The sequence below is a fragment of the Castor canadensis genome, chromosome 3, assembly GCF_047511655.1.
Source record: "Castor canadensis chromosome 3, mCasCan1.hap1v2, whole genome shotgun sequence".
Classification (NCBI taxonomy): Eukaryota; Metazoa; Chordata; class Mammalia; order Rodentia; family Castoridae; genus Castor; species Castor canadensis.
The window spans coordinates 38,461,141-38,587,748 of record NC_133388.1 but is presented as its reverse complement, the minus strand read 5'-3'; the positions used below and the strand labels follow the sequence as shown (position 1 = coordinate 38,587,748).

The following is a 126,608-nucleotide window of genomic DNA, read 5'->3' as shown; positions in this document are numbered from 1 at the left end:
CCTTCACAAAAAAGGACTGGTGGAGTGGCTCAAGGCATAGGCCCTGAGTTCAAGCCCCAGTACTGTAAAAAAAAAAAAAAAAAAAATTCAACATATAAAAGAGCTGGTCAAATAGCTCAAGAGGTAAGAGTGTCTATCAAGAATTAGGAAACCCCTTCCCTTCCAAAAAACAATCAAGGACAAAAGGCAAAATACCTTAACAAAAGATGCTCTCATTGCACTAGTCACTTCAGAAATTATCAAGGTTCAGGAAATGTGAGCCAGAATAAAAATCTAATATGTATGCCTATTGATAAGAGAGGCTGGGTCCACTCTGGGTTATGCTATGCTGTATATAGAACAGCCACATTTAGGCTGCTTCTAGCCTTGAGTTACTCCCTTTAAGAAACAGTTTTAATCTGAATCACTCCATTTGTAGTATAAATACCAGGGCAGAATTATGCTATATCATGTTTATGGAATAAACAATCACTATCTGCCAGCACACCGTGACACTCAAACTGATCATTCATTTGTGGCAATAATTAGGCCTGTGAATGTACCACATCATATCAGAAACATCAGACTCATGAGCTTATCAATCAATCCACATGTAACCCCCTCATCTAGGACTACAAAAGAAAGAACACCCTAAAACTAAGAAGTGGCAGGTACACTGACCATCTCTCAGTCACTAGTCTTGAGCCTTTTCCAGGAAAACTGCCACAGTGAAGGACCTCTGCCTCTGTCTCCAGGCTCCAGCTCAAGTGTAGTTTCTCTTGCTGGTGACATATGCCACACTTCAAACTGACACTCAAAATTTCCTCCTACCTGGACCTACATTTGACAGTTCTGTGCCCTGAACGGCTCTGTTTTTGAGACAGGGTCTCACTATGTAGCCCAGGCTGGCTTCCTCCTGCCTCAGCCTTCTAGGTGCTAAGATTACAAGCATGTACTACCACACCTGGCTCATAAAACTTCTTTTCTGGTCCCATACAGAAGCTTTTCCTTGCATCTGTATCAGTTCTCTGCTTCTGCCTTCAATACAGCCCCTGTGAACCCTACAGCTTCTTCAACACTTTTGTAGCCACTCTACAACACACCCCCTCACCCCCCACATTACTGTGGGAAGTGTAATATGTAAGCTGAGAATTAATATTAGCAATTAAGATTGGAATAAAAGAACCTGCGATCGTTAATGGCCACAAAAACCAAGTGAAATCAGAAGTGCTTGGTGAATTAATTCTAACAAAATTAATTCCATGTGAATTTATGGTTCAATAAATTCTCACACTGTGGAAAGACACAAACGCATCTGTCTATGGTTCTGACATAGCTCACTCATAACACCTACTTCATATTATCACATACAGTAATCCCCTTCATGATTGCTTTACCGTCATTATCACCCTAAAAGACCCACCTTCTACTGCCATCCATTGGGAGTCAGGATTTCAAAGAAGGAATTTTGGAGACACAGACATTTAGACCATAGTATTTACCTTAATTCTTTTCTAGGGTTATGTTAATTCCCCCTGTCCCTAGTATCAAAGAACAAGAAAGAAGGGACCAATTTCCCCAACTTCCTAGTACTGACTGCTTCAGACTAATTACCCTTTTATCTTCGTGTAAAAAATTCATTCTCTGAAGTCTGTGTTCTTCAGTGCTGCCTCTGTTATTTGGCCCATCTGCCCTAGCTGACTCCATTCACCACATGCCCCTTTGCTGTGCATATCTGGGATACACTGGCATTCTTGCTGTTTAACCCACAAGGATATTTCCACCACAGGGCTTTTGATCTTTCTGTTCCCCTAGTCTGCAAGGCTCCTTTCCTGGATTTTCTCTTGGCTTTCCTCACTCAGGTCTCAGGTTCAAATGTCAGTTTGGAGAGGCTTCTCTTGACATTCCTTTCTAAACCAGCCCCTCTGGCCCCAAAAGGTATTTCCAGAAGATCTTGGTCCTAGCACTACGGTGTGAAAGAATCCAAGCAGAACACATGGGTGTAAAGGGAGTTTATTAAATGTTATAGAGAGGGAGCTACAAAGGGAGCATGGCGGGGCACAGGTGGAGTCTGCCAGCAGAGAGAGCGTGCTTTTCTTTTTCAGGTGCTTTTAAACTTATGCTAATCTAGGGGAAGAGAAGAACCGGGTGAATTCCATCTAATAATCAGTGAGTGGTGCCTCGCATGGGTGGTTCCCCGCCAGGTGAGGGTAGTCTAGGCGTTCCTGGGCAACCTACATATGAATCAAACTTTCCCTCCTTCTAGCCTTCCTCACCATTACTCTGTTATTTTCTCCATAGCATCTCTTGTCAGTGCCACATTTGGTGTCATCATGTTGGGAGCTTGAAATCAGTCCTGAGGAGTATTTACAAACCCCACAATCAGGTCTTACCTACCTTCACTTCCTTGCAGCCCCCCCTCCACTCCCAGCAACCTATCAAGGAATAGAGCATGGGTTGGCAGGCAAGGAAGTAAAGAGGCAGAATCTTTTTAAAGGGAGAAGACAAGTAGATTAAGTTGATTTGAACCTGAGGAAGGGTCCTAGAGCTATGCAATAGTAAGGTAGAAGTTGGGGGCCTCACACTTGCTAGGTAGGTGCTCTACCACCTGAGCCACTCCATCAGCCCTTTTTTGCATTGGTTATTTTTGAGACAAGTTCTCACTTTATGCTGGGGCTGGCCTGGATGGAGATCCTCCAATTGTGCTTCCCAGTGTAGCTGAGATGACAGGCTTGTGCCACCATGCCCAGACATTGGTTGAAATGCAGTCTCATGAACTTTTTCCCTGGGCTGACCTTGAACCATGATCTTCTCAATCTGTTTCCCAAGTAGCTAGGATTACAGGCTTGAGCCACTGTGCCTGGCTTACCTTTTATTGTTTTTGTTTTTTTAATTTTTGTGATGCCAGAGATCAAATCTGGGGCACCACACATGCTAGACAAGTGCTCTACCATTGAGCTACATCCCCAGTCTTAGAATTTTACCTTGAAGATGAAAGCAAAGTAGTCATTTTGAACTTTGAAATTAGTTAAAAATTATAGGAGAAAATAGTATTGGAGTAAGCCCCTGCACAAACCACTTAAAAATCAAAATGGAGTCACTCATTTGATTTGCTAAAGTCCCATGTCACCAACCTGAAATTAAGTCTAATCTTTGATCTTCAGAGAAATCAGAATTAGAGAAATAACAGCCAAATTTCCCAAACACACCAGTTTCAATGGCTATCTATGAGTTCTTTTTACATTTTTTTAATGATTTTATTAGCATATAATAGTTGTACAGGAGGATAGATACATTATGATATTTACATATGTGCTTACAACATATCCTAGTTGGATTTACCCTCCTCCATCATTCTTCCTCTTCCTGCTCCCACCACGTTCTCTCTACCTTAATTCTTGCACAAAAAAAGGTAACCTAGAGTAACCTGATGTTAACCAGCTATTCTTCTATTGCTGTCTCCTTATTGTTGCCTTATAAGGAAAGTGACTTTGTGATAATCAATCCACTTTTTTTTCTTTTTTTTTTTCTTTCCTGCTTTCTTCAGCCTCATCTGATCAGACTATCAGAACACTTATTCTATTTTGTGGAATAAAATGTTGCTTAATTATAGAATCACAAATAAAACCAATTAATATCTCTGAATTGTTATAATTGTGTCCTTTGACAGATCCTAGAAATAAATGATAAAATATTTCAGACATATAGAATAATAATTTGAATTTGAAGGAATAATGTTGGAACTCAGAACATGATGTCCCAGAGTGTGGCACCTTGGAGTGCTGAGTACTTTGAGCCAAAGGACACTGGGAGAAACTCAGATCAAAGTTCCTCTCTCCCTCCTGTCTTTCTCTTCTGGGAAACCAGAATTCCTGTTCCCCAAGGCAGGTCATGAAAACTAGAACTCCTCTCCCCTAAAGCAGGCCCCCAGAATAGGCAAACTTCACAGTCTCCCTTCTTTCACCCTTGAAAACCCTCATTCCAGAGGAGTCCTGCTTCATACTTGGAGGGATGCTACAGCGAAATGCCACAAAGAATCTGAACAGATAGGCCTCACTGGGTCCTTCACTCAGTCTATTGCCACCCACAATACCTTTTTGTCTAATCAAATTTCTACATGCCTGTCCATTTTCCACTCAACTTAAGCGTAAAATCAGATTTCCTGGTTCTTTGGGTCTCATTTCTGAAGGTTCCTGATTCATTTAAAATTTGATTGAATGAATCTGTTATTCCTTTCTCTTGTTAGCCTACCTTTGGTTACAGGAGTGTCAACTGTGAGCCTTATAATGGATGAGGAAAGGTGTCACACCTTTCTGCCCCTATAACACTAAAAAATCTGCTGGTATTATGGTAGTAGTAATTTACCTCTGACTAAAGGATAGGAAATGGGAAATCACTGAAGTGACATGCAGGATTCATGTAGTGCTTTGGAAAGGTCAATGTGCACATAACTTGTTATGCTCAAAAAGCAAGAAGTTTTTGCAGTAGCCTAGGAGGGCTTGAGACAATCCATACAAGTCATGAAAGGAAGTATTTCATGAGGTGATGAGCAAGAAAGAAAGCACCAAGGTAAACTAATGAACTGAATAACTGTGACAGTATCAGTGGCTGCAAATCACTGATCACACCTGACACCTTCTCCTGGAGGGCTTGTGCCCTCCACTGGTTATTGATTCAGTAACCCTGGGGTTGGGGCCCAGGAATTTGCATTTCTAGCAGGTGGCCGGATGCTGCTGCTGCTGGTCTGAGCCTTCACTTACAGAACCACTGCGTTTTAGTCATACTTGCTGATTATGCTCAGAGTCGGCTTCCTTAAACCAGCAGGGGAAGACAAGCATACCAGGTGGCCCCTGAATATAAATGGCTTTATACTAAAGCTCCTTAGAGTTAAGTGTTGCTGCAGAGACTTCTGAAATGTTTTGGAGAGCAGCATGTAAACTGACATCAGGTGGAATAAATTTCAGATGTTTACATAAAAATTAATTTAGGTGGAAATAGGGTCTAGATTCCTGCATGCCATAGTGTCACAGTGGGCTGGAGAAGTGGTTCAGGTGTTAAGAGCACCTGCCTTGCAAGCCTGAGGTCCCGAGTTCAAACCCAAGTGCCACCAAAAACAAAACAAAATTTATGTAGTCAGGAGCCAGTGCTCACAACCCGTAATCCTAGCCATTCAGGAGGCAGAGATGGCAAATAGTTCGCAAGACTATCTCAAAAATAAACCATCACAAAAATAGGGCTGGTGGAGTAGCTCAAGGTGAAAGCCCTGTGTTCATATCCAGTACCGCAAATACACCACAGAGTCACAGTTAAGAATGTGAAATGTGGAGTCAGCTCTGTCATTTAAAAGCTATGTGACATTGGAAACATCTCTCCTGTCTCACCGAATTTAAAATAGGTACCACTTTGTAGAACTGCTGAACGATTAAAGTTCTTAGAACTTTAGTTGGTTACTATTTAAGTGCTTTTAGTTATTAAAGTCCTCAATAGTTACTTGGGTTTTTTGTTTGTTTTTTGGCTGTACTCGGGTTTGAACTCAGGGCCTCACGCTTGCTAAGCATTCTACCACTTGAGCCACTCTGCCAACCTTTTACTTAGTATTTTCAGCGCCTTAGCCTCCTTCAAATTTAGAAATGGTCCAAATATGTTGATATATTTGGTTTTTAATAGCCAATGCTCCCGTTAGATAAAAAATTGAAAACACCTGAAAATTGGTAAACCCTAATTTCCCCAACCAAAATACTAAGTAAGGTAGGTGAATATTGAGATGCCCGGCCCAGGGGGCTCTAATCTCCTAGCCTTGGACGCCCAAAGGTGTAGTAAATGTTCCCAGGATTTTGAGCTGTGAGATAGAACAGACCAGATGGATGTTGGCTTGGTCTCGGGTAGGCGATGACGTAAGGTCGGCCACACAGGGCCAGCGCAGCTCTGCCAACACTTTCTGGAACTCGTATCTCCTGGCGTGCATTTGTGTAAAGAACAGATCCGAAGCTGTGGTCAGGTTCTACCGAGTTCATGAACTTGGCGAGGGCCAGTCACTTCCCGTGAGCAAGGACACACCTGTGTCCAACACCGCGCTTTTATTGGCTAGCTCTTGATCCCCCTTGTGGCGTCAGCCTCAGGGGCGTGTCCCCGAAGGGCTAGTCCGCGCCGGGGTGAGATGATGTCATCGTAGGCGTGACCGGAGCGCTCCAGCGGAGTAGTGGGCGGGGCCTTCGGGGAAGGTGTGCCGGGGGCTGGTTGGGGGCGCGGGCGGGCGTGGCCGGGGCGGAGACAAGGCTACAGTGACGTCACGGGCGGCTAGCCCCAGTAAGTAAGCGCGGCGCCGGGCAGTGGCGCTCACTCGAGGCCCAGAGCCGCTCGGAGCCGCCTCGGTCGTGGTAATCCTGTACTGCCGATCATGTCTCTGAGGCGCAGCCTCTCGCTTCTCCTCCGGATGCCAATGCATTCGGTCCTGAAGAAGTCCGTCCACTCTGTGGCAGTGATCGGAGCCCCATTCTCTCAGGGACAGGTGAGGGTTGAAACCGGCACCGACCTCCAGAACCCGGAGAAAGTGGCGGTGTGGTACGGGGGGCCGGGGGAGGATGGGGAGGAGCGGCGAGGGGAAGAGCCGCCGGGTTCCCGTGGTGGGGCACTGGGGAGCACATGGGGTTTTCCCGGACCGTGATGGAGAGGGTGGGAGGGAAGAAAGGGAGGGAGAAGGAGCGCATCCTTTATGGGGTGAGTGAGGGCAGTGGACAGTCCCCTCTTCGCTCCCTTCCCCCGAAAGGGCGAGGGATCGGTAGCTCCAGTTTCTGGTGATGGAGGGAAGAGGATTCCGTGAAGCTGCCAAGAAGGAGAAAGCGGCCAGGATTCCCAGTGGAAAATTGACGGAGGGGAGGTTAAAGAGAGCGATCGGGAATTAGGGCTTCCGGATGCATCCTTTCGGAAAGAGCATTAGCCGGGGAAGAAATTGGCGCTGGCCTCTCCAGCGGCGGGAGGACGGAGGGGCTTTGTTCTCTCTTCAGTGAAAGAAACCTGCAGTCCAGGAGCTCCCTTGCTGCCGGGGAACCCCAGTACCTGGCCCAGACACCAGATCCTAACCAGTCTCAGCCCTTAGGACTGAGCTGGGACTTTGTTGGCCTTTCTCATAAGGGAAGGTTGACCTGTTTTAAATAATAGAGTTGTTTTCCTCTCCTTCCATGCAAAGATTTGATGAAAATGACAGACCTGAGCGGTAGAAGTAATAGATGGAAGGGCTCATGCATACTGTGACAGGTTGCAGAGGAATCTATTAGGTGCTCAGTGTAGTATCTTACACTTCTGTATTTTTGTGAAGGTGTTTTTTGTTTTTTTTTTTCCTTCCCAATCGTCTTCCCTCCCATCTAACTCTGTAATTTGTGTGATTTACAGAAAAGAAAAGGAGTGGAACATGGTCCAGCTGCTGTTCGGGAAGCTGGCTTGCTAAAAAGGCTCTCCAGTTTGGGTAAGTGACTGGATTTTTAGATGTCTGTGCTAGACTGATAGCAGACCAGTTTGGGATTTTTATCTCCATTTCCAGTCTTGTAACTAGTAGTTAAGTTTTTAGAAGTATCTGATCCAAAGGTAATTGCCATTTCTATAGTAATGGAGAACTCTTAGTACCAGGGCACCAAATTTTTTTATGGTTAGGAAGGTTTCTTCCTTGTGTCTATCTCAAATGTATCTAGCTGCCATTTAGCCCCCACCCCCTTATTTTTTGGTGGTACTGGGGTTTGAACTCAAGGCATCATGCTTGGTAGGCAGGCACTCTAGCACTTTAGCCCTTTTTTATGTTGGGCATTTTTGAGATAGTATCTCAAGAACTATTTTCCCCAGGGGGCTGGCTTTGAACCATGATCCTCCAGATCTCTGCCTCCTGAGTAGCTAGGATTTACAGGCATCAGCCTCCTGTGCCCAGCTAGCCTATTCTTGTTGAGGCCATTTACATATCTTTTCTGGTGCTGTGTGACAGCAAGGAGAGCTAGAGATGGAAATACAAAGTCTGAGTGAACTACAGATTCTCTCCCACTCTTGCTCTGAAATCTCTGCTGATCATGAGGCCATTTCAAGGGTCAATCGTATCCTTCCAGAAACCAGAAATAATGGAATTACTGAAATCACCTGAAGCTGGTGTCCTTCAGGACTCCACCTACTTGTGGATATGCTGACTTAAATAATCTTTTCTCTGTTCAAAATTGCAGTTCCTTCCTCAATAGGGTCTCTTTCTCAGTAACCTTAATAACTCCAAGTTCACCATCAAAGGTGAAAGATAAACTGCTGAGACTTGGTCTTTTCTTTTATTTTAAATTTTTGTGCTGGGAATCAAACCCAGGTCTTGAGCATGAGAGGTAAGTGCTCTACCACTGAGCTACATCACCAGCTCTGTTTTTCTGATCTTCTATTGTATTGTATTGGTTGGGTTTTTTTTTTGTTGTTGTTGTTGTTGTTATTGTCTTTAGCTTCAGTACTGGGGATGAAACCCAGGGCCTTGCTACACAAGCACTCTACTACTAAGCTATATCACCAGCCCCATGAGGTACCTGCTTACTAATATACTTAAAATAGCTTGTACACAGTCTGCCTTTTTAAAAGAATCATTTTACACTGAAGATAACAAGCTCTGGTAATCACTGTTTTTAAATACTGGATAAATCTCTGCAGCCCATCTAATGAACTGGGCCAGGTATTGCTCAAATTGCTGTATTGTCTCCAGATCTTGCTTTAGGAGATTCTAACACAGAACAGTTTCAGCCTCTGATGGAGACCTTTATAGCATTCAGCTGAGGCCACTGAATTAGGAGGTTGGGCCCATTGTAGCTTCTCTTACTCATGCTTTATAGACCTTCCTGTCACAGCTTTTGGTAATTTTCCACTTCAACCTGGGGAAAGCCCTTTAAATACTATTCCACTACTTCTTTTTCTTTTTTTAAATTCCCAACCTAAAGTGATGGTAAAGTTTATTTTGTCTTTCTTTGTCTTTTTTTTTTTTTCCAAATATTTTTAGTTACATAATTATGTCCTTACCCAGTATCTGATTCATAGCCTAGTATCACCAGCTGTCTGAAATAGAATCTGAAATAGAATAGATTGTGGCACTCAGCAGATTTCCAGCACGTGGTTTTGGCTAATCTCCTGGAATGTATTGGAGAAAAGTATCAAGAGAAGTTTCACTTGCCCTATTCCTAAGCAGTACCAAAATAACCTAACTCCTTTGAGCACTTTCAAATTAGCATGGATCTGATTTCAAGAAGTAAAGGCCTTGTAGAGGTAACTTTCACCAATCCCTTTGTTCCTTGTCTTTTCCTCTGATGTCACAGGCTGCCTGTGTTGCCATGGCATCAGTTAAACTTCCTGTTTTCTCCAAGGAGCGTATTTCAATTGGTGTCTGGACTTGTTTTTCCATTTCCCTGGGCTCAGTAAGGACGCTCAGTGGTGCTTGCAGGTGACCATTTGGTCTATTTTAGTACATAAAGAGGGCCTGAGAGAAATGAAGAGGCGTTGCTCAGGCAAGGTTGTGGGCAGTCTCTCTGCTCCTGATTCTAGTTAGTTCTGACAGCCATGGAAGTTTGGCCTTTTGCCATTAGAAGTAGAGTGGTCTGTGGGTAAAGATAGCTGTAAGCCCAAATTAACACATTAAGGTCTCACTTAGTAATTATGGTACTATAATTCAGCTATGGTACTGAAGCGGTGACAGTCACTGAGGCATCTAGCTGTCTAAATGAACTTGCCATTGTGACCAGGCCACTGGTCCTGGAGTTCAGGAAACCATTTGGGACCTGTTTTGGTTCCTTTCAACTAAGCTAATGACATTTATTCTTTCTAGTCCATGTGTTGCTGTCAGATAGCAGAACAGGAATCTCTTTGGGTAAGACCTGAGAATCTGGTTTGTTTCCGCAAGAACTGATGAAGAGCCTGTGCTAGCTGAACAGAAGGACCTTAAGTATGACAGTCATTCACTGGGAATAGATCAGAACAGGAGTTCAGCATCTGAATTTCCTTTTAGTGATTAAGAGAATATTAAGAGCTGCAACTTTAGTTTTTTGATAGTGATGTTTTACCTAGCTTCTCTCTTGCTGTTCTACTGAAACTACCCTGAGTAAGCGCACCGATTTGTCAGTCTTTATTTTGCTAGACTTACTATCACACACTGCCTGCTTTAGTCCTGATATACTCTCCTTTCATAGCCAACACTTCATTCTCTCCTGGCCTTTTTTCTCTATTGGTCATTGATTGGGCCCTCTTGGATCTCTTGTGGGGAGATGCTCCCCTCCCCACGTTACATGTTGATGTCCCCAGTGTTATCTGTGGCATTTTCTCACTATGATTGCCCCAAGTAACTAATTTCATTCATTCCCCTGCCTTTTTTTTTTTTTTTTTTTTTCTTGGTGGGACTGGGGTTTGAACTTGAGGCATTCATGCTTGCAAAACAGGCGCTCTGCTGTCCTCCTTACTCTTATCATTCTGCCCCAAGTCTGACCTTCCTCTAGAAAGCCATGTTTGTTACTCCACCTTTGTTCTAGGTAGCCCATCTCAGTCTTCCAGGTAGCTCAAACCCATCAAGTTAAAAACGGTTCATTTGATCTTCTCCTTTAAATCTGTTTTCCTACTATTTTATTGTCTATTTCACACTGTCACCCATTATGCAGTTACTTAGGTCAATTCAAAGACTATCACAATTCTGTTCCTTTGATCGGAATCCTCCTACTGCTGAGTTCTGTTCTATCTCTCACACTTGGCTGTAACTTTCAAGTAGTGTCTCCTGTCCCATTTTTGCCTTCCTCACCTCAGGATCCACCAGCATGATCTTTCTAACATGCTGTATTTTCCTTTACTTAAAGGCTGGTTGACTTTTCTCCTTCTCCTCCTCCCCCCTTGTCCTCCCTCGTCCTCCACCTCTTTTCCCACTTTCTTTCTTTCTCCATCCCTCTTCCCCTTTCTCACTGGGGTTCTAATCTAGGGCATTGCTCATGCTAGGTAAGGGCTCTACTACTCGGCTATACCCCCAGCCCCACAGTTTTCATTTAAATGCATTTATTCTTCTCAGACTTGTCATTCATATATTATCTTTACTGATTTGCCTTACCCATGTTCAGCTTACATTATTTTGGTGTTTTTCTTTATATTGGCTTTAAAACTTCAAATTTAAAGACATAGTCTGTCCCAATAATAAACAATGAAATCTCAGATTTTCATAGCCATTTAAATTTTAATGCTTTGGTATTTGGGTCCTTATTTTTCTACCACTAGTGGTATTTGTTGACACCAAACTAACCAAATAGCCGCTCCGTAATGTGACCCTTGCTACCGCTTTAGACTTATTTCCAGGCACATTCCACTTTGACCTCAACAGAAGCACTCAAACCAAATTTTGATTTGAAATTCAAGAAGGGGACGCAAAAGTTTCCTTCTCCTTTCTTTAAGTAGTGGAGACCAGCAGCAGTAGTACCTTCATTGGACCTCTCTGCAATGTGACCTTTTTTAGGGGAAGAGGGAAATCATCATTCCTGGGAATGCAGCATTTAAAACAGACTAAGATTCTTTGTTTTGTTTGTGGTGCTGGAGTAGAACATTCTACCACTGCACTATACTCCAAGTACCAAACTTAAAGATTCTGCAAATAAATCACATTTAGTAAGTTGTTTTTCTGCTGAAATTAGCTAGGAAAATTTGAGTTGTTTCTGTTGCTTGTAGCTTAAAGATCGTAAGTGATAAACAAGTTTGCAAGTTGCAGTGAGACACAAATTGCCATGAGAACTAAATACTCACCTGAATTATAAATCCTTGTTCTTTTATTTTTTGCCCTAATGTTTGGCACAGTCTTCTTGTAAGTTAATGTAACTCATTAGGTTACCATGTCTTTGGCCTTTAATCTTGGACTATATCTTAGTTCTTTTGCATTTCAACTACTCCTGGTACTGTTAGTGTTTTGATTTGTGAACTATCAAATTCCTTAATGTGGGTTCTGAAAATAGCAGCAAAAGTCTTGATTTGCTTAAAGATATCTTTAAGTTCTAGGCATATCTGATAGTAAATGGACCTATCCTAATTTAAAAGTCATTTTCAGGAGTCTACATTTTGAGTGTGGTGGTGGTTATAGGAATATGTATTTTTGTCAAAACCTGTTGAACTTAAAATGTGAATGTAAAGCCACTTTGAAACATTTTCAGGTTTATTTTTCTTAGGGGCAACTTTTAGACACCAACAACTACAAGTGCATTCATTCACTGATCTGTGAATGTAAAATTGAGCACTGCTGAGTTCTAGGTGCAGCAATCACAGTAGTGAACAAAACAAATCCCTGTTACAAAACTCAGTCTAATGAGGGTGGTTGGAAACATGTATGTCAGATGGCAGTGAGTGCTTACGGAGTGAATAAAAGCAGGGGCTGCAGATAGCAAGGGCTGGGGGTGGCATAAGCATTGTGCCTTGTTGAGAAGGCAGTGTGTGAGCACACCTTTGGGAGGTAAGGAAAGAAGCCTGAAAAAATAAAAATTAAAAAAAAGAAGCCTGAGCCTACCCCGAGGCAGAAAGTTACCTGTAGTGTTCAGCCAAGGTTGCCATGTGTGAAGGGTCTTCTAGTCTTATCTGCAGGCTTTTTTGTTTGTTTTGCACTATTAGTGCCTCATACATTGAGACAAGCACTTTCCCACTTGAGTCACAGCCTCAGCCCTCTCCAGTTTTTCAAGAGAAGTCAGAAGTCTGTGTTTTTATGGGAAATTTGAGTTGTTTCAAAACACTGCATAGCGACATCAGTGAAAATGGTAGAGTAGAACCTCCAGAATTTCATAAAAGGTATGAGAACATGGGCAAAATTTGCCAGAATCAGGTTTTTCAGAACTCTGGAAATCAAAATCTTGTAGCAATATGGGGAGAATTTATTCAAGAAAAACATGTGAAAGCTGGTTTTGGTGGTTCATGCCTATAATCCCACCACTGGAAAGCCTGAGGCAGGAGGAATGGAGTATTTTCAGTCTTAAAAAGGAAGGAAGCTGGGTGTGGTGGCTCATGCCTGTAATCCTAGTTACTCAGGAGGTGGAGATCAGGAGGATGGAAGTGCCAAGCCTGCCCTGGCAAAAAGTTTGCAAGACTCCATCTCAACTGATAAAAAGCTGGGCACAGTGGTGCACCCCTGTCATCCCAACTACTTGGGAAGCCTAAGTGAGAGGATCATAGTCCAGGCCATCCCAGGCATAAAAGTGAGACCTTATCTCAAAAATAAAGCACAAAGGGCAAGGGGTGTGGCTCAGGGGGTAGAATACCTGAGTTCAAAGCCTGGAACTCAAGAGTTTGAGGGGAAAAAAAAAAAAAAAAAAAAAGCAAGGTGGGGGTGGCGCAGAGCAGGAAATTGACCCATTGCAATATGGATGAACCTTGGACATTATGTTAAGTGAAATAAGTCCGTTACAAAAAGACAAGTACTATATGATTTCACATATGTGAGGTTTCTAGATCAATCAAATTCATAGAAACAGAAAGTAGAATGGTGGTTGCCAGGGACTTGGTGGGAGTGGAAATGGGGACTCATTGCATAATGGGTATAGTATTTTAGTTTTGCAAATGAAGAGTTCTGGCTGCGGATGGTGGTGATAATTATATGATGTGAATATGCTGAATGCTACTGAACTTTAAAATGTTAAAATAGTAAATTTATTTATACCACTTTAAAGTGGTTAAAATAGTAAATTTTATGTGTATTTTTAACCACAATTTAAAATAATAAAAGTAATTTGAAAAAATAGAACAAGAAAGATCACTTGAGGTTCTGGCTTCTTAGGGGCATAAGAGTGCTGTGTGTTTGAAAAATATTTTGCAACTTGTTTAGTACATTGTTTTGATCTGTGAGAAGCTCAGAACGAATACATATGTACCTACATACACACATACCTAGAGAGGCTAAGAACTTTCCCACGGTCATGCAGTAGGAGCTGAGAACCTCTTTTCTTGTGATATACACCCTGGACCCTGATTGGTCCAGTCAGCTGCCTTCTCAGCTCTGACTGAGGCTGAAGACATTCAGCAGAAATGTATGGTTTTAGCCAGACATGGTGGCGCACATCTGTAATCCCAGCACTCAGAAGGCTGAGCAGGAGGATCAGAGTTTGAGGACAGCTTCAGAGTGAGAGCCTGTCTCAAGAAATAGTCTTCAACTTCATTTTCTTCTGAAGATCCTGTGGTCCTTGTGTATTCCTTCTCACATTTCCTGTAACAGTTATTGCAAATCTTGACACACAACTCTCTTGGATATGAGTGCTCTCTACATTCTCTCTGTTCCCCTAATTAGTTGTATAAACAAAGATACTTTTTTTTTTTCACCATCCTACTCAGAGTGTGAGTCCATTCCTTGTATTAGATAGATAAGACTGGATATAAAAGCCTAAAATGTCAGTGGTTTAAGAAGGATAGGTCATTTCACTCTCAATCTGGAGAGTAGTAGTCTAGAACTGGTTTGGTTGCTCTGTCCCTTCAGACCTAGATTCTTAACCTGTGCTATAGGCAAGGCCTCAGGTCATTGAGGCCTCATTTGTGGCAGCAGGATGGAAAATTGAACAGAGGCAAAGGGAGAATTTTCCCTTTCTAAGAAGTTGTTCAGGACACTTCCACTTATCCTGTTGGCCAGAGCTGGTCACATGGCCACTCCCAGTTTCAAGAAAAGCTGCAGAATTTAGTCTATTTTAAGAGGTCATGCTCCCAGCCAAAAATCTCTCTGTGGACAGGAAGAACAGATATTGGGCAATGAACGCTCAGCCACACCATTTCCCTGTACTCTTGATCCCGTTCCCTTCTGCTTTCTGAGCTTCCTGGCTCCAGCAGTTATCCCTTCCATCCTCTTGTAACTCAACTTTCTCTGTTAATCTGTCCCTTTGATAAGCAAACAAGTTTACTTATCTGCTACCCCTCTAGCTATTGCCTAGTTATTTTGTTTTCCTTCAGAGACTCCTTGACTTCCTCACTGCCCTTTACATTTCACCTTGTTGCTGGGCCATCATTGGAATGAAACTGGCTTTGCTGAGGGCCTTGATCTACTTTCTAATGCAGTAGACATGGGACATTTACCTTATTTGATGATGTTGACTGGTCCTTCCTTGTGGAAACTGATACTACTCTCCTTTGATTTTTTTTTTTTTTTTTAACTCTTCAGGTTCCTTTGCTACATCCCCTTTCTCTCCCTACTCCCTCTCATGTTGTGTTTTCAGGAACCTGCCTTTGGTCCTCTTGCTTTATATTGTCTTGGTTGGCAGTCTATCCATTTCCCTGTCTTAACTGTCCTCTGCATGCTGATGGCTCCTCAAGCTTTAATAAGGTTGTCTTCCCTTATCTCCAAACCTACACAAAGAGGCTTCCATATATCTTCTCTTTTTAATTCTTATTATGGAAGTGGGTTAACATAGTGAACATAAAGACGGTAACATAACCACCTTTAAATATCCATCACCCAGCATCAGCCTGTCAGTAAGATGGCAGTGCGTTCCGCCCTACCCCAGACCATTTCGAAGCAAATCACAGACACCGTATTGTTTCATCTGCAAAGATTTTCATTCTATACCTTTAAGATATAGGAAGGATTTCTTCAAACTCACTGTAATTATCACATCTAAAATAAATTAGTATAAAATATCTGGTGTTAGATAATCTCCGAACCCAGAAAACCAGAAAAGTAGGGAAAAAAAAAAAACTTCATTACTGAATAAGCATTAGACCAGAATGTAGTTAATGGGAATCTTCTAAGACGGGCAGAAATCTCCCCCTTTTATTTAGCCCACCAACCAGTTAGAACCTGGTATGCACATGTTTTCAAGATAAATAACCAGAGGGGGTGGGGGCAGGGGGGGAGAAATGAACCAAGCCTTGTATGCACATATGAATAATAAAAGAAAAATGAAAAAGAAAAAAAAGATAAATAACCAGTCCTCAAGAAAGAGGACCTGACAATACCTTCCATCAACCAAAGTATACCCTAACTTTATCATGGAAATTGGAGTGACCACCTATGTTAAAAGCCAAAGTTGGTTGGCTCTACCTGGAGAGGAAACAAACTTCTTATATTATTTGCAAAGTGGAATAGGGTGCCCACCACCTATACCAGGGATGTTAGGCTCTTACTTTCCCATAGGAACTGGGGGTGGGGAGGATGTTTGCATTCCCCAAAAATGGCTTCTAGATCCTTGAGGAACATTCCTGGTTTGTAAGACTGGTAAGAGGCTTACTTAGTCATTCTGAACATTCATATAAATTTGAAAAGGACACAGAATGGAATTCTGAAATTTTCCTTTTATTAAAATTTCTTTTATTTATATGTGCATACAATGTTTGGGTCATTTCTCCCCTCTTCCCCCCTTTTATCCATAAAGAAAATTAAGCCTCTTGGTTTTTAATTTGTATCTGCCTTTACACTAGGCAATGTTTACATTTCCTGATTGACATAGGTTTATTTATTTGAGACAGAGTCTCACTATGTACTATAGGCTGACCTTGAACTCAAGATCCACCTGCTTCAGCTTCGTGAGGGCTAGGATTGCAGGTACACCACCACATCTGGCTTTTTGTGTTTTACTTTTACAGTTTAAGTTGGTATTCAAATAAGGTCCATGTTGATTGATGTCAGTCTCTCTATGTGTATGTTTTCCTCTTATAGTTTATTTGTAGAAGAATCTAGATCATTTGTTTGCAGAATTTTTTATTTGGATTTTGCAGATCACTCCTCCAGGTATACTATGACAATGTTCTATGCTTTTTTGTATTTTGTGTGAAGTGGTAATTGGGTCTAGATGCTTTGCTCAGATACAGTTTCTTCTTTCTTCCCTTCCTTCTTTCTTGTTTTCTGGCTGTTCTTTTTCACAGGTGGTGTTGTATACTTTCATCCTAAGTAATACCAGCCATTGAATACTGCCTAGAACTGATATGCTAACTTGTTTCTGTTTTACGTTCAGCAGGGTAGTCAACAACTCAATACCAACATATCTAAAAAAAGAAAAAAAAAAAAACCTGTCATTTCTCTACTTCCTGTCCCTGTATCTTTCCTATCTATTTGAGATGAGATCTCTGTGTTGCTGCCCTCTAAAGCCCTAGGTTCAAGTGATCCTCCTGCCTCAGCTTCTGGGATTAACAGGGTGCCATGGCACCCTGCTCCTCTGTCTTTCTCTTCTGAGATGGTGTCAGAGCTAGAAAGCCTGAGTGATCCCTTTTATGTATGTGTCCAGCCTGCCTTTCTAACTAGAGTTAGAGAGCTCCTCGTGTTCTGCCAAGCCCATTCTCCACACTGGTGTCTGAGCATTAGATCTACAGTGTAGGGCTGGGGAGTAGCTCTAGAGGTAAAGCTCTTGCCTCGTATGTATAACTGAGTTTGATCCGTAGTACTGTTCCCCCTGCAAAAAAAAAAAAAGGTAGATCTATACTACAGATTTGTGCTCCCCACTGCATGTAACAATGTAAGATCTTTGCCTCAACCCCTAACTCCTGCCTCATCCCTCCACTGTTCCCCTCATCCACCCTGAGCTCAGGAAATTATGACTTGCGCTGCTTTTGAGGGCCAGTACCTTCAAGACTCAGCTACTGCTCTTCTGAGAAGTTGTCTTCGCCCTTCCCTTCTCTGATCTGTTACCACCATACCTTGTGCACAGCTGTGTCATAGCAGTTGGACTTGGACTAGACTGCCTTTTTGAAGACTACAACCGTACTGTGTCTCCGGATCCCCAAGACTTAGCACAGTGCCAGGCATAGTGAGTACACAGTAGACCTTTGTTAAAGGAAAAAGGAAGCAAAACTTCATAGCTTTCTTTCTCCTGTAACTTCATTCCCACTATGACCCATGGGACTTTTCCATATCACTATTTCCTTTCTTTCAAAGTGATTTACTATTCAGAAGCCACCGGTTGGGGTACCATGACTCATGCCTGTAACCCTAGATACTTAGGAGGTAAAAATTGGGAGGACTGCAATTCAAAGCCAGCCCTGGCAAGTAGTTTCTGAGACCCTGTCTCGAGTGGCTGAAGTGTAAAGTCATGAGTTCAAGCCCCAGTGCTACCAAAAAAAATAATAAAATAGCAACCAGCACAAAACAGGACTGGTGGAGTGGCTCAAGTGGCAGAGTGCCTGCCTAGCAAGCTCAAGGGCCTGAGTTCAAACCCCAGTACTAAAAAAAAGTCACTGTTTTCCCAGATTTTTAAGAATACGTGGCTCAGGATAATTATCACATTATCAAGTTGACAGTTCATTCAAGTTAAATCTTAGTAGGTAATTATGGACAGTTATTGCTCCCTTCTTGAAACATGTTTTTGAAGCAAGGTATGAATTAGGTAATGACTGTTTCCTTCAAGTAAGGCTGGTCTCAAGTTACTTTAGACAGGTGCTGCATTATTCCCAAAGCACCACAACTCAGAAGCAGCATCTAAGGGATTGCAATGGTTGGTTTAGATAATTTATTCTTTGAATAAATTTACTCTTGTAATGGCCAAACCCTTCTGGAATTGAGGGTGTATAAAGTAGACATGGTAGTGCTCACATCTGAAGAGGAGCTTGAGTCTTCCTGGTTTCCTCCCCCACTGCAACAGGGAAGAGCCACTGAATAGCAAAACGAGTGGGGAAACTCCTTCCAGTGTGGCCCAAGTGTTGTCACAGCAGGGTGTGGCACTGTGGTTGGGTTTCAGAGAATTGGTGTTCTGAGAGTTAATTGCCTGAACTTTTACAGTCTTTGATCTGGAATATAGAATTTTTAATGGATTCTTCTGGAGCCATTTCAATGAGAAACCAGCAGGCCTATGTTTGCTACTTGCCACCAAAAACTCTGCTTTTATCAAAATGATGTAGCCATATTACAAACAGGTTTTGGGAAGTCTAAAGTTACAACATTTGTTTCAAAGAGAAGAAAAAGGGAAGGGCAAAGAGAAAAACCACAATGATGCCTCATTCAGTTGTAGTCTGGATGTAATCTGAATGTAATTCCTAGTATGTGTCAAGCCTTTCCTTGTTGCCTCCTTAGTCCCTGGTATCTCATTTAAACAACTGTATTGCAGACAGGTTTAGAAACTGAACTTGGTTAGAGATCTTGACTCTTCTGGTAAGTCTGGGACAGAGGCAGGGATTCTTTTCCTTTGTACTTGGCTGAGACCACCTACTGTGCACTCTGCTTTCAGCCCAGGGTAGTGTGGAATGTAGTCTGTCTGCTTTGAGGTTCCTGGGCAGAATCACCAGGATGCCGGTATGTGTGTGGGACAGGGCTGTATCTGCCAAAGCTATTGTCACCAGTCTGATGTGTCTCCCTTTAAGTCCCTTCTGGAACAAGTTGAATATAACAATGTTTAAGAATCACATGCTGTAAAAGGTAGTACCTATCCCCAAGGGTTGTTACTATCTCTTTCTCTGAGTGGATAGTGGAAAGTTTGGAGGGTTGTCAACATTTTAACACAACAGATCTTTGGTTTTCAGAGCAGTTTGGCAGTCTTGTAATGAATGAGGGAAAGTGATTGTGGTTTATAAAGCAGAAGAACCCACCTCTCATCTCCACCTCTGCCATGTTAGAACTAGGCTGCTAGATGCCATCAGTTGACACTTGTTAGATAAAGCCTAAGTTGGCGCTGCCTGAGTTAGAGGTGCTGAGAAGGCTGACTAAGGAGGCAACAAGGAAAGGCTTGACACATTAGGAATTACATTCAGATTACATCCAGACTACAACTGAATGAGGCATCTTTGTGGTTTTAATCTGAGTTGGTTCAGAGGGGCATGGTACTAAACCCATCTTCAGAGACCATCTGTGTTCCTTAGGAAACGACTGATGTAACTGGAGAATTAATTAGCTGGTGTTGCAAGTCATCTCAGTTACTATTTGGAACTAAATTTTTGAGTGTATTTTATATTTGTATTACCCCCCTCCCCTTTTTTTTTTTTAAACTCAATCATTTATGCAAAAATGCCTAACGCCATGTTTATATCACCTGATCAAGACTAACTGGGATGTGTCTAAAGTGACTGGCTTTGAATCCCCAGGGTCGCCTTCCATCCTTCAGCCATCGGTGCCCCTATCTGTGCCTGTCTTCCTCAGTCATGGTCTAGTAAGCTGGTATTCTAAGTATAGTTGAGAGGTTCTAAGAATTAGCAGGTGGATCCCTTTAAAATTCCCTTGTTCCCCACTCCAATATTTGAGTCTTGAAGCCATTAGTACTCTCTCAGCATCAATGCAATTGCAGAGTCTTTGTTTTTCTCCAGGTTTTACTGATTGTTATTTCTGAAAAGTCATAAATATTTGTATCCTTAAATTTAGGGGCAGCTGGAAATAAAACCCACACAGTAAGAAAGAAGTCCCTAGCTTTTCTGTTTGTCATTCTGCCAGTTTACTCTGTAGACTGTCCCATGTGTCAGCCCACTTTGTGGGGATTGGTTGGGTTTTCTTGGTTGTGCTAGATGTGGAACTCAGGCCCTTGCACATGTTAGGGGTTTAAACTCGGGGCTTCTCACTTGCAAAGCAGGCGCTCAACCACTTGAGCCACACCCCCTGTGTCAGCCCACTTTGAATCCCATTTCCTAGAGCCCACATTAAGGAAGAATGGATACCTTTATGCTGTCAAAAACTTCTTCACTCACAACATTGTTCTGTGTGAGTCTCTAACCAAAGAGTGACTCAGTATTGCTCTAAACAGTTGGAGCTATTCAACCTTGCTGAATTTCTTCCTCTGCAAAGTGTAGATAATGATGCCAGCAGAGGATGTGAGGATTAGCAGATGTCTGTAAAGTGCCTAGCTCAGTGTGATGTATAGAAACAGACAATCATGTTCCATTTCCTTCTTTCCTGTCACTGGCTTCCTTCAGGGACCCACTCAGAAGTCCTGAAATAGAAGTGCTGTTCATAGATACTGTTAAGGTCAGGGAGGGGCTGTTTTGATTCTTCCTCACTGCCGGTTGCATCATCTTGTTGATGCACTTGTGTTCTTGTTCCACTCCAATGGAGCCTGGAGAGGTTTATCAAGGCCAAAGGTAACATCTGGACCTGAAAGATCACAGTAGTATTCTGTGTGTTTTATTACCAGCCCTCCAGAGAAGCAATGAGGCTATGCTAGCAAGTGAAAAATGAGAGACCTTCCATTTTGGTTCCATAGGACATGAGAGCTTTCTTGAAGTTTCAGGCTCATCTTGTCCTACAATGCTTCTTAAAAGAGAACAATAAGAAACAGTGGAATGACCTAAAGCATTGAGTTAGGGGGACTGCTCTCAAGCATGGCAGGCAAATACTCCTCCGTATTAGAAAGTTTGCTTTTTTCACCGTTGCTTGAAAATTCTTTAAAAATTCATGAGGGGTTGGTGGAGGGGCTCATGTAGTAGAGAGCCTGCCTAGCAAGTATGAAGCCCTGAGTTCAAACACCAGTATCACCAGAAAATAAATAGAAACTAGCAAGAGCCGGGCACCAGTAGCTCAGGCCTGTAATTTTAGCTACTTGGGAGGCTGAGATTAGGAGGATTAAGTTTCAAGGTCAGCCTAAGCAAACAGTTTGTGAGACCCCCCCATCTCCAAAATAGCCAAAACAAAATGTACTGAAAGCGTGGCTCAAGTGGTAGAGTGCCTAGTTTGTAAGTGTCTGCTTTGCAAGTGTGAAGCTGAGTTCAAACCCCAGTCCCACCAAAAAGTAAAAATAAAAGTCAGTGAGATTATTTCTTATGGCATTAAACTGTAGGAATTTGCTATAGCACTTTAATAAAGTAATAGCTTTAATATTACATAGTTCATCTTGCTCTTAAAAGAATTAACCACCCATCAGTCTCCCTGTTTCTCAAAACTTGTAGCCTATGTGTTATAATTCATGTTTTCTGCAACTTCATAACATATTGCTCAAGTATTCAGACTTGTCATTTGTATTAAAATGATCAGCTATTGTCAAAAATGGCATGTGTGTTTCTTCTTTCAAGCCCTTATTCACGCCTTAGAACCCAATCTTGGGTTCTACTCTACTAGCCCTTTGTGTGTCTCAATGCTCTGATTCAGTGGGCATTATAGGAGAAAGCTCTTGAGAGACTACCTCAGGATGGCACACTTTCTAATTCAGCTTTGCAATGAATTAGAATAGCTAAAAATAACATAGGTAACCCTAGAGCATTATAAGTTAATATTTTGATTTCTTTCTCAGAGGTTATAACAGTGGAATAAAAAATACTTACTACGGCAGAGATTGCTAGCTGCCCACCATAACCCATGCTCCTCCTCCTCTAGACACAAGCTATACCTTGCCACATTAGCAGAAGTGATGTACACTTCTGGGCCAGGTCCTTTAAGGAGAATGTGTGCCTTCTCAGAGCTTTTTCCCTCTCCTGGTACCTTGAACAGGGGAGAACTAGCTTTAGCCACACAGAGAGCAAAGCCACAAACCACGTCTCTGAATCACTGCACAAAAGAAAGCCTCCCGTTCACTCACAATACCCATTCTGGATGTCAAATGAGCAAGAAATAAACTGTGTTTGAGTCATTAGAGTGGTTTGCCTATTCTACCTAATGATACTGTTTTATAAGAACATTATATATTAAACTTACGCATAAAAGCCTGCAAGGATGCAGTAGTTAGGCAGGCCTGGGGAGTAGGAGTTGCCTTCCATTATATACCTCCTTATTAATTTTTGCAAATAATTTCTGTTGCCCATAAGGGGAAGGGAGAAGGGGAACACAGCAAAAACAGTGCTGGAACAAGTTTTACTTGTAGGTATCCTTCCTTGACTGCTGTAGTCCTCAGTGGACTTCTTGAATCCTTTAGTACTCACTCCGTAGTCCTTTCCTGGCACATAATTTGTGGAAATTAAAGAACAGAGCAGGGACTCATGTTGGGTAGGCTACGTCAGGAAAGGCCTCTAAAGATAGGGTCTGGCTCTCAGGTTTGTGGACCCAGAGCTCATCAGGTTTTCACAGCCAGAGACTCATGCTAACCGTGCTAGACAACCAAAGACGCCCATGCATAATTATGCTGAGCACTAGTCCTTCCAGACTGGGCATATGAGGCATCTAGGAAACCAAGCAAGTAACCAGAAGGCTGTTTGGTAAGAAGGAATCGGAGTAAATAGAGTTGGGTAATCTTAGGAGAATCTACCATCCAGGTTATAAATTATCCTGGTGTTACACTTGTTTTGTGTGTGTGGTGTGGCAGTCAAATCCAGGGCCTGACACATGCTAGGCAAGTGCTCTACCACTGAGCTGCAGCCCCAGCCCCAGAGTTGCACATTTAATGACCAAAATCTCTTTATGAAATTCAGCCTCTCTTCCTTGGAGAGTTTCTGTAAGACTGCCAAATTATTTTTTCTTCTTTTTTTTTCTTTATTATATGTTTGTTTTTCCTTTTCCACAAATGAGTATTGCACTTAGTCCATTGGAATAATCTTTAACTTACTGTAGCTCTTTTTTTTTTTTTTTCATTTATTCATATGTGCATCCGTTGTTTGGGCCATTTCTCTCCCAATACTCCAAGTTCTTATTAGGCCTTGTGTAGCCTTTTCCTCAGTAAGTAAACACAGGTGAGCAGAGTGCTGTCTTCTATCGTGCTTATCTGCGCCTATATCCCGGTTTCCATGATTAGACTTGAGTGTTCCCTAAGTTCTGTCACTTACCCACTGGAACTTTAATTCCCCTGCACTTCTTATTGGACATATCAGAATGTGTGTGAGTTAAACTGCCTGATAAGTACTTCTGCATAGTTAGCTAATACTAACATGATTATCACCTAGGTTATAAACCACCTGTGATTATATAGTATTACAAACATCAGACATGTTCCAGTGTCTTATACTAAATAAAAAAACTAATGCTTGATGTGGTTTAAGGAGGTTATTGAAGTAAACTAGAAGCAAAAACACCCTTGAATAGGCACTAGTGTTCAGAATCTGCCCAGCTGAGGATTGTATTGCCAACACAGGCAAGACCTGATACTTAGGTCAAAGTTAGTCTAAAGTGTCCTTCCCATATTTTGAGACTTAGTAAAGTCCATAATGACATTTAGACCTTTTCTTTTTTTTCCAGATTTTTTTATAGACTGGGGGTATTGCTCAGTGGTAGAACATTTGCCTAGCAAGCGTGAGGCCCTGGGTTCAATCCCTAACACTGAAAAAACAAAACAAAGATTTTTACAGATGTTTTATTTGGTCATTTTTCTCTTGGTTTCCAATGTCTTTGGCCTGTTGTCATCTTTTTCTCACACCTGCATTTCCCTCTCCTTTTTCTTTGTATCTTCTCTGACTTGGGACCTTTTAATTATGATTACTTCTTACAGTGCAATGACCAAAAGATAAAGAATTCTAGCTGCAGTTCTTACCTTTGAGAATAGGATGTTTTCCCTTTTTTGGCAATCCATTGATTGGCCTTGTTTCAGGTCACTGTTGGATTTATGTTCCAAGTTACTGCTTTCAAATTTTATATTCCCTCAGAAGCTTGGCCTTGGATTGAGTTTAGATTCAAGAGAAAACTCCAAATTGTACAACTTAAATTCATGATGAATCTATGCTGGTCTTAATCCAAATCTTTAACAAACTCTATAAATATTAAGATGTATATATAGCATTGGCTAGGCATGGTGGTACATACCTCTAATCCCAGTCAGGCGAAAAGCAGATGTTAAATTGGATCATGATCCAAGGCTGGCCTGTGGCCAAAAAGAAAAAAAAAACCAAAAACCTCATGAGACCCTTTCTGAAAAAATAAAACTAAAGCTTAAAAAGAAAAAAAGCCTGGAAGCATGGCCTAGGTGGTAGAATGCTTGTCTAACAAGTTCAAGTCCCTGAGTATCTAGTATGTTTGTCCTACCACCACCATCAAATACCTGTACACCAGTTGAGAAGCAAGAAGCAGGACCCCTAACATTCTGTTCTACAATTCAGATCTTTTTTTTTTGAGATAAGGTAGGAAAATCGTCAAAGCTGTCAGATTTACCACTGGTTCTTGATATATTAGATTCAGGAGAGATTCTTTGAGAGACAAACTGCAAAGTAAAGAGGATAAACTTAGGAGCTAGATTACTTAGATCTTGATTCTTGCTCTTAGCAGCTGTGTGACCTCAAGCAGGTTCCTTCTCTTTGCTTCTGGTTCCTTGCCTATGGAATAGCTTATTTTAGTATCCTCATTATTGAGTTTTCAATAAGAATTTAGGTTAAACAGTTGAACAGTGCCTCAGTTCTTATAAGTAATCAGCAAATACTAGGTTTTTCTCTTTTAGTATGCTTTAGGTTCTCCAAATGACTTATTTTAAACAAGTTTGAGGATTTCTACGTATGTATCTTTTGTCTTAATAGTTCTTATTTTCTTTAAATTGTATTGCTTATTCTTGGTATTTTACTTCTACATTAAAATTTTGGGATATGTAAGGTCTAATTGGTACAAATTTTGTGATTATTAGGTTAATATCTCAGGGTTCCACTGTCCAAAGCCCAGTTTCCTTTGCAAAATGGTATTCATATAGGATCTATTTCCAAAAATTAATGGAAGAATTGAGCTAATTCTGCCAGTCATGTGGCATTTTGAATTGTACTGTGACAAAATGAGTATGATGTATACTTTGCCATAGGTTACTCTCGGTGGTTCAGGCAAGAGCTGGAATAACACATCCAGTTTACCTTGTCACCCCTCATGTGTTTCCAGGCTGCCACCTGAAAGACTTTGGAGATTTGAGTTTTACTCCAGTTCCCAAAGATGATCTCTACAACAACCTGATAGTGAATCCACGCTCGGTGGGCCTTGCCAATCAGGAACTGGCTGAGGTGGTTAGTAGAGCCGTGTCAAGTGGCTACAGCTGTGTCACTGTAGGAGGAGACCACAGGTAAGAGGGTGAAGGGTTAAATTACATGTGCTTTGGGCTGACCATTTAGAGTCTTTATCTCAGTGCCTCACCTGGAGAAAAATGCCCTACAGAATTTTTAGGATATACTGTACCTATTAGCATTTTAATGTCTAAGATCATGAGCTGCTAGAGGCACTGTGTGGTTTGCTTTTTAGTCACTGTTTCATGCTTACCTCCTGGGAAGTCTTTGAGACACTGTCTTAAGACTTGCATTTGGCTGTTTGGGAAAACTAGAAGGATCCATTAGTAGGCTGAATGTATGCATTTTTGTTAGAATTTCTGCTAATAGATCTATTAGAGATCAACCCTTGGCATTCTGTCTTCCCCAATATGGACCCTAATTAACCAATGAAATTAGTCCTTTGATCATTTGTTTCAAAATGGAACAATATGTACTTTGTAGAGTACTGATGCTTTTTCCAGCAGTGCTAAGGGATTGTTAGAAACTTGTGATCTATTAGGACTGGATGAAATAAATAACTGTGGAATAAAAAACTAAACAATAATCTACAGAATTTTAGAGGAGGAAGAAGTCAGCCGGGGCTAGGATAGTCACATTTCACACAGGAGATGATATGAGCTAAGCAGTATTGAACTTCGTATGTATTTGCAGTTAATCCTAATGATGCCATGAGATGGATATGGTTTTATCTAATTTATTGCTAGAAACTCTGAGGCACAGAAGTTACTTTATTCAAGATCTAGAACCAGGAAGTAGCAGAGCTGGGATTCAAATCCGATGTGCCCCACAGGGCAATTTCTCTTTTCAGATCCAATCTGGTAGTTTTCCCTGAGATGCTCAGAGAACTTTTCAGATCACTACCAAAAGTTAAATCTTTGCTACAATCAGAGAAGCAGGTAAATTCCTTATTAGGAATAAAATTTCAGGCAGGATAAGAAAGTGGTCAAACCCATGGTTTGGTGTGATGATTCACTCCTGTAATCTCAGCTATTTGGGAGTTAGAGATTGGGAGGATTGCAGCATAAGGCCAGCATAGACAAAAAGTTAACAAGGCTCCCATCTCAACTAATAAGCTGAGTGTGGTAACACACACCTGCCATCTCAGCTATGCAGGAAGCTATAGGCAGTAGGATCGTGGTCCAGCTGCCAAGGCAGAAATATGAAACCCTATCTTAAAAATAACCTAAAAGCAAAAAGGGCTGAAGGCAAGGTTCAAGTGGTAGAGTGCTTACCTAGTAAGCACAAGTCCTGAGCTCAGACCCCAGTACTGCCAAAAAAAAAAAAAAAAAAAAAAAAAGGGGAGAGGAGGGAACAGACTCAGGCTCTCTATACAGGCAATCAGGGCATTCAGTTAAATCATCCAGAGGCCTTGTTTCCTCGCTCAGCTGTCTGGAAATTTCTTCTGGACAAGTCTCACTATTTGGGAACCTCATAAATGTGATTATCAGTCTGTTTTCTCTTTTGCTTGTAGCTTTAGATCCTGCGGCCAGGTTACTGTTTACCTGTTTACCATTCAATGCTAAAGCCTTGGCTGTTAGATTCTAGAGAGGAACAGCTGCTGAATATTTTAAAGGAAGAACATTTTTAGGTCACTCCTCTTGCTATATATAAATACTACCACCTTCATCATCAAACCAATCCTGATTGAACAAACCAAGCATTATTACCCTTTATGGAAAGGGAAACTGAGGTCGAAAAAAATTAGGTGCCTTGTCTTAAGTTGCAGAGCTCTTCCTGAACTAAAAGTTCAGTATTCTGACTTAATCCACTGCCTTTAAAAGGCCTAGTACCCTAAAAGACTGCTTCATGCTGTCCTGACTGAGGATGGTCATAATAATTGGTTCCAAAATGCTTAAACTGCATTTCCCATCCCTGTCAATTTCTCAGTTAGTGGGAAGCTGGGCAGCTTTCCAAGCACAATCTCCTCTATATCCCCACAGTTGAGCTAGGACAGGTAGTTGATGCAAGCAGAACCCAAGGACACAGAAAGACTTTGATATTTGAAATCCCATGCTAATGTATGTTAGATAACATGTAACCTGTTTTGTTTTGTTTGATTTTGGCAGTACTGGGTTTTTGGTTTTTCTTGGTAGGGTTGGGGTTTAAACTTGGGGCTTTGTGCTTGCAAAGCAGGCACTTCACAATTTGTGCCACACCTCTGGTGCATTTTGCTCTGGTTATTGTGGAGATGGGGTCTTGTGAACCATTTGCCAGCCTGGCCTCAAGCCATGAGCCTCCTGATCTCAGCCTCCCAAATAGGTAGGATTATAGGTATCAGCCACCCACCTCAACCTGTTTTATTCAATGGTCTACATGAGATCCTTAATTGAGGCTGCCCTGTTATTTCAATGACTAGTACCTTTAACTTTGCAGGTTTTATGATGTAGCACATGTAAGCTTTATAAAAAGCTGTAATAATTTTATTTAAAAAATTTTTTTTGGGTGGCACTGAAGTTTGAACTCAGGGCCGCACACTTGGCAGGCAGGGCAGTGTGCCACTTGAGCCACTTGGCTAGCCCTAATTTTTTGTGTATCGTGTATATGCACTGAATGACCCAAGGCCTTATGTATGCTAAGCAATTGCTCTACCACTCATCTACAGACCTGCGTAATTCTTAGCCTTAAAAATCCACATAAACTGGGTAAGGTGGTGCGCTCTTGTCCTAGCTACTTGGGAGCTGAGACGGGAAACCACCTGAGCTCGCAAGTTTGAGACCAGCTTGAGAAACGAATCAAGACCATATCTCAAAAAAAAGTTAGTTTAATTGATTCTTTGGACATTAGAATTCTGTCGTCTCCCAGATAGATCTCCCTTAAGAGCATTTTTGAGTTGTGATCATTTAATAGATTTCATTCATTGAACAAATATTTGCAGGCCTTCTCTTGGTCAGGGCTATGATTTAGGGAGTAGCAATGACATCTGTCACACTGCAGGAATAGCCAGTCATCAGCATGGAGTCTTCAGTGCTTTGCATTTCTCCTGCCTAATCCACTCGGTTAATCTTTGGGAGCTACAACCAAGGGACTTGTCTCACCCTAACCAACCTCGGTCTAGACCTTGACTTTGCCCTGAGTTCAGAGTGTAAGCTGTTTTGGCTGAGGTATTTGTTACTCCGGGTGTTTGCCAAGCAGAGGACCTTGAAGATTATTCTATTTCTTTGCAGCCTGGCAATTGGTACCATTAGTGGCCACGCCCGGCACTGCCCAGATCTCTGTGTCATCTGGGTTGATGCCCATGCTGACATCAATACACCTCTCACCACCTCATCAGGAAATCTCCATGGACAGCCTGTTTCATTTCTTCTCAGAGAACTACAGGACAAGGTCAGTGGGCAAAAATGAGAAGAAAGGTGATGGCTTGCAGGGTTATCTTGGGGCTCTGGTTCAGTAACATTTTAGTGAAGGAGAGGTTGAATGTGGCTTATCATTCCTTCATTAGTTCATTAAACACTATTATGGGTGAGGCAGTCTGCTAGATGCTAGAGGTATAAAGAAAACATGGTCCCCCTGCTCTCAGGGTTCCTAATCTTCTAAGAAAGTTATGTGGTGGAGTGGGTATAACTGCAGTGATGGACAGAACTCCCACAGCTTGAGGACCTATTGGTTACAGGCTTCCAGGCCACTTCCTTAGGTATACTGGTCTAGAAGGTTAGTAACACCATGATGGTCTTTGGGTAGTATTTTCCCAAGATGTTAAGACAGGGGAATCAGAATTAGACTAACTAGAATATGTATACTCCTCCTCTCAGAATCCAGGACAGATTATTCATTAAAGATTCAGGAAAGACTATTCAGTAGGCAGAATTCATTTGGCTGTTGGCAACTTGATGACAGCTAAGTTATCCTTTAAGAACCCATCTGTAAACAATTAAGTGATACGCAAAGGGGTGGAAAAGGGCTAATCAGCATATGACTGCTATTTAGGTAAGCTAATGAGAAACGACTGCCTTAGAAGAGATATTTCTGGAGAAAGGTGTACTGTTTTGCATCTGCCTTTGTGAAACATTTCCACTTGTATCAGTTCCTCTTGTAGCTTAAGTAAACATATCCTGTGGACAGGAGAAGGTGGTGACATAACCTTAGGTATGATTTTTTTTTTTTTTTTTTTTTTTTTTGGTGATTATTTTGGTTAACTCTGTACATTCTTCTCTTCATAGGTACCACAACTCCCAGGATTTTCCTGGATCAAACCATGTATCTCTTCGCCAAGTATTATATACATTGGGCTAAGAGATGTGGACCCTCCTGAACAGTAAGTCGATGCACTAGGGTTAGGCCTGTACTGGCCACTTAATTTCCTCTTCAAAGTTAATGCTTAACATGATCTGCTTTAAGTCAATATGAAGCCCCCCTTCCATATACATTTGTTAAAGCTGCTTTTTAAACTAAGGAGTACTTTATATCTTGCCAGTTTTATTTTGAAGAACTATGATATCCAGTATTTTTCCATGAGAGACATTGATCGACTTGGTATCCAGAAGGTCATGGAACAGACATTTGATCTGCTGATTGGCAAGTAAGTTATTACAAGTCTACCTCTAGGTCCTGGCTGGGGTGGGGGAGGGGGGTGGCGGCAAGGCAAACTCTTAATGAGCTGCACATTTAAGCCTGTCTCTTGAACATAGTAACTTTACTTTTAAAATAAAAGAAAAACAGTGGCTGGATGCTGTGGCTGACACCTGCAAGCCTAGCTACTCAGGAGGCAGAGATCAGGAGGATGGTGGTTCCAAGCTGAGTTGTGTGGGTGGGGGGTAGGGGTAATGAGAGGCCCCCATATCAACAAACAAGTTGGGCAAGGTGGTGCATGCTATAATCCCAGCTAGGCAGGAGGCAGAGGTAAGAGGATTGCAGTCCAGGCTGGCCTGGGCCAAAATACAAGACCCTATTTAAAAAATAACTAAAGCAAAAGGGGAATGGCTCAAGTGGTAGAGTGCCTTCCTAGTAAGCATAAGGCTCTGAGTTCAAACTCCAGTAGCAAAACCAAAACGACCCCACCCCCCAAAAAAATAAAACCCCTGCAAACTGTGTATATATAGGGTTATATAAAGACATAACATGAAATAAGTCATATTCTTCCTCTGGGGTTCAAAGGGTTTTCTTTTAAGTCATTGCCTGAATCCTGTCTCTCATAAGTTTCTCTTTATCTCCATTTTAATGTTTATCTCTTGTGTTAGACGCATTCATTGTTTCAGTGGTCCCGTCCTTTCTAGCTTCAACTGACTTATATTAAGCAAATCTTAGTGTAGAAAGATGGCAGGTGAATGCTAATCAAATGCTAGAGGGTATTTTCTCAATATTGAGACTTTACTTCTGAGGGATTAATGTCAGAACTGCCATCTAGTTATTCCCTAAACTAGTAAGAAATTTAGTTATGGGCTAGAGGTGTGGCTCAAATGGTAGAGCAGCTGCACAAAAAAGAAAAACAGAAAGAAATGAAGTTATTTGGCATAGAGTACATGTTCCAGCCATTGCACACCTGCACTCGAGTTGGAACTGGAAGATGAGGACAAATGGCAGTATCATGAAGCAGCATAAATGGTGCTAATATGCTAATCTCAGTAACTTCCAGGAAGAAAAAAACTGGAAATATTCCATCTTATCAAAGTACCAGGACCGACAGCAACAAAATCAAGGAGTTGCAATCATAGGCAGAATGATACAACCAAGTATGTCTTCTCTTGTCTTTTCCTTTCCAGAAGACAAAGACCAATCCATCTGAGTTTTGACATTGATGCATTTGACCCTACACTGGCTCCAGCCACAGGAACCCCTGTTGTAGGGGGACTTACCTACAGAGAAGGCATGTACATTACTGAAGAAATACACAACACAGGTATGTAGCAGCCAGGTCTGCAGCCTAATGACTACGTATGTAAATACGGGAAGTCTCTTGCCTGCAGGGGATCTTCTCTATTTCACAGCACTGCCGACTGTTTTTCACTTAAACTTTGATAGCTAAAAATCATATGGCCAGTTTAATAAAAGATATAGACATTTAGAGCCATGCAAAATATGCTAAGGTATTACTGGGTGGGGGCGGGGTGGGGACACACCAGACTGCCAACCTCAGTTCCTTGTGTGAGCTGTGTGAAGGTAGAGTAAGATAAGGCAAGGCCAAGTAACTACCTTTCACTCCAATGTAAGAGGTCGTTGGTTCATTGAGACTTGGCATTTTGGAGTCAAAGCTGATTTCTTGAAGGTGTAAGTTGGACAATACCTTGATCCTTTCATCTAGAGTGAGTCTTGTACCAGCGCTTGTTTTATAGGAACTTTAATAAGGATAGTGTTGGATAAACAGCTGACAGAAAGAGAAATAAGATGAGCTCTAGATCTTCAAGAGTGACTCCTGCCAGGCATGGTGGTACAAGCCTGTAATCCTAGCACTTGGGAGGCTGAAGCAGGAGGATCATAAATTTGAGGCCATCCTCATCTACATAGCGAGTATGAGGCCAGTTTGGGCTGATACAGAAAGAATGGCTACCAGTGATTAACTTTCCCCAACCAAGGCTTATTAGCAAACGGTTTCCAATTCTGATTGAAAGCTTCTGATTTTAAGGGTACTTTAAATGACCATTCCTTCCAAAATTTTAACTACTACCCCAAGATACTGTTTTAGTAATTATCTCGTAATACTAGGTATAGATGGAAAGAGAGCAAAGGTTCAAAGGTACTAGGAACCCTTGACCAGCTGGGGTAGAAATGGGCATTGAGCCCTGGAGCTTGCTAGAATCTTAGGTAAGTATTGCTTATCAGATCTGAGAGCAGCAAGACGGTTTTATTCTCAGTCCCACAATCTTAGATATTGCCATTGGTCTTTGGGTTAGGGACTGAGAACCAGAAGGTTCAGTCCTTCACTTTATTTCCCAATGACACCATTCAGAGGAGGGATTAATAGCCTAAGCACTTAGACATGGCAGTGATTATATCTTCTTATATTTTCCCTTCCCCTACTGCAATTTTATTTTTTTTTGGTGGTACTGGGGATCAAACCGAGGGCCTTGCACTTAGGCTACCCCGTCAGCCCTTTTGCTTGTATTTTGTTTTTGAGATAGGGTTTTGTGCTAACTTTGCCCTGGTTGGCCTCAAACTGCAATGCTCCTGCCTCCACTTCCTAAGTAGCTGGGATTACAGGTGTGTACTACCATGCTGGCTTGAGATATTTTATTCAAGGCTGTCATGACACTCAACTGACACATAAAGCACTTTGCTTAAACTAACTTGCAGGATGGTAGTAGTTTGGAAACATAGGTACTTTAATAGTGCAGGCCCTCTTGATTACTACTTTTTGGGATATGCTAAAGGTGGTTTAGCTAGTAGAAATTGGACACAAATCATCAGACACAGGTCCATGTACAGGAATGGAAATGCTACAGTAACCAGTCATTGCAGTTTTGCAGTGCGTACTCAATTATGCATTGCTAAGAATATAGGACACCACCAGATACAAGGGCACTGAGCATATCATGTTCTATAATGTGATAACAGTAAGCCATCAGTTCTATTCACCCTTGATTCCAGACGCTATAGCCACCTCAGATGCTCCCAGATACTTATTCTTGAATATTAGTTTGTTCAGATGACTCTCCAATGGCAGATTACCTTCATCCAGAAGAGCCAATTAACAGGTTCTCTAAAGAAACAGGCCATGGAACAGAGATGGAAGTAGAGGGCAGATTGATTGCTTCTTCCCTTCCCCTCAGCCCACTCCAGACCAAATGAACACTAAGGATTGGACACCAGCTTTCAAACCCTCACAGAAGGCAACTAGAATCCAAACTAAAACAACACATGGTTGAATCTTCCTTTGACCAAGTGCCAGGATGCTTAGCCAGTCTTCTGGGAGACATAAATTATGTCAGATGTTGGAATATGCTCTCAGAACTCAGACACCAAAGGGCAAAGTTTGGGCTTGCTGGTGGAGTGGCCCAAGTGGTAGAGTACCTGCCTAGCAAATTTGAGGCCCTGAGTTCAAACCCCAGTACATCCAACAAAATCAAGTTTGGGCTGGGTGTGGTGGTACATGCCTATACTCCCACTACTCAGGAGGCTGAGACAGAAGAATCATGTTTGAGGCCAGCCTAGGCTACATAAAGAGACCCTGTCTCAAAACAAAAGGAATAAAAGTTTCCAGTAATAACTACATTTCAGGACATATGCCTAGTGGTACAGCATGTGCTTGGCATGTGCAAGACCCTGGGTTCAATCTCCAGCACTTAGGGATAGGAGGAACAGATACAGTACCACAAAACCTGACAGCTATGCCTATTAAGTTAGTTGAACAGGGGTAGACTTATTTCATTGCCTTAAAGATTTATTTCAGTCCTACTCTAATAAACTAACATTTTAAGGTGCAGGGGGCCTTCTGCCAATAGATAATTTTATACTGGAAATGACTTGTTTTTACTAAGTGGGACAGCCCTCACTGAAAGTAGCAGCTCTAGAATTTTCTGATGTTTTGTCATACCTTGTTCTTCTAGGATTGCTGTCAGCACTGGATCTTGTTGAAGTCAATCCTCGGTTAGCCACTTCGGAGGAAGAGGCAAAGGCTACAGCTAGCCTGGCAGTAGATGTGATTGCTTCAAGTTTTGGTCAGACAAGAGAAGGCAGTCACATTGTCTATGGCCAACTTCCTACTCCTAGTTCACCAGATGAATCGGAAAACGAAGAACGTGTGAGAATTTAGGAAATACTGTGCACTGGCACGTTTCACAATGGGCATTCCAGAGTTGCGAAGCACTTAAGGGGACATATATTAAATGGTTGTTTGGGTCAATATTGCCTTAATGAGAACATCTGTGCATTCTGATAACTTCCTCTCCATTTTGGTGACCAAAAATGCTACTGTAAATGTATTTGGTTTTTTGAAGTTCACAAGGTATTGTTATGGTATGTAAATTTGAAGACGTCATAAACAGCATTTATTACCTTGGTATATCATACTTCCTTCATATTTACTTGGTTTTCCATTTGCCCTCCCTCTTCCCCACAATCTGGCTACACAGTGCATCCTTGAATGGTGAGCACACAGCAGCAACATGTTATACAGTATCCCTAAACCACTCATTCACAGGCTCAAGATTCTGGTCCACAAACTCTTCCCTGTAGGAAGTTCAGTGCTTGCGAAAGAATTTGTAATAAACAAGGCCTCCCAGGATGGCTATCTCCAATAAGATGACAATGGAAAGCAGCAGCTTGTTGGTAGTCACTCTACAAAAAAAAAAAAAAAGGAGGAAGCAGTAGTCAGTAGTCTGGATAACCTTATTTCTTGCTGTTTTTACTACCTTAGGGTTTGACCTGGGGCCAAGGCTGGATACTGACTGGCAGGCTGAGTTTGTATGATCACATAGCCACTTAGCAAGTTCTTTGGTGATAACTTACAAGGTTCTTTTGCTGTAACTTAGGGATAACACTGACTACTTCACAGAAATGTAGAAAGGCAGGACAATTTCAAAGCACAAAAAATGGTCTTTATTCTAATGTTTTCCAATTGCATTTCTGCAATTGGAAATATCGTATCATCTAGCCATACAGCGCTGCATCAGTTGTGAGTGTAGGCTGGGAGAAGGGTTCGGGGCAGATCCTTCCGCGTCAAAGTCAAGTTCGCAGAGGGTCCTGCTTTTAAGATGATTAACTAGAAGCCTGGGTATTGGCTTTTAATCCCTTGTAAACTCCTCCCCTTTTTACTATTTCGTCCCTATTTTTCCCTCTGTTCTGTTATCCAGACAAGTTATCTCTACTCAAAAAATTTTCTGTCTTGTCTATACACACACACGAATCGTTCTCTGGCTCTCAGGTCTTCACTTTGGTATTCTCCCTGTTGTGGAATCACACTATTAACTTGCCCTAATTTAAGCCTCAACAGGGCCAATACTTCCCTTGGCTCTGGTGTTCTTACTGTTATCACTTACTTGAAGGGTTTTTGGGTTTTTTTTTTTTTTTTTTTTTAAGTCTACTTCTTGCTAATAAGCCAGGACTCCCAGAAAAGGGCCTGGCTCTCTTTTGGCAGAGCCAAATCTTCTAATTAAGTTTTTATAAATACATTTCATGAAGCTATTTATTCCCATGTATCTTTTCTAAGGAATGTAAGCTGAAAGTAAATGCCTTTTCAGTGGATAAGTTTCCTACTGCTCCAAGTTGCAGCACGAACTTTAACAAAGAATTTCACCCTCGGATATTTAACTATAATAATCTTTATTATCTGCAGAGAGGTACTGAGTGCAAGGAGACTATGTGGTATCAAGCATTAAAGTGATTTATTAGGACTTTTGTAAGTCAATGTTTTTAAGCTTTCTTAGTTGAAAGGTATTAAAAGAAATTAAAATTTTTGAGTCTTTTTAAAACTTACTTTCTGGACATTGAACGGAGAATCTTTCGACTTTTGCTCAAGTTTTCACTTGTGTTTACCAGCTGGGAAGAGAAAATAGCAATTATTTCCCCCTTTCTTCAAAAGTATGTACTATATAGACTTGAACCAACATTGGGCATTAATGGGTCTATTGAAAAATGCCAAGAATTCAAACCAATTTAAGTAATGGCCACTGTAGAAAAGCCTGGAAAGGACAAGATGCTTTGGTACTCATCAAGGAGGCTTAGGCATCACTATATCCCAGGTGAGTGTTGAGCTGAGCTAATCTGTTATCTTGGCTACTCATAATAAACAGTACGGTTTCACAGGTAGTCCAGGCCTGTGACTATAAAGCAATTTAAGGTTTGAATTTCATCAGCCAGATTCCAGGAAAGTCTCCTGAGTTGATGCGTGTTTGTATAAACTGGTGGTTTGCCACTTTTGGGACTTTTCCCTTTTGACTGCCTGTTACTAATTGAGATAGCTGGAGGATATTTCTGCCCCTTGCCAACTGTTCTTATTCCCTGATGGCCTAGGTAAGTTGGTCTCTAAGCTCATTCTTTGGCATTTAAATTCAACCAATCTACTTGGTATGCTCAAAATTCAAAACTGATACAATCTGTTAGCAAGGTGCATTCTCCACAGCTTATCTTGAATTATCACTTTACTGTGAATTTTCACTGAAATGGGAAGGGAAACACTGATTAATTTTAAGGATGGAGACTTGCAGCTATTAAGATGTACGAGAAAATATCAAATCTCCACTGAGCTAGTATTTCTTGTCCAAATCTTGACCACTGTATCACTTTCAGTTTGGATTTGCCTTAAGCTATTAATACAGCATTCTACTGGCAAACTATTTTTTAAAATTCCTATGTAGATGAACTCATTTATAGGAAGAAATGTTATTTTTTGTAAGCCTCTTAGAGCTCTTAAAAAATTTAAGGCCACAATACAGTCATCGTTTGACCTAAGTATTTGTTTTCTCCCCATAATGATCCAATTTACCTTAAGTAACAGAGGTTATAGTCCAGGACTGAACTAGAATTTATAAATCTATAGCCTACCAATGGTATTACTTTTTGAATTGTGGAAAACAGCCTTCACTCTAAATGATGGGGTCCCAAAAGCAGATGTTTTCATAAGAATAGGAAAATATCCCACTTAGACAGGAGAAATTAAAATTTTAAACTGTGGCTTTGAGTCTTTACATACTCCTTTTGTTACATTCTCTTGCTAGTTAGTAAAGATGGAGTGACTGTAATCTTACAGAAATTAAATTCCTTCAGTTGTTTTTGTTCAAGAAAAAAACAAAAACCTCTACTGATATCTAAATCTTAGGGATGAAATTACTCAAAAGGAAGATTTCCTTTTAGCCAAGCAAATCTTTAAAAACTTAAGAAAAACAGAAAAACCTAAAGAATGCTCTTCTGAATTCAGAAGTGCTGTAGCTTCTGGCCTCAGTATGGCATCCAAGTGTGGTAGACCTATACACTTTCCCCATATTCCCAGACATACTCTGTTCTTGGTACGCTCCAACTGGTCTCGTTGCTCCCCCAGCTCTTCGATGATTTCTGAACCAATCTGGTCAGTCTCTGTGGCAATCCGATGGGAACGCTCGATACTTTGGGTGGCCCGGTTTAGGCTTTCAGTGCCTTGTAGAAGCAATGCCCTTTGAGTTTGGAGCCGATTCTGATAGGAGTATAGAAAGGAAAAGTTGGAAAAGTTAGGACTCCTTCCATTATAAACTCACTGTTGGTTTATTCCTTATGACCTTCCATGTGTAAAAAGGATATAGTAAGCAATAATTTTCATTATAGTCATTCCTTAGTATATTCGGAGCACTGGTTATAAGACCACTGAGGATGCCAAAATCTTCAGATATTCAATTTTCCTATTAAAAAAATTTGCAATCCAAGGCTAGTGGAGTATTCAGAAGCAGTGAATATACAGAAGACCAACTTTTAAGATAGAACCAAAGATGCTAATGAGCTATAAGATACTGTTCAAGGAGTGCCTGCTTTGCAAGAGCAAAGCCCTGAATTCAAACCCCAGCCTCACCAAAACAAAAAAGATCCTATTCCAGATCAGAGTAAAGTGAACCTGAAGTCCAATCAGCAGGCTCATAGTGCCTGTCATGCCATGCTTGTTACACTTAAGTGAAGCAAAGAGAAAAAGACTGAAAAAAAGCTGCAGGGAAAACCCTGCAGACCAGTTCAAGTTTATTTCAACATGTTTCTTGGACTAGTAACTTGAGAGGCAGCAGCCCACACTGGGAGGTGCAGTAGTGACCTCTGATAATGCACACAGTCTTAACTATGATAGTGCTACAAGCAAACCAGCTAACCTCCATAGCTCTTGAAAAAGATTAGTTCACTGAAAATTCCCACTTGAGTGGTCCTGAGGATTTAGGGACCACGAACAAGATATTCTTAGCACATAAATAAATCATTTAGAAGCCAGAGACATTACTATATTCTGGAAAAAAACTTAGGGGAATACATTCAGGGTGAGCCCCCCAAAATGCCTCAGGCCAAAACACAACTTTAAAATGATCACACTGGTAATGTGGTCTTAGGGAAAGTAGCATCTGGGGCTCAAGTAAGCTTCCCAACTCAGGTGCCCTCATTCTCTAAATCCCCACTGAAGTTCTACTCTACCTATAATCCTAAACACAGAGAGCATGAGAACAAAAGTAGCCTTTGTCAGGCCAGAATTAATAACCACAGATAGATGGGGTGCAGCACCACATTCTGAGCTATTCACAGCACAATTGAGGCCCAGCTCACAGAGCTTACAATAGGACACATGACATGGCAGTAAGGACATCGTCAAGAAGTAGATTCTCAGAGAAGCAGAAAGCATTTTCATGTAACAAACAGCCTACAAAGCAGTGGATAAGGAAACCACTGAATGAGTTTCAAATAAAACTAGTTACAAATGAAGTTCAGTTCAAAAGAAAAAAGTTTTTTTAAATAAAAGATACAGATTTTCAAATGATTAGGCTAAAAGAGCACAAAAAGACAGTAACATCACTCAAATTGTCCTCAAACAGATTTGGAATAATTCTACTGAAGGTGGTAATTGTTATCTAACATAATTTATGGAGCTGGGCATGGTGTTGCACACGTATAGTCCCTGCTACTTGGGATGCAGGGGCAGGAAGCACATGTTAGATTGGGCATTTCAGGCCACCTCAAGCAAAACACTGAGATCCCCTTCTCAAAAATGTTATAACTTATAATTTCTGAAACTAATGATTTTAAAGCGAAATGTTTGGGTTTATAACCCTTTTATTTTTAAACGACGAAAGTCACTTTTACAATTTCTATTCTAATAAGCTTCACCTGCCTCTTTCCTGTCTCTTTCACAAGTTTTACATCATTCTCAAATTGTCTTGTTTTGACATCAGCAATGTCACACTAGTGTCATTCCTTTCAACTATAATCAAGATGCGCCACAAAATGGGATTTGATTAAAACTCTATCACTAACTTTTGTTCAGTCTGAAGTGGTGAGCCCCTTTCCTTTTCTCATGCTACTTCCCAGTCAATTTCTACTTCATACTTGTGGAATTTAATCCAAATGCAGCACATTAAATTTAATACTAGTGAAGTTTTACTTTATTCCCTTAACTATCCAACTTCTCTAGATGGTTACAGAATACAGGTTTTTAATTAGTTCAATTTTATACATTAGAATTCTGAATGTTAGGCACTCTGGCTCACTCCAGTACAGTACTAAATAGGGTGTCAGAAGGACCATTACAGAGAAGCACTCTGCATTTCTACTATATCAGTTGTTGGTCCATCTTGATATTAAAGTAGAGGAAAGCTTAGACTAATTTTGTAACAATACTCTGATAGATTAAAAACTACCTGAGTAGCTACTTGAGAAGCCTCTCTCACTTGAGCCCAGGAGATGGAGACCAGTCTGGGAAGGCAACATAGACCCTGTCTCAAAAAAGAATTAAACTTCTGGCTGGTGGAGTGGTTCAAGTGGTAGAACGCCTGCCTAACAAGTATGAGGCCCTGAGTTCAAACCCCAGTAACCACACACACACACACACAAAATTAAAACCTAACTGAATTTTTTGGGCACACTTGAAAAAGTTAAAATTTAAATGGAAGAATAAAAGAGCCAGGTGCTGGTAGCTCATGCCTGTAATCCTAGCTAGTTGGGAGGCAGAAATCAGGAGGATCACAGTTTGAAGCCTACTCAGACAAATAGTTCACCAGACCCTATCTTGAAAATACCAATCCAAAATAGGGCTGGTGGAGTGGCTCAGTGGTAGAATGCCTGCCTAGCAAGCATAAGGCCAAATTCAAATCCCAGTACCACCAAAAAAAAAAAAAAAAAAAGAATAAAAGCCATTAGATCAACAGGTTCAATTAATAGTCCAGACAAAAATAGGAAACAGTGATATGCTGTTACCACACAAAGTACCAATCCATTGCCTATTTGTCTATATGTACACAAAGTAATCTAAAAAAGCATATAGTTTAGAAAGAGCTGAATTAAAAAGACCATGTACCAGAGGAGAGAAGGGGAACTGGATGCAGGAATGAGAACAAAGACAGGAAAAACAACAAAAATCCAGTATGCACTGATAACATGAACTGTTTAATCCTTGTACCACAGGCCCATAAAGGGGAAAAGAAAAAAAAAAAAAGCCAACACTTACCATATGCTCATTCTCTAAGGCATATGCACCAAATTTCATGTCTCCTCGGCCTCCAGGTGTGGCTGTCAAAGGAGTGCTTCTGACTTCCCGGTAGAGTTTGGCAAGGTCCTTCCGGTAGTTTCGCAGCTTAGACATCATGGGGTTACGGAAAGATAAGGGTGCATACCGTAGTTCTTCCTCCATCTCTGCCAGCTAGGAAGACAGAAAACAATGAGTAGGCGGCCTGGCTCTCCCTCTCTCCTTTAGGATATGCCTAGTTGGAACTCATCAAGCCACAGATGACCCCCAACAACATTCGGTGGTATGCTCCATGAGGCTGGAGCCCCAAATGCATGTTCACTTCATTTCAAATGCCTTTAAAAAATAGTGCCCAGAAGGCTTTCACTGAAAAGATACATGTCAGACAAATGAACTAGTGGGTTAGAGGACAGCTCAGTGGCAGAGTGCTTGCCGATCAAGCATTTCCAAGATCCTGGACTCTATCCCCAACACTGCAAAAATCAACAAAATAAATTAGGTGTACTATATAACTTATTAAATGTTTTACATACATTCTCATTTAGTTCCCACAACAAATCAATAGAGTAGGAAATACGTTCTCCAGTTTACATACAACGTAAAGAAACCTACTCAAGGTTATAGAGTAAGATGACTCAAGATTCAAAATCTTCAAATTCTTGGCTTCAATATACAAATTTTTTAGCCTGATATGGCTCAACACTGCTAACAAGAAGTACACTGACGTATACTATACTAAAAATGATACAGGTTGGTATCAAGGTTCCTCTTCTTCCTCTTCCTTCTGTAAACTATCTCTAAGACAGATAACTAGGGGCCCAGAAGCAGGTTGCTCTGGGGAATCAGATAACCATTTCTCTGGGATAAGTAAAATGTAACACATAGACATGATCATGAGAGACCTCAAATTAACTTTCATTTGCTAAGGATGAGAACAGAATTATTAATTTTGCCAAATTCAGAGAAAGAAAGTATCTGAACACCAAACAAATCAGTAGTGGCTTAAAGATTTTTAAAATGCTACCAAGATGTTAACTGAAAGAGGACTCATTACATAACAGGTACCATGGCTATGCACAGCTGCATACTGGTATTAAGTGTCCAGCCAGGAGCTGGTGGCTCACGCCTGTAATCCTACTACTCAGGAGGCAGTGATCAAGAAGGATCATGGTTCGAAGCCAACCCCAGCAAATAGTTCACGAGACCCTATCTCGAAAAAAACCATCACAAAAAAGGGCTCAAGGTGCAGGTCCTGAGTTCAAGCCCCAGTACCACCAAAAAAAAAAAAAAAAGTGTCCATTACTCCCACTATGGAGACAGTTTCCAGTCTAGTGGCCTGGTCTTCCTTAAAACAGATACAGAATGAGAAAAATATGCAGATTGGCTTAACTACTCAGAACTTCCTTGGAATAACTGGAAAATTGATCTTCAGCAAGGAAGTTCTCTGGCCTAAAAAATTTTCTTCTTGGTCTGTTCTCAGGGTAGCAAAAAGTAGGGGCAGCTATTTCTGCAGAGTATTTATTACCAAGGACCTGGATTTTAGCTACAATCTTAATGGATTTGCTAAATCTACAGTGGAAGGAGCTAGGACTCTTGCTTCCAAAGGGTTAGAACACAAAATTTTTTTCTAAAGAAAAGCCACAGGTTAAGAGAGAAGCAGACCCTATTGAACCACTCAGCAACCCAAACTGATTTCTAACAGGTTCTAACTGGAACTCATCCTGTTCACACGTGATTTGCCTGAAGAACCAAATCCAGCTACCATGCTGTCTGAAGACACAAAGGAATATGGCTAGAATCATCTCTGGCCTACATTTTCTGTGACAGCAAGAACAGTAACCTATCCTAATGGGCAGCCCTTAAGAGGTTTTAAAAGACCACTTGAGTAGAAGTATCGGAATGACTGTACTACTAACATGAGGAATGTGTTACCAAAACCTTTTTCAGGACAGTCTTCAGACTTTACCTACTTGTGTTTATCACCTGCCAACCAATACCCATCTCCACCAAATAGTCTCTTTTAGTAATAGTCAAAAATCAAGATTAATAGACAGGAATAGGTAATCTGTGATCAGTCACAGCATTAATTCTAGAAAAGACCAACACCAAGTAGAAGAAACAAGGACTTGCTTGCTCCTCATCTGTTCTCACCGTTTCATTTGCTTCCTGTTGCTTTTCATCAAAATCTCTGATCAACTTCTTCTTCTCTTCTAGAAAAGATAGAAAAGTTTCAAACACTCATTACTGCTTCCACACATTTGGAGAGACCATTCCCTCTGCTTAGGATAGCCTCCCCATTTCTTTCTGGTAGGGGCAGAAATACTTATCACCCCAAAGGCATTTAGAAATGTATGGGGACTGAGATTTTTCTGCACTCATGTTAGCTGTAAGACTTCCTCCTTTATTATTCTTTTGTTAATGGATTTGAAAAATCTACATTCAAGAGGCAAATTCTAGAATGATTAAAAAAATACATCAGTGAAAGTAGGGGAAGTAGAGGTAGGCTTATGAGCCTTCTCAGTCTTTTTTGTTTTGGTGGTAGTGGGATTTGAACTCAGGCAATGGTCCTGTCTAGGCATGTACTCTACCACTTGACCCATGCCCCCCTGCCCTTTTTTGCTTTAGTGATTTTGTATTTTTAGCTGGGGTTGACCTTGAATCATGATCCTCTTACCTATGTTGTAAGTGATGCCGGGACCACAGAGATGTACCACCACACCTAGTTGTTGGTTGAGATGGGGCAATGCTAACATTTTGCCCTGGCTCGCCTGAAACCATGATCCTTGCAAAGGTCTACCTCCTGAGGAGCTGGAATTACAGGTATGAGCCACCGCACCTGACCCTTGCTTCTCAGTCTTTTTAGAGTTGAAATAGTCCACTGTTTGCCTAATTTCACACCTCCTCCTATGAGTGCTCAATAGCTTATAGACTTTTAAAAGAAATGCAACCCCTTTAAAAATAATTTGAAAAACTTCACATTTTGAGCTCCTTTATGAACTAAGATTTAAAACAAAAGGAAAGACTGAAATCATTCATTCTAATCATGAAGCCAGGAAGGCAAATATATAAAAGTTCAAAAGAGGCTGATCTTTATCCAATGAGAGGAATCACTAGCTGCCTTTTCATGCTTTCATCTCAGAAGCCAATGGCTGCTAGAGCTGGGATGGATGTCAGGGATCACCTACTCTAACCTTTCCTTTTTGTAGTTGAAAAACTGAGTGCCTTTCCAAGGCCATGGGAGGAGTGGCTGTGGGGCAACATTAATTCTAGAATGCAAGTCTCCTGTCTCTCAAGTCAATGCCTCTGTAGAGCACAGTATAAAATTGAAGGATGTTTTTGAGTTCCTAGGGTCTATAGTCTTTAGCAATTAGTAAATATGTTTAAAAAACAAAATCTCTTACTTTTTTTTTTGAGGAAATTAGAATGATACATATTACATGTGTAAAATAGGATGGGAACTAGAATCAAGAATGAGCTACTCCAGAACCACTATCCCCCATGCCACATGCCTGCCCAAACCTGTGTGAGGGACTCACTTTTATACTAACTGTCTCATTTGTAACAGGTGGATGATGGCACCATCTTCTGGACACAGAATACAATGGAAACTGCCTGCTTTGAAAAACAGAAAGCCTACCTTAATGTTCCCCATCTCTTACGGGGGCCTGAATTGCCAACCCAAGAATGACTAATTCAGTCTACTACAGTTCTGGGAAATAACTTCAGTTTCACCTGGGTTCTTTAAAAATATTTTCCTTCTGGTGCTCTACTGTACCACTTCTAGAACCTACAGCCTCACTTTGTAGACAGTTTACTTACTCTCAAACCATATAGAAATTAAAAGGCATCAGATTCCTCATCTGTAAACCGAATATGTAATAATACTGGCTTCACAGAATTGTTTGAAAGGGTTAAGAGAAGTAATGCAAACTAGCACTTAGCAAGTTCCAGGTATAGTAAAGATTCAATAAATAGGAACTACCGTTGTTTTTGAAAGTAAATCCTTAGGCAAGAAGACCTAGGGACAGCCAAAATTCACCAGAATATGAAGAGTTGAGAAAATTAAAACGTTATAGCCTGTGAGGAATTAGTGTTTACCAGCCTGGGGCATCTCGTATTCCTCAGTGATTTTTTTTTTTCTGACTCAAAATAGTGGAGTCTTGTGTACAATATTCTGAAAGTTAAGTGAATTAAAATGGAAAACTGACATGAGCTTTTTCTCTCTCTTGGTTATTAGTGATGGGAAGGCCAAATTGGAGCCAAATAACAAAGCAAGCAGGCTTTATTGAGAGTGTGCTCTTGTGCGAGGTTCACCATCCCCAAAGAGCAGGGCCAGAGAAGTCACACCGGAGAAATGGCAGCCCAGTTTTTTATAGCCTGGGTGAAGTCAGGGGCATCGGGATAGGTCGAGGTTTGGTGGGGAGGAGCTCGGGGTAATATGGATCTGTAGGACAGGTCAGGACCCATTGCCCGCCAGCAGGAGTTGCCATGGTAATCATGAAGGGAAGGAGGGAGCAGAGAGTCCCTGATAGCCATGGGGTGGCTGCCCACCGGCCAAACAGGCCTAACTGGAGGTGATGAGAGATGCAGAAAGGACACAGGATAGACAGAAAGTTGGGGCCAGGTGTGTTGGGAGCTCAGTGGAGAAACACAATAGTCCCATTGTTTCTTAATCTGTATTAATCTCTTCTCTGTACTCTGCTTCTTTTCTCTTTTAAGGCCTTATTCCTTTACAATACTTTAAAACCTTGCTTCTAAAAGTCTTCTTTTCTATTCTTTAAAGTTTCTTTCCTTAGACTCACTCTGTCCCATGTTTTCTCTTAGCTTTCTTTAACATAATCTCTCTTAAAGTCCTTGCCCTCAGACTTGCACTGTCCCATGTTCTCTTTAGCTTTTCTTTAGCTTAGTTTTTCTAAAGCCCATGTATAAAGTTCTTGGTGCAGACTTGCACTGTCCCATGTTCTCTCTTTAGCTTTAGCAATCCCCTTCAGTCAATTCTTTTCCCTTCAGCCAAAAAGCCCTTTCATCAAAAGGCCTCCAGCAATTTCCCTTCTGCTAAAACCCCACATCCAAAAGCCTCCCTTCATCCAAAAGCCTCCCTTCATCAAAAAAACCTGCTTTCATCCAAAAAGCCTCACTCACCCTTCGGCGAGTCTTTTATACCCAGTGATAAACGAGAAGGTGGAGCAACAGTTCTCAGGGAGGGGTGTGACATTGTAAAAAGAGGAATCTGTGTTCCTGCTTCTAAACAACTCAGAAAAAGCAGCTGAGCTGCAGCTCATCTTCTCACTCTCTTCTATGGCTGGGGCTGTGCCAAATCTCAGCCTACAGATTATTTGACATAAACATCTTAGGAAAAGCAGCTACTCTGTATCTTATGCTAGCCTTATTCTGTGGCTGGGACTGTGCTTATGTCCTCATAGGCTTCTCCTACTCTGCTCCCCACAGAAACTTTCAATAATTTTACTACATACCACACTCATTACAAATAGGCTACAAAACCAAAAGTAAAACTCATGATCATAGGTACTTAACATATTAATTAGTTAGGTTAAGCACAGAGAAACTAAGGCAGATGCTTTAAAGTGACAGAGGCCAATAGGAGAAGGGGACCAAGAACTAGAGAAAAGTTTAGTTTGAGAAGAATTAATTTAGAAGGTAACACACATGTACAGGAAAGCAGTGCAAGTCAACTCCCTGTATAGCTATTCTTACCTCAACTAGCAAAAACCCTTGGTCCTTCCTATTATTGCTTATACTCTCTCTTCAACAAAATTAGACATAAGGGCAAAATAGTTTCTGCCTGGAAGCAAGGGGGTGGGGGGGAGAGGGAAGGGGTGGGGTGGTTAAGGGAAGGGGCGGGGGGGGGGGGAAGGGGCGGGGGGGGGGAAGGGAGGAGAAATGACCCAAACATTGTATGTACATATGAATAAAAAAAAATGCACTTCTAAAAAAAAAAAATTAGGTTAAGAAATTATAGCACTTAAGGTTTTGGAGAAACAAACAGTGCAAACCCAAAACTAGAAATGTTGTAGGTGCTTAATGTAATATTAAGTGGATCATATATGGTAATAAGATTGCCACTGCTACAAAACCTTCCTAGAATAGGACAAATTGTGCCAGCTACCCTTCAAAGACTGAAACTGAATACAGACTATACTTTAGGGAAAATAAATCTTTCATTTTTAATAGATGTGTAGGTCAGTTTTTAAGAGTAATGAAAATGTGAAAAGCAAACAGAAATAAATTTTTCTCAGTTTCATAGTTATTTTCTTCCCAAGTCACAGTATTGATACATTCAATTATTCAACAAATATTTATAGACCACCTAGCAGGGACTAGGCACTATTCTAAGCTTAGGATATATAATAAAACAGGGCTGGTGGATTGGCTCAAGTGATAGCTGCTGCCTACCAAGTTGGAGGCCGAGTTCAAACCTCAGTACAGGCAAAAAAAAACATAATAAAACAAAATACTGAGTTTGCACTCCAGCCCAGGCTTTCAAACTTGAGTAGCCATCGGAAATTCCCTAGAGGGCTGTTTAAAGAGCAGTTTTGATTCAGCAAGTTTGAGTAGGGCCTGAGAATCTGCATTTCTAACAAGTTCCCAGATGGTGCTGATGCTGCTGATTTATGGACTGATCCCACTTTGAGACTACCTTCTAGTGACAGGAAGACAAACACTGTAAATATTATGTTGTAAAGTTCTGCATATGTTAGAAGATAAATGTATTGGAAAAAAAAAAAGTGGAGCAACAGGAAAGTAACTGTAAAAAGAGCTAGTATTCTTTTTCACTTAAATGAAATACCAGATTTCCCATGTATTGAAAGCAATGGCTAAGAGCTCTTACTTCTGTCAGGCAGTATTCTAAGGGCTCTGCATATATTAACTCATTTACTCCACACAAAACCCTATGAACTTAGATGCTATGATTTATCCCGCATTTTATTTGGAAAACTAGTTTGGTGAAGTAACTTGTAAGGTCACACAGCTACCAAGATGTGGATTTAACCCAGGCAGTGTGGCCCTAGAATTCTTGCTTTCGAGTATTACTATCCTGCCTCTCAATTCACATTAATATGTTCTTCATAAATGTTAACTTTTAATGGCAGAAGAAATATTTTGTCAGGCTAGAATGGACATACATTATGATCTTTATTCGACACATAGTCTTGATGTTCTTATCCACAACCCAAACTAGTCTGCTTGTCTTTTTGTGGGGGTGGGGGTGGGGGGGAGTTAGGATACTGGATTTTGAACTCAGGGCCTCATGCTTGCTAAGTAGACACTCCACCACTTGAGATCTGCCCCCCAGCCTCTCATATTTCTTATTTAGGTTCATCATTCACTCAACTGACAAAGTTAGAAAACGCAGAAACCCTTCAATCTTTCTCCATCACTCCTCTATTCAGTCAGGCTCATCAATTTCTGCCTCAGAATCACCTCTTGAATGGAGGATTCACTCTCCAGATTCCCAAGCTACCTAGGACAACTGCCATGGAGGCCTTTAACACTGTCCCCTATCACTCTCTTATCCTCCAGTCATCAGAGCCCTGCTTCTAAAATAAAATACACATTATTCAGCAGTCTAAAATCCTTTACTGATTCTCCGTATTAAGTCCAAAACTCTTAACAGGTTCTTCTACAGTCTGGCTTTTGACCTTATTTCCTGCAACTTTCCCTCATACTCCTTAAACTCCATAGTTGATATGATTCAATTTGTTTATTCCTTCGTTGCCTCTTTCCATTTCCCCAGCAAGCTCCCATTCAACCTTTTACATCCCAAACACCACAAGTTATGATTCTTTTGGGTTACTGGCCTTTGTTTGTGCTATGGATCTTTTGTCCATATGCTGAAAACTATAAACCTCTCGAGAATAATGCTTTTTAAATGCGTAAAACAAAAAACAGAACTGCAAACGAAACCAATTCTAGGGCTGGGGGCTGTAGCTTGTGGATAGAGAGCTTGCCTTGCGCGAGGCCCTGGATTTGATCCTCGGCATGGGGAAAAAAAAATATCTATTTTACTGAAATATGGGGACCACAGATTTTGGAACCCCTTCCCTGCTTTTCGTGGGGGAGGGACGAGAAAGAAAAATTTGAGAACCCCGGGGAGAAAACACCCAGACGTGGAGCCGTAGGGGGCGTGTCAGGACTGCAGCGGGGAACAGGGGCCAGGTCTGGAAGGAGAGGACGCTCTTGCAGCACCCGGCCGAGTTCCCCAGGGCTGCTCCCGCCACCGCCTTACCGGTCCCCGCCGTCCCCAGCAGCCGCTCGGGCACCCCTCGTAGGTCTTCATAGAGGCCGCGGAAGATCTCGTGCAGCTTCTCGAAATGCTCCGAGGAGGCGGCGGAGGTGGCCATGGTGCAGGCCGCGCTTGAGCAGCGGCCGCCGAGATTCTGGGCGCTGGGCCCGCTCCTAGCCCAGCGGTCAGCCGCCCAACCCCGAAGCCATCACTGCGACCGCCGGGAATCAGGCGCTTCCGGGGCCGCGGCGCGGTCCTTCAAGCCGGAACGCCCACTCCTTGGCGCTCACCTCGGGACCGTCCAGCGCGAAAGCCTGACAGAAAACCGGCAGGCGAGGCTACCCGGCGACACCCGGAGCAGCGACGCCGCGCTGGCGCGAGTAGCGATACATGAACCTAGAAATACTCGGCCTGGGCTGGGGGAGGCGCCATAGCCGAAGGGTTCAAGGGGACTCTTCCCCCCGCCTCCACGGGATGAGCAGCTTGGCTGCCTACTCAGGCTCGCCGGCCGGCAATGGGGGGGGGGGGGGGGCGGAGCGGACGCTGCAGTGCATGCCGGGAGTTGTAGTGAGTACGAGGGCAATCCTACCCCGGGTCGCCCAAAGGAGTCTGCCCTTTTACACCCTGTTGTGGAGGGTCTCTAGGCGTCATCTTCGCTGTTAACGCCCTGCTCTGCTTTGCCACTCTTCCTTGCTTGCGTTCTGAGTAAATGTCCCCTTCCAGCCCCCGGAAAGAAAGGCGGAGGAGGGTCCCGCTTGTCCTCGGGCGGTACAGCAATTTTACTGGGGAGGTCAGGGGGTCAGGGTCAACGCTTTCCGAGGTGGAACCTGGATAGTGTCGCCCCCAAATACGCTCACAGCCTCCAGCGGCGAGCCCCGCCCAGTGCATTCCTTCACACTAGGTGCTTCGGCGCAGGCGCAGTGCGGGGATCTGGGTATGTTTGTGAACAGCATAGATGTACTCTCTGCTCTCGAATAATTTATGTTCTGGTGTGGGAGGCGGAGCCGGCTTCCTCAAGTCTAACCTGCCTTCAAGTGTAACGTATTGATAATTAAATAACTTAATATCCTGCCCTCCGTGGATACAAATTTCTATGCATGGTGGTTTGCTCAAGGAGGCCGTTCTCAAACGTTTACTTGGAGTACAATATTTAAGCTGTTCCCACTATTGAAAGGAATGGGGCAGGGGTTGTAGCTGTGATACAGCGCTCACCTAGCATGAGCAAAGCTCGGGGTTCCACCCCAGCAAGGGAGATGGGCAGGGGGTGTTGGTGGGGAGGTGGATATGTATGCACTGCTCATTTTTATGTTTTGGGCCTTTATTTTTACTAGATTGGGTCATTGGCCATTGATTCGACAGTAACAAATTCTTTGGGCTGTGAGCATAGAGATGACAAAGTCTGAATCATTGTTATAGAAATAAAAGGCAGGTACAAAAAGGAAAGCCTGGGACTATCCAGTGATAGCTGAAGAGAGGGAGGAAACCGGGCACTGGTAGTTCACGCCTGTAATACTAGGTTCTCAGGAGGCAGAAATCTGGAGGATCACAGTTTGAAGCCAGCCCAAGCAAAGAATTCTCAAGACCCTATCTCGAAAAAAACCCATCACATAAAAAGGGTGGTGGAGTGGCTTAAGGTGTAGGCCCTAAGTTCAAGCCCCAGTACCACAAAAAAGAAAAAAAAAGATAGGAAATGGGTGAGTGGTTAAATGATCAAAGAACCCAAATTAATAGCATGAATTGAGGTTATCCTGTAGCTGGATTTTGAGACAAATTTATCATCTAGGATGAGAAGTAATTGCATAACTGTAAGTGTTTTCTTTTTAAACTACAATTAAACTTTTAATTCTGACAGTTTTATTCTAACAAAAATGTGACAACCAAAAGGTTTATAACTGCAGTTCAGTATAAATTAGGTAAAATATTAATTCAGTTATTCACAACACTATCAAAACTTCCAATTTTCCCACAAAACCATTTCTAAATATATAGTTTATTGGCCAAAACAAGTCTGACAAGATTATTTACAAATACAAGACATGAAGACAGTGTCCTATAGCTCTTCCCTACCAAAGTCAAAATGTGTCAGTCCAAAAAAAATCATAAACTCCAAACAAGTGATGGGAACATTTCCAATTCCAGACTTCTTTTACTTTTGATGACAACTCTCCAAATATAAAACATAGAATTTTAGTAAGTTGACATTTTATCATTTTCTTTTGCAGTGCAAGGAATCGAATAAATCCAGCCCCTCACACATGCCAGGAAATCACTGAGCTGTGCCCCTTTGTCCCTAAATTGACATCTTAAATCTTGTTAAGAGGACTGGCAGAGTGGCTTAAGCAGTAAGAGCACTGGTCTAGCAAACGTGAGACCCTGAGTTCAAATCCCAGCACCACAAAAAAATATATTAAAAATTGGCTTAATCTTAAGATAATGTAAGAAATGTCCTGAAAGATTATTAAATTGACTGTAATTATTGGTAACAGTTCTTAGGATAATTTTCCTAAATAAAGAATTGGAGGGCATGGAGTATGGCTAAAGTGGCAGGGCACCTGCATAGAAAGAAAAGGCCTGGAGTTAAACTCCAGCAGGACTGCCAAAAAAAAAAGGTTTTTGTGTTTTGCCACATTGATTGGTGACTGGAACAGTAACTTCATCTGTCTTGCTAACTGGGGTGCACATCCTTCATTTTTCTAAAGCTGTATATTGCTGCCTTCCAGTTGCTTCATTTCATGCACTAGCTGCCAGAATTTTTTTTTTTTAACTTCTCCCCGCTACCATGTGCTTTTTGGTGAGTGATCTACATATGAGCTGCTTCCCCTTGCAATTAAATTATATGGAAGACTCCATGACACTGGCTTGCTCCATCTCTGATCACTTATCTGCCCTAGAATCTTACTGTTTCTTTGGGTCTTACTGTTTCTTTGTAGCTATTAAGAATTTTGTGAAAATACTCCCAACTGCAAAATACACAAGTCGACACACAAAGATAACAACAATGACAATTACCAAAATGCCTTTCCTTTCCCCTTCTGGTTTTGTAAGAGAAACTAAGGCACAAAAAGGAGGTCTCCATGTGAATGGGTTTAGTAACTGAAGCCAAGTGGCCCATCTTTTCATAGTGCTCCTCTTATTACCTTCTTACTAGTCTGAGAAACAGCAGGAAAATGACAGTTTAGCTTTATTTTTGTTTCTGTCCTCCCCCAAATTCTACAAACTTCTTAGAAAAAGGAAGTTCCTCTGTGGTCTAGACAGAGGAAAGTGTCTCAACAGCAGTAGCTTTAGTTGTCTGGGTGAGGCCAGGACACAATCCAGATTCAGTGAAGTTTCCTGAAAGAATCCTGATTTGGTGCCATGAAGCCCTGCTCTTGAGCCAAGCCACTATGACTTGTGGGGCTCAGCTGAAGTTGCAGGGTGACTGAGGCCCTGTTGAAATAAAGATGGGGTGGCTGGGAAGAACAACTATGTTGTGAACAAAGAGGGAAGAACCTAGTCCATGATCCCATACTTCAACCCTTCCAGAGGTTCAATTCTTCTAGGGAGGAGGTTTCAGAAGGAAAATATGAGCTGTGCAGGTCACATGAGGGCTGTCTTCTCCAATGAGTGGCTAGAAATTCTGGCAGTAACAGGAACAAAGTAAGTCTGGTCGAATCTGGCAGTGTAGAGGGATTTAACGTGAAGCAGGCAAGGCTGGAAGATTCTGCTCTTTGTACTCAAGGTCTCGGTCACCTTGAAGGAGAATCATTTCAACAGGGACTATTGCATCGTCTGCTGCATCCTTCTTTCGGCTTCAAGTGCCATCATCTATCAATCCATTGGGAGACCCAGCAGGTCACAGCTGACGTCCCATAGTCGCCTTGCTATTGTCTCATTTCGAGCCTGGGAAGAGACCCATGCCACATGGCAATCACTGAAAAGGAAAGAGAGGGTTATACAGAGGGTTAAGAAGGAAGTCTGCTCTCTGCCTAGGATAAAGAATAAGACAGGAAAAAAACCCAAAACAACCAAGGGATCACTTGTTCTCCAGGTACTTTACAGGGCCAGTGCTGGCCTATTTCTTCATTCTCTAATGTTTCTTTACCCTTGAGAAAATAGAATTCCATTTTAGGTCTTATTATACCACTTCTGACCAGAATATCATTTGACGTACAATGTGCCTCATTTGATCTTTATATCTCCTTTATATGTATACGTTTAACTTCAGTGACAGTGCTGCCATCTGAAAACGCTTCAGTAAGTTCATAAGGTCCACTCTACAGGGCCTTAAGACAGTGTCATGCCACTAAGGTCATAGATATGTGGAGTGGTTAAAAAAACAAAAAAACAAAAAAACATGACTACCTGCAGTTAAAACTTTTTAAATTCCTGTGACAAGCCAGTTTTGTAACCACAAAAGAAGGAAGAGGATAGCAAAAAAGAAACAGTAACAAGTACCCAGTGCTTTTTCTACTTTGTGTTGCTTTAACAACACCACAGCCTAGGTAATTATAAGGAACAGAAATTTATTAGTTCATGTTTATGGGCTGGGAGGTCAAAGATTAAGGGACTGGCAGCCAGTGAGGGCTTCTTGCTGTATTGAAATACTAGAGTAACAGCTACTTCAGCGTGGTTATATTTCCAGCATGGTCATGGTGTTGGTAATTCCAATAGAATTTTGGTAAAAAATTAAAATAGGTAAAAGGCTTTGTAATTCACTACAAAGTTTCAGTAATGAAGATAGTGTGGAACTGGCATAAATATAAGACACATAAATGAATGGAACAGAATTAAAAGAGCAAAGTAAATTCCTGCATTTATGGACAATTGATTTGTGACAATTGTTAGGAATTGAATTGTCATGCTAAAATTCACCTGTTGAAGCCTTAAATCCCTAATTTGACTATATTTGGAGACAGGGCCTTTAAGGAGGTAATCAGGGTTAAATAGTGTCATAAAGGTGCAGTCTCAGTCCAATAGACTGGGGTCCTTTTAGGAAAAGAGTTAACAGGCATGTAAACATACAGGAAAAGCCATGTGAGGACGGGAGAGGTGGTGGCCATCTGCAAGCCAGGAAGAAAGCCTCTGTCAGAAACCAATCCTGTTATCCCTTCATCTTGGACTTTCAGTTTCCCAGAACTGTGGGAAAAGTATCTGTTGTTGAAGCTGCCCAGTCTGTGGTTCCAGGACCCCCTCTGCGTGCTCAAGCTCCTCACATAAAATGGTGTGCTGATCCAGAGCCCACACACACGCTCCATGCACGTTAAATCACCTCCAGATGTCTTACCAAATACCTAAGGCGACTTAAATGCTGTGTAAAATAGTTGTTATACGGCATTTTAAAGGAATGTAAAGAGCAAAAGAACACTGTGTACACGTTCAGTACAGACAGATGTAACATTTTTTCTGAGTATTTTCAATCTTCTATTACTTTTATTCATACACCTGGAACCCATGGATGTGGATGTTGACAGTGTCTGTTATGGCAGCCCAAGTCGATGATTATAGGTACATGGTATGTTCATACAATGAACTATTCTTCAGCAATAAAATGTAATTAAAAGTCAGGTGTGGTGACATATGCCTGTAATCCCAGCACTCAGGAGGCAGTAGGATCATAAGTCCCAGGCCAGCCTGAACTACATAGCAAGATTCTGTCTCAAAAAAAAAAAGTAGGGCTGATGGTATGGTTCAAGTGGTACAGTGCCTGCCTAGCAAGTGCAAGGCCCTGAATGTAAACTCCAGTCCCATCAAAATAAAACAACGACATAATACTGATTCTTGCTTTGGCATGGATGAAGCTTGAAAACAATATGCTAAGTGAAAGAAAAGACTTTGTTTGCAGCTGGACGTATGGACACTGCCTAGCAAACATGAAGGCCTGAGTTCAAACCCCAGTACCACCAAAAAAAAAAGGAAGGTTATATTTCATATGATTCCATTAAATGTCCGGATAGGCAAATCCTTAAAAGACAGAGAGAAAGCAGATCAGCAAAAATAAGCAAAAAAGAAAATCTAGTGCAAAACTTCTAAGGCTTTAATCAAAACAGACTTTTATGTTCATTTCTCAAGAGTGGTCTACAGGTTTGCTGTTGGATCTTCACAATGAAGTAAAATTAACAATCATGGCATGAGAAAGGTCCTTCAAAAGTCAAACCAGGCTGGGTGCCGATGACTCACACCTGTAATCCTAGCTACTTGGAAGGCAGAGACTAAGAGGATCATGGTTAGAGGCCAACTGTGGCAAAGAGTTCAAGAGACCCTATCTCAAAAATACCCAACACAAAAAAGGGCTGGCAGAGTGGCAGAGAACCTGCACAACAAGCATGAGGCCCTGAGTTCAAAACCGTAGTACCACAATAAATAAATAAAAGTCAATTCAATAATTACTAACTCAGGAATTTGATGATTACTTTCTTTAGACCACTCAGTTAAAACTAGGATAAAGGTTTTTGGGATTTTTTTTTGTTTTTTTCCTTTTTTTTTTTTAAATCTCATGGGTAGAAGAATCTAGTTATTCTTGGAAAAATCATTCCAGTGTACTGAACTATATAAATCTACCTTTTGAATTTCAGACCCACATTTCCAACTGTCTGCTACATGTTTCTACATGTAGCATGTCATGGTGTTTTATCACACCAGACATGTATAGAGCCAGGTTTATTATGCAGTACAAAACTGCCACTCCAAATGCATATCTACTCCATCTTCTGGCAACAGCAACCTGGTATCATTCTGACCAATGCTTCCTCCCTGAGGACTGAACAATGCTGGTGTTGGCTCACTCTGGCAGCAGTACCCAGCCAGACTGATGGTTCTAAGCCTGTACTCCAGTCTCCCTTCAGATCTAGGAGCACCTCTCCCCTTTAACACTGTAGTAAATCTCCTTGTCTAAGTTAGCCAGAGTTCATGTCTACTACTTTAGAATTCTAGAACCTTAAGTCACACATGTTATGTTTCTGTGTCTACTGTCTCAGTTAATGTCATCATCAATCCCTGTCACTCAGGCATGAAACCCAGGTTACCAAATCCTCCTCTGTCCCCACCTCAATTAGTCATCTGATAAAAATTCTGCCTCTTCAGGGCCCTTTTCATACAACTATCCTTTTCATTCCCTAAGTCAGGAACTCTATTTCTCATTGGATTACTTACTCATTCATTAAACAAGTGATGTTTTTCTTCAGCACAGACTAGATTCTGTCTGTCTCCCTACTGAAACAACTTCTGGGGCTGCTCTGTACGTGTGGCATTGTAAGCTTTTCATCATCTGTTTACCTTTCTTTCCCATTTTAATGCTACTTACAGCCACTTCTCTAATGTCCCTTGTTTATTAAATGAATAATGCATTTGGGAGGCATACTGGGGTTCAAACTCAGGGCTTTGCACTTACAAGGCAGGTGCTCTCCTGCTTAAGCACAATTTCAGCCCATATCTTAAAAGGTAGAGACAGAAACATGTTAATTTGTGTGTGTGTGTGTGTGTGTGTGTGTGAGTGTGTGTGTGTGTGTGTGTGTGTGTGTGTTACTGTGGTTTGAACTCAGGGTCTACACCTTGAGACACTTCACCAGCCCTTTTTTTGTGATGGGTTTTTTCAAGATAGGTCTTGAGAACTATTTGTCCGGGTTGGCTTTGAGCGTCGTTCCTCCTGATCTCTGCCTCCTGAGTAGGTAGGATTATAGGTGTGAGCCACTAGTGTCCAGTGAAACATGTTAAAATTTTTATTTTATGTAATGTATAGAATTTTCTTTAAAATAATGTAGGAGAATGTCAGAGCCAACAGTGGGACCTTGCCTATGTGAGTTGGCATCTGGCCTTGTGAGAAAGCTCCAAGGAACCGAGGCAAAAGTCTCAGACCAGACTGTGCCTGTGAGTTGGTATCTGGCCTTGGGAGAAAGCCCCAAGGAACTGAGGCAAAAGCCTCGGAACCAGACCTTGCCTGTGTGAGAGTTGGTATCTGGCCTTGTGAGAAAGACAGATGTCCAGAAAGACAGTATTCAAGGTTCCCAGATGGCTTCGTGTCCTTCAGATGTAAATAAGAAGGTTATGCTGACCATGTGCTTCTCTTGCTTCTCTGTTCCCGTTTTAAAGGAGACATAACAGAGTTAATTTTAACTGTGCTTCCTGTGCTAATGCAACCTTGACACGTAATACTTGGCATGCTTTTTCTGACCAAATGCTCTCTGTAAAAAAGGAGTTAATAAAAAGCAGAAGTATGCTTCATTAAAGTGGCTATTGAGCACAGATTCGGTAGTCCCCCCATTCTTTTTTGGCTCCAATCACCCAGGTTCAGCTGGTAAATGGCAACAGGAGAATAAAAACATGGGAAGGGTCTGAGAATGGGATGAGGTAGTATTGGTCATGGGTTAATTTTCAAAGCTGGATGATGGGTGTATATGGGTTCACTATCCTATTTATTCTACTCATGTTCAAAATTCTCCACAATAAAAAGTTTGAATAGTCTTTACTTATTTAAGAAGGGAGTCAGTCCATGGGTACTACTTCAATCCTGAAGACAATACAGAAATATAGATTCAAATTCTTTATAATGTAAAAAAATAAAACTAGGAGTCCAAAAAGGGATAAAGAAAATAAAGAAGAACAGAAACAGAAAATGTAATTATTACTATAAAAGATGGCATGAAAAAAATCAAACCTAGTAGGTACCACAAAAGATATGAATGGTTCAAATTCCCCTATTAAAGACAAAAGCAATGCAACTTTTTTCTAATGTAAGACATTGTAAAGAGGCATGGCATCCTAGACAAATCCAAATTATTTCCTTTGGGCAACAAAATCTCATTTTCAAAGACATATCCATTCATACCTGAAATGTTTCCCACTTAGAATCTCAAGACCTTCTGTTAAGGCACAATACAGGCTGGTTTGGGCTCCCTGCTGGGGAGTCTTGATGAAGAAGGAGAAAAGCTTCCACATCCATCTCATGAAAAGTGAATGCCGAACCAATTCAGATTGGACTGTGCCAGGGTGGACAGAATAGGTCGTAACGCCTGAGCCTGGGAGTGGGGGTGCCAAGTACAGAAGGAAAACAGAATTTGGTTTTACCAATAGCTAAAGACAGCAAACAAACATGTGACCCAACATGGGAACTCTTTGCCCTTGGTGACATCACTTCCTGCCCTTGGTGACATCACAAGCACTACTCACAGTAATTTATAACTCCACTTCACAGATTAAGAAGCTAAGGCTCCTGGGTACCATGGGCTCACACCTGTAATCCTAGGTACTTGGGAAGCTGAGATCAAGAGGATGACAGTTTGAGGCCAGCCCAGGCAAACAGTAAATGAGATGCCCATCTCCAAAATAACCAGAGCAAAATGGAACGGAGGTGTGGCTCAAGTGGTAGAACACCTGCATTGGAAGCTCAAAGCCCTAAATTCAAATCCCCAGTCTCATAACGAAAAAGAAAAAAAAAAAAAAGCAGCAGCAGCTAAAGCTCAGAGAGGTTATTAACCGTTTCAATGAACAGGCCAGGGCTGTTTCTCAGCAGGACTGATCAGCACTTAACACTGCTGACCCTCCCTCCTTCTTAAAGTTTTTTTTTTCCATTGGCTTCCATAACCCCACACCTCTTGTGATTTTCCAACCCTTCTGATAGCTTTGTTTTGGTTTCCTGGACATCCTCATTCGTTATTTGCTATCCAAACTTTAAATCTTGGAATTCTCCTGGCTCACTAAACTCTCTCTAATTTTATGGCACTCACATTTTTTATCTATAGTTCAAACTGCTCCTTTGAATTCTAGACTGAGGACAGCCAGCACAATGAGGTGGTGAAAAGCATGGAGTTTGTGTCCAGGCTGCCCACTCCTTAGCTGTGTAGCTCCTGTTTGTGTACCTCACTTCCTCACCTGTACAATGGGGATGATCATAATTGCATTCACAAGATTGTTCTGAGGATTAAGTAAGTTCATAGATGCAAAGGACCTTAGAATGGAGCCTGGCGCATGTTAAGAGTTAAATGACACTTTTGCATATGCTATTTTGGGCCCCCAATCCTTTGATGGAAACCTTGAGGCCAAAAATGTTTCAGATTTCTTCTGATTTTAGAAAGGTAATATAAAACAGACACATATACTGCCAAAAACCCAATCTCTCTAGCATAGGTGAGGTTTTGCTGCCAACTGAGTTTGGTATCAAGCTTGTGAAAAAAACCAGAATTTTCAAGCATTTGTGGATTTCACAAACAAATGAAGACCCGCATTATTTCCAACTGCCCACTCTGTGTCTACCCTAGAAGATCCATAGGAAGGCAGACTCAGACATCCACTTTTGGGGCATGGGCTTTTTTTTCTCTTTTGGCAGTACTGAGGTTTGAACTCAGGGCCTTGTGCTTGCTAGGCAGGCATTCTACCACTTGAGCCACGCCCCCAGTTCTCAGACATCTACTTTTAAGCCCAAACCTGGTGCTGGTAATGCTCCCTACACACCCAACCAGACCCACAGGAGCACCCCTTGACAATTCCTCACCTCACCGTGCATATCAGTCAATAAGCTCTGTGGTTTTCACTTCCTAAACATCTCTTAGGAATGTCTACTGCCCTCTGTCTCCACCACTCTCATCCAAGCTACCTCATTTCTCACCTTGTCTACTGAAATTGGCTACTTCACCTTCTCCCACCACTTCTAAAAGGCTCCAATTTAAAATGTTTCCCACTGCTCTTAGACTAAACACTAAAATCTTTTCCGTGTCCTCTATAAAGATTTGATCTCAGCTCAGGCCTCCACTTGTATCATCACAGACTTTTCTCAGTTGCTCAAACCCAGCTTAAACCTTTGAAGTTCTCTTCCCTCTGCATGGAATGTTCCTCAGCCTCCTCACTCCACCCAAACCTACAACTTACTCAATTTCTACTCCTCCTTCAGGGCTCAGCTTACAACTTCCTTCCTCAGAAGTCTTCCCTGAACACTCGGGTTGAGTAAGCTCCCTCTGCCCCTCAAACATCCATGGGCTCTCATACTTCTTTTTTTTCCCTCATACTTCTTCACAACATTTACCACAATTATAATTAAACAGCAACCACAAAATGGAAATAATCTAGATACCGTTAAGGAGATGGGTAAATAAGTGAAGGCACAGCTGTACTATGAAATATAATGCAACCAAGAAAGTGAACTGGGGTAGATTTGTATGTGTTACATAGAAAGACCTCTAAGATACAGTGATAGATTTGAAGTTCTGGGCTGGGCGTGATGGTGCATGCCTCTAATTCCAGATACTTGGGAGGTGGAGATAGGAGGATCTCAGCTGGAAGCCAGCTAGGCTAAAAACACACACCTATCCAACATACACACATCACAGCTGTTTTCCCCCTAATCCTCACAATTATCAGGTTAACTCACTAGCATACACTCTGCTTTTGCCCAGATCTCACACCAGACTCCTTTATCCACCTCCAGGCCACCCTAGCTCCCTGACAACCTTTGGATAGTTCTCATCATCAGTTATTCTCATCCATCCTGAGCTGATAAAAGATGTCATACCTTGGGGACAGGCTGGGTGTATGGGCTGAGCTGACCACCGGCTTCCTTCTTCTTACCTTGCAGCTGTCCATTGTGGTAAGATGCTCCCATTGCAACAGTGGAGCTCCTGTGCCTGATTCCTAGAGCCTGAATTTTTCCTACCTCAACTCCTAGGCACTGTCTAGCCTAGATTACCTTTCTCTTTACTGGAAATACAGAGAAGACAATGCTAAGGACGTCTGTATACTTGTGACTGAAGAGTCCCCTTCTTGGCCATACTTTCCCTCTGATTTGACCCTTTGCTGTTAGGGAGAGGTCCACCCACTCATTTCAGTACATTTTATCATGACGGCGGTATCTAGGGCCACTTCAGGTCCCTCTTTTCTATCATTAGCACTATGAGTGTTAAAAACAAAGAACCTTGCACTTTCTTGTGAAGCCTGAATTAATTGATAATAACCTGTGAAGCAGTCCTCATTTTACAATGGAAGAACTAAGTCCTGAAAGCCTAGGTAACCTACCTACTGCAGGTCACAGAGCTGGTAAATGGTGAAACCAAGCTTTCAGATGCAAAGTCAGAGTTTCCATGTTCCCAGTCACATAAAAAATTCAGTGTGGGATGCTTACTAAAATCATGCCCAGTTATAGTTATGGAAGGAGGTTCTATTCAGGTGTCAGTCTCAGGAAAACAGTTCCCAGTCTGGGGTTTTTTTGCTCCCTCCCACTGACTCATGTCTCCACACTCATTTCTCCCAAGCTCACCTTTCAGTCTCCTGGCCAGTTCCTGGGTGAAGAGAATGTTGGCTAACTTGCTGTTACAGTAGGCCAGACCTGAATGGTAGAATTTCTCACCATGTAGGTTATGGAAGTGGATCTTTCCCAAGTGATGTGCCAAGGAGGACACATTTACCACCCTTGATGGGGCTGATTCCTTCAGTTTCTGTAGGAGCAGATGGGTAAGGAGGAAGTGACCTGTTGGAAAATACACAGGACCAACAGTTCAGGGCCAATGTGGAGTAAAGTCTTCCAAGGAGAACTTTAGGTTCCCTCTAGCTTTGTGGTAAGGCCAGATTTCTTACCCAAGTGATTGACTCCAAAGTGACTCTCAAAGCCATCTGCTGTCTTAGAGTAGGGACACATCATCACTCCAGCATTGTTGATCAAAATGTGGAGATGCTTTTCCTCTACAGGAGAGAGAAGATGGAACATGGAACATGTGAGAAATCTGCCTCACAACTCAGGTAGGCTTTGAAAGTGGGGAGGCAGGACTTCGATCTTTCCCTCACTTTCCCTTCACCAGTTAGGTGTGACGTTAGCTGACTCTTACACACCTTTACAACAAGGTAAAATTGCGTTTTACATCACTGAATGGCTTCTCCAATCTTTCCAGTTCAGGAGCTACTTACTGCTTTTGGGAAATATTCTGTCCACCTCTCCCACTAGAAAGACTTCCCAATTTGGAAAAGAATCCAAATCAATAGGAAAAAAAGGATTTTTCTGCACGCCCCCATGCCTCTGGGACTCAAGTTCCAAAAGAAACCTGCGGGATATGAGTTGGAACATGGCTTCTCCCATAGATGGGACACATTTGGAAGCATCTTTGCTAAGTTTTGAAAAACATGACCATGCCTTGCCAGATCTTTGGCCAGAACAATTACCAGGTGTTGCTGAATTTGCAGCTTCCTTCAAAAGTTCTATAACTATCTCTCTGCCCAAATGGGTAACTAAAATAGAATGTGATGACGTTGACATGTTGCAAGAACTGGGGAGCCTCACCGCAGATAATCTGATGGAGAAGGTACCAGGCCTATCAGCTGGGGCTGGCTGAGGCCAGGCCTTCACCTTCCAGTCAGGAGATTAAAAGAGACTTCTCTGTGTAATCTAACCAGCCCAAAAATAATAAGGGCACTTTCAACTACAAGCAACCTGGTCATACTGCAGTAAAGCTGAGTCAACAAGCTCAATTCTTACTCTCAGAGGGTGCACCCAGCTTCTTAACCCTCTGTTCTTAAGTAGAACACAAAACAAAACAAAAGTTACCAGTTTGAGAAAAGCCCTTAGCATGAAAAATAAGAACAAAGGCAATAAATGGAAAAAACAACTTGGAGAAAACAGACTATGCCTATGAAACTGGTAAACTGCATGAGATAAATCTTTTAAAGATTTAAACAGGCAGACAGATTCTTTGGTTGAATTAGATAAATACTACAAAGAAAATCAGGGCTGGCCAGGTGTTGGTGGCTCACGCCTGTAATTCTAGTTACTTGGGAAGCTAAGATCTGGAGGCTCACAGTTTAAGGCAAGCCCAGGTAAATAGTTTGTAGACCCCCATCTCCCAAATAATCAGAGCAAAATGGACTGGAGGTGTGGCTCAAGTGGTAGAATGCCTGCAAGTGTGAAGCCCTGAGTTCAATCCCCAGTCCCACCAAAAAAAAAAAAGAAAGAAAATCAGGGCTGGAGGTGTAGCTCAAGTGGTAGAGCACTTGAATGGTAAGGAGAAAACCCTGAGTTCAATCTCCAGTACTGACAAAAAAAACAAATAAATAAGGAACATGTTCCTTTCCCTGCCTAGCAAGCATGGAATTGAGTTCAAACCCCAGTACTGAATAGAGAAAGAAAAAGAAAAGAAAAGAAGGAAAAAGAAAAAAAAGAAAGCCAGGTAAATAAAACAAAACAAAAATGACAGGAAGGAAAAGTAATCATAGTTTATTTTACTGCATGGTACAATGGTACAATTATAAATAGCATTTACATAATCACAATATAGAAGCTGAAAATTGATCTAAGAAAAGCTACTGTGTATAGCTATATACCACAAAATGATCTTTTTGGTCAACAATGGACCACACACACAGCAGTGGTTGCAGAGCAATACAATGAAGCTGAAAAATTCCTGTTGTCTGGTAACACTGTAGCCATTGATGGTGCTGTAAACAAACCCCCTACATTACCAGTCCTAAGACAATAATGCACACACAACAAGCACAGAACATAATACTTGATAACTTTAATAAGTGACTATTACTAAACTTTTAATAATTATTTTATGGCACACTTCTACTTATAAAAGTTTACTGTAATACAGTATACTGTGTTGTGCCAACATCTTGTGTTGACATGTCTCTTGACTGTACTATGCTTGATTTACTCTGGGATCATTTTTTGTTCTTGATGGCCCTGGAATCAATAGGCTAAACCATATAGCCTAGGTGTGTAATAGGCTGTACTGTCTATGGTTCATTTGTTTGATTGGTTTTTTGGTTTTGGTTTTGTTTTTTGCAGTTCTGGTGTTTGAACTCAGGGCTTCACTCCTTTTTTTGTTTTTATTTGTTTATTCATATATGCATACATTATTTGGGCCATTTCTCCCCCCACCCCCGCCCCTCCCAGGGCTTCACTCTTGATACGCAAGTGCTCTACCACTTAAGCCATGCCTCCAGCCCATGTAACTACTCTGTGATGTTTACACAAAGACTAAACCTAATGCAGCATTTCTCAGAATGTGTTTCTGTTGCCACATGGCTGTAGAACTCTATAGAGAACAGGAGATGGGGTGCTTATGGTGTGTATTGAAAGGAATTAAGGGGAAGAGCTAAACCATTACTTTTTGTATTGGGGGAAATCAGTAGATAATGCCTCAAATTGAAAAATCATGAAATAATACAGGCATATTATTTAGTTATTAAGAGACATAGAGGCAAAACAAAATAATCAACTGAACAGGGTGAAAGTGTTGGCATTAGGAAGGAGTTAATGAGAACTGTGATTTTTCTTAACAAACCTTATAGAATTATTTGATTTTTCAACATATACACATATAACTAAATTATTAAAAACAGGGCTGGTAGACTGGCTCAAGTAGTAGAGTGCCTGCCTTGCAATCATGAGGCCCTGAGTTCAATACCTAGAACTGAAAAAAAAAATTATTAAAAATAGATAAAACAGGTATTAGGGAAGACAGAGACTGAATGGTGTAACATTTAGAGAGACAGGCTAAATAACATTTAGTAGCAACATAAATGGAAACCAAAGTAGGCAAAAAATAAGAGATGTCTACCTTTTTTGTTGTTGTTGTTGTTTGTGTAAAAGGAAACTAATTACCTCGAGTTAAAATGTGATTGCTTATGTTTTCAGTTTCTATATTTTTAATTCTATGTGACCAAACTTTATTACAATTGAAAATAAATCACACATAGTTAAAAAAAAATCTGCCAACTCTCTCATGGTTTATTTCCTGATGTGCTTTGCAGTTTATGATTACAAGCTCATAGCAGTGGAAGTTATTTTCCTTGGGAGGCCTAGATCCCTGGGTGATAAGGGGATATGCCTACAGAGTGCTCTTTAATTTGCTTCTGATGAGAAACTACAGGTTTCTATGTTAATTTCTCAGGTCAAGATGATTATGCTAAAATAAATAAATAAAGTAACAAAAATAAATAAGAACCTTATACCATTTAGTGGTATGACTTCAAACCCCAGATGATACCAGCTTGGGGTTCTAATTTCTTACAGATGACTCTATATTAATCCAGGTCCTAAAGAGATGGTAAGCTTCTTTAGCATGCCCCTGAGCTGGTGGCCAGGTTTTGCCAGGATCGCAGAGGTCCTTGACCTCAAAGGGCTCAGGGCAGGAATGAACAGACAGGACACACAAAGGGTCTCACTTACTCAGGAAGGAAATGACAAAACACATATCGAGAGGGCCAGAAGGCTGATGACCAACTGCAAAATTTTATTTTTCTCAGCAAGTTTTATACAAAAGAGGAAGAGACTTAAACATCAAAACACTCTGACCTAGTTACAACCTTTCTGTTTTTGCCATCCTGTATTTTTACTGCCAGTGTCCTTGACTAAGTATAAACTTCTTTTCAGTCAAGGGAAACCATTTAGCGTTCCTTCCCACCATGATAGAGGCATGGTGCATCTGCAGATTCTGACCTTGTCAGACTGTGGCTTTTGGTTCCCAACAAGGTTTTTTTTTTTTAAGCCCCTATACCATGAACAGATGTCCCTCTGTTAATCTAAACCTTATAAACACAGTTCCAAGGTCCTAAGGCCTCATCTCCTTTCCTTTATGGGTGTTCAGACACCAGGCCCTAAAGGGCCTACCTTGAGTTCTGATACTCTGGTGAAATTTTTGGCTTCAGCTCTTGCTTACTGTTACAGCTTTTTGGATTCTCTTTTTATTTCTCTCTTCTAAGGATGTCCTTTTGACATAAATCATGTCCCAATGATCATAATGAGTTCAGTTATGTACCAAAACTTTTTGACTATATTTTATCCACTATTTCTATGTATTAGAGAGAGAGATCTTGTCTTTTTAACTAAGTCTGCCATGTTGTCCATGAGACCCACAACATAGTGTCTGGCTCTCTACTTACCTGCTAAGAAGTCCTTGGCAAAGGCTCGAATAGACTTAGTATCAGAGAGGTCCAGTTTCCGCGCCAACACCTGCTGGTTCCCTGTCATGGCTTGGATCTCCTTGGCCACCAATTCCCCCTTTTGCACATCTCGACAAGCTAAATATACACGGGCTCCTGTCAACCAACATATGAAAGGCAAATTGTCAGGGGTGTTAGAAATGTAATACCGATGTTCAATGTTACTTTCTCCCCCCCCCTTTTTTTTGGTGGGACTGGGTTTTGAACTCAGTACTTTGCACTTGCAAAGCAGGCGTTCTATCACTTAAGTCATACCTCCAGTTCTGAATGTTATTTTCTCCTCTTTTTTATAAGTAGGAATTTTCACCCTTACTTAACAGAAGTATCTTAAGTAAATCAGGAAAAAATATCAATAATATTTAAGTGTCCACTGTATGTAGAGCATCACAGTCAATTCAGACTAGCAAATCAATGGGTACTTGGAGTGTTCTTGCATGCCAGGACTGGGTAGAGACAGTAAGAATGACTGTTGCTGTGAAGTAGTAGTAGGAAGGAATTGGGAGCAGATGAACTTGCCTCTTTGAGCCAGGTCCTTGGCTGTCTCCTTCCCAATACCTGAGTTAGCTCCAGTGACTACAGCGACCTTCCCAGGAAGCTGGATGGTAGATGTACACACCCCACTGGCTAGCATTTTCCTGCAGACAGAGGAGGAGGGCACATCAGGTCCTCATCATCCCACGCAGCTGAGGAGTCCTGCAACTCCTTATGTCTTCAGATCCCAAGACTAAGGTTTACTTTCATTTCTTTCATTACGGTCTTTCAGTAAGTTTAAGGAAGGATGGAAAGAAGGCAAAAAATTTCAGCTCTTAATCTGGTGTGGTGGTACACACCTGTAATCCCAGTGCCTGGGAGGCTGAAACAGAAGGATCCAAAGTAGCCTGGGCTATACAGTGAGAAACTGTTACAAACAAACAAACAAACAAAACAAAACAAATTTTCTGCTCTTGTTCAAGTATAAAAGTGATTCTATAATAAGGACAAAGCTTCAAAGGGTTCTGTGTAGCTCAGGAACTGGATGATTATTTGATTAGCCAAGACCAAACAAGTTTGAGCTCTTTATGAGACACTTTTGACTTAGGAGATCACAGGATTCAATCAAGGAGAGGGAAGAATGGGTCTCTACGTGTCAATCTGCCCATGACTGGAATTTAATGGTCTTAAGAATGGCTAGACCAATTCAAAGGGCTAAAATTATGAAAACTTGTAAATCTGAAACAAAACAACACAAGAAAAAAAGACCACACACACACATTAACACATTTAAAAGTAAGACAGGCTGGGGACTTAGCTCAAAGATAAAGCACCATACTTAGCATGTGCAAAGCCCTGGGTCTGATCACTAGGATCACAAAAACAAAAACAAGCAACTAACCAAACAAGAAAACCAGAGTTAAGCACAAAGGGGAGTGAGGATTCAAGAACTGGTTCGTCTAATTAGAGTCCTTGCTCCTAAGCACTAATCTATGCTGCCTCTCCAAATGAACAAATGTACAATACATATTAGCAGTCCTTTGAGTGTTTCTTTCTCTACAATCTTAGGACAAAGACAATCTGTTGACCGGGAGGTGCATTTTTTTTTTCCTTGCTTGCTGGGCAGGCCCATGAGCCACTCAAGCCACTCCACTAACTCTTTTTGTGTTAGGCTTTTTTTTTTTTTTTTTTTTGCGGTACTGGGGCTTGAACTCAGGGCCTATACCTTGAGTCACTCCGCCAGCCTTTTTTTGTGAGATGGGGTAACTCAAACTGTTTGCCTGGGCTGATTTAAACTGTGATTCCCCCTGATCTCTGCCTCCTGAGTCGCTAGTATTACAGGCATGGGCTACTGGTGTCTCTGTGTTGGACATTTTTGAGATAGGGTCTCACAAGCTATTTGCCCAGGCTAGCTTCAGACTGCAATCTTCCTGATTGCTTGCCTCTGGAGTAGCTAGGATTACAGGCATGAACCACCAGCAAGGAAGTGAGTTTTTAAAGAACATTTCAGTCTTTTTCATTGAACTTGGAATTTTTTTTTTTTTTTGGGTACTGGGGCTTGAACTCAGGGCCTACACCTTGAGGCACTCCACTAGCCCTTTTTGTGTTAGGTATTTTCAAGATAGGATCTCCTGAACTTATTTGCCCAGGCTGGCTTCGAACTGTGATCCTCCTGATCTCTGCCTCCTCAGTAGCTAGGATTATAGAGTGAGCTACCAGCACCCGTCTTGAACTTAGAATTGTAAGGTACAAACTCCTAGCCACTGAAGCTACCTGTTCAGGGCAAACAGGCTGACAGGGAGGCAAACTAACTAACTCATGGTCCCCAGGGACTAAGCCACCCTCCAGAGAGGACAAGACCTCTGGCTCTGTTTTTCACATCCCTTTAGCTTGAGCTCCAGGAAGGACCTGAACTTTGCTCTTTATTCTCCTTACCCTGCAGGGATGAAAGAGAAAATTCCACTATAAAGATCCAGCGAGGTCACGTTGGGGATAAAGCCCTAAGCAGTATAATCTTTCTCAGAAAAATCCCACTGAGGTGTGAGCACTAGTTTCGGTTCTGGTTCAACTTTTCATTGAGATTTCCTGCATAAGAGGATCCTGAAAATGGATAAAAATTTGTGCTTTCATGTGAGTGTGACACCCATGTGTGCCTTACAAGAGGGAGTAGTGAGTATTCAGGAAAAAAAAATATACAATTGGAAGAGGGTCACCATGGAGAGAAGAGAAAATGAAAAGGAAGGAAGGAAAGTGGAAGAGAGGAAGGGCTGGAGGTAGGCAGGCCAGCCTTGCTAGATCAATCTTCCTATAGTAAGAACTAATAGATGCGGACCTGGCACAGCTTCAGATTTACTTGGAACCATGACCACGCGCCCTGCGGAAGCACTGGGTCTCTTCAGTCACTGGCTCACCGTCACTACTGGTGATTTACACAGCACCAATCAGCGGGTTACCCATTGTGCCCCTGGCTGCTGATTCTCAGGGGAGACAGATCTGCCGGCCTTGGCTAACCTGACACCTGGTGAGGAGACCCCACCCTCACCCCTAGTCCCACCCTATTCTCCCTGCCCTCTTTCTCCGCTCTTCGGGGTTTAACTCAGATCCACCCCGACATGTGCCCGCTCCGAGGGCGGGATGGAGCTCACAGTCACTCCTCCTCTTCACATCTCTCCTTCACGCCTTGCCCAGAGAAAGAGCGAATCCAAGACAGCACGCAATGGGGCTACAAACATCACGATTTCCATCGGTTTCAGACAGCAAAAAGCAGAACGGCTCCTTTGCATCGCAAAGGTTGGACGCAAGAAGCTAGACTGAGCTGGTTCAAAGCGTGGGAATAAATGGGGAAACAGTGTTCGGGGCCACATCCATTGTAGGGTCTGAAGCCCGCCAAGTTGTAAACTCAGCGTTTGAGGGAGCCACGACTAGGGGCTCCCTGGAGTCGGGGGCAGGTGATGCTAGACAAAAAAGGGGATCAGGAGAGGGCAAGCAGGATGCTCGGAGCTGCAGCCCTTGCACCACCGCTTGGGACCTAGGATCTCGCCCTCCCCACATCCAGGACACATGCACCTCCCTGCAACCCCCTCAACTCTGGGTCTCACGGCCATCTTAGGGGATCCCCCTTCCAGGCGAGTTTTCCTAGTCCTTTTGAAGGAAGTGAGGACACATGCCCTCCCCGAAAAGACTTCTCAAGAGAAAGCAATACATTTGCACAGACCTGATTTGGGGCGCGGCCACATACAGGACGAAGGGGAGAAGGAGCAGCAGGAGCAGGAGCCCCACCATTTTTGCAGGGAGGCAGCGCAGCGGACGAAAATGCCCCACTACTGCTAGTGGACTATGGCTTCTTCTAGACACGCCCTAGTTCAGTCGCGCCAGCCCGGGAACAAGGCCCTCTGGGAAGTGTAGTCCAGGGCTTGGGGCCGCCTGGAGGGCTACAGTAGGGGAGCTGCTTTCCAGGCACACAAGCGGTTGAACCACGCAACACATGCACGACAAATCTCCAACTGTCCAAGGCCCGGGACCTATGGGATCGTCCAGCCAGCAACCCCCAGTGGCCCTCTGGCTACCAGAGCTCCTTGCGAAAGCCACCCCAGTTCTCTAGCTCCCAGAGCCAAATTCAGTTTTCCTCAATCGTGGTTACGAAGTTACCTCATTGTTCCTGCTGGAGGTGGAGTATTAAGCGCCTGAGAAGAGTTCTAAAGTCAATTACACAGACGAGGAGCCGTTGGGTTTGGACAGTTGGTGAGGTGGGAGAATGCCAACCCTTCCTTCCCAGGGATTCCTTCAGGCAGTGGAAGGGAAGCAACTATTGGTCCCGGAAAACTTTCCCTGGATGATCACTTTCTTGTGTCTATTTTGAATCATGATGGTAACCATCATAATTTTCCCAGTTTGATTGAGTCTTACTTGATAATAAAATATAGTTTACCTCTTGACTTGTGTCACATGTATTAACTCCCAGAGTAGCAATAAATTTCTCATATTGGCACAATTTGTTTTGTTACTTTATAAAAGTATGTAATCCTGTCTTGAATTAAGGTCATGAACATGCTTTCTGGAAACAGGCAAACTCCCTGTTAAGCCTTTCTTTCATCTGAGGCCTATTTCCTGAGAGAGAGTGTGGATGAAATTTTAGCAAGCGATTATATGTTTGTGGTTCCCTGCATGCACACAGAAATATTTTCTGATTGTTTTTGCATAATTCACTTCCGTTTGATTGAAAGATACATGTTCTAAGATCAATTTGAATCAATATATTTTATAGCATTGGAGAGGAGGTTTTCTTCACACAAATCTTACTGATTTAATGTTAGATTATCTAATAATTATCAGATTTGTGTTTCATTCTCACAATTGTGTTACCTAATATTTATATAGCATCTCACAACTTTATAAAAGCTTTTCACATGTTTTGCTCCTTGTTCATTCACTCATTTACTTGACAAATGTTTAAGGTATACCTACAGTGACCTTGGCACTGCTCGGAGGTCCATAGGGAGCCAGGCAGACATGACCTGTGCCCTCTCAGAGTTTATAGACTGCCAGGGAAGATGTACACAGGACTTCACTGTAAGCAGATCATTATAAAGGTTCATCAGAGTTGAGATTTATCAGACTCTTGTGGCAGAAAGACAAGGGCACACACAGTCCAAAGATATAGTCAAGAGTATGAAGCAGTAAGTATGAAATCTCAGTTGGATATGCAAGAGCAGTAGCTAAACTGTGGAAGCAGCCCAAATGTCCAGTGTCAGATAAGCAAAATGTGATATAAACATACAATGGAATATTATTGAGCCTTTCCTTTTTTTTTTTTTTTTTTGCAGTACTGGGGTTTGAACTCAGGGCCTCATGCTTGCTAGGTAGGTGCTCTACCACTTGAGCCACTCTGCCAGCCCTGTAATTCAGCCTTTTTTTTTTTTTTTAATTTTTAAAAAATTTTTTTTGGTAGGACTGGGGTCAACCTTTAAAAGGAAGAAAATTTTAACATATTCTACAACATGCTACATGAAATAAGCCAGTTAAAGAGAGACAATTACTAGATGATCCATTCACACGAGGCATTTAGAGGAGTCACAGTGAACCAAGGGAAAAATGAATGATGGCTGCCAGGAGCTAGGAGTAGGAGGGAATGGGGAATTATTTAATGCGCACAGCTTCAGTCTTACTAGAAGAAAAGAATTCTGGGGATGGGTGGAAATGACAGTTGTGCATTATTTAATACCACTAAACTGTTCACTTAAAACGATTAAAATGAAGGCTGGCTATGTAGTTCAGTGGTAGAGCACTTGCCTGGCATCCATGAGGCCCTGGGCTTAATGCCCAGTACTGCAAGTAAAAGTGGAGGGGTGTTTAAGATGGTAAAATTTATATTTTACCACAATAAAAAAAAAATTAGAAGAAGCAGGGTGTGGTGGCTCACATCTGTAATCCTAGCTGCTTGGGAGGTAGAGATCAGAGAATCAAGGTTGGAGACCAGCCCAGAAAAAAAGTCCACAAGATTCCATCTCAGCCAATAAAAGCTGGGCAGTGTTGTACATCTGTCATCCTAACTACTAGGGAAACATAAATAGGAAGCTCAGACTCCAGGCCTGTCAGGGCAAAAAATGTGAGACACTATTCAGAAATGCCTAAGGAAAAAAAAGGGGGAACCTGGAGGCATGGCTCACGTGGTAGAGCACCTGTCTAGTAAACCCTGAATTCAACCCCCCATTATTGCCAAGCAATACTGCAAACAAAAAACTAGTGAGATAAATTTATAAATATCTGCTAAAAACAATCAAGTAAATTTATCAGCTTTTTTTTTTTTTTTTTTTTGAGATAGGATCTTATTATGTTATTTAGCCCAGGCTTCTCTAGTCCTTGTTGTGTAGCCCAGGTTGGCCTCGAATTTGCAAGACTCAGGCCTCTTGCCTCAGCCTCCCAAGTGCTTGGATTACAGGTTTGAGCTACTACATTCAGTGTTATCAGCTTCTTTTTGGACCCTTTAATTCCTTTTCATTTTTCTCATGGAAAAAAATGGAGAAAGTGGGTGATTTAGAAAAATATCATTTAAAAAGGAAGTAATGATAGGATTGGCTTATAGTAGTCTGGGGGTCTCCTGTGGTGAAATAACTGGGATGCTGGATTCATTGCTCCAGAGCAGGGTGGGAAGTCTGAACATGGGCCCTCAGTGGTGGATGGATCCAGGTGCCAATAGGCCAGGGGCAGGATGAGAGCAAAAGGAAAGGGGAAGGTTCCTGGAGGCCATAGGCCTGAGGGTCCAGGGAGATACTGGCTTTTTTCTTTCTTTCTTTCTTTCTTTCTTTCTTTTTTTTTAACATTTTTATTAGTATATGATAGTTATATAGGGAATGTCACTGTGACATCCATATATACATGTATAATACCCCTCTTGGGTTCATCCCCTTCATTACTCTCCCTCCTACCCCATTCCTCTTCTTAAAATAACTTCAACAGGCCTCAATGTTCCATATTCATACACGTATATTCACTCTCCCCCTCTCACTAATGCCCTCCCCTTAACATGGCCTATTTTACATTCCTGTCCTTTGTTATTTGGGTATCTGTTCCCTTCAGCGGGGATTTTGCTTTGGTATTTTACCTATTTACCTATAAATATATTGTGCTTAAATCAGTCTAATCCCTTTCGCTTCTCTTCCTCCCCCTTTTCTCCCCACCCACAGTTCTAAGTGTGTTTCATTGTGTCTTGCTCCTACACAGATGCGATGCTTTTCAGTATTTCTATCATTCTCTTCTTTTCCTCCTTCCTTAGTCACCGCTAGCAGTCCCACTTTTGGAAACATGCTCCATGTATATTTGTATGTATATATGATAATGCTTGTATTTTTATTGGCTCTGTCTTCCACATATGAGCAAAAACATGCACTCTCTATGTTTCTGAGCCTAACTTCACTTAAGATGATGTTCTCTTGTTCCATCCATTTACCTTCGAAGGACAAAATTTCATTCTTCTTTACAGCAGAATAAAATTCCATTGTATAAAAATATCACATTTTCTTAATCCACTCATCAGTTGTGGGGCATCTTGGCTGTTTCCATAGCTTAGCAATTGTGAATAGTGCTGCAGGTGCAGTTATTGTAACCTGACTTACATTCCTTCAGGTGTATCTCTAGGAGCGGAATTGCTGGATCATATGGCAGTTCTATTTTTAGTTTTTTGAGGACCCTCCATTAGTGGTTATACTAATTTACATTCCTACCAACAGTATATGAGTGTACCATTTTCCCTACAACCTCCCCAGCTTTGTTGCTGTTTATATTCTTGGTGATAGTCATTTAAACAAGAGTGAGGTATAATTTTTTTTTTTTTTTGGTAGTACTGGGGTTTAAACTCAGGGCCTTGCACTTGCTAGATAGGTGCTCTGCTATTTGAGTCATGCCCCCAGCACATGAAGTAGAAAGTTAATATTGTTTGGATGTCCATTTCCTTTCTGGCTACGATGTTGAGCATTTCTTCATGAATTTTTTGGCCATTTGGACTTCTTCCTTTGAAAAAGCTCTGTTCAGTTCATTTGTCTATTTCTTCATTGGGTCATTGATTTGGGGGGGAGTTTAGTTTTCTGAGTTCCCTATATATTCTGTTTTTCAATCCCTTGTCAGGTAGATAACTGGCAAATATTTTCTTCCATTCTGTGAGTTGCCTCTTCAATTTGGTGACCATTTCTTTTGCTGTGCAGAAGGTTTTTTTAGTTTCATGTCATCGCAAGCAGTTGACGGTGCAGAGTTGACTGTCAATCAAGCGCTAAATGAATTAACTTAGACAGGAATTAAGTTGCTCATACACACACTTTATTGCAGGGGGTTACAACCTATGCCCCAGAGCACCTCAGCCTTCCCCAAGCTGTGCTCACCTTGCGACGTGAATCTTAGTACCCCGGCGGCAGGCTCCGAACCCGTCCTGGCTAGTTCTCGGTCTCTATACTCTTCCAGGACACCCAGGGAATCCGACAGGCCGTGCAGAGTGTCTGGTCCATTTCCTCTGGGGGCTGCTCTTGACCAGCGTGATGAGTGTTGCCAGTCAGGAGGAAGTGGCATTGGTCTCCTGTTGAGTGGGGTTTAAATGTCCATAGCAGGCCCGCTTATCAGCACCAGCTTAGGGTTAGCTGATTTGCATATCAGCACCAGCTGGGGGTTAGCTGATTTGTATATCGGGCACCATATGGTGTTTGTTTACATCATAGGGCTTACAAGTGCACACAATATTGTTTTTCTATAGGTTTTACAGTGTATTATATTCTTATTTTTTTTCACTATGTTTAATGCACAGCAAACATAATACTCATAACACATGTAGTCCCATTTGCTGATCCCTTTGTTAACAAGCTGGTGCAGGCTGTGATCAGAGGACTTCCAAATTCTTTGTATCCCACCAGAAAGAATACATGGCAGGACACGTGGATGTAAAGGGAGTTTATTTAAAGTTAGGATAGAGAAATACAAAGGGAAGCATAGTGGGGCTCAGGTGGAAGCTGGAAGCCAAGAGAGCATGTTTCTATTCTTCAGATGCTTTTAAAACCTACCATAACCTACAGGAAGAGAAGAACAAGGTGACTCCCATCCATGCTCCATGACTGGGAAGGAGCATGGATGGTTCCCAAGCCAGGTGAGGGTGTGTCATTAAGCTGGCTCCAAAGACTTTAGATCCTGGGGGAGGAGCTGGGCATGTCATTACCTGGCTCCCTTGACCTTTGAGCCAGGGGAAGAAGCTGAGTGACTCCCATATACACCTATGTTAATTCTCAGGTGCCCCACCCATGAGGGAGGAAGTTCCTATTCTTTCTAACTTGTTGTAATTATATAATGGAGCTCTTTGGGTGTGTTAGGGAGCAGTCTCAGTCCCAAACTTTCCCTTATTCTAGCCTGCCTCACTTTCTCTTAGTTGCTGAGCCCTTGGAGTTCTAGTTAGGAAGTCCTTGCCTATGCCTATATATTCCAGTATATTCCCTACACTTTCCTCACTAGCTTCAAAGTTTCAGAACTTATATTAAGGTTTTTGATCCACTTTGAGTTGATACTTATACAGGGTGAAAGACATGGATCTAGTTTCAGTTTTCTACATGCAGATACCCAGTTTTCCCAGCAACATTTGTTGGAGAGGCTGTTTTTTCTTCATCTTATGTTTTGGGTGCCTTAGTCAAAAATCAGGTGGCTGTAGCTGTGTGGATTTATTTCTGGGTCTTGTATTCTGTTCCATTGGTCTTTGTGTCTATTTTTGTCTGCTGGAACGTTTGTAAAGGCTGAGGCGTAGCTCAGTGATGGAGAGCATGCTTAGCAGGCCTGAGGCCCTGTGTTCAGTCCTCAGCACCACAAACAAAACCAAAAACACATTCAAGAATTCTCCAATAGGACCTACATCCTGGAGGTCACTGATTCCCAAATCTGGGTGATTTTGCCCCACAGTGGACAGTTGGCAATGTCTGGAGACATTTCTGGTTGTCATATAAGTAGTGCTCCAAAGCCAGACGTGGTGGTACATGTCTGTTACCCCAGCACTCAGGAGGCTGAGACAGGAGGATTTTGAGTTCTGGGCCAGCCTGGAGTTACATTGTGAGACCCTGTCTCAAAAAAGCCAAGAAACAAAACAACAACAACAAAAGACTAGTATTACAGGCAGATTGTGGATAGAGGCCACCTCTGTAGCTAAGCACCGTCCAGTGTCCAGTGCACAGAACAGTCCTTCCCTCACAATTCTTGGGCCCAAAATGTCAATAGGTTAAAGGTAAAGACTGCTAACCTGTGGGGGAAAATCAATGGAAGTTACACACTAGCAGCCAACTTGTTTTTTTGGAGAAAGATGATATGTTTGTTTTACCTTTAATACCAAGAAAAGGGAACAATAAATCATTATTATCAGACAAAACAAACACAAAAATGTACTTCCATTCCGGTGTCATTTTGGGTAGGGACAATTGAAGGAGCAGCAAGTTCCTCATGACTGAAAATGGAAATGTTATGTGGTGCTGGCAGAAGGCTTTTTAGGGAAACTGGGCAGGGCTGTAGTTGGAAGATTAGATTTGTGACCTTTCTCCTGTCTTGCCTGGTTCCTAGAATATGTGTGATCTGAAGACTAGGGGAGGTGAAAAAAACGAAGGGAAGAAGAGAAAGACGTTTGCAGTTTTCCTGCCTGCTCTGACCCTGAAGGCTCTGTTTTTGCCTTTTTGCTTTTGGGGATGCTGGGGTTTGAACTTAGAGTATTGTCCTTGCCAAGCGGGTGCTCTACCACTTGAGCCACGCCCCCAGCCCTAGGTTCTATACTTCATGGGGTAGCAGGGACAGACCAGTGGGCATTGCAGGATGACCCACTTGACAAACTCCAATCAGAGAGCAAGTTCCTAGCTCTGCCTCATACCACTTGATCTCCAGGAACCCTTCTGCTACTGCCCTGGGAGGATGGCTGGCCTGTGAATCTGACTGTGAATCAGTGAAGGTAAAGGGCTCTTCTCAAAGGTGTTGCAAATGATGAGTGCTTCATCGTGGCTGAATTTCATCATCCTTGCCCTGGTCTCTCTGGTATTTCTGATATATGAGCTAGGCAGGGTGTTTGGAAACACTAGGGCAGAACCACATCCTAAGACTGCCGACGTTAATGAACTGGCTTGTGACATACACAGGGTCTTGCTTACCCACAGCCTTGGGAATCCATAAAAATTAATAGCCCAATCTGACAATCTAAATCCAAACACTACCCCCACTGATATGTGGGAGCAGTTGATGACACAACCCAGTCTCCAAAAGTTAATGACACATAATCCAATTTTTCATGAATGAGCATTCCCCCCGCACCCGTGTCCACAGTCCCCAATAAAAGCTCAAGGTTTTGGGACGTCCTCTGCAGCACTCCTTGAGTTGGCCCAGTCTCCCATCTGAAGGTGCACCTTTGCTTTGCTTTAATAAACCTGCTCCTGCTTAAGTCTCCTCTGTGTCTGTCCTTAAATTCTTTCTCTAACGAAGACCAAGAACTTTCTGCCCCTGCACCTGTGACCTGAATCTGGTGACATATTTTTGGCAAGCCAAGCAAAGAGACTCAAAGAGACTTCTACTCAGAAGCATGTGACTTTATTTTTCTCTAATTCTGGTAAGCCTACCTGATTCCTTTTCAATATGGTGGACCTCCTTTTAAGTTTTACTGTTTCATTTTGGAGTTTTGATCTTGCAAAACTTGCACAACAATGAAGGTTTATACTTCCTCTCTCCTGTGTCTGGGAAAACCAAATGTACTCTAAAATGCAACTCAACTACAAGGTTAACATGTAAAGATTTGCCACTCTTTGTGAATTTTCTCTCCCTTCTGCCTTCTTGCTTATACTAAGATAAATTTACTGTTCAGCTCATTTGGAAGTTTTGTTATTTGAGCCAGCCCTAGCTGGAATGCAACATTCTGTAACTTTTAGATTCATGTAAAACCAAAGGGGAAAAATGTGTAAAGGCACCCTTAAATCCAATTGGCAACAAAGTTTGTGTAATATCTGTAGCTATGTGTTGAAGAATGATCTTTGTTTTGTTTTGTCATAAACATACTTTGGGTTAAAAAATAAGATAAAAAGAAACTAGTAAGTAGGAAATAAAACAAATGTAAAAGATAAGCCAGACTTCAGTGGCTCTTGCCTGTAATCCTGGCAACTCGGGAAGCAGAGATCAGGAGGAGGATCATGGTTGGAAATGAGGTCTCAGTTGTGGGTTAGGTGAGACCTATCTTGAAAATACCCAACATACACAAAAAAGGGCTGGTGGAGTGTCTCAATGGGTAGAGCACCTGTCTAGGAAGTGTAAGGACCTGAGTTCAAACCTCAGAACCACCGAGAGAGAAAGAGAGAGAGAGAGAAAGAGAAAGAGAGAGATATTATTCAAAGGAGAGAATTTTTGGATTAAAAAAAAAAAAAGATTGTCCCAAAATGGAAACAGACAATGACAAGTCCAAAAGGCTACAAGCAAGTCACAGAAGGATTGTGTTAAGGTCTATGCTGAGATACATCTGATAAAATATGTTAGGACATGAGAAAATGTAAAAAAAAAAATATAAAAGGACATTCTCCTCTGTATAAAAAGGATTTTTTACATGGTAAAATAAGGTTTTGTCTAAAGGATGGTTCCAAGAAAAAAACAGACAAAGGCAAAACCAGAAGGGTTATGAAATGTGTTATAAAAGGATTGTGTAAGGGTTTGCAATAAGATATAATTGATAGAAACCCAATGCTGTCTTGGTAAGTTTATAAAAAGACTACAAAAACTTCCCCTTTAACCTCAATAAAAGTGCCATCATAGGCCAGGCTTGGTAGATCGTGTCTGTAATCTCAGCTACTTAAGAGGAGATTGAGATTGTGAGGATCAGCCTAGGAAAAAGCTAGTGAGATCCCATGTCAATCAGTAAGCCTGGCATGGTGATCATGCCTGTGATCTCAGCTACCTAGGAGGCCTAAGTAGGAGGATCACCATCTGAGGCTGGCCTTGGGCAAACACTTGATACCCTACTTGAAAAAGAACTAAAGTAAAAACAAGTTGTCAGGATAACTCAACTAGTAGAGTGCCTGCCTAGAAAGTGTGAGGCTCTGGGTTCCAACCCTAGTTCTGCCAAGAAAAGAACAAAAAGGTACCTTGTAGACCTCTCTGAACAACCCGCTCTCCTCTATGGGAGTAGTCTTCCTTCTCTCAATAAACCTTTCTGCACTTTCACTATGTTTTTGCATCTTGCTTGAAATCTTCTCTTGTGGGAATGCAAGAATTGAGGACCCCAACTGAAAACTCCTGGTAAGCCTGGCATGGTGGCTCAATCTGTAATCCTACTCAGAAGGTTGAGATTAAGAGGATTGGGGTTCAAAGCCAGCCTGGGAAAAAGTTAGCAAGACCCCATCTCAGCAGAAAAAAACTGGGAATGGTGGAGTCCAAAACAGGAGGATTGCAGTCCTGGCTGACCTGGGTGAAAAAGCGAGACACTATCTAAAAAGTAGCCAGAGCAAAAAGAGCTGGAGTCATGGTCAAGGGGAGCACCTGCCTAGCAAGCAAGAAGGCCCGAGTTCAAATCTCAGTACCACCAAAAAAAACCTCTTCCAGAAACATTTCCATCTCTTTCTTGCTAGGACTCTATGTCTGTCTTGGATGGAAAGTTCTTAAAAGGCAGGTATCAGATTGGTTCATGATCTTTGTCACAGGACAAAGCACCTTTGTCTAAATGCTGGTTTGAGAAATAGGCTTTATTTTATGGTATTACAATGACTAATTTAACAAAAATAAGCAAGTAAGTAACTTGACAGTGATATGGGTCTTTTGATGAAAACGTGAAGTTTTAGGTTCTAGCTCACAAGGTACTCAAGGGCACAGTGAGTGAAAAGCCTCCCCGCTCCTGTCCCCAGGAAGCCACCATTGCCATCGTTATCTTTTCTGAGACATTCTAGGCACACACGAAAATGTCCACATAGTCCCTCCACTTTCCAGACAAATGCCAGCGTGTCACCAGCACGGTTCTGCTCCCTGCTTTCCCCAACATTCCTCAGAGATCATTCCACATCAGTGTGTTTAACAGTCATCCCTCTTCACCGCTGCATAGTGCCTGCAATGGCCATACTTTTGATGGGTGTTTAGAAGGTGTGCAGTCTTCTGCTGCTTTACACGGTGCTGCAATAACCTTAAAATACAAGAAAGTGGAATGTCTAGGTCACTGGGCACATGTGCAATTTGATAAGCTCTTACCAGGCTCTCTGAAAGGAAGCTGGGACTATTCACTCTCCAATGACAGTACATCAGTGTGATTTCTTCACATTGTTGACAGCTGACCGTAATTATAATGCTTTTTGGCTTTGCCAATCTGATAAATGAACACTGGTGTCTTTTATTACGAGTGAGGTTGCTGTTTTAATTTGCATCTTCATTATGAGTGAGGCTGAATGTATTTCTTTTTTTTTAAACTATTATTTCAAATCAGTTGTTATTCTTTTCCTTATTGAGTTGTAAGAGCTCTTTATGTACTAAATAAATTAGACTCTGGTCCACAATATGTGTTGCAAATATCACCTCCCCCCATTTTCATTTGTCTTATCTTTGTTTATGTTGTTTTTTGTCAGGAAGATTTTTTTTTAAAATACATTTCTTTATTGTTTTCTGAGCTTGTTTTATTAGAAATGTCTTACCACTGTAAAATTATTTTCAATTTGCCAAAGGCTCTGAGTACTTTAATGGTTTCATTTTTCATATTTATATTTTTCATCTACTGAAATTTTTGTTTAAATAGTAAATAAAGAGTCAAGCTGGTGCTGGTGGCTCACACCTGTAATCCTAGCTACTTGGGAACAGAGATCAAAACCATCCCCAGGGAAATAGTTCATGAGAGCCCATCTCAAAAATACCCAACACAAAAAAGGGCAGGTGGAGTGGCTCTAGTGGTAGAGCACCTGCCTAGCAAGCATGAGGCCCTGCATTCAAGCCCCAGGACCACCAAAAGAAAAAAACAAAAATGATCAAAGTTTACTTTTTCCCAAATGCATACCTACATGTTACAGTAATTTATTAAATAGACCATTATTCTTCCCGCACTGGTTTAAAGGAGCATATTTTAAATCATATATAAACACCCATGTGGATTTGGGTCTGTGTTTTGCCTTTCCATTCTGTTCTGTTGATTTGTCTACCACAATGTTGAAATTATTATAGTTTTGTAATTCATTTTAACATGTTGGTACAACTAATCAGTGGTCTAATCTTTATCTTTAGATTATAATATTTAACACTTGTTTTTAGCAAACTATTTGTGTATTTCCATAATTCTCCATGTTTTATATTCCTTTTAATGTCTTCTCTCCAGAGTTTTACATACAATTCTTTAAGGCTCTCTGCCTCCCAGACAAACTGAGAATCAGTTTGTATAAACTGATATACAAATTAAGCACCATCTATTAAGGGTTAGCTGCTAGGTTATCTGTATTGATTCCTGTCTCCCTTGTTATTCTACTTGCTTTACTCAAGATTTGAGCAAAGGTATGATTACTTTCCTTACAAATGGATTACTTGCCTTATATGTATATATGAAATCATGCTCATTCTGCAAGTGAGTAAACTGAGTTAACAGAGACAGTGCTGGTGAGTAGATGAGCTGGATTTGAAGCAGGAAGTCCAGCTCTAGAGTCCACACACTTACACACTCCACCCTTTCCTTGGCATGTGCCTGGGTTCGTAAACTTCATTGAAGTATAACACGAATCACAGAAAACTGCTCAAATCAAAATTGTATGACTCAATGACATTTTAGTGATTGCACCCAGCTCAAAGAATAGAACACTACCAGCCCCCTCAGGAACTCCAGACCCTCCACTCCCAACCCCTGTCTTCCTCATCCCTCTATTTTAATACTACTTATATTTTCAAGCATCATAAGGTCTGTCTTTTGTCATTGTTTGTCTTTGAAATAGGGTCTCTCTATGCTTCCCAGGTTCTTGAACTTATGGGTGCAAGTGATCCTCCTGCCTCAGCCGGTGGCTCACTCCTGTAATCCTAGCTACTCAGGAGGCAGAGATCAGGAGGATTGCGATTTGAAGCCAGCCTGGACATGAGACCCTATCTCGAAAAACCCATCACGAGAAGGGCTGGTGAAGTGGCTCAGGGTGAAGGCCCTGAGTTCAAACCCTAGTACTGCAAAAAAAAAAAAAAAAAAAAAAATTCCATCTTGGCCAGGTGAGTGATGCATGCCTCTAAACCCAGCTACATGGGAGGCTGGGGTAGGAGGATTGAGGTTCAAGGCTAGCCAGGTAAAAGGGCAAGACTCTATCTGAAAAACAAAAATGGGCTGGGAATATGGCTCAGGTGGAAGGCCCAGAGTTCAAACCTCAGTACTATTAATCAATCCATCAATCAATAAATGTATATTCAAATATCTATCTTGCAGGAGTAGATAAAAGTGGAGTGACTGGGGGAGCACATTTTCTAAAAGAGAAACATAATTGGGGTAGAAGAGTTAGGGGGCAGTGACTCAAGTTTTCCCTAATTCCCTTTGTGAGTAAGTGTGAAGTTCTAATCTTGCCTCTAACCCTTTTCCTCCAGGACTACATCTCCCAGGAGGCTGTGCTCTACTCTGACAGTTCTTGGATTTAAATAGGATTCTGGGCTCTGCTTAGAGACAGGCTGTTGCGGAATGCTCAGGAGTGAGAGGAGCAAGAAGCAGCAGTAGCACCTAAGAGTTGGAGCCAGACCAGGAACAGGAGACAAAGCTGAGTTTGAAGCTGGGACAACGGCAGCTAAAGAAGTTGAAAGATGCTGGTTATTTTGGGACTGCTGACCTCCTTCCTTTCACTTTTGTATGTGACAGCTCCATCCATCAGGTTTGTCTTAAACTCATAATGATCATTTACAAAGCCCTGCACTGGGGCTTCTCAGCTGCTGAAAGAGGAGAAAGAGAAGGAGGCTGAGGGAGAGAAAGGGCAGAGAAAGCCAGCAGGAGGGAGAGATAATAGATACCATGATGGAAAATGAGAAGGAAGCACCTGGGGTGAGTGGAGGTGGGGCTGATTTGAATTCTGACACCAGTGGAAGGCTGAGTGGATGACTCTGCCAAATAGTTTAACAGTTAACTCAGGTGAGAGTCCTTGCTCTTTCATTCTATCTCCTTGGATTTCTCTGAGGCTCTCCCTTTCTTCTCTATCCATAGTTAAGGTGGCTTTGCTGGGCTGTTACCCGGGATCACTGCAGAGACTCATTGTTAAGTAGCAGGCACCCTGGGGAGGAAACAAACTCTCTTCCCTTTGATTTTACCCTCAATAAATGTTTTGGAAAGGCTCTTTAGCTGTGGAATTTCTGGAGGTGTCAAAGAAATGTGTGTTCTGAGTGGAGAATTTAAAAACTGTTAATGATAAAGTAGGTTAACTGGACATATTGGGAATAGAGCATCGTTTTAGGTCCTGGTATAGAAATCTAGGCTCAAATTCCACTTCTGCCACAGTTAGAAGTGGCCTGGATTTCTTTTGATCTCAGTTTTGTCCACTGTAATGTGGAAATCATTCTGGAGTAGCTGAAAGGACTAAAATAAATTATGTATGGAAAGTGCCTAGCCTGGTGCCTGGCAGTCAGGTGATGCTCAGGAACTGTTAGCTTGGTCCCCCTTGGGTCTTCCTTTTTTGGAACTCAAGAAGTCACAAAGGGGACTGCATACATGGCTCAAGTGGTAGAGTGTCTGCCTAACAAGTGCAAGGTCCTGAGTTCAAATCCCAGTAACACCAAAAACAAAATAAAACAAAACAAAAACAAAAAGTCAGCAAGGGAGGATTTCTCTGTGCATGACAATGGCTGGAATCAAATCCGTAATACCATGACAGAAAGCCTCTGAGGGTGCCCTGCTCCTTAAAACTGGGACAGTAGCCCAAGAGTGGTTTTTGTGTATGCCAACCTCTGCTCAGGGTTCTGTTCATCAGTTTCTCTGATGCTTCTTGGAGACCTAGGGCTTAGGACCTTTGATTCCACTAATACTCATCTTGCATGTTTCAAATGTGGATTACTGGTGGAAGCTGATCTCTGGGAACCTCTAGAGATAAAGCGGGAGATGTCTGTTGTCTGACAAAGAATGCCTCCCTTGGTGGCTCAAGAGCACTTACTCTGTTTGCCCATGTGATCATTTGTAGCCTCCTGGCCCATGACCTTTCAACTTGCACCTATGAACTGGCCACTACCTCGCTCAGTAGAAAAATGTCCCTGGCAGATTAGCTTGTTCAGGTGTCCTGAATGCAACATAAAGATGTCCCTCTTTGAGGCTGGATGGCTTTATAGGATGCATTTCAGTGTGGGATTTGGAAGGATGGTGCATGATGCTTTTATTTCCCTCACTGACAGGAAGTTCTTTGGTGGTGGAGTTTGCAGAACAAACGTGCAGCTTCCTGGGAAGGTAGTGGTGATCACAGGCGCCAACACCGGCATCGGCAAGGAGACTGCCAGGGAGCTCGCTCGCAGGGGTGAGTCTTCTGCAGAGCCATGCCTCCTACCCTCCTCACTGGGGCTCTGCCCACCTTTCCTTGTCTTTCCTCTTGGGCTTGGAGGGTCTGAAAGGACTTAAGGAACCTTAAGGTGACACTAACTTTGTGACTCTCAACACACCAACAATGATGTCCAAGTCTGAGTATAATATTGGTCAAGTCGGTTATTCTAGGAGGAGATACTGGCCAGCCTTAGATATTGGGAGTGTAAAACCAGGGTTCCCAGCCTGGGGTTAAGTTGACAGCTTCCAGTATCAGGAAGCAGCAATGTGGCCACTTTAGGGGTGACTGGAGGATGCTCTGTCCACCAGTCCCAAGATCACTTACTGTGCTGCTTTTTCAGTCTAGGAACTGAGCACATTGACCTTTTTTGTTTTGACCCCAGGAGCACGAGTGTACATTGCCTGCCGCGATGTGCTGAAGGGGGAGTCCGCTGCCAGTGAAATCCGAGCAGATACAAAGAACTCCCAGGTGCTGGTGCGGAAACTGGACCTATCTGACACCAAATCCATTCGCGCCTTTGCTGAGGGCTTTCTGGCAGGTGAGGCTCCAGTGGGTAGCAAGGAAAGCAGGAAGCCAAGTATGGGAATGGCTGCTCCACCCTGGACCTACTGTGGCCCTTACATCAGAATCACCGCGTCCCACTGGACAGGTTCTGCCACATGAACCAGCAGGACAGGGATTGACAAGAGGATGGTGGGTGGAGAAGTTGGGCAGGATCCTTATCGCCATTTTCCTCCACAGTGGAAATGCCGGCGGTGTCAGCTCCCTGTACGGGCTTGCACCTTGCCATCAAGGTGTGGTCTTGATTTCATCCAGAAAATTCAACCTTCTGTAGTCATAGGGATGAGATGAGTTTGTGCCACTGCCAAAATTCTCCTTAGTCTTGGAAAATGACCAGAATCTACCAAGGACTATAGAATCCATGAGGGATGGGACTAGGTCTGTCTTGTTTTACCACTGGATTCCCAGGGCCCAGCAGTGTGGGCCTGGTCCAGATTCGGTCGTTAGTACACACTGACTGAATAAATGAATAAAGGATGTCCAGGAAGATCTGAGCAACTAAAATTAGAAACCCCATGACCATGACCATGGTTATTGAACACCACCAAGACAGGTCCAAATGGGAGGTAGTTATTGCCTGCTGAGGTAACACCTGTCTTAGAAGAAAGGAGCAGGGCTGGTGGAGTGGCTCAAGTGGTAGAGCACCTGCCCAGCAAGTATGAGGCCCTGAGTTCAAACCCCAGTACTTCCAAAAAAAAGAAGAAGAAGAAGAAGAAGAAAGGAACAGGGTAGTAATAACCTTGCTCCACCAAAAAGAATTCGTACACAAAGGCAAAGGACAAATGCCAGCTAGTGGAGTCCTCATTAGTCACAGGCTCTCCTTTATTGTGCTCAACAGAGGAGAAGCACCTCCATGTTCTGATCAACAACGCAGGCGTGATGATGTGTCCGTATTCCAAGACAGCAGATGGCTTTGAAACCCACCTGGGGGTCAACCACCTGGGTAAGTATCCTTGGGTGGTTAAAAAGTGAGACATCTTGTTCTCCAAAGTATCCCTGAGGCTCTCCAGTGCTCCCCAGAGACCCCATATCTCCTAGAATTCTAATGCACTGGACACACTGCTTCTTTTCACTGTTATCTTGACTATTATAAAAAAGTGAGGCCCTCTTAACCATGCTATTAAAAAATTCAGTCTCAGGAGACAGAAGAATAATGTCATTATTGGATGGGGCAGTGTCAGTATAGGACTTGCCAGGCAAGCCAGGCCTGGAGGTTTGCAGGATCTGGGTGGGGTTGGAGGAGTCATATTCATATGAGGATCTAGCAAAGTAAGGGTTGGTCTATGTGGATAGGAGGACCTTGGGAACTTGAGGTAGAAGACAGTCTAGGGTTCAAATTCAAGGTAATGGTTCTAAGAGAAGAGCATGGAGCATGTTCTCGGATCCTCGGAAAGGGTTATTTTCCCTGACTACTTTATCTTCCTTCCATATATGAGTATACCTGGGTCCACGGTTGTGCAGTCATAGCAAGAGGAGAAGTTGGGAGCCAGCAGACTGGTTTTACTGAGTGGTGGAAGAGCAGAGGTCCAGAAAATATAGATTAAGTATTATTTCCTTACTATAGTTTAACTCTGGCCCTTGCTTTGGGGAATCCACCAACGCAGACCAAGTGACCATTAGCACTGAGTTACTATGGTATCAAAATTTTCACACCCAGAAGACAGTGAGCTAATGCTGATGTCCTGTAATCAGCTCCCACACCCTAAGCCTAGGATATCTATCATTCTTACCCTTTAATCTATCTGCCCCATAGGCCACTTCCTTCTTACTTACCTCCTCCTGGGGCGGCTAAAGGAATCTGCTCCAGCACGGGTGGTAACCCTGTCATCAGTGGCTCACCACGCTGGCAAGATTCGCTTCCATGACCTCCATGGTGACAAACGCTACTGCAATGGTTTTGCCTATTGCCACAGCAAGCTGGCCAATGTGCTTTTCACTCGTGAGCTGGCCAAGAGGCTCCAAGGTAAGTCTGGAGAAAGGACCAGGGTTAAAAATAATAAAAACAGGTCTCAGTCCAGATTACAGAACTTCTGGAGTCAGGTTATCAAACGTGCACTTTTCAGTAGGAGCTCTGTGCATAAAAAATAAAGAGGTCACGAACTCAATAGTCTTTGCCCCCAGGAAGCTTAATGCTGAATAGGTGCTAGGAACCCCATAAAGCTACCTTACAACTGTCACATTTTATCTCATGTCTGTTATATCATTTGATTTTGACAATAACCCTTTGCAATGGGCAGAGTACGTGCTATTATTCCTGTTTTATAGACCAGAACTGGGGTCTGAGAAAGTGGCCAACTCAAGATTATATTGGCAAGTGAAGGAGTAAGAACTGGAATGTGGGTGCTCTGCTTTCAATCCAGGGTGCTTTCTTCCATGTGCCATTTGCCGCGGTCCCATGGTGAGCTAAGTTACTGAGCACCACTGCCTAGAGTCAGGGAGCTAGGGGTGGATTTCCAGCCCCTGGGTTCAAGTTCTCACTGTTCCGCCTACTTCCCTGTGAGAATGCAGCCATGTCCTTTAGCCTCCCACACGCCATGTCTCAGCTGTATAATTAGGTGAGGGTGACTCTTAATCCTTAAGGATTCTATGCTCCTTTGGAGTTTTGTATGAGCTGCTGGCTCTTACATCTGTGAATCTGGGGGACCATCCGAATTAACCAGACTTTGGGAACAATGATCTTTAGAGTCAGAATGCCAAAGGCAGAAGAATAGGACAATCATAAAAATAAATAATGATACAATTGGGAGCCTCATGTGCCATATAAGCACTACACGTCTTAAACTCATTTAAGCATCTCAATATTTCTATGAGGTGGGAACTCTTATTTCTCCCATACAAATGAAAACACAGGCAAATTTAGAAATTTGCTCAAACAAATTGCCTAGCTGAGCCAGGAATCAAATCCAGACAGTCAGGCTCTGGACTCTATGTAGGGCTCAGACCTTCTCCCTGCACCTGCTAGGTATGACCTTGGGCAATTTACTTAACCTCTCTGTGACTCAGTTTCTTCAGCTGTAAATGGACATTGTAATGTTACCTACCACAAAGTCTCTTTAAGAATTAAATGAGGTAACTGGGTGAAGTGACGTGTACATGTCATCCGAGAGACAGTAAGAAGCTTAAAATAGGAGGATTACTGTTCAGGCTGGCCTGACCAAAAAGTGAGACCCTATGTCCAAAATGACCAGAGCAAAAAGTGACTGCAGGTGTGGCTCAGGTGGTTGAGTGCCTGCCTAGAAAAAAAAAATTAAATGTGGGCTGAGGGTGTAGCTCAAGTGGTACAGCACCTGCCTAGCAAGAGTGAGTTACTTCAAACCCTTCCCTCCCTCAAAAAAAAAATAAATAAATAAAATAAATGTGAAGCTAGGAGGGGTGGTGCATGCTTGTAATTTTAGTTACTGGGAAGAGGGACGCAGGAGAAGCCCAAATTTGAGGCCAGCCTGGGCAAAGTTAGTGAGAACCTATCTCAGAATAAAATAAAAACAAAAAGAGCTGGCAGTGTAGCTCAAATGGCAGAGCACTTGCCTAGTAAGCAGGAGGCTCGGGGTTCAATCCCTCATAGCCTCCCACTGGAAAAAAAAAAGAATTAAGTGAGACAATGCAGGTAAAGCATGTAGCACAGCCCTTGCACATAGTAAGTATCAGGGGTGTCTTGGGGAATAGGCTAGTCTATGATCTCCATCAATACCCCTCAATCTATACCTCATAAAGTGTGTTTGCCAGGTAAATGCCCCTCACAGCTAGGCCCAGCCCTCCTACTTCCAAACAGATGGCAGCTCCTAAGCTCCTCCTATAGAAATACTAGATACCTCTGTTGATAGTTGATGATTCTACTACTACTTATTACACTTTGTTTTAATTAGTAGTTCTTAAGCCACAGTATAAAGGTGACATTGAAATAGAAGGACCCTTCTTTTGGAACATAGAAGGCCGAGAAGGCTACAGATCTTTCTGGAAGAGATCAATTCATTCCCGGCAGGTCCTGCCTGGCTAAGAGTGGTAGCTTTCTGAATCCTGAGGGGTGGGCTTCGTGAGTTCCTCCTTCTCCCTTGTGTATTTTGCTGCAGAGAGGCGCAAAATACGCACCAGGGCTCAGAGTGTATACCTGGTCTCACTGTGCTTTCTTCACCCTAGGCACGGGAGTCACCACCTATGCAGTGCACCCAGGCATTGTCAGCTCAGAGCTGGTCCGTCACTCCTTCCTGCTGTGCCTGTTCTGGCGGCTCTTCTCCCCCTTCATCAAATCAGCATGGCAGGGTGCACAGACCAGTCTGCACTGTGCCCTAGCTGAGGGCCTGGAGCCTCTGAGTGGCAAGTACTTCAGGTATGTGGCAACAGCACAGGGGTCTCTCCACCGCCTGTGTGTATGAGAAAGAAGCAAGGACTCCCTGAGCAGCTGAGTTGGTATTAGTTTAGAAACTTCTGGGGGTTTTTTGTTTGCTGTTTATTTTGGTGGTAGTGAGTTTTGAACTCAGGGCCTTGCACTTAATTGCTAGGCAGGCACTCTACCACTTGAGCCATGCTGCCTGCCTAAAACTTCTGTTGGAAAGAATTACTTTGATGGCTCTATTTTATATCTGTGTCAACTCTATAGCTTTCTGAACGCTGTTGAAGACTGTGCCCGTTGGTTATGGTAGGAGAAACATTAGAGAATCCTTTTTCTCCTTCTCTAAGCTTTTGGTTGATTTTATTCATGAATTTTTTGATACCACTGGGTACAGAGAGCTATGGGAAGGTCATCTGTCTCCAGTGTGAACTCTGTCTCCCAGTGTTGTCAAGATTTGCATTACCTGCTTGAAAATAAAACCGAGTTCAGTGCAATCTTACCAGAAGCTCAGTGTGCAGTCAGCATGTAGATAAAGGGAAGTCCAGAATTAAGTCCCTGTCTCACCCCTGACTCCATCCAGTCTAGTCCGCTCTGGTGCCCACTTTATTCAAATCTGTCAGTCAGAGCGCTGTTTGTTAAATGAAGCATTGGTAATGACCTCAAGTCCAACAATAGGGGCGAGATAAATGAGAACAGCTAGTGTTGAGTGAGCTCTTAGAAGGTGCTTAGACTTCATAAGTATTTCATGTGTATTAATTCATAAAGTCCTTATAACTCTGAGATGTGGGTAACTTATCTCCATTTGACAGATGAAACTGAAGCAGAGAATAATTAAGATATCTGCCCCAGGGCATAACGTTTACAAGAGGCAGACCTGGGGTTTACACCCAGGCAGTCTGGCTCCAGGGCTGTGCTGTTCAGTGTGGTTGCCATTAGCTACATGTGGCTGCTAAACACTTGAACTCTGACTAGTCCATGTGGACATGTGCTCTAAGTGTAAAGTGTATCCCAGATTTTGAAGGCATAGTATGGAAAAAAATGTGAAATATCTCATTAATAACTTTTTTGTATTGGTTATGCAAGCATGGTGGTATACTTCTGAAATTTCAGCTATGTAGGAGGCTGTGGGTAAGAGGATCACAGTTCAAGGCTGGCTGAGGGCAAAACTGGGAGACCCTATCCAAAAGATAACTAAGATCTAACAGCTGAGGGTGGCTCAAGTGGTAGAGATGCCTAACCAGCACAAGGTCCTGAGTCAAACCCCAATACAGGCAAGGCCAAAAAAAAAAAAGATGAGACAGAATTTTTTCAGCCTGGGGGATTGAGTTTAGGGACCTGAGCTTGTTAGGCAAGCACTGTACCACCTGAGCTATGCCCAGTCCTTTCAATTTTAATATGTTTTTCGGATAGGGTCTCACACTAACTTTGCCTGGAGTTAGCTTCAAGCCTCGATCCTGCTACCTCTGCCTCTTGAGTACCTGAGACCGCAGGCCTCAACCACCACAGCTGGCTTTTTATTGAGATAGAGTCTTGCTACCTTTTCCCTAGGCTGGCCTTGAACTGTGATTGTGTCTGCCTCTGGAGTAAATGGGTTTACAGATATGTGCCACCATGCTCAGCCTTAGATATAGTTTCAAATGATATTTAATTAATGAGAAATTGTGGTAATGTAATTATCATGAGAAGAAAAACCCTATCATACAAACCTATGCAAGTATTCATTGTAATACATAGAGAATAGTCTGGAAGACTGGCTACTGTGTAGTAGCAGCTATTTCTAGGAGTTTGAGGGAGAGTCAAGCAGAGTGTAAAAGAGGATTTTGACTTTTTTTCTAGGTATTTCTATATTATTTAAATCATTTTAGAAGAAAGATTTATATTTATTTATGTAATTTAAGATATATTTTAACAAGAGAAAGATGTCATCCCAAAACTAAATACAGTATAAGTACAATTTTGTATAAAAGAGAAAGACTGTACATCTATTTATACACAGACAAAGCAAACAACACTGTCAAAAAAAAAGCAGTTAAATGGCAGCTTCTTTTATCAATATTATATTTTTCAAAGGTCATCTAGCACTTTTACAGTTAGAAAGGACACTATAAGAACTGTATTCTACCCTCACCCCATTACCCCTCTAATCCCCAGAACCCCCTGCTCACTCCAGAACACTGGGGCTCCTAGACAAGTGCCTCTGGACAGAATTCAAGGGGTCTGAACACGTAGATAAGAAAATCATTTCAGGGCTGGTGGAATAGCTCATGTGGTAGAGCATCTGCCCTGAGTTCAAACCCCAGTACCACCAAAAAATCATTTCATCTTTAATTTCACAGACCTCCAATTGAAGTTTAGCATTTCCTTCAATTATGAGTACAGGCAATGCACCACAGTAGTAGTGGTGACATTGGTGACTTTGTCACCAATAGAGTTGTAGATATTTTCATGTCACATTGTGGTTGTTGCAGATGTACCTTAATACCACTTCTGCTCACCACTACTTTGAAATCTGGTTATTATCATGTTGTAGAATACATTAATAAAGAAGCCTATGATGCATTACTACATTACAAAGTTGCTTTAAAATGTTTAAAAAATGCATTTCAGTGTATGTTATCTAAATCCAGTATATTATGCTTTATATATTTGGAAATATATTCTTAGAAAGAGACCACAAGTACTCCCAGGCTGCCAATTCTCACTCCTAATCTCCACCTTCTGTTCCTGCCCCCAGTGACTGCAAGAGGACCTGGGTGTCTGCAAGGGCCCGAAATACAAAAACAGCCGAGCGCCTGTGGAAAGTCAGCTGTGAGCTTCTAGGAATCCAGTGGGAGTAGCTGGTGGGAAAGCCATGGCTTTATCAGGCCCAATCCATAATGAAAGGGGACCAAAGAGAAGGCCAACTGCAAAGGACTGTCCTCTTGGCTGGCTGCTGCCACTGCAGTGACTCCTACCTCCTCTCATCCTCCTGACCCTTCTGGAAACCTTTATACACACAGCCCTCTTGGGAGGCTGCCTCATGGCATACGACATCCCCACATACAGACCATTCTTCTTGAAGATTTGGAAAGTCAGCAACCCTCTGGGGCAAAAGAACTGGGCTGGAAGAGAAGCCTGGGAAGTTGGGACAGTTTCCTCACCATCTCCAGATCCACCAGTCTACATCCTCAGATGAGGTGACAGGAGCTTCAGCACCGCATATTTTCAGGGAGTGTAGCCTCGAACTTTTGATTGAAATGTTAGTCATAGCCCTGGAGCCTGGACTGACCCAGGAAGATCACCGCTAACCTGAGTCACAATGGATTTATTCTGTTAAGCGTCCTGCAGCCACAGTGTGAAGCTGGAGCTCCCCATTCTCCATCACGTAGACGCTTTCTTTTTCTAATGAGTTCCCTTCACCTTCATTTTTAGAGAAAATAAAGACTTCTGTTCACATCATTGCCTTGTTTATTTTCTCAGGGAGAAGTGGAGCAAAGAGGGAGAACCAGTCTATTAGTTTAGTGAGTAGTATGATCCTCTACCCACCCACCCACCCACCTGCCCATAACTTTTTTTTTGTGGGACTGGGGTTTGAACTCAGGGCTTCATTCTTGCACAGCAGGCACTTTACCACTTGAACCACATCTGCAGTCCATTTTGCTATGGTTATTTTAGAGATGGGGGGTCTCACAAATTATTTTTTGTCTGGTCTGGCCTTGAATCATGATCTTCTCAATCAGAGCCTCCCAAGTAGCTAGGATTACAGGTGTGAGCTACCAACACCAAATGCTTTTTAAAAATTTGTGTATATTAATTGTACAAATTAATGGATTTCACTATGACATTTCCATACATGCATATAAGGTGCTTTGATTGCATTTACCCCTTTCTGTTACCCACTCTTATCCCCTGCCCCAAAACCCCTTTGTATTATTAAACTTTCCGCCTGCTCCTTTTATTTATGGTACTGGGGGATCAAACCCAGGACCTCACACATGCTAGGCAAGTGCTCTACCATTGAGGCATACCCCCCAGTCCTATGAAAAATAACAAATAGACAAAAATAGAGCAAATAATATCACAAATCCCCAGCTTCAACACTAAGGACATGTTGTCAATCTTGTTTCATCTATGACTTTTCTGGAAGATGAAGAGGAATACTTTATTTATTTATAAAACATAGTTTTTGTTTTTCCTTTTTTTTATGTTCTTGGTGACAAAACTTATGGTGCAGCAAACCACACCTGGTCTCGTTGTTGTCCTACTTGGTGTGAGCATTCGTGTTCCACTGTAGGAGTCATACTGTGTTTGATTATGGAATGTTGTCCATACATAAAAGGAATGGCACTCATAGATGAAATATGCCCTGAATTAAGGAGAGGGATATTTTAAAGTGCCTTGAAGTTATCGCACCATTCACCCATGCATACTTTGGTGTACGTTTCTAAGTAAAAACCTTTAAAAAATATAACCTCATCACAGTTATTACTCCTAACAACATTAATAATTCCCAAATATTGTTTAATATTTGGAGTTCAAGTATGTTCTCTTTCCCTGTTTGTCTCACAAATGTCTTTTTACTATTTGTTTGTTCTAATCAGGAAAAGAAAAATGGTAACTTTCTTTTCAGAAGACCCAACAAGGTTTCTTATGACACTAGCCTGTACTGAATATTGGGTTCCCTTTTCATCAGTCTGGTGTGGGATGGGCTATGCTCGTTGGTCTAAGCCACACCCTACATACACCTGAAGCAGGCGTCCCTTCCACCTACCTCACTCAGGGGCAAAGAACAGTGGCTAAAGTAAAGCACTTACATTAATTAGGATTAGATATCCTCACTCGAACCCTTTGGGGGTAGTTAATATTATCATCTCCATTTTACAGATGGGAACAGTGAGAAATTAAGAAGCTTTGCAAAGTTCACACACCTGGGAAGTGGTAGAGTGGACCAAGTAGAGTTACTGCAGAGCTGTTCTCTACTGCTTCCCATGGTGGAGGAAGGGGCAAATTCCCCTAAGGAAAAACACGGGAACTAGTGTAGGCAAAGGGAGGGAAGGCTTTATGTTTACTACTGGGACCTATACTTTACAGGCTATTGGGCCCAAGGAAAAGTCTGGTGAAGATATACTCAGTCAAAAGAACAATGCAGGAGGTATCACAATACCTGACTTCAAACTATATTACAAAGCAGTAACAATAAAAACAGCATGGTACTGGCACAAAAACAGACATGAAGACCAGTGGAACAGAATAGAGGACCCAGATATGAAGCCACACAACTATGAGCAACTTATCCTTGACAAAGGAGCTAAAAATATACGACGGAGAAATAGCAGCCTCTTCAACAAAAACTGCTGGGAAAACTGGTTAGCAGTCTGCAAAAAACTGAAACTAGATTCATGTATATCACCCTATACCAAGATTAACTCAAAATGGATCAAGGATCTTAATATCAGACCCCAAACTCTTAAGTTGATACAAGAAAGAGTAGGAAATACTCTGGAGTTAGTAGGTATAGGTAAGAACTTTCTCAATGAAACCCCAGCAGCACAGCAACTAAGAGATAGCATAGATAAATGGGACCTCATAAAACTAAAAAGCTTCTGTTCATCAAAAGAAATGGTCTCTAAACTGAAGAGAACACCCACAGAGTGGGAGAAAATATTTGCCAATTATACATCAGACAAAGGACTGATAACCAGAATATACAGAGAACTTAAAAAACTAAATTCTCCCAAAACTAATGAACCAATAAAGAAATGGGCATGTGAACTAAACAGAACTTTCTCAAAAGAAGAAATTCAAATGGCCAGAAAACACATGAAAAAATGCTCACCATCTCTAGCAATAAAGGAAATGCAAATTAAAACCACACTAAGATTCCACCTCACCCCTGTTAGAATAGCCATCATCAGCAAAACCACCAACAACAGGTGTTGGCGAGGATGCGGGGGAAAAAGGAACCCTCTTACACTGTTGGTGGGAATGTAGACTAGTACAACCACTCTGGAAAAAAATTTGGAGGCTACTTAAAAAGCTGGACATCGATCTACCATTTGATCCAGCAATACCACTCTTGGGGATATACCCAAAAGACTGTTACTCCAGAGGCACCTGCACATCCATGTTTATTGCGGCACTATTCACAATAGCCAAGTTATGGAAACAGCCAAGATGCCCCAGCACTGACGAATGGATTAAGAAAATGTGGTATCTATACACAATGGAATTTTATGCAGCCATGAAGAAGAATGAAATGTTATCATTTGCTGGTAAATGGATGGAATTGGAGAACATCATTCTGAGTGAGGTTAGCCTGGCCCAAAAGACCAAAAATCGTATGTTCTCCCTCATATGTGGACATTAGATCAAGGGCAAACACAACAAGGGGATTGGACTATAAGCACATGATAAAAGCGAGAGTACACAAGGGAGGGGTGAGGATAGGTAAGACACCTAAAAAACTAGCTAGCATTTGTTGCCCTTAATGCAGAGAAACTAAAGCAGATACCTTAAAGCAACTGAGGCCAATAGGAAAAGGGGACCAGGAACTAGAGAAAAGGTTAGATCAAAAAGAATTAACCTAGAAGGTAACACCCATGCACAGGAAATCAATGTGAGTCAATGCCCTGTATAGCTATCCTTATCTCAACCAGCAAAACCCCTTGTTCCTTCCTATTATTGCTTATACTCTCTCTACAACAAAATTAGAGATAAGGGCAAAATAGTTTCTGCTGGGTATTGAGGTGGTGGGAGCGGGAGGGGGTGGAGTGGGTGGTAAGGGAGGGGGTGGGTGCAGGGGGGAGAAATGAACCAAGCCTTGTATGCACATATGAATAATAAAAGAAGAAAAAAAAAAAGAATGAAGGGAAGAAAGATGAGGGGGAAACAAGGTCAAGGCCATGCAAGAATGGAGACACCAGTTTTTACAGGGCATCAGTGACGTTCTGGATGTCCTCTTGAGTCAGGTACAAACATGAAAAATAACTTAGCAGAGACTATTCTTCTCTTAAACAGACATTCCTAGCATGACCCTGGGCAATAAAGTCCCTCTAAGTTGTAAATACCGTGGCAGTTGTAAATATCTTTGCAAGATAGCATCTAGCAGGGCTGGAGGACTGGCTCAAGTAATAGAAAGCCTACCTAGCAAGCTTGAGACCCTGAGTTCAAACCCAGGCATGTCATGTTTGGGCCTGCTTTGTTTGTTAAAAAAGGCCTACCTCCAATTTGAACCCCAGGCCAGTTAAAAAAAAAAAACCTGTCTCCAGTTTGAATCCCCAGGCCAAGTCCTCTTACTCAGGACATCTTGTATATTGGTCACATCTCATGCATACAATCAAAGGCCAAAAATTAGCATAAGCACAAAATACCCCTTGTTGTGATAAGGCTATGTTAAGTAAACCTGCCTGTCACCTTAGCCCCTCCCTAAAGACTGCCCAGATTTTTACCACCTTTTAACTTATAAATTGGTTTTTAAACGAGATAAATGCTTCCATGCCATCTGGGAGGGGACCATTGCTTCTCTGGCAGTGATTTTCCCCCAACTCCCTTACTATTTCTTTCCATTTCTTTCAATAAAGTTTTGCTACTGTTTTTAATCTGTGTCTCTATCCAGTTCTTTGTTCAGGTGACACAAAAACTTGGACTTTTCTGGACTAGTGTCTTAGACTACTCAACCTGGTGCTGGGGTTTGAATTTAGAGCCCAGAAGTTCTGCCACTTGAGTTATGCCTGTAGCCCTGAAGGCCTTCTTTTGTTTGTTTGTTTTGTTTTTATGGTGAAAAAAATGTATATTTAGAATTAGGCAGCTGGACTCAGTTTAGATGATTCCAATTTTGTTGGCAACATCCAAAGCATCATAATCAGGAGCCAGTCGAACAGATGCCTTCTTCTCTCCATCAGGCCTGATCAGTATATTGACCTTGGCCACATCAATGTCATAGAGCTTCTTCGCTGCCTGTTTGATCTGATGCTTGTTGGCCTTGACATCCACAACGAACACAAGTGTGTTGTGTCTTCTATCTTCCTGAAGTCCTTCTTACGTAACATGAAAAGCATGTGGGAAAAAGGGACACATCCAAAATCACACCAAAAGTTTAACTCCACAGTTAAAGACCAAGCAATATTGGCGAACATTTTTATAATGATGTCATCCTGAGAAGCAAACTTTGAACTGGGCATTTGCACACAAAGTTTATTGGGAGTACTCTTCAGGTCAGAACCTAGGGAGAGTGCTGGAAGGATTGTGCAGAGATGAAGTTGAACTGTGATGTGTTCACAATAATGGTTTAGATGATCCTATCCCACAGGAGCCCTGGAGTGCAGTTGCCAAGAATTCAGGAAAGGAGACTGGCCTTTATACCTCCACAGTGAACTGTCACTGGATGGGCAGCTTCTGGAGAGGGGAAATGACCTTGTGAAACAGCTCTTTTTTGGTGAAGGCAAGTTGGAGAGAGAGACCTAGGTGAGAGCTGTTAGTCAGTTACATTCCCAGCATGTGGGGCAATGAGTGCTTCTTCTGAAACGGGAGTCTGAGTGGTGTCCCATGGCAGCTGATGCAGATTAGATAGGACACGGGTGAGAGCAGAGTCCAGGTCTAGAGCAGGCTCCTTGAACTGAATGTGCAGCCACTAGCCCCTGCCCACACTGGCATGCTTCACGCTGCCACTGCTCCAGGGAAGCCTGGGTGCTGGTACAGGTTGGGAAAGGAAATGACTCCTGGGGCTGCCACGGCCAGCGCCACAGGCACAGCTGACCATGGGGCCTGAGTCTGTCTGCCTGACCTAGCCACGTTTGAGAAGTGTCACCAAAAGTGCAAGGAGCTGTTTCCCATTCAAATGGGGGGTGGTGGTGGTGTCAAACTCACGGTCAACAAAGGGTTGAGTCATCATTTCCAGGTGAACCACACAGAAGTCCTCAGCACAGCTGGGGCATCCAACTACCACTTCGCTGTCACCTTCATGGGTCCAAATCAGGTGAATGCCACAGAGCTGTTCCCTGTGCTGGTGGGCAACGTGGACAACAGTAGCCTCAGTGCCCATGTCATTCACCAGCTGGTCCTGGCCTCAGGTCCAAGATAGACCCAGCAATCGAGTTTGTGAACTGGCCTCAGGTCCAAGACAGACCCAGCAATCGAGTTTGTGAACTGGCAGGTGGACAAGGAGTACAAAGATTCTAACATTACAGTGATTGTCACCCTGGGGAATGCAGGTGTCAAGGTGAGTTCAGGAATCCTCATGGCCCACTACCTCTAGAGTATCATGTGGTGTCTGTCCCTGTGTGGAGAGCTGGTTTGCCACCTGTGGACCAGGGAGAATGGCACTGAATGGCTGGTTGGCAGTGGTTGCGCTGGGCCAGAAGGGCACATGTGTGACCTACTACCACAAAGTCAGTGACCAGCTGAAGGTGGGCATGGAGGTTGGGTCCAGCCCAAAGATGCAGGACACTAGTGTCTCCCTTGGGTGCCAGCTGGACCTATCCAAGGCCAACCTCCTTTTCAAAGGCTCTGTGGATAGCAACTGGATGGCTGGCACCCCCATCCATGAAACTGGTCTTACTAAATCACTGCAAGAACTAGTACCAGAGTGGCTTTGACCTCAGAATTGGGTGAGCCATCTGGTCCCCACCCCACTTACAGACTCCACCTCCCTCTCCCCTGCTAGAAGGGAGACCCAAGTCCCTTTCCCTTTTGTCTTCCCTTCCTTGCAGGTTGAAGACAACAGAAAGGAGGCAGGTGAGGAGGGGATCCTGGAACCGAGGGACATTTCAGGATTGTGAATGCCAAGGGCAGTGGACCTAGTGGACCTGGGGTCAAGGAATGAAGTCTGGAATGGGTGGGGTTGTGTGTGTGTGGGTTCTCTCGATTGGAGGACGACCCCACATGCAAAAGGGCCCCTACTGAGCTCTTTGGAAGGGCAGCGGGAGCAGCAACCCATCACCAGTCTGCCCCTTCCACTTTCTCTTCTATCGCTAGGTATAAATAATGTTTATAAGTTATGCAAGAACTGGGACATTTTACAGAAAAAAGAAAAAACTATATACATGGAAAAAAGAAAGAACTTCTAACTCTCAGTAAGAAGATACAGAACCCAAAAGAACTTTGCAAAAGATACAAAAAGGGTATTTGCAGGAGAAATGCACATTCATCTATATCTCAGTAACGGGGCTCAAACTTGTTAGTGATTAGGTCACTGCAAATTAAACGAGGTGCTGTGATACTATGTGTAACTATCACTTCATCAAAATTAGAAAGCTTACCTAAATATTGCTAAAAAATAAAAAGATGGTTTTACATCTGTTGGTATAAGTGGAGGAAATGGTGAATTCTATCCTGTAATTCCACTTTTCCTGCTTTTCTTTTTTTTTTTTAAATCATGGGCCAGGCTCCTGGCCCTCTCCAGCCTCTATGCTGGCAGGTGTACCAGGGGCTGGAGTCCCTGATCATTGCCCTCTGGCCAAAGCCTTTTTGTTCTGTTGGGGGAGGAGGTTGTTGCTCACTTGTCCAGAGTTAGAACAGTTTTTATTTGGTGGTGGTGGGGTATCTTTTTAAAACATTTTTTCATTAGTATATCATAATTGTACAGGGGGTTTTGTGACATTTCCATATGTGTGCACAATGTGCCACAATCTGGTTCATCCCCTCCATGATTCTCCCTCCCCTTAAAATGACTTTGACAGGTTTCAGTGTTTCACATTCTTACATGTGCAGAAAATTTATCAACCTTCCTTTACCTTCTTCATTTACTTTTCCCCTCCAACTAATATCCCTCCCTTAACATGACCTGTTTTACGTTCCTGTCCTTCATCGTTTATCTATTCATTGTTCAGTGGGGTTTTGCCTTAGTAGTTTACTTAGAAATATATTGTATGTTAGTCAGGGTAACTCCCTCTGACTCTTCCTTACCTCTCTCCCCACCTGTATTGTTTAACAATTTTCAAGGAGTTTCTTTGTGTCTTGTTCCTGCACAGATGCAATACATTTCAGTAATATTCACTCTATCATTCTCTTCTTCTTTCCCTCCTCCCTTAGTCTCCTCTAACAGTGTGGTAGGGCATCTTTGGTATCTCCTAATCTAGGTGTTATTGGAAAAAATACCTTGGTTCTTGCATCTGGCAAAGGATGAATTCAAGCAAGATGCAAAGAATTTAGTAAAAATAATAGTAAAGTTTATTAAGAAAGAAATTTAGTATAACAGGATCACAGTGGGGAGAAATGGGAAAAAAGGGAAAAACATTTCCTGCTCCCCATGCAGGAAATGGGAGTAGAGACTCCAGGTGTGAGTCACTGGCACCCAGCACGTGCCTCACTTCTTTTTTTTTCTTTTAATTTTTTATTAGGATATATTTATTGTATAGGGGGATTCATTGTGACAACTCCAAAAAGGCTTATATTGTACATTGGTTAGATTACCCTCACTACCTCTCCCTCTGTACTTCCTCTCCACCCCACTTAAAGCAATTGCATAAGTATATGAAGTTCATCCACCACACACCCTCACTTAATCTCCTTCATTTACCCTCCCCACTCCCACAAATACCACCCCAAACAGTTTATTTTACAGTCTGGTCTGTTATTAATATTTAAGTCAGTATTCCAAGGGGTTTCTTAGTGTGTCCCTGCTGTGAGTCTACTTTACTTTGGTCCATTCAACACCTTCCATTACTCTCCCTTACTCTTTTATTCCCCAACCCCCATTTTTCAATTGCTTTCAGTACCTAGCCTTATATTCTTTACCTACACAGATGTTATGTTTTACAACATTGTTGGTGCTCTATCATTCTCTTTTCCTTTCCCGGAGTTCTATAGAATAGTTCCACTGTTATAAACATGTTCTACATATGAGTTTGCATATGATCATGTTTGTTTGTGTGTATATGTTTGTCTTTTGGATTTACCTTCCACATATGAGAGAAAACACGTGGTCTCCGTGTTTCTGAGCCTGACTTACTTCACTTAACATGATATCCTCCAGTTGCATCCATTTACCTTCAAACCACATGTCATTAGTCCTTATAGCCAAGTAAAACTCCATTGTATGTATATACCACATTTTCTTGACCCATTCATCAGTTGTAGGGCACCTGGGTTGTTTCCAAAGCTTGGCGATTGTGACTAGTACTGTGATGGACATTGGTGTACAGGTATATCTGTTGTATCCTGACTTAAGTTCCTTTGGGTAGATGCCCAGAAGTAGTATCACTGGATCATATGGCAGTAGTATCTTTAGTTTTTGAGGAATCTCTACAATGCTTTCCATACAGGTTGTACTAATTTGCATTCCCACAACAGTGTATAAGGGCTCCTATTTCACCACATCCTCGCTAGCGTTTGTTGTTACTGCCCTTGAATATGGCCATTCTAACTGGGGTGAGATGAAATCTTAGTGTAGTTTTAATTTGCATCTCTTTTATAGCAGGGAAGTTGAACACTTCTGCATGTATTCACTGGCCATTTGTACCTCTTTGAGAATTCTCTGTTCAATTCATGTGCTCATTTCTTCTCAGGGTGTTGATTCTTTGGGGGCTGAGTTTTTTGAGCTCCCTGTAGATTCTGGATATTAGTCATTTATTGGATGAATAGCTAGAAAAGATTTTCTCCCATTCTGTGGGCTGTCTTTTGAGTCTGGTGACTGTTTCTTTTGCTATGCAGAACCTTTTCAGTTTGATGCAGTCCCATTTGTTCATTCTTTCTCTTAGATGTTGAACATTTTGAGTTCTGCTTAGGAAGTCATTCCCTATGCTTATCTATTCCATTGTTTATCCTACTACTTCTTGTAGTTGTTTCAAAGTTTCAGGCCTTATATTATGGTGTTTGATCCACTTTGAGTTGACTTTGGTACAGGGTGAGAGGCAGGGATCTAGTTTCAATCTTCTACATGTAGATATCCAGTTTTCTCAGCAACATTTGTTGAAAGATGCTGTCTTTTCTCCATCATGTATTTTGGGCCCCTTTGTTGAAGATCAGTTGGCTGTAGCTGTTAGGTTTATGTCTGGATCTTCTATTGTCCATTGGTCTTCTTGTTTTTGTGTCAATACCATGTTGTTTTTATTGTTATGGCTCTATAGTGTAGTTTGAAGTCAGGTATTGTGATACCTCTAGCATTGGGCTTTTTGCTCAGAGTTGCTTTGGCTATTTGAGGTCTTTTGTGTTTCCACATGTATTTTAGGATTGATTTTTCTATTTTGTGAACAATGTCATTGGAATTTTGATAGGGATTGCATTGAACATGTAGATTGCTTTTGGTAGTATGGCCATTTTTACTATGGTGAGTCTAACAATCCATGAGCATATGAGATCTTTCCATCTTCCGATGTCTTCTTTGATTTCTCTCTTCAGTGGTTTATAGTTTTCATTGAAAAGGTATTTGGTTTCCTTTGTTAAATTTATTCCAAGGTACTTTATTATTTTTTGTGTGCCTCACTTCTTAATCAAAGAGGAAACCTTTTCTAGATGCTACCAGCAACTCCTCCCACATCCTACTGACCATGACTGAGTCACCTGTCTCTTCTATAAGCAGCCTCTCGCAAGGGAAATGTGATCACTACAGTTGTCTTGGACCAGTGGTTTACAGCAGCAAACCAGAACCACCTCGGGAACTTTCAAAAACACTTTCCTAGACCAATTAAATATGAATTTTTGTGGAAATGTATTTTAAAATATAGGCAGGGTTAAGAATTAGTAGATAAATCAAAGTCGCAAAAGGAAGAGAGTAGGAAATGGCTATTGGGTGGCAACTGACAGTGCTGAGATTACTAATTTTTAATTTCCAAGTAAGATGTAAAAATATTATGCTTTTTAAAAATTGATAAACTATCCAGGTGCCAGGGGCTCAAGGTGTGAAGGTGTGGCTCAAGCAGCAGAGTACCTGCTTTGTGAGTGAGAAGCTGAGTTCAAAACTCAGTCCCATAAAAAAAAAAAAAAAGTGAGGCACAGACAGAAAATTTGTCTGCTGTGGGATACTATCATGCTGAATGTGACATCTGAAGTCTGCCACAGACATTTTGAAGTCATGAGTGGAGGGCGATAAACTTGGCTTAGTACCAAGCCAGTGAAAATGACTGCTGAAACTATGGTATTGGGGAATCTAGTGTGCTCAGAGGGAATGGCTAGAACCTTGGAGAGGGGTGCCTAGAGAATATAGCCAGAGAAGCAAGTCATAGAAATGGTGCTCAGAATGGGCTTGGAGGAAGAGCTTTGACAACGGTAGTCTGAAGAGTGGGGTGGTGGGGTGGTGAAGGAAGGGTTCCAAGCAGAAACAATATGAAGAACTAGGGAGGAGAGCATGTCACAAAAGAAACCATTCAGTAACCAGATGTTGAACTTCTTGTAGAAGAACAGGCAGTTTCAACATTTTCACAGTGTAAATGGGGATGAAGACCAAGAGGAGGCCATTTCTTGAGGGTTATTCTGACTATTGACATTTAGTTGCCTGGGTATTAAAAGAATCTTATAGCCTTTGATCTACTTTGCTTAAGCTCCAGCAAAGACATCTGGTAACTGTGCATCTCAGGCTTCTAAACATAGTGCTCAGCTATCCTACATTTAGGTCCAGTGTTCCAATTCTCTCTGTTGTGACATATCTTTGTGCCATGTCCCTATCAGATGGTTTTCAGTCCTATTTTCATCAACATTGTTTGTTGTTACAGTGTTTTTTTTTAAATGAGAAATTGGAGATTATGTTTCTGAGGAAAAGAGACAATGCAGTGATGCTATTGCTCACAGCTCAAGTATGATACTGCAGGTATGTGCCCTGAGAGGGTGGCAAGCAAACAGTTTTAAGCTCAGCTTGAGTTCTGTTTTCCTCAAAGATCCTACAACTTCTTTCAAAAATTCACTATTTGATTCATATTAAAAATACATACAGAGCTTATTCACTTTTTTTTTTTGGTGATGCTGGGGATCACATATAGCATTTAAAAAAGTACAAATAGCTGTAAAAAAGTTTCAGAGTACCATTTCTTTCCTACCAGACTGGCAAAGATCTATAAAGTTTGCTAAGTACTAGGGTAAGAGTATGGGGAAACAGCATTCTGTACACTGGTGATGGTAATTGCTGTGACTTTTTTGGAAGGTGATAAATAATCCTCCGACCCAGCATTCTGGAGAATTCACTGCAGCAATAACTTAAAATGCCCATTGATAGAGACTAGTTAGCTGTGTGCCTCTGGCTCAGCTTGGGAGGCTGAGGTCAGGCGGATTATGGTTCAAGACCAGTCCTGGAAATAGCTCATGCGACTCCATGTCCAAAATAACCAGAGTAAGATGGACTGGAGGAGTAGCTCAAGTGGTAGAGTGCCTGCTTTGCAAGCAAAGCTCTGAGTTCAAAACCCAGGCCCACCAAAAAAAAAAGAGACTGGTTAAATTATTACGACATTATCATAACCATAGAATACCTTACTCATTAGTGGTTATTTATGCATAAAGTAGTTCTAGAAATCAGTAATATTGGTGGCTTGGGCTGGGAGGGACTTTTCATTTTTCTTTTGTACTTATGTAAAGGTTTAATCCATCTTTTTTCAGTGTAATAGCCAGACGTGTCATTCAGTTTGGCATTCAACTGGGCTGGAACTAATGAGTCACATGCCAAACATCTTCTGAATATTCTCATAGAGTATTCACAAATGCTGTGTGCAAGATGACTTGACAGAGAATGCTTCTGGAAGTTTCACAGATAATATTCAAAATTATACCTTCTACAGAAGAAATAATTGGTACTTTCAAGGACATTTTGGCAAAAATTTATGAACAAGCTCAATTGCTTTTTTTTTTGGTATACTGGGGTTTGAACTTATAGCTTCATGCTTGCTAGGCAGGTGCCACTCCACCAGCTCAACTGCTATTCTATTCTATTTTTTTATTTATTGCGGTACTAGGGCTTGAACTCAGGGCCTCCACCTTAAGCCACTCCACCAGCTCTATTTTTGTGATGGGTTTTTTGAGATAGGGTCTCACAAACTATTTGCCTGGGCTGGCTTTGAACCACAGTCCTCCTGAGTAGCTAGGATTACAGGTGTGAGCCGATCGCGCCTGGCTCAATTGCTAGTCCAATGAATGAAAAACTTAAGCTGCTTTGCTCCTTCCTGTTGCTTAGGATGTTTTTTCCATCTTGGGTCTCCATTTTTTAATCATCTATAAAGATTGGAAAACACTTAATATGTTCTATATGTTCATGATTAAACTTAACTATCAATACTTCAAAAAAAAATTAAAACAAAATAGTTTTCAGTGGTAGAAGTATTCTAATAGTTTTAACACATAGGAAACTTGAGGCAAACCCTAACCAGAGTCACTACGGAAATTGTTTAGAGAAATTTGAAGGCCTGATCTTTCCCATTCATCTTGTCTTTCCACATAAAACAAGGAAAAAGGGAGGGGTACCACCGAGACAGCACAAAGAAGTCAGGAAGCCAAGAAAATAGTCAGACAGACACTTTATTGTGACTTGCTTATAGCAGTAACATTAACTCCTCAACATGTACAGTTGTTTTTGTGTTACTTTTGCTTTGCTGGAGGCCATAGTGTGATGCTAAAGGCTTTTAGCCTCATCTTATGTCAGTTTGGTCAATGAATACCTATTTGATAGTTCAACTAGTTAGTGGAAAAAGTCAGGAAAATCTGGTCTTAACATCTCAAACTAAGGACTGCAAGATCTGCAGCCCCTATGTATAAAGTGCTTTTGTTCAGTGCAAAAAGGGCAGATTCGGAAGGGTGAGCAGATGCCAGGCAATGATGCTTCCTAGGAATCCGTGCATTCTGTGACTCAAGGAAGAAAAAGTCACTTGTCAAATTTTACCCTACTGGGATCCAGTATTTTCCTTACAGCCTTTTCCTTCCCCACTAGGACCAAAACTTTGAATCTGACAGATGTCCACAAACAGCTGCTTGTTTTACTATTAAAATTTTGGTTCAGAGGGAAATCCACAGGGTTTCTAAGCACCAAAGATACTGACTAGAGCTTCTAATTCCTATTTGACTCAGCATCAAATGTGGGATCAACAGGCTGCACTCTGGCTGGTGGGAGACTCGGGACTACAGAGCTTTTCTTTAGGCCCCTCATTTGCAAATCTAAGTCATGGAATATGACAGACACTCCCTCAAACATTGTCACATGTCAGGTGGGAAGACAAATATATTAAAGAAGTGCTTCATCCAGTTGGTGGTGTATCCCTGACTGTATGTGACCTATTCATTGTCCCCTTTTTCTCATTCCTGTCCAGACTCTGTCCACAGGCTTAACTCTGAAACGAACCCGATTCCCTCTTAAGATAGGGAAGAAGCACACTGATATATCAATGACCCACGTGTTTGCATACCCACCCTGTGGTCCAGAAGAGACTGAAGGGAAGTAAGAGGGTAGGGAAAGTGGTTTCTTAATCAATTCAAGAGGAACAAACAGGACTAGAACTCAAATAGGTAAAGTTTAGCCATTCAGTCCTAAGATCCCATCTACCATTTCCCTCCCCAGACTCTGAAAGAGGGAGCCATGGTCCCTCACCAATGAACTTTGAGTAGGGATATTCACAAAAGCTGGCTCATGCTTGTGAGCCTTTGTCCTGCATCCATGCTTGGGCAGGCCTGCCTTTCCCTCCCCTCTGGATGAATGTGTTGAGGCCCCTCCTGCCCCTGTCAGCCTCCCAGCCCATACTGCAGCAGAGCTTTCAAATGCCAGCACCTGAACACCCCTGTATCTGGGCCACCTTCCAAAGACTCTTATTAACTCCTTGTGTTTGAAAGAGGAGTCATCCAAAAAGTCATTTTATTCCACAGGTAGCGTTTGCCCCAAAGCCACCTCTGAATTTTGGAAAGGGAAAAGCAATCCTTTTGGTGTTGTTCTATAATTCTGGTAAAGCCCTGTTAAGAAGAGCTACTTAAACATCACCACCTAAAGAGGACTGTGTACCAATAGGATGACCTGGCTTCAGAACCAAAATGCGGGGAAGGTTTTCAGATTGGCAGAAGTCGAAAGTAAAGTGCCTCTTTTCAGTGGAGAAGAGTCTCATTTGTTCCAAAAATGCTTAGGCATAAACATGACTGTGCAGGAGCATGCACACAAGTGCACAAATGTGCACACACACACTCACTTGCTCTGAGGTAGAAAGAACTGACTATCTCCAGACACACACACAGATTCCACAATTTTACAGAAACATGGCACTTGTGTGAAAGGTCCTGTTCTTGCCCAAGCAGGCAAGTAGGGGCCAATCCAGCTCTTTCCAATCTGGGACAGAGCCAGAGAAGTCCTTCTCTACAGAAGGAAAGAGGTGTAGGGCATCATTCCTGTCACCATAGTTCTCAGGCTGTACAATCCTGGCCCTGCTGTTCAGGGTCACTTCCTGGAGCCTGAGCCATGGGCACCACGAAGGTGGCTTGTCAGAAGCCACTGGGCACAGATGTCTTGCACTACTGCATCCCCGCTGCTCTTGGCAGCCTGCTGTACCTGCTGGACAAGGGCAGTGGCCCGTGAGTGTTCTTGCTTCACAGCAATCAGGTAGGCAGAACGTAATTTGCAACATGTCAGGTAGGCCTGAACCTGGCAAGAGACAGTGGGAAGGAACCAATCACTGATGGACAACTAACAAACATGCAGCGCTGCATCAAAGGACGAAGGCAAAGAGATGGCACTTTTATCAACTTAATAGCCAGGATATTGCCTTTCACTGGATTGTAACAACTCTTTAAATATTCTGGACATTAAGCTATTACATGGTGTTATTTTATAGCATAAAAGGTATTATAGGTATGCTAAGAATAAAAACAAAGCTAGGCAGGTAGAGTTGACCTCTTACTACCCCTCTCAGGCTGTCCAGCTTCTTCCTGGTATCAGAGCCATCACTGTCAGCACCCACAGGTTGTGATTTTTATAGTTACTTACTGATTATTTGATGGGTGTCTGTCTCTCTTACTAGATTATAAGTTCCTGAGGGTTCATAAGGTCCCTGGGCCTACCATGTAGTCAAGTATTCAATAAATATGCAGTACATGAATGGATATGTGAACAGATGAGCAACCACCATACCTTGTCCCTACAATGGATTCTTAGATTCCCCATCTCTATTTTTCTGTTTTTAACCTGCTGATTTTAAAATCCTTTAACAGGGCATTTGGGGACAAAAATGGATATACACAATGGGAAAAGCTCTAATTAAGGTCTAACCCCAGCTGAGTGTGGGGATGCACATCTGTAATCCTAGCACTTGGGAGGCTAAAGCAGGAGGATCATGAGCTCAAGGCCAACCAGGGCTACACAGTGAGACCCTCTCTCTAACAACAACAAAATAAAAATGATCTCCCCCATCGAACTCCCTCAAGAAAGATCTAACCTTAGTTAGACCTGGTGTGACTACTCTTCTTTGTTTTATTAAATTTTTTTTTTTTTGACACAGAGTTTCACCATGCAGCCAGGCTGGCCTTGAACTTATGATCCTCCTGCTCCAGCCTCCCAAATGCTGGAATTATAGGCAGACACCATAGCACCCAGCCTGACTTGAATATTCTTGTTTGGATCCAAGGCAGCTCAATTTTGGTGTGTGTGTATGCCCCTCACTCTCCATCTCATGAATCTCCAGGTTGGTAGAGGCCAGAGCTCTTTCTCTCCCTGGCCCAAGTCTCACCAACACCTCTCTAGTTAGCCAGGGCTCTGGGCAGGGGAGCAGTAAGGACCCCAGGATCTGCCACAGAGCTCCAACAGGCAGCTTCCTTTCTGCTGCAATAGTAGTGGAGGTAAAAGTGACTCTTCTTGCTCCATCTATAATACTTCACCTTGTTTTGTCTTTGTCATTTGTCCTTCCTCAGTTCAATTATGGATAGTCATCTACCACTGGAAGATATCTGGCATGTCCTGAGCTCACTAAAGTGCTCAGCTCCTGTTGTTTGGGTAAGTAGGTGCTGTCCTTGGGGGTAAGCTCTCACCCACGCTTCCCAGTTCCAGTCAAGTCTACATATGTGAAATATCACAAGTGGGCAGGCAAAATTCCTACCAAGAAAAGGACATTTTGCCAGAGAGCCTGGAATAAGAACTGGATCAGGTGGTTTTTGGCAAGACTTGTGGCCTGAGATCACTTAAATGTATCAAAACGATTGCTAAGATGAAAAAAAAAACTTGAAAAAGTAATCACAACTGTCTAGATTGTAGTGCACATTTTTCTCAGGGACAACACCACTGTCTTACTGAGTAGGAGGCTTACTGAAGGCTTACTGGGGCTCAGTGGATGTGAGTGTCTTTCCTGGCAATTGGGTTCTTGTTCTGATGCTAGAAAAGCAATTCTCCATATTTCAGAATGTTGGAATTTCATCCTTTTCAAGGATCTCTTTAGGATGTTGTGAAAATAACGAGGAAATGCTTAACATGTTTTCCTTAACATCCTGACTGAAAAATGCCCTACAAATTCTGTTCAGGGATTAGCAATACTGCATAGGGAGCAACTCTGTGGTTGTGTAAGAGGCTGTTTGCCTGACATGAGTTTTCATTGTGAGGGACTGAGTTGCTAGAACGTTCCCCTGTTGATGGCCAGGCCAGGGCAGCCCAGTCTGGTTTGGCCTTCTTAGGGGTCTCCTGGCCTGGGGGGCCTTCCTGCACGTGGTCACAAACGGGGGCAGTAAGGTGAGGCAAAGCTTCACCCATTTCCAAAACAGGGAAGAGGTCAATGGCCAGGTGAGAGGCCCATTCTGATGAATGAGAAAACCAGTGGACATTGTTAGCTAAAGGATTGGGTAGGTTTTTTTCCTTATTGTGCCCTTTTCCCTCCTGAATATAGCAAAAAGAAATACCTGTCCACTATAGGAACCTCATTCAGTCAACATAAAGATGGATTTCCTAAGGCTCTCTGAGACCTCAGTATAACATGGAGACTTAAGAGAAGTCTTGGGGGATAAAGAATTGAGCAGGCAAAGGCTCACCTGTTCCCTGTTAATTCCCTTCCAAACTATCCAACTCCCAGTCCCACTTCTGAATAACAAAGAAGCTGGGATATAAGACTGCATGGAATTGTTGTGGGGGCAAAGGATAAAGGAGACAAGGCAAACCCCAGGTGCTGCATAGCACTGCTAGGGGCTGGAAACAGTTCTTACCTTGTTGTCATCGTTGTGTATCGCCTGGATCAGGCCTTCCAGCTCCTGTGCAGAACAAAGACATAGCAGTTGTGAGCGGGAGAAGAGCCCCTGCCTGTGAGCCAGGGCCCAATCCAATCTCAGTCCAGCCACTGTGACTCCAGAGTGGGGAAGCCTGTTTGACTCTTCTTTTTAAACTCAACTCTTATTAGCACAGCAACAGAGGAAAGCTAATGGCAACACCAAGCTTGGGGATTTGGGGAGAAGGATCATCTCCCTGTCCTTGGCCTTTAGTCTATTCACTCTATGAAGGAGTTACAGAGGCACAATTTCATAGGCAAAATGCTTTAAGACCATCTGCTGGCCCACTGTGATCACTAGAATCACAGACAGCTGCTCAACTCTAAGTCCACAGCCATTTCCAGGTGCACAAAATATTAGCCAAGGGAATGCTGACAGATACCTTCTGGGTATGAGTTTTCTTTACAGGGAAAAGGGTTAATTAGAGATAACTGTTGCAGAGGGGTCAGGAAAGATAAAAGTTGCTGAGAGTTTCAGGCACATTATAAGGAACAGAAAAATAAAGAGGGTGATGGAAAGACTGAAACAGATGGAGGACTGGAGACATATGAAAGTGAGTGGACCTGGGGTGGGATTCTCTTGAAGGCTTCTAGGCAGTTGAGGAGGATGGTGTCCCCGTCACTTTTGGCTGCCATGCCTGACTCACTGACACATTTGAGCAGTTGTCGGATCTCACTGTATTTCTCCTTTTCTACCAGTTGCCGGGCAGCTCTGCAGTAGGTTGCAGCAGCATCTAGCTGGAAGTCCTGGAACAGACATGGGATGATGGACTTAAGACAGGAGGGGACACAGCAGGGGACCTTAACAGTGGGAAGGGTAACAACATTTTAAAAGTGCCTACCAGGCTTGCCGTAGATAAGCTATTTGCTTATAGTCAGAACAGAAAACAAAAATATAACAATCAAACCAAAAGCAAGCAGGAAGTTCCTCTTTGGAGTCAAGCAGACATTTAGGGTGCATCCATAAAAACTGTAACATTAATAACTGAAACAGCACTTTTGGCAGCATTTTCTGAAAATGCTATAATCTAACTCCCAAGATCAGTTCATTCTCTCTCTCTCTCATCACCTTTACCTTGGAAATGGAGTGGGAAGCTAGTGTTTGCCACCCTGGACACTTGGTTCTCTGGTAAGAGCTGCCTTATTCTTTAGACGCAGACTGATCTGCCAAAACATTCATTTGCTAAAAGCTGCCCGATAAATACCTTCAATGGTCTAGGCTAACTCTAGAGGGTGCTGCCTCCAGCCACGTTCCCCTGTGAGGGTGAGTGGACTTCTGCAGGGAGACAGCTTCAGATTGACTGCTAGGCTATCGGCGGAATGGCCTAGAGTCTTGCATTTGACCTGGTTCAATAACAGCAACCTCCCCGATTTTATCTCTAATGTACATACAGATCTGCTTTTCTTGGGATAAAGCTTACTGTAGAATAATCTCACACAGAAATGTAGTCAGGTGCTGATTGCCTTGGACTTAATCTTGAATAATCCTAGTCATACCTGCAGAACGCGGAATGCAATGCCGAAACCGTCTTCTACATTCTTCCCTCCTAGCATGACCTGAAAATGAGAGGGAGAGGGAAACACGCTTAAAGAAATGCTAGTTACTAGAACAGCTCCTTAATCAAGAATGAGGGCCCCCATTTATTCAATTATTGAACTGAATTGAACTGTTGAGACTTTACTAAGTGCCAGACACTAGGGATGGAACAGTGATCAAAATGGACTTGATCCCCAGCTGTTTGTGGCTCACACTGCAGTGGGAGGCAGCCATCAAACAAACAACTGAAACAATAACCAGACAATTACAATTGTCATAAGAGTTCTGAAAGATGAGAGCAGTCTGCACATACCTTACAGGCAACCTCCATTTTCATGTGGTTATTTCCAAACAGGGTTGGCAGAGGCAAAGTGGTAATTTGAGAGGTCCCAGCACTTTCACACCGATGTAAGAACCTGGTCACTTCCATCTGCAGCTGAAGTGTATTCATGTGCCTATAGGGATAGGACATGCAAGGTCTAGCCTCATGAGAGGCTTTGGGGTTAGGTGCCTGGGGCTGGGTGACTGGGAAGTCATAAGAAGATGGTGGTCGAAAGAAGAACTGATGTGAAGGGAAAAGATATCTGAAATACCCTCTGAGCAGTTATGACAAGACAAAAACAGGTGACCTAGTGCCCTGCACAGATACACAACAGTTAAGGTACACCATGGAACTGGACAAAGTGCAGTCACTGGATCAGTAAGCATTCGCTGAGCACCTATGTGTCAGGTACAACAATGGAGGTCAAAGGTGGCATGAGCACTGCCGTCATAATTTCTAGGCTAGAAGAGAAAGGAAGAGTAACCAAACACAGGAAACATTCAGTGATTAAACTCATGGAAGCAACAAGTAGTAGAGGTAGTATATTTACTTTAGATATTGTGTTCCGAGCAGAGGGATCAGTAAGCATAAAAGCAGAGAGAAAGAAAGAAAGGTATGTTGAGGAAGCCTGGAGGCCAATGACCAATGCTTAGCAAGGCAAAAGAGAAGAGCAGAAACAGAGACATCGGCCACAGCCAGATCATATGGGACCTTTTTGGCTGCTGTAAGAAGTGCTGATTATACCATGTGACCCCAGCCTCCCTCTATTCTTCTCTTCCTGTGTAAGCTTCTCTATAGCTTCCCAGGCTTGTATCGCACACTGTCGTCCAGGGACAATGCCTTTTAGATGTGTTTTTTAAGGACTCAGGGAATGGGCAAGAGCAGCTTCATCATCAAAGACCAAAGTCCCAGCCTTCCTGCCCCTTGTTAATTATGCCCTGGGCTTTGCGCTACCTGGATACATCAGCCGTAGTCATCTTCTTTCGGAAGAAGGTGGTTTTCTTCCTTCCAGAACTGCGGGATGTTTCTTGGAGGTAGATCTTCAGGTGGTCCTTTGCCTTAAGTAGCCAAGAGAGCTTCTCTCCTAGCTCCGTATATGACTTTGCTTTGTGACTGAAGAACCGAATACAGGTCATGGCAGCCCGGACTTGGTCCTAGAAGAGCAAAGTGAATACTCAGGGCAAAAGAGATGAGGGATGTTGGAAGGAGGAGTGGGATGAGAATTCCGATCTACTTATGAAGCAGATCTTCGTGATCTGGCCCCTGCTGATGTCCCATCTTTATCTCCTGCTCTTCTTCCTTGCAAAGTATCAGTGTTCACTCCCATCACCAGCTGAATTGCTATTTTGTGCCAGTAACTCACAGGCCCAAGATATTCTAATGTGAACTGACTAGCTGAGCTCCTGGGTTGGACATTATTCCACCACCAAAGTGATGTAAAAAAGGGATACTTCTGATTCTCCATTAACAATGGCTTTACAATTAAGTTGGCATGAAATTATTATGATTATTATATTATTATTATTATTATTATTTACAGTGCTGGAGCTTGAACTCAGGGCCTATACCTTGAGCCACTCCACCAGCCCTTTTTCGTGAAGGGTTTTTTCAAGATAGGGTCTTATGAACTATTTGCCCAGGTTGGTTTTGAACCGTGATCCTACTGACCTCTGCCTCCTGAATAGCTAGGATTACAGGCATGAACCATCAGCACCCAGCATGAAATAATTTAATTTCTCCATTGGCAAGCCTCAGACAGAATAGGAGAAATGTGTTCCTTGTCCCTTCATGCACTTTTTTCTAAAGATATTGAGCTTCCACCATTCCCTATGAATCCTGTACCATTTTTATCTTTATAGTCTTTGAATTCTGAAGAATGCTATTACGGACAAGATTAAAGTTTGCCTCTAAAGTTAGGGTGAAAAAATCCTAATATGTAACAATGCTAGAGAGCAAGCTGGATTTGCTCTAGGGTCAAATAGCAAGGCCAGGAATCAAATGATAATCCCGCTCCCTCATCTTGCATGCCTCCCCTGAATGAAAGGGCATTAGTGATGGGGAAAGGGGTATGAGACTGCTATTACCTTCATAAATTGCTGCAGCTCGTACAGGATGTGGTAGTAGTTCTTCTTCTGTAGATGCTGGCAGGCAGCAATCAGGTATGTTCCCCAGCTCTCCAAGGTTGGATCGATGGATTCCAGCAAGTTTTCTAATGTGTGTAACTTCCCACTTTTATAGCTTGGCTGAAAAATGCCTTCTATGAAGACTTCTGGAGGACTGTCCTGGTTTAGGACAAGGCAAGAAGTCAGGAGTTTGGAGTTTGGTTCTGGCAGTCTGGGATCCACTCTGAATCTCCTTCCACTCATGTCCCTGCAGCATCCTCTTAAGGCAATGCCTTGGAAGCTTTGCCATGTCAGAGATACTGCTGAGGATCCCACTCTAGCAACTGTTTCACTTCTCTCCTTCTATTTATAGAAAAGCACCTTGATAGAGTTATCTACACTCACTATCTCCACATTCTTTTTTTTTTTTTTTGTTATTCATATATGCATACAAGGCTTGGGTCATTTCTCCCCCCTCCACATTCTTTTCTGGGATTTTTCTCTGGAATTCACTGTAACCTAGCTTTTGCACTGAAACCACACTTTGTGTCACCAGGCACCTCTAAGTTGTTAATTCCAACAGTTAACTTTTGGTTTCCTTTTCCACCTAATCTAGCGCACCTTTTTATCCCCCTGCAGTGCTGGGGATGGAACCCAGGATCTCTTGCATTGTAAGGTGAGCACTGCCACTGAGCTCCACCTCCAACCCCATCAGTAGCTTTTAATACAGTGGCTTCCTTACACCTGAAAATTTTCTTTTTCTAATGTTTTTATTTTTAATTGAGAAGTTTTCTTTATTTGGTCACCAGGCTCTCTAGTTTTTCTTCTATATCTCTGGCTGCTCCTTTTCAATTTTGTTTGCTGATTCCTCCCAATTTCCCAGAGTTTAGAGGGAACCTGTTCTTTTTTCTATATATACTCTCATATATAATTTATATTTGTTTAGTGTATATCATGTACTATTTATATGTACTGTTTCTATATATACTCTATGCTATACATACCCTATATGATTTTATCCCATCTCATGGCATGTAGTACTGTCCATGTGCTGATCATGCTTAAATTTCTATCTCTAGCTTCTTCATCCTAAATTCCAGACCTGAATATCCAACTGGATATCCAATTGTCTCCTCAAATGTCCTCCTGGGTATCTAACACACCAAAAACTGATTCTTGATTGTTCTCTGAAATCTGCTTCTTCCAGTCTTCCATTTCTCAGATGTAGTACTATTCTTCTAGTTGCTCAGATCAAAAACCTTAAAATCATCTTTTCCCTGAAACTCCAACATCAGATTCATCAGCAAGTTTTATCAGCTCCACCATCAAAATACACACAGAAGTGGACATTTCTTTATACCTCCACTGTGCCACACTGACCTAAGCCATCATCACCATTTGCTTGGATTATTGTAACAGCCTCCTCTATGGTCTACCATCTTCTACTTCTGCCTTTTTTGTGTAATGATAACAAATGAACCAGAGTGATTCTGTTCAAATGTATGTCAGATGACATTACTCTTCTGTTTGTCACCTTCCAGTGATTTTCCTTCTCATTCATCACAAAGCCCAGGTCCTACATTTAGCACTGTGAAAGTCTACAAGGGCCAACATGATTTAGCTATCATTTATTACTCTTTCTGCTGTCATTTGTTACTCCCCTGTCCCCAGTTCTCCCAGATTCAGCCACCCTGACCTTTGTATTTGTTACTTCCTCTACTTGTTCTGTACTTCCTCCAAATGTCTGTATGACTCACTCCTCACATCCTTCAGCTCTTTATTCAGATGACATCTCCCGTGGGGACCCTTTCTAAAATTGCATGACTTGCCCCTTCTTCCTCCTGTTGTTTTTTTTTTTTTTAGTTCAAGCTGGCCTCAAACTTGAGATTCTCCTGCCTTAGTCTCCTGAGTGCTGGTATTACAGGTGTGCACCTTTATTTTTATTTTATTGCCATGATCTACATTACCTATTTTATTTACCGTGTCTATTGTCTCTCTACCTATTACCGAGTACGGTTTTTTCTTTTTTTAGTGGCACTGGGGCTTGAACTCAGGGCTTTGCACTTGGTAGGCAGGTGCTCTATCACTTGAGCCATGTTCCTACCCCTCCAAGTAGGTTTATGAGACAGATAGGTAATTTTGCCTATTTTTTCACTGTTCTGTTCCTAGTGCCTAGAACAGTCCTTAGCTATTCAATAAATATTTGTTGAATTTATGAACTGATAAACATTACACACTGACTCCCCTGGAAAGTAAACATATACATTAATCTCCTCACTTCTGAAGCTATCTGTGGTTCAGAGATCTTGAGTCATAAAGTCCCCCTTTCCATAGTCATAGAAAAGAGAAATCATTTTGACATGGAGACTTTAGGTTAGGAGTGATTAATGGAGAGAGTAAAGGATGGCTATAAATGTGTGGCAGGGTAACATGCTGGGATGAGATGCTTAGAACATAGACAGGATCTGGGCTTTGACATCATAGTGGATGAGAGTTAAGGTTTCTTTCCTGATTCTGGCTGTTCCTAACCAAGAAACCCAGACCTTAATTAAATTAAATGTTTAAGCAGGGGCACCAGCTTTGCAGGAAAGGTGGAAATCCTCAGAAGAGCACCTAAAAATATCCATTTTATTCATTTATCCATCCATTCATTCATCCATAACTGATACTGGGCCAGCTGCCTGAATATATAGATAAAGTGTAGGCCTTCTTGGTTCAGATGGGAAGACTCATTTGAAACAAGTCAAAGTGGGGTAAATGCAGTAATAGGTACAAAGGTGGTGCAGTAGGAGAGGTGACTAACTAGTGCTGCTTATGCTATTCTGTGAGTGCTTAACAAGAGATTCTGCAAGGATAAACAGAAGCGTTCCAAGAAAACAAGGAGACAAGGCATTCTGGATCAAGGAAACAGAGCATGAAGACTCTTGAAGATAAGATGCTACATGGTACAATCGGGAAAACTTAAGTAATTTGATGAGTATGCGATGAAGGGTACAGATAGAATTTGTAGTGAAAGTAAATTGGAGAAATATGGGTGCTGGATCCTGGGGGGGGGTCCTACAGCATGCTAAGGAAGTTGGACTTCATCCTGGGGACTCACTAGAGGCCTTTTAGGGAGAGGAATAACATTAGTGTGCTTAGGTTTTGGGAAGCTTATTCTGCAGGCAGTGTGGGCAAAGAGACAAATCAGAAAGAGAAAAGGCTAGAAACAGAACACCTTTCAAACGTAGGCACTCAGATGTCTTTTTCACTGTGTATTTTTCTGTAACCCTACTTACTTGAGAATAAAGGAAAGATATTTTAGTTCAAGAGTAACTGATTATAGGAGATAAAAAGAAGGCTTCCCTCTTAGTACTGACAACCATAAAGCAGGGACAATGCTGTCGTCAGCTTCTACCAAGATAATGAGGTAAGCAGCTTAATTTTCTGGACTGCAATTGTCCAAGGAAACAGGGCTGCACGATTTCAACTCTCAATTTGTGCTTGCAAGAAGCATCTTTCCTTCTAAACTCATTTGGAGATGGAAGAAAATAGAAAAGATTAGCAATTAAATTCCAAATAATATGACTTCTATGTGGTTCTTGAGATCTGGTTAATAGCTAAGACACAGTAGTAGTCAAGTTGTGGTGAAACCATTTTCCTTTCACTGTCCTGAGGGGTCTGATTACCACAATGCTGTGAACTGTTGATTTCCCTTAAGAGTCATTCTAGAAGATATTTCTATGTGCAAACTTTCATTGGCTGCTGTGTTGATTTAGGGTGGCAAATGATATTAACACTGACAGAACAATAATGTTGCCATATGTAAATCGGTGGCCATTTTATCCTCAGATCTCACTTGAGAAACTCCCAAGGACAGCCCCACCCCTACCAGAGACTACTACGCATGCGCTAACTTCCTAACCTCCCCCTTCTATAAAAGCCACACCTTGCCCAGGGTCTGGGCTGCGCCATCTTTCCCCGGCCAGCCTGGGAGTTCGAGCCTGCTATTAAACTTTGCTCTTGGACTTGAGACTTTTCTTGTGAGCTTTCTTTGTGAGCAGTGTTTTTCCTAACAAACACTTACTTTGAACTTTAGTTTTGTATGAAATTTGGTAAATAACGGTTAATTTCTCAGAAGGTAATTATGGAATGTTCAGATAAAAAAGGAATTCCAGGCGCCATGGTGAAATGGAGTCTTGATTGCTTATCGGTGGTGCCCTGGCCTCCACTGGGAGGCGGGCAGGGGAAATGAGAACAAAACAAGGAGAACATGCTCCCTTTCATCATGTGCACAGGACCTAAGCCATAGCCCTTGCGGTAACAACTCTGAGTGGACACCTTCCCAGGTGAGGTGGGAGGCAGATAAGGCCACACAGACTCATATTAAACATCTCATCTTGTATGTTCTGGGAGAAGGGATGAAATTTGCCATTGCTAGTCAGGAGGGTGATTTGGGATCTGAGTTAAGACTTGTCGCACACTCACTGGACAATGATTGTGCAGAAAGTCTTCCACTTTGACCTGATTCTGGCAGAAATGCTCTCATAGCTTGGGACCAAGTGAGGGAGGAGAGGTGGCCCTTGCCCTTTGCAGGCTATGCCATATGTCTCACCTTATTGAGGAGGTGCAGCAGGGCTTCACGCAGGCAGCTGTGCCTCATGTAGAAGCTGATGATGGCCAGGTTAGTGCTATAGTTATGCAGGTAAAAGAGGCATTCTTGGTAGTAGGTGTTGTTCATGGTCTTCCCTTCAGGAATCACTTCTAGGGAAAGGCTCTGGGTTCGAAGGGTTGCTTCCAGTTCTCTCAAGGTGGCAAAGTAATCATCATCTTGCTGACAGGAATGGAGATAGTGCAAGAGAAAAATGAAATCCAGTAAGTTTCAGCCATTGGAAATAGTGCTTTCAAAGGATATTTAACAAAGTGGAAAAAAATGCTCAAACTCCAATTTTAAGAGTAGAAAAACAGGGAGAATACAAAATTTTGTGTTTTATATTATGGTACAACTCGGATTTCATTAAAAAACATAACCCAGAACACTTACCCAATTGTTTCTTTGAGAGAGTCTCACAGTGTTGCCCACGCTGGTCTTGAACTAACGTGTTCAAGAGATTCTCCTGTCATAGCCTCCAAGTAGCTGTCCTTATAGCTATGTATCCCTATGCCCGGCTCTTATCAAAATCTTAACACTTAGCAGAGCATGGTGATACATGCATATAACCCTAGCACTTGGGAAACTGAGATAGGAGGATCTTGTGTTCAAGACCAACCTAGGCTACATAGTGAGACCATGTCTCCAAAAAAATGTATGAATACTAATTAGTTTGGGTATGGGATTATATGTGATTTTCATTTTTTAAAAAGTTTTCTGTAGTTTCCTTTAAAAAATTGGACTTTATATCACTTATCTAACCATTTACAGCTACTTATTTAACTATATGCTATGGAGAAAAATCAAAGTATCAAACTGGCGGCCTCAGGACTGGCATTGTGAGCTGAATTTAAGCTGATCTTTTTCCCTAGTCCTTACTGTTCCTAGCCTCCTCCCAGAGCCAGGCACTCTGCTGCTTTGTTCTTACCAAGGAAACAAGGGGCCTTGCTGTGGACTCCAAGTACTCAACCACATCCTGGACCAGCCTGGAGCCATGACTCAGCTGATTGAGGTCAAAAGGGGGCTTCAGACAGCGACTGAACTTCTCCCGTGCAGCAGTGAGGTTCCCAGCTTTGAGGCAGGCCATGCCCCAAGCGTGCCATGCCCCAGTGGAATCAAGCCCAGTCTTTGTGGAAACCTGGAGGAAAAATTGCTCCTTTTGGTGACAAATGCCTACATCCACGCCTGAGAGTTTCCTCAAGACCTATTCCATCTCCTTGCAGCCAACTACTTCCTTCCTCCCCACTCACTGTTATTCCCACACTGACTAACTGATCTTGCCCTGGATACCTTCCCATGGTCAGGACAACCAAGAGGTGACAGCACCTGTTTATAACATTAAGCAAAGGCCATTCATTACTGTGGGGGTAGAAGTAAACTTTGTCTTGCCTCACCTCAACACCCAGTTGGTAGTATTCAGCTTCCAGCAGCTGGTTCCTTAGCCTGGTTACTGCAGTTGGCTGTAAGATCTGATCCAGAGATGGCACGTGGCGATAGGCAGCAGCAACTAAAATATTCAGTACGTCTACCTTGCTGATGTAACTACAGGAAGGAAAAGGGCACAGCAAGGAGACTGTACAGTCTTGCTAAGAATGGTTGTTGCTTGAAGGTTTTCTATTTCATTTTCAAAGTGAAATGTGATCAAGAGAACTGAGAGGTTTACAGCATAGACACTCTGAGTGAAGACTCTGGAGTCAGACTCTGAGCCCCAGCTCCTGTTGCTTAGTAGCTCTGCAACCTGTGGCAACTACTTAACTTTTCTCTGCCTCAATTTATACATCTATAAAATGGATGTAACAGCAGGCAGTTCTAAAGATAAAATTAAATAAGGATAAAGTTTTATTTAATATACATGTATTTATTTATCAAACTGAACAATGATGTAGAATCTATTGTCTTTTAATATAAAAGACTGAAATAAGGAAGCTACTTCCTTCCACTTTTGTCTCATCTTGTAAGAGGCATTCAAACTGCTTTTGATTAAAAGCACTGACTCCTTCTTGGGCCCACGAATTAACCAATAGCAGGAAAGAAAAGCATGGCATCTGTCCTGCATTTTGTATTTGTCTTTGCTCTAAGCCATTCTCTTTGCAGTCACTTTACAATCACCTTGGATTCCTGGAACGACAGGAATGATCGATAATATCTTTATGACAAGGAACCAAAACTACCCCCAACAGTAGACTCTCCTTTGGATGGACCACCTGCCTGGCTCCAGATAATAACTCCAAAACCTCTCCCAAAATAAGGATGAGAAAATGGTCAACCAGAACACACCTGTGACTGGGACTGTTTAACTATGCACACCTTTGTTCCCTGCCTCCAGTTCTTTTGTCTACTTGAACCTACAGTTCATGTCTGCACTGTGAAGATGGCTGAAGATGAGCTGAGTGCTTATTCTGCCTCTTCCCATGGCATGTCCCAAGCCATGTAACAAACTTCCTCTTTATTTGGTGTTTAGGGGTGGGTGGCAAGACTTGGCATATGGAATTCTAAGAAATTTGGGCCTTGGGTCCAAAACTCTGGTTTCAATCTGTCTACTTTTCTCAACCTTCTGATTTTTGTTAATAAAAATAACTAACATTTTTAGTTAGGCATGGTGGTGCATAAGTGTAACCCCAGCAGAAGGATCATGAGTTCAAGGAGAGCCTGGGCTACATAGGGAGACTCTGTCTCTAAAACAAAAAGAAAACATTTTTGGAGCACATGTTGTGTACCAGGTTCACTTCTCAGCCCTTGACATGTATGATCTCGTTTTGTTCTCCTATGAGATTATTATCATCAGCCGCATTTTACAGAGGAGGAAACTGAGGCCCAGAGTGGTTAGTAGACTTGTCCCAGGTTATCGAGCTGGTGGAGTTGGGCAAGTACTCAGAGCAAGTGTCTGAGGGAAACAGTTACACTTCAAAGACAATTATGCGTCCTAGTCCTGAATCTGGTTAGGACTGGTGCTGGGACCATAGGACATGAGTCAGGCATCTCGGTGGATAGGCAGGGAATTAGGAATTTTTTTTTTTTGGTAGGACTAGGGTTTGAACTCAGGGCTTCATACTTGCAAAGCAGGCGCTCTACCGCTTGAGCCATACCTTCAGCCCGGATATTAGGAATTTTCATTGTTAAGTTAATGAATGGAGCTGAATCCAGTTGTGCAGGAATCTGAGGGAGGCCTACTCATACCTTTCCTATGGACATTCCACTTTATGACTCAATTCCTACTGTGATCAGATCTATCACCCCCCAAGATGCTTTATTCTTTTTTTTTTTTTTTTTTTTTCAATACTGGGGATTGAACTCAGGGCCTCAGGCTTGCCTCAAGATGCTTTCAGAGATCCAGAACTCTCTGGAGTCACATTAAGATTTAGGTGGAGTTTCTGTACAAGGCTAATCAGGGTCCATTTAGGGAGGACACATTTCCTTTAAAATCCAGAAAGTTCCATAGACACCAAAGGTGTTTCCCTAAATGATTTTAATTATAAATTAACCAGTCAAAGTCATTACTTTCTATTTGACAGGGTACAGTTAGAGAAACTGCTTTAATGATACACTTTGGGAAAGAGAAGTTGCACAGGATAGGTTGGGAAGGAACACTTGTGGTCTTTGCATCAAAGTGAGATGCAAACATTTTGGCATGCTTTCTCAGAGAGGACAGGGAGATGAAAAATCCCAGATAAAAGCAGCCATCATGTAAAGAATGAAGATTCATTTTCATATACCTGTCACAAAGAGCCAAGTCTTGGCTTTGGCCAGCCTTGACAAACATCATTTTGGCACTGAAGAGCAGCTGCTTCATGATGTCTGTGAGCAGCCCGGCATCTACCTCTGGGTTGGTGAGGCCCCTGGACAGCCTACAGCAGTGCTCGATCAGCTGGTGACCACAGATGATGCTGTCCCGGTGCAGATTAAGGATGGCAATGCACAAGGAGGCACTGGGGGCCTGGCCAGGGTGGAAGAAGAGAGAATTCAGGGACTAAACCATTCTTCAAACGCAGCTATATGGTGGAAGTTATGCTTCCCACTTCGAAAGGTTGAAAAACACTGGAGGAAGGAGCCAAAATTCCACAGCAAAATAGAAGTGGAATTAAATGAAATTCAGATGTTCAAAGTAGCACTGCCAGAGGTCTGGCTGCTATGCTTTGTGTCCATGTGTTACCTACTTCTTGAAAATGTCTAAGACCAGAAGGTCCCTTCCTTTTTCTGGTCTACTGTCCCATTAATGCAAAGTTTTCTTTATCATTAGCTAGGACTACACAGTCTGATCACCTGGGAGTCTGTGCTTTAAGTCTTGGACGTACTACTGCTACATTAATATTCCTAAAGCATACCTGAAAACTTTCCTAGGTCCCTGACACCAACAAGTAGCTATTCCTTACTGCAAAATTCATGGCTCTATATGTAAATAGCCCTTCTCAACTCTGCCTTTCACTCTCTGTCTACCAAAGCTCTATGTTCCCTCCACATTAACTTCTAATTCCCTGATGATTTTTGACATTGTGCTTTGCTCATTTAGTTTTGTGCTCTGTCCTTCCCCTGTTTTTACTCCTACAACTCCCAAAATTTTTGCTTATCACATTCCTACCCCTCTTCCAAGGCTCATTTAACATGCCAACTCTGCCACAAAGCCTTTCTTAGTCTCCCTTTGTGAATTTCCCAAAATGCTTCTAAATCTTCTGCCTTAATTGGTTTACTTTTCTTAGTTCCCATATTATTACACAGTAGGAAAGCAAAGGCTAGGGTGTGTTCACCTACTTCAGTATTTCTTATCATACATACACACATTATGAAGAAACTTAAGTGACCATTACATTTTATGGCTATTACCTGCTCATAGTAGAATTCACTCCGTACCAGCTCATTTTCATCCTCGTTCAGACTCAAAATCCATTCCACCTCAACTGCTTTGGGAACTCTCACCACAGCCAAATATGGAGGGCTTTCACTCTTAGAGCTGTCTGGTGCTGAGAAAAGATGTGTCATTCAAGTGTCAGTCTAGTCCAGTTCAGCAAGCTGTTGTGAGTTAAGGCAGATATTACCTGCTATCTGAGGGCGCCTTTCTCTCTTATGGGTTTAGTTTCCTTTAGGAGATCCCATTAGGCACTGCAAACTTTCTTCCCTAGGCATAGACCTGGGATGAATGTCAGTATTTGTCACACAATTCTGCTGTTTCACACAAGAAACCCTGAGAGTTGCATGCTTCTTAAAAGGATGGCTGAGCCATTGGATACTCTAAAAACTAACCTGCTGTGGAAGGACATTGGCCAAACTAATACCAGTGACTACCTGAGGGGAAGGAGGGAGCCTGAGGTGGAGGGTAGGTGAGTAAGAAATAACCTATTAAAAGGTAAGGATCAAATTCATTGATTGCTAGCCTTCTCAATGCTGGAAGCTAATGGGCTGATGTGATAGGTTAATATGATGAACTCCAAGGAAAACAGGTTGATAGAAAATTCAAGAATTTTCAAACAAGTTGAATTGAGTTACCATGGAGTGTATCAGTTATAGCTGATAATACTGATGATAGCTAACTTGAGCACATAAACCAAGAGTTACAGAATGCGATTAGGCCTTACCTTCTGATTGGCCTGGATTCTCCTCTGGTGCACTGAAAATGAAAGAAAAATGAAAATGCCTGAGTCATTTCTTCTCTCTGTTTTGAGTTTAGTGTATAGCACTGACATTTCTATTACTCGGTAAGACATCAGGGAATCATTTACAACTCTTTTCTCTCTCTCAGCTGTCACAGCCAATCTCTCACCATGTCTTGTCCATTCTACCTCCTTTGAAATGTGCCCATTTAAACATCCTTTTAAATGTCTCCATTTCTCCTCATCCCTGCCTCAGTGAGAGCCCTTATCATTTATCACTGAAGTGTGTAGTAACTTTCCCATTGGTCTCCTTGCTTTTGTCCACCTATTCTCTACTTCGCAGTTTTCAAAAATGTGTATCTAGTCACATTTTGTTCTTGCTTAAAATCCTGCAGAAAATACTCAGATTAAAAAGATTCTACATCCATAGTTCAGCAGACAAAGCCCTTTATAAGGGCTTTGACCATGACCCATGCAAAAGCTATAAAAGTCCTCTCTGCTCTGCTATAAGCCTTGGCCAATCTCTACTAGAGCCAACAAGTGCTAAGGCCCAATGCCACAAGTCAGAGTCCACATCTATCTCCTGATGTGGAGCGTGCTGGTCAATACCAGTCCATGACAACAGAGGGCAAGTCCCAAGCCTTTGCACCATTACCTAAGTCCTCTTGATTCAGCTACCAGTTGTTAAGTCTGGATCCACTGGCTAGAACCCTAGCCCATCACTTACTTATTTACAGTTCCTCAAATGATCTGCATTTTTTCTTCCCACTACATTTGCAGTTACTCCAACCTCTGGGCATGTGTTTTTTTTGTTTTTTTTTTTGGTGGCTTTCTTATCTACTAACTCCTCATTCTCTGAGGCTCATCCTCTAGGGTCACCTCTAAGATAACCCCATGTCCCCACCATCGAGGCTAAGCTGTGTGTGCTGCCACTACCACACTTATCCAATCTCCTTGTGGTCTGTTTGTTGGCCATCTCCCCAACTGGGGATCCTTCAGGGCACAGTAATTATTGCTGAGTGACTGTTGGTAAAAGAATCTCCATCAATGCTAATTGCTGATTTCAGATCTTAGCATTATAGTGTATGTGTGATTCCCGTCCTGCACCCAATGGAGGAAGACACATGCCTGGGTCACAAAAAATGTAGACAAATTAAGCATGGTGCTATCATGCAATCAACACCATGGCAAATAATGACCAAAAAGGTTCATACTGAAATAAACACAGAAAAACTATGAGCAGAATATAAAATCTAGTTAGTGAAGTAAAATAAAATATGGAGAATTCAAATATTTTTGCTTTTGGATGGTTGTTTTGGCCCATTCTACCAGGTGCTCTAGGATTCTTAGTTTTCATGCTCTTTGGCTACTAGCAGTAGTGGGAAAAAAACTGAGCAACACTGAGCCAGCAAACATGGTTTTTATCTGTCTTGCTGGAGGTAAAATCAGTTCCTGAGATTTCTGTGCAAATGAACTATGTGCAGAAAGTGTAAGGGCTTGTCTAATTGTGGTAACAAGCCAGGATGACTATCTAGTTTACAGTTGACGCAAGTGGTGCCCAAACATTCAGCAGGTGTGGACATATTCCTCTGAGTCCAGGGGAGAACAAATGAAGCAAGAGTGGGCAGGAAATAGTTGAGGTGGTGAAGAAGATCATGGCCTCAGGCTGGGGAAAGGTTGAAGATCCAAGTGTCCTGATTTTAGACAGACCAGTATGTAAGAACCTTGAACGCTAATTCCTCTCATCTCTACTTCCTCTCTGAGTAGTTTTTCTGAACTACAATACAGATCCAAGCACTTGGTATTCTTTTCTTGTCAGTACTGGCGTTTGAACTTGAGCCATCTCCCTAACTCTAATTGGCCTTTTTTTGTTTGGCTGGGTGGTTAAATGTCTACAAACATTTAACTGCACAGTTAAATGAGGAATGAATGTTAAACATTTTTAGGTGTTCCAGATCTGAAATGCTTTCCACAATGAGACTCCCAGAAGAGTGAAGACTTGAAGGAAGACCCAGAGGTCAGTAACAGTATCAGCTCCATTGTAGGACACTCACTCTTTGTTGCAATAGCTATAGCATTGGTCACACACGC

The 126,608-nt window shown here is 42.2% G+C and overlaps 5 protein-coding genes and 1 pseudogene across 9 annotated transcripts in view; 3 read left to right on the top strand and 3 right to left on the bottom strand.

Annotated features, from left to right (window-relative positions):
* Nucleotides 1-6,269: 6,269 nt before the first annotated feature.
* Nucleotides 6,270-34,660, top strand: Arg2 (arginase 2). The gene is made up of 8 exons (XM_020176509.2): nucleotides 6,270-6,487; nucleotides 7,369-7,441; nucleotides 25,568-25,745; nucleotides 28,893-29,052; nucleotides 29,886-29,980; nucleotides 30,140-30,244; nucleotides 31,425-31,561; nucleotides 34,206-34,660. The coding sequence occupies exons 1-8, from the start codon at nucleotides 6,377-6,379 to the stop codon at nucleotides 34,409-34,411; spliced, it is 1,065 nt and encodes a 354-aa protein (XP_020032098.2). The 5' UTR covers nucleotides 6,270-6,376; the 3' UTR covers nucleotides 34,412-34,660.
* Nucleotides 34,620-49,471, bottom strand: Vti1b (vesicle transport through interaction with t-SNAREs 1B). The gene is made up of 6 exons (XM_020176510.2): nucleotides 49,023-49,471; nucleotides 42,926-42,984; nucleotides 40,757-40,948; nucleotides 37,592-37,765; nucleotides 36,074-36,135; nucleotides 34,620-34,935 (listed from the first exon to the last, which is right to left on the bottom strand). The coding sequence occupies exons 1-6, from the start codon at nucleotides 49,135-49,137 to the stop codon at nucleotides 34,839-34,841; spliced, it is 699 nt and encodes a 232-aa protein (XP_020032099.1). The 5' UTR covers nucleotides 49,138-49,471; the 3' UTR covers nucleotides 34,620-34,838.
* A 1,500-nt stretch (nucleotides 49,472-50,971) lies between these two features.
* Rdh11 (retinol dehydrogenase 11) lies at nucleotides 50,972-69,758 on the bottom strand. Its single transcript, XM_020176513.2, has 7 exons — nucleotides 69,601-69,758; nucleotides 66,432-66,550; nucleotides 65,856-66,011; nucleotides 61,554-61,658; nucleotides 61,237-61,446; nucleotides 57,820-58,009; nucleotides 50,972-52,929 (listed from the first exon to the last, which is right to left on the bottom strand). The coding sequence occupies exons 1-7, from the start codon at nucleotides 69,666-69,668 to the stop codon at nucleotides 52,827-52,829; spliced, it is 951 nt and encodes a 316-aa protein (XP_020032102.1). The 5' UTR covers nucleotides 69,669-69,758; the 3' UTR covers nucleotides 50,972-52,826.
* A 12,739-nt stretch (nucleotides 69,759-82,497) lies between these two features.
* On the top strand, nucleotides 82,498-92,671 carry Rdh12 (retinol dehydrogenase 12). 2 transcript variants are annotated; one of them, XM_020176515.2, is made up of 7 exons: nucleotides 82,498-82,708; nucleotides 84,210-84,328; nucleotides 84,735-84,890; nucleotides 85,752-85,856; nucleotides 86,667-86,876; nucleotides 89,048-89,237; nucleotides 91,975-92,671. In XM_020176515.2, exons 1-7 carry the CDS (start codon nucleotides 82,641-82,643, stop codon nucleotides 92,075-92,077), a joined length of 951 nt encoding a protein of 316 aa, XP_020032104.1. In that variant the 5' UTR covers nucleotides 82,498-82,640; the 3' UTR covers nucleotides 92,078-92,671. The 2 variants fall into 2 exon arrangements, with proteins under 2 accessions (XP_020032104.1, XP_073923825.1); XM_074067724.1 differs by lacking the exon at nucleotides 84,210-84,328 and having other exon boundaries at nucleotides 82,502-82,708.
* Nucleotides 92,672-96,121: 3,450 nt separating this feature from the next.
* On the top strand, nucleotides 96,122-98,812 carry LOC109694525 (mitochondrial import receptor subunit TOM40 homolog pseudogene; annotated as a pseudogene).
* A 6,820-nt stretch (nucleotides 98,813-105,632) lies between these two features.
* Nucleotides 105,633-126,608, bottom strand: part of Zfyve26 (zinc finger FYVE-type containing 26) — a 68,979-nt gene continuing 48,003 nt past the window's right edge. For all 4 annotated transcript variants that reach the window (XM_074067710.1, XM_074067711.1, XM_074067712.1 and 1 more), the window contains 14 exons: nucleotides 126,572-126,608; nucleotides 124,503-124,534; nucleotides 123,754-123,890; nucleotides 122,649-122,869; nucleotides 120,330-120,477; nucleotides 119,864-120,073; nucleotides 118,900-119,118; nucleotides 114,288-114,485; nucleotides 113,158-113,357; nucleotides 112,195-112,336; nucleotides 111,842-111,901; nucleotides 110,909-111,091; nucleotides 110,286-110,330; nucleotides 105,633-107,748 (listed from right to left, as the gene is read on the bottom strand). The exon at nucleotides 126,572-126,608 is cut by the window's right edge and continues 100 nt beyond it. In XM_074067710.1, coding sequence (XP_073923811.1) covers nucleotides 107,545-107,748; nucleotides 110,286-110,330; nucleotides 110,909-111,091; nucleotides 111,842-111,901; nucleotides 112,195-112,336; nucleotides 113,158-113,357; nucleotides 114,288-114,485; nucleotides 118,900-119,118; nucleotides 119,864-120,073; nucleotides 120,330-120,477; nucleotides 122,649-122,869; nucleotides 123,754-123,890; nucleotides 124,503-124,534; nucleotides 126,572-126,608 — 2,036 coding nt within the window. In that variant the 3' untranslated portion in view covers nucleotides 105,633-107,544. The remainder of the gene's footprint in view (nucleotides 107,749-110,285; nucleotides 110,331-110,908; nucleotides 111,092-111,841; nucleotides 111,902-112,194; nucleotides 112,337-113,157; nucleotides 113,358-114,287; nucleotides 114,486-118,899; nucleotides 119,119-119,863; nucleotides 120,074-120,329; nucleotides 120,478-122,648; nucleotides 122,870-123,753; nucleotides 123,891-124,502; nucleotides 124,535-126,571) is intronic.

Bases quoted from the DNA above. Each gene is read 5' to 3' on its own strand.
- Rdh11 (XM_020176513.2), bottom strand. From the start codon at position 69,668: ATGGTGGGGCTCCTGCTCCTGCTGCTCCTTCTCCCCTTCGTCCTGTAT. The intron at 66,551-69,600 runs GTCTGTGCAAAT...CTCTGTCTGCAG, and splicing joins GTGGCCGCGCCCCAAATCAG to GAAAATGCTAGCCAGTGGGG. The intron at 66,012-66,431 runs GCAAGTTCATCT...GTTGGTTGACAG, and splicing joins CAAGGACCTGGCTCAAAGAG to GAGCCCGTGTATATTTAGCT.
- Arg2 (XM_020176509.2), top strand. From the start codon at position 6,377: ATGTCTCTGAGGCGCAGCCTCTCGCTTCTCCTCCGGATGCCAATGCAT. The intron at 29,053-29,885 runs GTCAGTGGGCAA...TTCTCTTCATAG, and splicing joins TCAGAGAACTACAGGACAAG to GTACCACAACTCCCAGGATT. The intron at 31,562-34,205 runs GTATGTAGCAGC...TTGTTCTTCTAG, and splicing joins TGAAGAAATACACAACACAG to GATTGCTGTCAGCACTGGAT.
- Rdh12 (XM_020176515.2), top strand. From the start codon at position 82,641: ATGCTGGTTATTTTGGGACTGCTGACCTCCTTCCTTTCACTTTTGTAT. The intron at 84,329-84,734 runs GTGAGTCTTCTG...TTTTGACCCCAG, and splicing joins CAGGGAGCTCGCTCGCAGGG to GAGCACGAGTGTACATTGCC. The intron at 84,891-85,751 runs GTGAGGCTCCAG...TGTGCTCAACAG, and splicing joins TGCTGAGGGCTTTCTGGCAG to AGGAGAAGCACCTCCATGTT.
- Vti1b (XM_020176510.2), bottom strand. From the start codon at position 49,137: ATGGCCACCTCCGCCGCCTCCTCGGAGCATTTCGAGAAGCTGCACGAG. The intron at 36,136-37,591 runs GTATGTCTGGGA...TTCTCTTCCCAG, and splicing joins TGGAGCGTACCAAGAACAGA to CTGGTAAACACAAGTGAAAA. The intron at 34,936-36,073 runs GTAAGTTTTAAA...TTTTTTTTGTAG, and splicing joins CTCCGTTCAATGTCCAGAAA to AGTGACTACCAACAAGCTGC.